Source organism: Tenrec ecaudatus, chromosome 2 (genome assembly GCF_050624435.1).
Source record: "Tenrec ecaudatus isolate mTenEca1 chromosome 2, mTenEca1.hap1, whole genome shotgun sequence".
NCBI classification, from domain to species: Eukaryota; Metazoa; Chordata; class Mammalia; order Afrosoricida; family Tenrecidae; genus Tenrec; species Tenrec ecaudatus.
Window position 1 is genome coordinate 51437866 of NC_134531.1, and position 122217 is coordinate 51560082.

Genomic DNA, 122217 nt, shown 5'->3' on the forward strand with positions numbered 1-122217 from the left:
GAGATCAGTGGATGGCTACAGACAAGTTCTCTCAGTAAAACACTCTCCTAATCTTTGTTAAAGTGCCTTTGCCACACACCCCCACCCCCCGCCACCCCTGCCTTGCAAAAAAGGCTGAATCAAAACCGTGGCTTCCAAGGGATCTGCTGGGTCAGTTGAAGGCAGAGAGGTCAGCTCTGAAGGTTAATGAATAAAAAATATTGAATAATGTCTTATAAGAATTCCGTTGAGAAACCTGAGCCATCTTCCCTACAGCTGTTATGTTGCTCCTTCAGACTTGGGGGTTTTTTTGCTTCTCAGACCCCAGACATTGGAAAAGTACACCATCTGAACCCTCAACCCCAAACCAAGACAAACACAGCCGGCAAGTCGATGCTGACTCACGGTGACCCGATAGAACAGTGCAGAGCTGCCCCTGTAGATGTCTGGGATTGTAGCTCTTTATGGGAGTAGAAAGGCTCATCTTTGTGCCTCACAAATGCCAACGTGGCCATTTGAATGAGGCGTACATTGCAGAGGGCAAAAGTCTTTGGGGGAGGGTTGGAGACATGGAAACAATGCCTTTAGAAATGTCTAGACCAGCAGTTCTGAACCTGTGAGTGGTGACCCGTTTGGGGGTCGTTACCCTTTCACAGGGGTCGCCTAAGACCATCGGAAAACACAAATATTTCACAATACACAATTACATATTGCTTTGTGATTAATCACTATGCTTTAATTATGTTCCATTTGTAACAATGAAAATACATCCTGCATATCAGATATTTACAGTATGATTCACAACAGTAGCAAAATTCTAGTTATGAAGTAGCCATGATAATTTTATGGTTGGGGGTCCCCACAACATGAGGAACTGTATTAAAGGGTTGTGGCATTAGGAAGGTTGAGAACCACTGGTCTACACCTACCTGGAGGATATGTCAAAAAACAGCAGCTTCACAGTTTGATATTTTTGTTCCATGAAGGTTTCTATGATCTTGTGGCAGTATTATTTGATTTAGAAGATTATTGGAACATCCTTTTTCTAATTTTACTATTTTTAGTTTTATTAATATATACATGTACAGCATATACTGGCCAATTCAACATCATTTTTTTCAATGATACACTTTATTTTGCTGCCAAAGTTCCCACTAACACAACTCACTGCAGGAAGAAATATTTTGATAAGATCTTGGTGGGTGAGGACACAATAAAATCCCAAATGTTCTGGCCATATTTTAAATGTGTACGTGTGGGAGGGTGGAGAGTAGTCTAGCTCCTGCTGTGCACATTAGAAGTTAAAAAAAATCTCCCTGTGCAAGATTATGTTTAAAAGTTTCTTTCAAGGTCCATAAATCAAGATTGTATCTGGAGGGGCAGGGGCAGTGAATTGTTGGCACCTCTAGCCGAAGTCTAATTGCCACGAAATGACCACTTTCTGCACGGGTCTGGGTAAGCAGGTGGGAGAAGATGCTATTAAGAGTCATCAGGGTGTAATTGCTACTCATTGGAATGCCGTCTTCCCAGGTGTAAAACAAACCCTCTGGGATGCAGGAGAGTAGATTCACTGCCAGCAAGAGCCAGGAGTGGAGCGTGTCTCTGGACTCTGAGATCCCTGCCCCGTGACCCTCCTGGACCCTAAAGACAGTGAAGGCATCAGAGGAGCAGCAGCAGAACCAGGACCCAGAGCAGGAAACAGAGTGGACGTCCCAGACCACGGAGTAAACAAAGCTGAGTGCTTTGGGACCGGAGGCTGACTTGTGGAATGGGGTGTCTCTGGACACTTCATGATGGGACAGGGTTTGCTGACCCACTGAAGTGGACCTTCACCCACTCCCTTATCCACAGGGTGAGTTCTTTTGGGTTGAGGCTACTGGATTGGGGTGCCTCTGGATACTTATTTCGGGGAGCTTGGTTCCCTGATCTGTGGGGCTTAGCTCAATGCTTTGGGGTGAGGCTTCCAGCTGAGAGACATGCTCTTTGGACATTTGTTAGGAGCCCCGAAAGAACTAGCCGCCTGCCCTGATGAACAACTGCCTCCTAAGCATGGCTCACACGCATTCCAACCCTCTAACTTCCTCAGTCAACCCTTTAATCGTGAATATTGTTTGTGAGTTCCGTGTAGCCATTGCACTGGGTTATAGAATCTAGATAAAAAGATAGCGAATATTGATTGAGACAGAACACAACAATTTATCTGGGCCCTTAGATGCTTAAAAGTCTGTAAAGTTAAATCTTCAAACAAATGTGCGAGTTATCTTAATTGTAACAATAGTTGTCTGAAAATAGCCTGTAAGGTGGCGATGGGGTCTGGGCTTGTCAACTGGGAGCCATTTCCTTTGCAGCTTCGATCGCCCAGCTTCTCACATGAATGACTGGAAACTGCTCCGGCACATTTCAGAACACCCGAAGGAAAATCAGAGTGAGTAATGAATTAAATGGAAAAACTAAAACTTATTAGACTTAAATGAAAAGGTTGCCTATATCCAGTGATGACTGAGAGGAGCGGACACATAGGAGAACTATATTTATCAAATATTTTATTTCATTCTGGGTATTTGTTTTGGAAAAATACACATTGAACAAAGATACAAATCAAGGTTATTTATTGCAGCCTTATCTAAAACAGTAAAAAAAACCAAAAAGAAGAAGAAATCATCAAATATCCTCACAGGAAAATGGCTAAATAAATTAAGATACATCCTTATGGAATGTCAGGCATCGGCTAAAAACAACAAACAAAAGAAAACCCCACAAGATAAATTTATGTGGATAGATAAGGAAACAGTTATAAGGCATGTCACAACTTATCCAAATGCAGCTTTTTATCTGGAAGATCTGGAGGTTGAAATGTTTTCTAAGATTCCTTCTGGTTTCATTATGCACATAAAAATAGAACTGTCTCTCTTTTTTATTCCTTCACGGGAAAAATTAAAACCTCGCAGAACCAACGAACTCCTGTTCACGTTTTCTCCTTAGTCAAGATTAAATGTGCGTTTTCTCTCTCAGTTCAGATAACCGCAATCCCTTGGGACTTAAGATTAAACAAGACCACACTCACGATAAGTATGTTCGATTAGCTTTACTACAAAACAAAATAGAACAAAATATGAACGTGTGGTTTTGAAGACCACACATTCCAGAGCCAGTTAACTGGATCATTCCCAGCTCTTTCTATAATCTTTGTGACATTCGTCGACAATTAGGTCTGAGTCAGAAGAGGGCTGTGTTTGTGGGGAGTGAGGACCGGCCTGAGGAAAATGGTTTCCATTCACAGGAGATTCCGGATTTACGTGTGTTTAAAAAAACCAACCTCCTAGGGACTGCTGACCTGGAAAAGTTTGCATTTTAAACCAACAGAAACGATAACCAAAGGAAGCAGAAGTTTAATTTCCATTTTGAGTAGATTTCCCTAATCGCGGAGAGCTCAGAGTTCCCCGCTGTAGGAGAAGGAAATGTGCTAACCTTTCTGGGTTCCCAGCTTCCCCATGTGGAAAAACAGGTATGGAACTTTTGACTCATCTTTCAGGGTCATGTGGATGAAAGGTGAAAAATTAGAAAAGGCTCCTGCAGACAGACGAGCACTCATCAATCACAGAGGGAAAGCCAGCACACAGAGCATGACTCTAAATTCCCCACCTCCCCACCTCCCCACCAGCCTCAGGAGGTCCTGGACCCAATATGGACAAGCCGTTTGGTTATTATTCACAGGCCGAGAGACCCCTGGAGCCTTTCAGAGTCTGGACAGACCACACAGTCGCAAAGGAAACTTCCAAATTGACTAGCTGGTTCGCTCTTCATGAGATATTAACTGAACTATTTACTTAAAAAAAGTCAGACTGAATTTAGCACCAATGGAGCCAAATTCTGCTTCCTTCTCTCTGAGCAACTCTTACTGTCGTTAATGGAGGTAGGCGTGCGTGCGTGTATGTTTAGACAGAAGAGGAGAATCTGGCCCATTGTCCCACCAGGTGCAATTTAAGGTCCCGATTCAACAACCACCAGAATCTGTCCCTGCACGAAGGGAAAATAACAGCGACCCTGAAGTCAGACGAGTGCTTTGTGGCACGCACTTTGCTCTTGCAGAACATTTTATTGTGGTTTGTGATTGGCATGCAAAAATATTTTTAGAGAATTTTAAAATGGATTAATTATGGATGCGATTTTTCTATTTTGAGACCTGTGCTTATGATAAACATTTCTATTAAAGCTTCAGTTAGAATACACTGATGGATTTTTTTAAAAGCAAAGGAAATATTTTGGAACAGAACTTTACTATTGGCCATATTGTATCATATTATACAGAATATATTAATATATAATATAATATACATACACTGTATCGTATCATATTGTATATAACTGAATATCATATAAGCCCTGATGGCGCCGTGGGCTAAGCATTGAGTTTCTAACTACAAAGGGGTTGGGTCAGAGTGACTGGTAAGCTTGAACCACCCACCTTGTAGCTATAGGTAATACAACATCTTTCATCACTCTCTGGGAAACTGATACTCCGTCAAAAAATGGTCTCAATAGCACAACAAAAAGTAGTGTAAATAATGCAACCCATTTAATAATTAAGTTTAAAAAAGCAAAGATGTCAATTTGAGGACTGAGGCGTGTCTAAACTCAACCATGGAATTTTCCATTGCGTCCTATGGTGCTTTTGGGTTAACACTGGGCTTCTAACCACAAGGTCAGCAGTTCAAACCCAATAGTCACACTGACAGAAAAAGATGAGGCTACCTTCTCCCTTGAAGTTCTACAACCTCTGAAAACCCAATAAAGGGTCACTGAGTCAGAATTAACTTGCTCACAAGGGTTTGGGCTTTCATGAGCACGTAAAAGCTGAACAAGCTGAACAGAAGGAAGACTAAGGAAGAGGATGCTTTTGAATGATGGTGTTGGGAAAGAATACGGCACAGACCACAGACTTCCTGAAGAAGAAACAAAACTGCCTGGATGAAGTCCAGCCAGATGTTCTCTTTAAGTAAGGATGGTGGAATTTCATCTCAACTACTTTAGATATGTCATCAGGAGAGACCAGTCCCTATAAAAAGTCATCATGCTTCGTTCAATGAAAGACATGCAGTGAGATGACTTGAGAGACCTGCAAGCTACAAAAAGGGACTAAACCGAGAGTGATTGCATGGACGGCACAGCACCACGTGTGTTTCATTCTGTTGTGCATACGTTTGCTATGAATCGGAACTGACTCTATGGCACCTAATACCAATAATTATATAATTCTCTGAGTCTTTGATTGATGGCGTGAGTGACTGAGATGAAATGTTAAAAGAATGCCAATGGACCACCCTTTCCCAAATTAATAAGTGTACTTTATCTCCTTGTAATAGAATAATAATAATGTGTTATTCACTATCAGTTTTCTGTTCTTTGTACTCCGACTCCTCTTCAATGTTTGAATGACAATGAGAATGTTTGTAATGGATTATGAATGTAAAATCAATACAGCTCAAACGCAGAAAGAGGAATAGACTCAATGTTGAGTTTTGCATTAAAAAAAACCTTGACTTGAAGATAAACAAGCGGCCATCTAGCTCAGAAGCAACAAAGTCCACATGGAAGAACACACCAGCCTGTGTGATCGAGTGGTCCCAAAGGGATCAGTTACCAGGCATCAAAGAACAAAAAATCATATCATTGACTGCACACCTCCATGATAGGATCGCTGAAGACAAATGGGTGCATAAGCAAATGTGGTGAAGAAAGCTGATGGTGCCTGGCTATCAAAAGAGATAGTGTCTGGGGTCTTAAAGGCTTGAAGGTGAACAAGCGGCCATCTAGCTCAGAAGCAAAAAAGCCCACATGGAAGAAGCACACCGGCCAGTGCGATCACGAGGTGCCAAGGGACCAGGTATAAGGCATCATGCAAAAAAAAAACTGATATGTGTGTGTATGTATGTGTATATATGTGTATATGTATATGTATATATATACCATATTAAATGAAGGGGGAAGTGCAGAGTGGAGACCCAAGGCCCAAGTGTCAGCCAATGGAGATCCCCTCATAGAGGCGTTTAGGAGAGGAGATGGGTTAATTAGGGTGCGAGGTAGTACTGATGAAGAACACAGCTTTCCCCCAGATCCTGGATGCTTCCTCCCCCAACTACCATGATCCGAATTCTACCTTGCAGGCCTGGATAGGACAGAGGCTGTACACTGGTACATATGAGGGCTGGAGGTACAGGGAATCCAGGGTGGATGATACCTTCAGGACCAAGGGTGTGAGGGACGATGCTGGGAGAGTGGAGGGTGAGTGGGTTGGAAAGGGGGAACTGATTACAAGGATCCACATGTGACCTCTTCCCTGGGAGAGGGACAGCAGAGAAGGGGGGGAAGGGAGACTCCGGATAGGGCAAGATATGACAAAATAATAAGGTATAAATTACCAAGGGCACATGAGGGAGGGGGGAAAGGGGAGGGAGGGGAGAAAAAAAAAAGAGGACCTGATGCAAGGGGCTTAAGTGGAGAGCAAATGCCTTGAGAATGATTGGGGCAGGGAATGTATGGATGTGCTTTATACAATTGATGTATGTATATGTAATGGATGGTGATAAGAGTTGTATGAGTCCCTAATAAAATGTAAAAAAAGAAAAGAGGAGAAAAAAATGATTGGGGCAAAGACTGTACAGATGTGCTTTATACAATTGATGTATGTATATGTATGAACTGTGATGAGAATTGTATGAGCCCCTAATAAATTGTTAAAATTTTTAAAAAATGTAAAAAAAAAAACCCCAAAAAAACAACCTTGATTTTGAAGACCTGGAGCCCAAACTTGAAGGGACGGTCTCATTGCACCTTAGTCAGCGGTGAATACCCTGATGAAGGCACTTCTTTACTTTTGGTATCATCCCCCAAACCAAACCCACTGCCCCAGGTCACAGTGACTGAACACAAGGTTTCTGGGTTTGTACATTTTCATAGAAACAGACAACCTCATCTGTCTCCTGAGGAGCTTCTTGTGGGTTTGAACAGTTGACCTTTTGGTTAGCAGCCCAACGCTTAGCCTAAAGCACCAACAGGGCCCCTTTCTGATAATGTTAATTCTTAGAAGAGGGTTTTTCTTTATTATGTTATGGCTATGAGTCATTCACACATCCTCCTCTGTGAATTGTCTGCTTTATCATCTTTCCTCATTTTTTGACTTGATTCTTCTATTTTTGCCCTTTATTTCCCTATTGATAGGTAATAGTTGCAGCAAATATTTTCCCTGTCTGCTATTTACTTTTAAGTTGATCTTATGATTTTTTTGAGTATCTGTACTTTTATATTTTCATGTAATCAAATCATCAACTTTTTTCATACAATTTCCTCCCTGGTCACAATAATGACTTCTTTTTTGTTTGTAGTTTGAGTTTTTTAACAGCAGATTTAGAATTCTCCGAGAAAATGTATTCAGTCAATCAATGAGTCCTTTCTGAGTGCTGCATCTAGCAGGGTTAGGAATATGAAGTAGCAATCAACGCTCTGCCAGGAGGAGAGATGACGGGGATAGCTGGGGAGAGTTGTGTCAGGTGGTTTGGCTCCTGGGGGAAGCCTGGAGGCAGTGAAGCTGTTCAGTGGTGAGAACCAGCAGAATCACTCCAGATCATGCCTTTGTTCTCAGAAAGTGCCCTGGGGTTTCCAAGATAAACTAAAACAATGTCTGCAGCAGGCAAAATCTGATTAGCTTCCCCTGCTCCACCTTCTAGGCAAAAAGTCACAGGCGCAAAGGAAGCAAGAGAAGTACTTACAAAGGATTTAGAAAAACAGCAGAATGTTCCTTCACTGAGATTTCAAATCAGGTTCAGAAAATGAGGGCTGTCTGAGGTGCTTTAGACGAGGCCTTTGTACAAGAAACAATGAAAGGAAATCTCAAAACGTCCAGTAAAGATTCAAAATAAGCCAATCTCACGTGTAATCATAGAAGTACAAACTGAAGCAATGAGATATGGTTGTATGCATATCAGAGCAACAGCATGTTTTAAACTTAGGGTAAAAGGAAATGGGCACTTTCACTGATGGTGGGAGTATAAAATAGTAAAATGGTCAAGAAGACAATTTGGGGAACACTATTTTGGCTAATGGTCTTCCTCATCCATATGCAATGGCTTTGAGTTTGTCCTTTGTCCTGCTTCAGACTTCATCAATGTGCTCCTTCATGGGTGAGCAGGGGGTGGAGCGTGGGGGAGGAGGTGCCCTTTTGGCCATTTTATTCAAAGACACTCCTCTGCCGTCCCATCAAATATGGCTCATAGGTACAGATGAGGGGACAAAGTAGAACTGTCTCATCGGGATTCCAAGGATGCAAATCCTTCTGGAAGGAGATCATCACATCTACCTCAAATGGAGTGGATGACTGGTGGGTTCAAAATTTCCAGCCTTTCAGTTAGCACTTGAACTACTATGTCACCAGAGCACCCATCGAGAGCTGTAGCCAGGTGTATGTCACATAAGAGGATAGAGTAAAAATATGTGTGCAAAGATTTATAAAAACCGTAATCATAATAGTCATAATTATGCTGGGAAACTATCCAACAATATTATTTGGATGAATAAATGACAAATTAGTATACAGTCATTTAATTATGTAAAAATATATACCAACTAACTTGGAAAATATTTTATTATATGTTCAAGGATTCATGTTTCAACTTGTTTTTTTCTTCTGGATGTGAAACTGTTAATGTGAGTGGAATTAGGTTTTCTTGTCTCCTTACACTTTCCCAAATTCTCTGGTGTTCTTTTTCTCCCTCCTTCCCTTAAAAAAAATTTTTTTAATTAGGGACTCATACAACTCCTATCACAATCCATACATACATCAATTGTGTAAAGCACATCTGTACATTCATTGCCCTCATCATTCTCAAAACAATCATGCTCAGCCAAGCCCCTGGCATCGGCTCATTTCCCCCCTCCCTTCCCCCACCCCTCCCTCATGAACCCTTGATAATTTATCAATTATTATTTTGTCATATCTTACACTGTCTGACATCTTCCTTCACCCAATTTTCTGTTGTCCGTCCCCCAGGGAGGAGGTCACATGTAGATCCTTGTAATCGGTTCCCCCTTTTCAAACCACCCTCCCTCTATCCTCCCAGTATCGCCACTCACACCACTGGTCCTGAAGGGATCATCCACTCTGGATTCCCTGTTTCCAGTTCCTATCTGTACCAGTGTACATCCTCTGGTCTAGCCAGATTTGTAAGGTAGAATTGGGATCATGATAGGGGGTGGGGGAGGAAGCATTTAGGAACTAGAGGAAAGTTGTATGCTTCATCGTTGGTTACATGGCACCCTGACTGGCTCGACTCCTCCCTGAGACCCTTCTGTAAGGGGATGTCCAGTGGTCTACTAATGGGCTTTGGGTCTCCACTCTATACTCCCCACCTCATTCACAATGATATGATTTTTTTGTTCTGATGATGGCTGATACCTGATCCCTTCAACACCTCATGATCACACAGGCTGGTGTGCTTCTTACATGTAGGCTTTGTTGCTTCTGAGCTAGATGGCTGCTTGTTTACCCAGACGCTATATCTTTTGATAGTTGGGCACCATCAGCTTTCTTCACCACATTTGCTTATTCACCCGCTTTGTCTTCAGCAATTGTGTCAGGAAAGTGAACATAATAGAATGCCAATTTAATAAAACAAAATATTCTTGCATTGAGGGAGTACTTGAGTGGAGGCCCAGTGTCCATCTGCTACCTTAATACTAAATCTATACATATATGCACATAGATCTATTTCCCCATCCTCATATATAAATATATTTGCATATGTATATGCTTTTTTTTAGACCTCTATAAATGCCCTTTGCCTCCCAGCCCTTTCCTCTATTTCCTTTGACTTTCCTCTTGTCCCACTATCATGCTCAGTCTTCATTTGGGTTTCAGTAATTCCTCTTGGTTACATTACCCTTGATCATGCCCTACCAGGCCTCCTACACCCTCCTCACCACCAATTTGGATCACTTGTTGTTCCCTTAACCCTGGGTTTGTTAACACCACTACCTTTCCCCCCACCTCCCCCTCTCCCATTTCCCCCCGGAACTGTCAGTCCCGCTGTTTTCTCCTCCAGATTGTTCATCCAGCCTATCTTATTTAGACAGAACTGTGGAGATAATAACGTGCACAAAAAGAAGACAGAGCAAAACCGAGCAACAATATAAAACAAAAACAAACCAATAACAAAAAGCAAAACAAAACAAGAAAGAAAAGCTTGTACTTAGTTCAAGGACTGTTTGTTGGCCTTTAGGAGTGTTTTCCAGTCCAGTCTGTTGGGGCACCAAGCCCTGGCCCCAAATCCATCTTCGGCATTCCCTGGGGACCTTGCTGTTCCGTTCCCTTGCTGTTCTGTTGCTCCCCTTTAGTGTTTTTGTCTTTGTGTGGCAGGATTAGATAGGGTGTACTTCCCACACTGTGTCTCTGTTGTTGTCCCCTGTAGGGCTATGGGTCAGTGAGGGATGTCATGTCTCATAGTGGGGCCAGACATATGGTCCTCTCAGTGGACTGGCTGCTCTGAGCGGGAACATTGTCCTCAAGGCCTGGTGGGCCATGATGTGCTCCACTCTCTCTTCCTCCCCCTTCATCTGCTCCCATGTGCTCTGATCAGACATGCCCTCTCCCAGAGTCACAGATTCAGTGCCGTCCTCTAAAATAAATTCTTCTGGGGGCCATCCCTTCCTTTCTAACAGGTATAACCAACAAAATCCCCCATTGCCATTGAGTCGATTCAGCTCCATAGACTCGCTGAGACAGGATGAACTGTCCTTTGGGGTTTCTAGGGATAACTGGTTCTTGAGAACTTCTGGCATTTTGGTGCGTTAGGACCTACTACACCACCAGGGCTCCTGACTTTTATAGAAGCTGGGTTTTGGGGTTTTCCTTGTTAGAATAAACTGAGTGAATGATTTGCCTTATTTCTTTTCTTTTAAAAAACTATTGTAATATAGTCGGTGTCCCTAAGATCCTAGATCCTTAGATTCATTCAATGCACCCTCATTGATTGGCTTCCAGCCAATGCTGACTCATAGTGACCTTGCAGAACAGGGTAGAACTGTCCAGGTGGGCTTCTGAGACGGTAACTCTGGGAAGTGGAAAGCTCGTCTTCCTCCCTAATGCACTTTAGCAAGATTTAAAATACGGATTGTAAGTCAAATGTAAGAGTGCCTCAAAAAATTTGTGGAGCTATGATATTAAAGATCACTGAGTTTTTAATAAACTTCTTAAAGCCCTCTCTGTTGTTAGATGTCATCGAGTCAGGTCTGACTCACAGCGACCCTCTGCACAACAGAACAAAACACTGCCCGGTCCTGCTGTGATATCCTTGCAATTTTCCCTATGCTTGAGCCCATTGTTACAACCACTAGGCCAGTTCATTTCCTTCAGGGTCTTCCTCTCTTTTGCTGCCCCACTACTTCACTAAACACTATGTCCTTCCACAGGGACTGATCTCTCCTGACCACAAGTCCAAACTATATGAGATGGAGCCCATGGTGCTTTCTCTGCCTGCCTTCTCATATCTCAGTGGCTCTCAACCTCCCTAATGCTGTGATCCTTTAGTCCAGTTCCTCATGTGGTGGTGACACCCCAACCATAAAATTATTTTCATTGCTATTTCATAACTGTCATTTTGCTACCGTTAAGAATCAGGCGACCCCTGTGAAAGGGTTGTTTGACCCTCAAAGGGGTCTCAACCCACAGGTTAAGAACTGCTGTCATACCTGCTCTGATCCTTTTGTAAAAATCAAGAAGTAGCTAAACAATTGTATATATGTTTTTAGAGAATCTACAGGGTGTGTGTACAGGAATAGGGTCCTCATCCTACCTCCCGAGGTTCTTTGAGCAGTGTAGGGTCACACAGACAGCGGTGGTTGTTAGTTGAGGAAGAGCGGTCAGTAGATCTTTTAATGTGGGAATTCTAAATCCATCCTGCAGGAGAAATAAGTCTTGATACATGCTACAATATGGATGGAGCTAAAAGGTCTTACATTGAGTGAAATAAGTCATTACTCACTAAAGGACAGATGTTGTATGGCCTTATGCGTAAGAAAATTTATAGAGAACAAAGTTTATTTGGAATCGGTGGGGTGTGTGTGTGTGGGGGGGGTACAGGATTACAGTGATACCTGGGTTGTGAAATGATGAGAGCACCAAGAACTACCTTGCAAGACGAGGAGCATAGGTGACTCCATTTTCAATAAACCAAAGACTAAAATGAAAGACATGGCAAAGATTAACTCACCTAATCAAAACCACCTACAAGGACAGTGTCTAGATGCCATGAAAACTAATGCCCCATTACACCTGGGGACACCGATAAGACTTTGGTCGCATGCTGCAGAATTTCTGAAATGACATCAAAAAGCTATTGAGATATCTCTAAACGGCCTGGATAAAGACACTGAAATTAGAGCTGGGAACCAAAGAGGAGACATCATCTGCTCTCCCCAACTCTACCTGGGTGAGTACACCGATGCTGGCAATGCCTAATGGACTGAGACTTAAATATAATGTTTTTATATGCCACTCCATTAACCTAATGTTAAGCTAAAGAGTGTTATGCTGTTTAGTGTGTGTTTGAAGTGAATAAACTGAGCATTCAAAAATGTCAAAGAGTGTAAATTAATTAATGATCGTGCCCCTCATTAACATAATGATGTAGTCGGCAGGATTTATCTTCTTGAGCGATCAAGCCTCACCAGGCTGACTCTCATGGGACGTGACCCACTGAAGGAAGGGGCCTCTGAGACTGAAAGATCACTGGGGGTTAAACTCCATCCACAAGATGACCGATTCAAGTGGCGCCCGACCCGGGGAGTGATACCCTAGTCGAGCAGAGGCCACCTCAGACACAGAGGACCAGCAAACTGGTCAGGGAATGTAGCCTCCCTGGAAGGGTGCTCAGAGGGGTTATACCTCCACCCTAGTACTAAGAGGAGCTGGAAGTAACTGCCTTTCCTAGAAAGGGGTGCAAGGATAAGGACAGTTTCTCATGCCTATGAGGATGGACCCAGCCAATGAGGTATGAAGCGGAAGCAAAAATCAAGTATTTTTATTATATGATAAAGCTAATATCACCTAACACTCTAAAACTCTTGCATCATTATTTTAGAAAATTACACCAGCGGTTGTGGATTCAGAACTTTCTGAACCATGTTCCACATTGTTAAGAAAAGAAACCATAAGATTTACCAATAGAAAGCCCATGGGCAGAAGTAAAAGACCTATTACAGGATAAGAAGGCTTACAAACACTGGGGCCTAGAAGCAGACTTACGAAACTCAGGAATGTAAAACCAGTAATTGAAAGGGCCCAGCCTAAAGAGGTTCCCTCCATATTATTACAAGCCTGTGGCCAAGTACACAATGATTTGACAAGGGGAAAGACACGCGTCACCACACTTGCAAAAACTGAGTTTTAGGGAAGACAGCCGCTTCAGGGAAGATACCCGAACTAAGAAGAGTAACCCGAGCATGGTTACTAAGGTGAAGAGGCACTCAGATCGATGGGAAAACAGGGCTGACAAGATTAACAGAAGTTTCAGAATATAGTAGGCAAGGTTATGTTAATATAAGGCAAGACTTGGCTCAGGAAGGAAAAAACAGATTGGCTGGTACCCCTTTGGGACAAAGGAGCTAGTGCAATACAATTAGCTGGAAGAATGATTGAATGTTACTTGTACATGTGAAAGCCACGAGGTACAGGCCACTCTAAGGAAGTACTGTGAGGATCACATCCTGGGCGAGCCTGCCCCACTGCACCGGTAGAGCCCTACGTACACCGAACAACTACGGTGGCACACTCCCAAGGAAGGGACACAAACGCCAAGCCAACCAGCGCTGTTACACATGATGTGTGATGAAGCCATGCAAACTCCCACAGTGACTCGTGCCCGCGAAGGCCTAAAGAGGAGCTTTCTTATGGGTGCGCCCGGGAAGATGAAACTAGTATATGCATCCACATTACACGGATGCCAAACAGTGGGAGGAACGGTGAGAGTACTGCAGCTGCATAAAGACCTAAGCCTCGGCCATCCTAGACGAACATTTGGGGGCCAAAGAGTGAAACCATTGGTGGGAGTACAGAGGGGTGGACCTCAGAAAACTCCACACCCAATGACAATAACGTACCAGGGAACTAAACTTTCAAAGGCCTCCACCTCCAAAACACAGAGCCCTCCCCCTCCAAAAAACCTCCAAAGGGTCAGGGGGTCGATGAATGCAAGGGTTCTGGACTGGCCAATCGGCACCCTGGAGGATCAAAAACCCCAACCAACAAGGCTACAGGCAGCACCAAAACCCCAGAAGATAAATTGGATTTACAAAGATAATAGACCTTCTATAAATTTAAATTATGTAATAGGAGGAAAGGAATATGCAGACAAATTTTTAATAGACACAGGATCCCAAATTAACACAATCAACAAAAGGATAAATGGACATTAAGGGAATTATGGGTAATAAAAGTACAATGACCGAAACAAATATTATTTGGAAGTTATATAATAAAGACATCCAGGAAAGATAGGGGGGAGGGGGGTCATAGAATTACCTAACATTATAGAGATGGATGTTATACCCCGAATATTCCCTGAATAGATAAGAAAAGAATGAAGCAATATGAAACTATAATGAGCGAAGCCAAAACAACACCAGTAATTATACCAAGACCTCACAACCAGGTTTGGGTCAAACAATATCTGTTAAAGGGGGACCACCAAGAGATCACACACACAAATCAAGGAACGCCAAGAGGGAGGGATATTAAAGCAACATACTACTTTTAAATATAATTTTGTTTGACCTGTAAAGAAACCAAATGGACAATATTGATTGACCAGAAATTATAGAAAATTAAATGAAAAAAATCACCCCAAATCATAAGCAACCTGCCAGATTCACCAAAAGTAATAAACCTATTACCAGAGGAGAGGAACAAATATTATGCGACCACAGACATGTCAGACATGTGTTTCGCCATACCTTTAGATGAAAAATGCCAAGAACATACTTCCTTTATATGGGAAGGAATATGTTTTAAGATTGCCCCAGAAATATCCAAATAATTCAGTTATAGTGCACACCACACTAGCCTCTCATAAACCAAAACCACAAGGGTCTACAACAGTGGTTCTCAGCCTTCCTAATGCCGAGACCCTTTCACACAGCTCCTCATGTGGTGGTGACCCCCAACCATACAATTATTTTTTTTCCATAAAATTATTTTCGTTGCTACTTCATAACTGTAATTTTGCTACTGTTATGAATCATAATGTAAATATCTGATATGCAGGATGTACTTTCATTGTTACAGATTGAACATAATTAAAGCACAGTGATTAATCACCAAAAATTTAATTATATATTGTGAAATATTTATCATGAAACTTTATCTTGAAGCATGGTGTAGCATGGGTATTCTTATGTAGGCATACCTACAGGCAGACCCACCTGGAGATGGATAGAGCAGTGGTGTCTGGGTTCCTAAGGCCATGGGAAATGTGTTTTCTGATGGTCTTAGGTGACCCTTGTGAAAGGGTCAGTCGACCCCCAAAGGGGTCGTGACCCACAGGTTGAGAACCGCTGCCTTAGACTTTTGCTGGCTGACAAAGGGTCTAGGAGAACCTGTTACTGGACAACCAAAGACAGAGTGAATTCCAAGTTTATTTCTGCAAGTGCTGACAGAAGGGAACAGTGGGGCTTGCTACCTCTACAATTGCTTCCAAGATTCAGTAAAAATCCAACAGTTATATACCCCAAAGTTAGTGGCAAGTTGGGGTAGGGGGAAATAACAGATTTTTCAACAAGCCCAGATGATAATTGACAAATTTTACAATGATCAGAGAACCATCAAACAAAGGGACAAAGGGAGCAAGGGTCAGAGGAAATAATCTACATGTCCCCCAGGGATTATCAGATCACCAAGTGATGTCTGCATTCTTCCAGGGGCTATCAGGCTGGTATCCCCTAAAGCTTTAGGCTCCCTGATTATCTAAATGGCCTGACTTGCCTCAGAAATAAGACCATTATTACTGATTAATTTTAAAAGGATTTTTAACTTCAAGGGATGGGGCTGTTATTTCCTGGGTCCCTTTTAACAAATGAAATCTCAACAAACCAAATCCCAAACTATGTTATGTTACAACCACCTGTCTGTTACAGACATGTGCAAATCCTATGCCTGGCATTTTGATGAACAATAGGTTAATTCTTTCATCTCCTCTATTAAGACTATTGGATTGGGATAATCATTGAGCATTAAATCCAAAATATGTACCCAAAATAAGGATGGCAGTGACTTTGAAGTCTTACTAAAATCAAACAATAGTTTAGCTAATAACACATATATACCTTGAGTATTATGTTCTTTAATGATCTATTTATTTGACTCAAGTTCACAAAAACAACTTGAAATATTAGATAAAGTCATCCCTGCCCCCTCTACCCACTCCATCTCCCTTACTAAAAAACAAAACAGAAGAACACTGACTGCCAGGAGCAGTGAATTTGTCAACGAGGCAGGAACAATTCCAAACAGGAGGAAAGTATGGTTAAACTACTTGAAAAATGTAATCAATGTCACAAAATGGCACATGCAGAAAAGGTTGGTGTATGCAATGTTGGGTATATTTGAAGCACCAACACAAATAAAATTATGTCTTAAAAAAGTCACAACCAGTCAACAATGTTTCAAAGACTAAAATAGAAGAGCCTTTTCTTCCTTCATAGAAAATAAGAATGGACAGAATTTTGTCCACGCTAATTATTCCAATAAATGTTTCTTAAATTAATGTTCATCTGCCAGGTAATGTAGACAATAAAAGGAATAAATAGAACTCTTAGGAAGCAAGCCTGAATGGGAAATCCATAGACGTATATTCTGAGCACTGAGATTAAGGATCAATAAGGCAATGCTGCCCAGCAAGAATGTTCAGGGCTTCCATGGCATCCTAACTGCTTGTGGTCGGGTAACTCTTGTGCCAGAGCTCCCATACAACCGAGCTTCAGAGGCTGATTTTTCCTGCAGTAGATCGCTAGGCCTTTCTTCCGAGGCACCTTGGGGGTGAACTCAGATCACCAGCCTTTTGATTCTAAGCTGAGTTCCTGCAACACAAAGTCTTCATCATGACTCCAGCCAGCCCCATTTTCCTAAAGGAACTCGGTGCGTCAAACGGCTAGTCCATTGCCAAGCTTTTGAAACCAGTTCTTCCATGTCTCACCTACTACTTTTTCTTCCCACACAAATAAATAACCAGATGGGCAAACTCTTTGCCAGGTGAGTGACGACACAGCACCTTTACAAGGACATGTATTATCAGCGACTCTGCACAGGGAGCGTCAGGAAAGCTTTTATTGCAGGACTAATCACAGATTAGACTTTTATGGAGCCCTGGTGGTGCTGTTGGGTAACTGTGGGACAGCTAGCTAACTATAAGGTTGGTGGTTCAAGCCCCCAAGCTGCTCTGTGGTAGCAAGATGGGGCTGGCAATCTGCTCTAGTAAAGATTTACAGCGTTGGAAACACTATTTGGGTCACTATGAGTCAAATTGACTTGCTAACGCTGGTTTTGGCTTGTTTTGGGAATCTTCTCCTAATTAGACTATCAGTCCTGTATGGGCAACATCTGGTCTATTTCAATGCCCCCCTTCAAGTGAGATTTTCACAGCCACCTCTCTGTTGCAGCATGAGCAAGTCCTGTGGATGTAAAATTAAAGTTCCCGATGCGGTTATGAAAACACACGCACGTGATTAAAACACCAGACAACAGATGCTGTGACAAAGCAGGTCTGCAATGCTGGCAAGCACAAAAGAAATAGCACCTCAACAGTCAGGGACCCAGTAAGAAGAGTGATCTTCACGAGGTATCCAGGAAGACGGCATGCTTTTCAAATGAACAAAGGGGAAAATACATCCCTGGTCAGGGGCACAGCACAGACTAAAGCAGGTGGACCAATGGGCCCGAGTCAGGGAAGAACAGGTAGTCTGCTATGAACTGGACGGTGAGGAAGAGAGAAAGGTGCTGTGATGGTCAGAAAGAGCCGTGGGCTACCGAGCTAAAGGCTGTAGGCCCAGCTTTCCTTGTTGGGATTTTGGAAACTGCAAGCCACAGAGTTGTTTTGAAAGCCGTTTAAAAAAATGGGTTTTACTGAGCTGTAATGAACACGTCGCACAATTCAATAGTTCGGTCATATCAAAAAGGGTTGAGCAGTCGCCACCACAATAAATTTTGGAACATTTTTTTGGTACCCATTGGTGTTGACTCCCCGCCCCCTCTCATGCCTCCAGACAATTATTTTAGTTAGTTTTCATAAATCCTGGCTTCCCTATACAGAAAAACATGAAACAAGGATGAAGAACAGAAAGCAAAACAATGACCTTCATACGATGGTCGCATGTACTCGCCTCCATGACATCAGTGGAGATACGGGTGCCATGGCTAAGTATGGCGAAGAAATCAGATGGCGCCAGGTTTCCAGGAAAAATAGCATCTGGGATCTTAAAGTCTTATCTCAAAACCCAGTCATCTAACTAAGGAATCAACTAAAGCCACACAGAAGCAGCATACTAGCACGTGTGATCCAAAGACTAAAAATTAACACTCAGACCCGGAGGAGGGAATGATACCAAAGCCTAAATTCTACACTCTAGGGATGGTAGTGGGAGCACAAATTCACTTTTCAGGGTCCCTATGGGGGCGAGTCCCTGGAGAATCCCCGCTGTCCCCAGATTAGGATCGCAAGCAGTGCCAACATCAGACAAGAAGCCTGTGGGCAGGTTTGTAGCAACTGTTCCTAGAGTGGGAGGTAATACCTTGCCATTAAATCTCCCTTTGGACCCACGTTCAAATACTTATAAAATGCATTTGTGAACAAAGCATTGCCAATGGACTACTGAATAAGAGAAATAAGCTGGAAACTTATTCAAATGTCTGTGGATAGTATAATCATGTATTCAAAGTGATATACAAAATAGTATAGAAGTTACAGCAGCCTTTTGTTAATTTTGTCAATCAATACATATAATTCCTATTGTATGTATATACATATAATTCCTATATGAACATACAATACATATAATTTCTATGTATATACATGTAATTTCTATTGTGTGATGGTCCAAAGTATTTTTATTACTATCAAATGGGGTCCATAATTATAGCTTTGAGGGATGAGTAGTCAGTGAATGAAAATTTCTTTTTTAAGAAAAAAATTTATTGTTTTTAATCATAAAAATGCAACACATTTTACTTCAAAAATTTAGAAAATACAGACAATAAAAAGGAATGCCCACAACCCCAGCACCCAGAGATAACTAATGTTCATATTTGTCATATAATTCCCAGACTTTTTTCTCTATCTTATTTTCTGCATATAATGCACCAATGTAAATAACACATGCATATAATTTACATATTCTATATAGGAAAGTAACACCAGAGGGGTTTTTGCAAAAACCTCATAATGCTTTGTGTAAAAATATAGTATGTACACAAATTTTTCATTCTTTATATTTAATTGCAATCACCACTTAAAGAACATGTTTGACATTTATTACATAAATACACTTACCTCATGTTAAGGAGTCTGAGTATGCAGGTGTTAAGCGCTTGGTTGCTAACCAAAAGGTCAGTGGCTAAAATTCCACCTGTCACTTTGGGGAGAAAAGTATGCTTTCTAAAGAGTGACTGCCTTAGAAACCCTATGCGGTCTTGTCACTTCGTGCTACAGGGTCAAAATGAGTTGAGATCAACTCAATGGCAGTGGGTGGATATCATTGTTTAAGTAGAAAGTCACACAAAATTCCAGTAGATGAATATTCCAGAATTTCTTTGCTACTGTTAACAGTCAGGGGCCCTGGTAGGGTGGTGGTTGTAAGTTCGGCTGCTAACCACAAGGTCGGTAGTTAACCACCAGCTGCTCCTTCAGAGAAAGGTGTGGCTTGGTACTCCGTAGGGAGTTACAGTCTTGGAAATCCACAGGGGCAGTTCTACCTTAGCCTATGGGATCACCATGAATCGGAATTGACTCGATGACAGTGAGCTCTTTTGCTTTATAAGACAGTCAGGCTATATATAATTTTTTTCCATTACAAGCAGTAAAGAGATGAACGTCTCTCTCTCTCTCTCTCTGTGCTTACACTTGTCCAGTTCTCTCTTCAGCTTTGCTGCTAGGCGTGAGTCCACATGTATGAACACCCTGAGGTCTACCAAATTAACTTCAGAAAGTTTGCACCTGGTTTGTACTTACCAATTAGCTAGCAGTATCTATTTTTCTCTACCTTTATCAGGATATGATACATTTTTTCTTTTTGCTAAGTAAAAAGCAAAAGGCATTTTACATGTCTTTTCTACTAATATGGTTAAACTTTTTTCCTGTAAGTTTTATTAAGAGATTATTTACATACCATAAAATTTAACCCATGGGAGTGTGTTAAGTCAATAATTTTAGTAAATCTATAGTTGTGTGACCATTCTCATAATCCACTTTTACAACAAATCTGACCAGAAAGTTCCCCCATTCCTTGTCACCATCCCAAGTCGTAGGCAACCACTGCTTTGTTCTCAGTCTTGATAAACTTGCCCTTTCTAGACATTTCATGAATGGAATCATACAATATATACACTTTGTGGCTGACTTCTTTGATTTAGCAGAATGGTAAAGAGGTTTATCCACATTGTGTCAGTAGTTCATTCCCTTTCCTGTTGACTTGCAGTGTTTCCCTTGAGAGCTATTACAAAGGGTTTGCCCATTTCTCTATTGAGTGCTCAATGATTTTACAGGAGGGACATAATCAGTTTCATGAAAAAGCGAGGATCCGAGTAGCACTGAGAAAACCCAAACCAACATCACTGCCATCAAGTTGATTCTGACTCATACTACATTTGCATAAGTATAGGACAACCATTGAAAATATTGCATAGAGCTCTAATGTGGCACCGAGGAATGATTATTATATTTGAATAAAAAGTTAGAGTCTTCTCCTTAAAGGAGCGTCATACATTTGTAATTTATTGTTTTTTAAAAATCATGTTACTCCTTCAAAGCTGATATTACTTTAGTGGAGTAGAAATAGACCCTTTCTGAAATAAGATCACAACAAATACTGTCTGCTCCTAACAGTGTTCTTGGTAGCTTGTTTTCTGCATCAAGATTTCTTAACCTCCAAAGGTTCCTCATCCTTACTATAGACTAAGAGTTAAAAAATAGATATTTGAAAATGAAACCCTATTCTTTGAACTTGCTATCTCTGTAAAGATGAAAAAAAAAATAGCTCGCAGGACTCACCTACAGGGAGAATTTCTCCAATCCTCAAAAGAAAATTGTTATAATTTGATCCAAATGAATCATTTCTGATTCCATACCCTATAATACTTTGCTGAATCCAATTTAACACCATCAGAAATAAAATCTCAGGTTTGGTCAAAGTTACAGTCTTTTGAAGGGAACAGAGAAAGAGAAACCTTGATGTGTCAACCAGTGCAACCCAGACTGCTAAACACGGAGTCATTTAGTGCAGAAACTTCTAATTCGCCTCCTCCAGCCTAAGAGAACCGTCCCCCTTCCTGCTCAGAAAGTGGTTTGTGGGCGATTTATTTTAAGCCTAAAGAAGCTACTACGTTAATCAAGGTCTCCCCCCTGCATGGTCTCCTTTCTCACATCACTAGGGAGAGGCTTCACATTAAGCTTTGGGCCCCACAGAACTTAAATGGATACCCGGACAGCCAAGGCTCGCTCTCACCCACTCCAAAGGTGCTTTGTCACTGTTAGGTTCCATCAAATTATTTCCGACTCATAGCTCTCCTCTGTGCCACAGAACAAATCCCTGCCCTGCCCTGAGCCATCCTCACGATTGTTGTGCTTCGGCCGTCGGGCAGCCACTGTATCAAAGCTGTGTCGTGGGCAGCTTCTACTTCATGGCCTAAGTCTAGACCTAGTTCGACAAGTCTTTTTTTCCCCTTGTTGTATTTAAAAATTTATTAGGCAAATAATAGAAAAACACAAACGATTTGTGCAGAACCCGATCATCTCACGAGGGGGTCTATTTCCAGTCTTGTGCGGTTTCTTCTAGTTTTGTCCACATCGCTATGTGACTTTCCACAATTCTAACTGTCCTAGGGTCCCACAAAGTTTTGTCTTGAGAGATGTGGTTAACTGTAGAGTGCCATTTATCACCCCGCCCTCCTATACTCAAGTCACAGGATGCTTGAGACAAGGCTACATTGCAGCATTCACCGGAGTTAGGGCAGCGGCAAAGGGAGGAGGGCTGGAATTTCAGAGGAACCCAGGGGAAATCAAATGATGTTCAACTGTAATGGCCTTGTCTGGTTTGTTCACAGACAAACCAGAATGCACTGAGTACAGAAATAAGGTGTGAATGACTAATCCTGGCTCACTTAACCCAGCTCCGCTTTGGTTTCTTGGGTTTGGAACACAATTCTAGGTAACAGCGGTTAACTTCAAAGTCGAACGCTGCCTAGTGAATGGACCAGTTAAACAGATGAATATTGAGAACCTGTTGTGACCAAACACAACTGCATCACTTGGGATTGAGAGCCAAAGCAGGACAATTCTGGAGAGATTGTGTTCTGTCCCACTCCTCTCTCATGCCTGTACTTCATGGTGTGGGATGAGCTAGGGAGAATGGAGAGGCTTTTAACCTTTATAAGGGCTATCTTATTTTCTACAGAGGAGTTGGGAAGGAGGAGGGAAAAAAAGAAGAAGAATTTTCTATAGGGAAGGAATACAACAAGAGTTCTTTATTGGTTTAAATGGAAGATTATGGTACCAAACTTGTGGCCAAACATTGGGTTACATGTAGGCTACAACGTCACCTTCATTGTAGAATGTTCTTGGAGGGAACAGTCACAAGAGTTTACTGTCATAAAGAAAAATCACGTGGTGTCTCACATTAACAGGAGGTACTCCAAGGAGGAGGGAGGGCTCTTTGGGGACTTGACGTGAGACACAGGTGCAAAGGTCACCTGAAAAGTCTGGCCCTGCGAAAGATGGAATCTGGCTTTTCCCTGCCCCCGGGGGTAGGTGCTACCAGGCAACAGCATTTCCCAGCAAAATGCAATGAAACAAGATCCAAGAGTCGTTTTTCTTCAAAATAATTTAGATTTAATTTCTTTTATATAAAAAGACAACAAATTACCTTTTAGAGAATACTGTTTACGTTATGAAGTTCCCGTCAGAGCTATTTTGCAATGTGTGTTGATATAATCCAAAGTTAGGGCGGCAGCCAACTGTAAAACTGAGGCCAGTCAGGCCAGACTGTGGGCACATGGCGGGGACTGATTTCACTTTAGATCACGGGGCAATACAACAATCTATTGGTTAGGTGTCGACTGGCTTTGGATTTGGTTCTGGACGTTCAACTCAGGAGGGACCGAAGTTGGAGGAGGAAAGTGAAAAACAAAACAAAAACAAGCCCCAAACAGTAACACTGGATTCTAAAAAGCAATAATAGGCAAGTGCTTTGTAAGGAAAACATGCAACAACACTATTTTCTGCTCTCACCAATGAGTGGAAGTATTTGACACTGTAAATACAAGTAGTTCAATAAGTCTTTGGAGAAAATGTATTTCAGAATCTTTCTTTCCGTACTGGCCGGCCGATCTGTTACAAATGATTCCCCCTATTGCTCAGTTGTGCTGTGCTGCACACAGCTCAGAGATGTGAACGTTAATTGTGGGAAAACACAAACGAAACAGTCAACGTACACAAAACCAGTTGCGGACAGCTCATAAAACGCATCGTCCTGGAAATTTGCCCAAACGAAAATACGTATTTTCCCATGCTTGATTGGCTGGCGAGGGTGGCGCATCTCTAACCTCTTATTTGGGTCAGCTAGCAGGAGCCGGAAACAGATCCCGCTGCTCTGCTTTTCAGGGTCCTTTCCCAGCCTTTCCTGAGGCTCCCCTCCAGGCTTCGGAAGAGGCTGCCGTGCCCCACAGTTCATTGTCTAGATGATCTCTTTCCCTGATGAACAGCTCCTCGGGGGTCTGAATGATGTCTTTCACACCTTTTTCTCTCTTCAAGCACCGAAGATTGTTGTTGTTGACTCAGTTATAGAAACGAACAAATCAAAATGCAATCGTCTCCAAATGAACAAGTAGAAACAGAAAAGTCTACTTTTTACATTTAATAGCTGCCATTGCATTATAGTTACAAAATAATCCATGTCAATAAAGCAAGAATACCTATGGCTCATGTTGCAATTACCTCGTTTCCTGACAATTCCCATGTACAGCGCTGTACTCTGCGCATTAGCGGTAAACGTCTGGCAGTGACAAATGCTGCGGTGGGAGGCGAGAGTTGGTGGCTGTGATGGTGATGTGTCAGCCTGACTGAGTCATGATTTTCATGTTGGGCAGTTAGGTGATAGTGTAATTTGGCATTCATGTGGTCATCTTCCAGGTTGTGATCTGGCGTGATCACCCTCCATTTTTGCATATGCTGATTTCTGAGTAACAACTTTGTCCTTGGATCCTAACTATGTCGGTAAGTGAGGAGTAGGTGTATTTCTCTTTTTATGGATAGATTTGTTTCTTATTCCAAATATATTACTGTGATGAGGAGACTCAATTTGGAAGATCACCCACAGATATTATACAGTCACTTTTCCTTCATCCCTCCTACTTCAGTATTAGTCCTCAGGGGTTCTCCACAGAAGATGGGGCTAAACTACCCATTTTAAATTTCATCATGTCCTTAGTTGTTCTTACATAGGCTCGATTTGAAGTGACTACTAGGGGTTAACCACATCAAACCTTACATATTTTTCCCTTAAAGAAAATTCAGAGCCAGCTGGCGAGGCAAGAGAGTGTAAAATGAACAGTGATGTGACCTGAATGAGTTCACATCAAAGTCCTGTGTGAGCCAGGAGATACACACTCACACAGAGCTCCCTGATGAAGCCAACTACAGCTCAGAGGAGTTGGTTTCATGGAAAGAAACTCAAGATGCTAACGTCATTCAGGAAAAGTCTAACACAGGACTCTGGGCGTAATGAATTACCCAGACAACAAAAGGAAAGACCCACATTTTTAGTCTGGTAAACAATACATCTGTCACAGTCATCATTAAATGGGCAGAAATAAGTTTCTCAGATATTAAAACATTCAAGTGCATTATTAAATGGAAATGAATACAGTGAAACATCCCCCAGAAACAGAATCTGGCTATCTGTTGCTATGACACCCTGAGAATCTTCACGGTAGCCAAAATAAACCCAAGACCACCTTGTCATTCCAAAAGCACAAGGTAGCATGACTGCCCCTAGCACATACTACAAATGAGACAAATCAGAACACAGAAGCAAGTGAATAAGACATGCACTGCTTCAGACAGAAATTGGAAACACAAGGAATCCAGGACCGACGAACCCCTCAGGACCAGTGGTGAGAGTGGCGATGCCAGGAAGGTGGAGGGAGGGTGGGGTAGAAAGGAGCAACCGATGACAAGGATCTATATATAGCCCCCTCCCTGGGGGATGGACAACAGAAAAGTGGGTGAAGGGAGATGTCGGACAGTGTAATACATGAGAAAATAACAATAATATATAAATTATCAAGGGTTCATGAGGGAGGGGTGTGGGAAAGGAGGACAAAAATGAGGAGCTGATACTAAAGCAAATGTTTTGAGAATGAAGATGGCAACAAATGTACAAATGTGCTCGACATAATGAATGGATGGATGGATTGTGATGAGCTGTGAGCCCCCACTAAAATGATTTTATTTATTTAATTTTTTTTACTGTCCATAAAATGATTTTTAATGATGATGGCAACAAGTGTACAAATGTGCTCGACACAATGGATGGTTGTATGGATTGTGATGAACTGTATGAGCCCCCAATAAAACGATTTTTTTAAAAGTAAGTGAATATGACAAAAACAGATTAAGATCACTCCTATTACCCCATGTCCCTTAATTAAATCAAAACACTGATTAAGGGCCCACTTTCGCCCTGGCTTTCCAAATGATCCTAGGAAAACATACAGAACAGTATTTACCACCACAGTGTCTACAAGTGAATTTATGTTGAACGTTGCCCAAACTGAGATACCATTTGATCTCTTGAGAAGAGAGGTGAGTGTTTCACATAAAAAACTGAACGATCAGGTTCGCCAGGCCCAACAGCATGATGAACGCGTGAAAGAGTAATTTAGGCCACGTCAGCCGCTCTTCCTGGTGAAGGGAAATTATGTAGATGAGAGATGGGTATATGAACACAAAGGCCAGGCCACATGCTGCTCCGGAATATCTGCAAAATAAAAGCTTTTTGTGTTACTGCTCATCTTGCATTTTGCTTCCTCATCTGACCTACAGTTACAGTATGTACAGTGAAATCTGAATCCTACCCGAGACTGCCATGGAGCTGGCTTTGATTCATTTCCTGTTCACATAATGCTTTTGGGGCTAAAACTTATTCTACTTGCTATCTTAATGAATATAAAATATTATTTCCTGCTCATCTTTATAGCATCTGCCCGTCTGACAGATTTTTTTTATTCTGCTCTCAAATCCCCATTATTTCCTCCGTGGCTCGGTGAATGTGGCTCCTTCCTTGGAAACATGTGGAGACAGGCTTTCTACCTTTGATCTTTTATAAACCAATTGAGCATCGTGCGGTTCTGAGGGCCGGCTAGCTCTGGTGCAGCAGGAGCACAGATGGCTGCCTCCATGGCGGTTCATCCGGAGCTCACAACACACACAGAGCTCGTGCTCTTATCCCTTTTCCAACCCTTAGGTTGTGAAGCAGAACCGTTTAAGCCCATTCAGTACCATACACACAGAACCAATAAGCTGCTCTCTTGCTTCTCTGCGCCTTTCCTAGGTAAGGGCCTCCAAAAGTGGCTCAGCCCTGCCTTCTGTGGGTGAGGAGGAGGAAGCAGGCCAGGCTAGACCTCAGTCTCCCATGCCAGTTCAAGGCCACAACGCAGTCAGAACACTGCTGCCACTCCATTCAACCTGTCAGGGTTTGCAGGGATGTGATGTAAGGAAAGTGTCACCTGACCCCACACACTTCCCCTTGGACTGCAACTGACAAGTAGGTTCGAGTAGAAATGGTTTCGGGCAGTTAGGATATAACTTTGACAAGTAAGGACTTTCCAGGTGCTCCCAAGAAGTTATAGAGCAAAACAGCATTATCTGTTGGCTGAAGAGAAATGGAAAGACAGTGGGAGCCCATGGGACAAAGAGAAGAGGGAAAGAGGCCAGGCTGACAGAAGAGGGAAAGCACAACTGAAAGCACACGAGCGTCTTACCAAACACCAGCGAGCGACATCAGGGTGGCACGAGTTTAAAGACTGGCAGGAGCTTCATATGATCGAGTTAAAACTGCGCAAGCCAAGTGCACAGAACACAATAGGAAGGGGACCAGCCCCTTCCCAGGCAATACCTTATGATCCCGCCGATGTTCGGGTAGACGCAGGCCATGACCACTCCAGCTCCCACAATGATGAGATTCAGGACCAGCACATGGAAAATGCTAGACGTTGAGGAGAGAGTTTGTAGGAAAGAAAAAAAATTAAGAACAGGTATATTGAGCCACGGATATGTGAGTAAAACTCAGTATGAACACCTTCAGCTCAGCTAGGAAACAGCAACCTGAGCAGGTGACAGTAGCACTCCAGGCTGGCAAGAGGGCACTGAGGTTGGTTCTTTTGTGTAACTATGTAAACAAGGCACATGATGTTGAAACATATGGCCAATGCGTGTATTGGAGTTTACACTCCCTGTCCCATTTGGAATAACTTTTTTTAAAAAAATGATTTTATTGGGAGGTCTTACAACTCTTATCACAATCCATCCATACATACCTTGTGGCAAGCACATTTGTACATATGCTATCATCAACATTTTCTTTTTAAGTCATTTTATTGGGGGCTCGTACAACTCATCACAATCCATACATCCATCAATTGTGTCAAGCACATTCATACATTCGTTGCCATCATCATTCTCAAAAGCATTTTCTTTCTACTTGAGTCCTTGACATCAGTTCCTTACTTTCCTCTCTCCCATTCTCCTTCATAAACACTTGATAATTTGTAATTTTATTTTTCTCCATGTCTTATACCGACTGCTGTCTCCCTTCACCCACTTTTCTGTTGTCCGTCTCCCTAGGAAGGGGTTATATGTAGATCGTTGTAATCGGTTCCCCCTTTCTTCTCCCACCATCCCCCTACCCTCCTGGTATCTTTACTCTCATTATTGGTCCTGAGGGGTTTATCTGTCCTGGAGTCCCTGTGCTGCGAGTGCTTACCTGTAGCAGTGTATATGCTCTGGTCTGGTCAGATTTTTAAGGTAGAATTGAGGTCATGATTGTGGTGGGAGGAAGCATTAAAGAACTAGAGGAAAGTTGTATGCTTCATTGGTGCTATACTGCACCCTGACTGGCTTGTCTCCTCCCTGCGACCCTTCTGTAAGGGGATGTCCTGCAGCCTACAGATGGGCTTTGGGCCTCCACTCTGAACTCCCCCTCATTCACATTGATATGATTTTTTGTTCTGGGTCTTTGATGCTTAATACCTGATCCCATCAACACCTCATGATCACACAGGCAGGTGTGCTTCTTCCATGTACTTTTTTGCTTCTCATCTAGACAGCGCTTGTTTATCTTCAAGCCTTTAAGACCCCAGATGCTCTATCTTTTGATAGCTGGGCACCATCAGCTTTCTTCACCACATTTGCTTATGCACCCATTTTGTCTTCAGCGAGCGTGTCGGGAAGGTGAGCATCACAGAGTGCCATGTTAGTAGAATGGAGTGTTCTTGCATTGAGGGAGAACTTGAGTAGAGGCCCAATGTCCATCTGCTCCCATAATACTTAACATATAAATATATGTACATAGATCGAATCCATGGGGAAAGCTACTAGCCTACACACATTTATGGAGAAAACAGAAGCATCCTAATGTTCAGCAAGACAAAAAAAAGTACTAGAAGAAACATATTAAAGCTAGGAAGGCATAATTATATTGATAGGAAAACAATCTAGGTAGAGTAGAGCAACACTAGCTATCTAAGCGCAGGGTGCCATCAGATGTTCACGGTATAAGAGACATCTGGAAAACATTAGAAAGAAATGTGGAGGGGCTTCAAAAAGTTCCTGGAAAAATTCCATTATCTTTTAATTCCATTTTTTAAGTGTACTTTTGAAGCCCCCTCCCTCATATCCTGAGAAGGCAGTAGGCTTGTGTTAGGATCTGTGGTGGCAAGTTGTCCTCTTTTTCTATATTTAACAGTTTGTAGAGTATTTGAAAATTTTAATTGAAAGATAAATTATATTAAGGGAACGGCACAATGGGTAGGTTTTAATTTTCAATTTAACCACTTAAAGTTACTCACTATTTCCCATGGACAGAGAGTATCCTACTAAATTTAACTAGATGTCAAGAATTCAAAGGTTTGGAAATCATTTTTGGGGCATCAATAAACTAGTTCCAATAAAGTTTAATACTCAAGAAATAATAGCCCCTCTTGCCTGCCCCAAACACAAAATGATCAAAAGTCTAATTTGCGCTTAAACAAAACCCTTGTAGCCTGACGTATATCAGGGCTCAATGAATCCCAGAAGATTACCGGAAGAAATAAAAATAAGAAAAAAGTATTGACACAAATAGGTGGTTAGTCATACATCCTGATGAATTACACTGACATGTAGGCTTTCAGATCTTGCTATTTATCCAGCAACTCCAACTTTAAAATCGCTTCAGAGCCTTGTGACACGGCTGAGCCTTGAACAAGGAAGCAAGTTTGTGCACTTTCCAAAGCAGCGCTTCTCAAAGGGTGACCACAAACCACAAGGGGGTTACCAAAGCCTTCCACAGAGTTCCTGAGTGAAAAGCTCTTCTCAGAACCACACAGGATCTGTCGGGCAAGCTATGGGGGCACTGCCTTCTCATGGAGCGCAGCAAGGCCAAGCATCTACCTGTCCCCGTAGCTCTGGTATTCTTTACTGCTACACGCTCGCCCCGCCCTTCAGGAAAGTGCCATTACAAATGCCCTCATCAATCAAGGAGTGGAAATGATAAACTTCAGTAAAGCTTGCATCTGGAGTAGTTATTTTAATCTTCTGTGTGGCTGAGAAGATGTTTAAACCTTACGCCGTTGAGTTGATTCCGATTTCTAGAGCCCATCTAGCCCAGAGTCCCATTGCGTTTCCTAGTCCACAGTGTTCCCAGAGGCTGACCCGGCAAGTCTTTCTCTAGCAGAGTGCTGGCTGGTTCCAACCACTGACCATTTGGTTAGTGGCGGGGCACTTTTGCCACGGTACAGGGCTCCTTGATGGGGAGCAGTAGGAAACCAAGCACGTGTGCGACACATGCTACTCCAATGGTTCTCTTGGGGTAAAGCACATGTGTGAGTGAGTGGAAGGGCAAACAAGATGATATTTTTTCAAGGAACACAATTTTGACTCGCAAGACAGACAAGCGGAGGCCGTTCAGAATTGGGTGGATGAGAGACTTCTTCTCAAAAATGAATGACGCAAGCGGGTCACTTCAAGGCAGACAACTGGCAGCATGCGTGGCCAATGATAACACTAGAGCTTCCAAGTAAAAATGAGAATTTTGGAGAATTTGTATTCACTACCCTGGGCTTGATGGTTTCCCAATATTTAAAAATGTTTATGACAAAGCTGGAAGTGGTATTAACAAATAGGGGGTTTGATATGATAAAATCCAATGTGTAAACATTTGGAGGATCTGCAGAACACAGTGAATTCAATATGTTCCACATAGCCAAACATGGCATTACAAACTCACGCATGGGAACAGGATCCAAACTGTAAGATAGATGAATGGGTTGAGTTTTAATCCAATCGAGTTTCAGATTCCACATTGCAGCTAACCTTTAAGAATCTAGCATCTGCCAAGTTTTAGCACAGCATAAAAGAATATCTGAAAAGGCTATTAAAAACACCCCTTAGAATGGAGTGGCAAGGTCCCCAGGGAATGCTGAAAGTGGACTTTGGGGCCAGGGCGTGGTGCCCCAACAGACTGGACTGGAAAACGCTCCTAAGGGCCAGCAAACGATCCCTGAACTAACTACAAGCTTTTCTCTTGTGAACTGTTTTGTTCTGTTCTTTTTCAGTGGTTTGTTTTGGTTGTTTTGTTGTCTGGTTGTATACTGTTGCTTTGTGTTCCTCTGTCTAGTTTTCGTGCATGTTAGTGACTCCACAGGTCTGTCTGAATAGGACAGGCTGGATGAACTATCTGGACGAAAAACAACGGGACCGACAGTTCTGGGGGGACTTGGGGTGGGGGGGTAGGGGGGGTAAGGAAGTGGTGTTAACAAACCCAGGGACAAGGGAAAAACATGGGACCCCAAATGGTAGAGAAGGGGGAGTAGCAGACCTGGTGGGAAATGATCAAGGGTAAGGTTGCTTAGAGAAGAGGTATACTCTAGCCCAGGTGGCGATGAAGCATGGTAGTAGGGCAGGAGGAAAGTCAAGGGAGATGGAGGAAAGAGCTAGGAGTCAAAGGGCATTCATGGAGGTCTAGACAAAGACATGTACATGCAAATATATATAGGAGGATGGGGAAATAGATCTATGTGTCTATATTTATAGGTCAAGTATTAAGGTGGCGGAAGGACCTTGGGCCTCTACTCAAACACTCCCTCAATGCATGAATACCTTCTTTTATTAAATTGGAACTCTATGATGCTCACTCTCCCGACACAACGGCTGGAGCCAAAGTGGGTGAACAAGCAAATGTGGTGAAGAAAGCTGATGGTGCCCGGCTATCAAAAGAGATAGTGACTGGGGTCTTAAAGGCTTGAAGATAAACAAGCGGCCATCTAGCTCAGAAGCAACAAAGTCCACATGGAAGAACACACCAGCCTGTGTGATCGAGTGGTCCCAAAGGGATCAGTTACCAGGCATCAAAGAACAAAAAATCATATCATTGACTGCACACCTCCATGATAGGATCGCTGAAGACAAATGGGTGCATAAGCAAATGTGGTGAAGAAAGCTAATGGTGCCCGGCTATCAAAAGAGATAGTGTCTGGGGTCTTAAAGGCTTGAAGGTGAACAAGCGGCCATCTAGCTCAGAAGCAAATAAGCCCACATGGAAGAAGCACACCGGCCAGTGCGATCACGAGGTGCCCAAGGGACCAGGTATAAGGCATCATGCAAAAAAAAAAAGATATAAGTGTGTGTATGTATGTGTATATATGTGTATCTGTATATATGTTATGTATATATATGTATATATATATATCATATTAAATGAAGGGGGAAGTGCAGAGTGGAGACCCAAGGCCCAAGTGTCGACCAATGGAGATCCCCTCATAGAGGGGTTTAGGAGAGGAGATGGGTTAATTAGGGTGTGAGGTAGTATCGATGAAGAACACAGCTTTCCCCCAGATCCTGGATGCTTCCTCCCCCCAACTACCATGATCCGAATTCTACCTTGCAGGCCTGGATAGGACAGAGGCTGTACACTGGTGCATATGAGGGTTGGAGGTACAGGGAATCCAGGGTGGATGATACCTTCAGGACCAAGGGTGTGAGGGACGATGTTGGGAGAGTGGAGGGTGAGTGGGTTGGAAAGGGGGAACTGATTACAAGGATCCACATGTGACCTCTTCCCTGGGAGAGGGACAGCAGAGAAGGGGGGAAGGGAGACTCCGGATAGGGCAAGATATGACAAAATAACGATGTATAAATTACCAAGGGCATATGAGGGAGGGGGGAATGGGGAGGGAGGGGGAAAAAAAAAGAGGACCTGATGCAAGGGGCTTAAGTGGAGAGCAAATGCCTTGAGAATGATTGGGGCAGGGAATGTATGGATGTGCTTTATACAATTGATGTATGTATATGTATGGATTGTGGTAAGAGTTGTATGAGTCCCTAATAAAATGTAAAAGAAGAAAAGAGAAAAAAATGATTAGGGCAAAGACTGTACAGATGTGCTTTATACAATTGATGTATGTATATGTATGAACTGTGAAAAGAATTGTATGAGCCCCAATAAATTGTTAAAATAAATAAAAAAAAAACCAAAAAAAAACCAACAAAAAAAACACCCCTCATCTTCCAACTATGCATAAGGTTGGGATTTCTTCATATATTTAAATGAAAGCAACATATCACAATACATTGAATGCTGAAGCTGATACGGAATCTAACTGTTATTAGTAAAATCAGACATTAATGAGAATTAAAAAATGCAAAACAAATAGTTATTCTCTTGTTTAGCAATGGTTATTTTCCATAAAAACATGTTATCTCTGGTAAGAAATGATGATTTCATTATTGACACTTTATATTAAAAACAATCTCAGTCTAATTCTTCATGTGTTGTCATATATTGGCATCGAGTTAGTTTTCGTATTATATTGCTAGAGATAATCATCATAAATTAAAGCTCCTAAGGGGGTCTTCAATAAGCTTTCAGTGTGCAAAGGGGTTCCGAGACCCAAAACTACGCTCCAAAGTATGCACCATTTGTAGAGTACTCATAATTGTGGATATTCATGTTTTTGGTGGTAGCAGAAAATATGCAATTTAATATTTTAATATGAAAAGGGACCCTTCGACCAGCCACACTCTGCAGAAGAATGGCGGAAGACATGGATCATGTCTTTATGTGACATTCTTCATCTATGCCTTCATTGCATTTATTCGAATTTGACGAATGCAAATACAGCACAACTGGAATCTTATGTTTACTAGACGCCAATCTTCTAGAAAAGAAAGATGGAACTGTTGCTGTTGTTAGAGACCTAGTAACTTTTGACGTTTGCATTTTGCTTTGTATTTTACATCAAAATACTTACAACTAAAATTATTTATTGATTGAGGAGACAGATTGCATCAGTTCACTTCAAACAAGAAGGAAGACCACCAGTTTACAGTTGGTCACTGAAAATGCAATTCCCCCCAAGTTCATTCAAAAGTTTTCTTCATTTAAGAGAATTTATGCGAGGACTAGGTCCCTGGTGGCATAGTGGGTATGTGTTGGGCTACTAACTGCAAGGTCAGTAGTCTGGAAACCACCAGCTGCTCTGTGGGAGAAAGACGAGGCTTTCTACTCCTGAAAAGGGTTCCAGTCCTGCAACCCCACAGGGGCAGTTCTAGCTTCTCCTACGAGGTCGCCACATGTCAGAATTGACTTGATCACAGTGAGGGAGGCTCTGTTCACTAGGATGAACTCATAGTAAAAGTGAATAAGGAAGCGCAGTAGTTAACCAGGGGTCCACAGGGAAGCCTCACGGAGGCCCGGACAAGAGTATAGGAGATTTTCCTTGGAGGAGCGGGGCTACATCTTCAAAGAGACTGACAACTGAAAAGATACAGTAGCAGTTACCAAAGATAAGAACTCAAGCTGAGTTATAAATGTCCCCTTCCTTTCCAAACCAATGGCCATCAGTATAAGCATGCACGGACGCTGATAAATACATAAGTAAAGGCCAATAACCAACAATTAAAATAAACGAGTTGCTTCTCAGATGTCACCCACTGCCAAAACAGGTACTCTTCACTATTAATATATATCTCGGCAACCTGCACATTTGTAGCAACTCAACCAGAGGATAAAAATAACTCGCATGGGAGCTAACGTAACTCCACCGGAAGGAATGTACCTTAAGTCTCTCTGGACAAGGGAGTGGCTATTCTATTTTTAAAGATTTTCGGGGAAAAGGCTATCTTTTGATCTACCAGTGATCTATCCTTAGTAACCATTTTCATCAGGCAAACGTTTATAGCAAAAGGATCAGTCACAGTTTCAACTGACCTGTTTGCACAGTCATGTGTTGCTTGGCACATCTCGCTGGTCAAGAGAAGAGCCCTTACCTAGGATAAATGTCACCGAAGATCTGGCCCAGGAGCTGCACTCGGGCCAAGTAGCCTAGGAGTGGGTACACGGTCATCATCTGGAACAGCAGGAATATCCTTGCAATGAAGGACAGGATGTCACTGCTAGGGAAGTTGTCTAAAAAATTCTAACCCAGGAAAGATAATGAGACAATGTTAAAAATCAAATTCCGTATCTGTGGTTTCATATAAGGGAAGGCCTTTGGCTTATTTCGGACACAGATGATACTCAAATGGTGCTTTGTGGATGGGTGCTGGTTCATAGCTTGCTTGCTAACTGTTCTGTCGTTAAGAACAGAAATGGGGAAAAATTAAATAAAGCAAAACAAACAAAAAAACAGAACAGAGATGGAAAGTGTTCAGAAAGGTTTACAGAAATTGGACCGTGCCAATTTTGTGTCTGAGTTTACAAATGCGCCTGTCTGCAATGGACTGAACATAAAAGTCAATAAATAAAGCACAGTTTCCTTCGGCAGAGATAGTTGGAGGAGAACTGCTATAACAGGCTCAAAGATAATACATCAAGTTCACTTTAATATATTTAAAGGGATCATTTAATTCCATGCTACTTCACCCTCACCAGCACTCTGGCTTTTCCTTCCCTGAAGCCTCCTGAAGCCTGCTAGTCCTTCCAAAGTCAATATCACAGAATACAGTCAGAGCGTATCTATCGACTCTGTACTATCGTTATTTACAGCCCTTTACCAAACAAAGAGATGTTTCCACTCTCTTTTATAATAGTTTTCTCCGGTTTCTGGGAAAACTAATTAATCACACATAATTTTTACTTAAATTTTTTCTTTTTGAATACAAACACCACAGTTATGCCTATTCCCAAGGGAGTGGGCTTTATGTGTGGCTGTTCATGGAAAATTTCAGCAAACATTTGGCTGCCAAGGAACTTGTAGAATTAAGGAAATCGAGAGTAGAAGAACATTTCAAGCCAGTCTAAGAGCAGTACCTCAAACCTATTTTTCTTACAAAGACGTGAACATTAGTAAGTCTATCCTGAAGGAAGAACGCCCATAACTCATCTGTAACCAATTGTACTGGATATTCTACTACTCTGTAATGCAGCTTTTCTTACAACTAGAAGGAAAGCCACTGTGAAATGCTACTTGTCATGTGAAACTGTTCAGTCACATGAACCAGAGGCTTTTCAAAAAAGCCCGTGGAAGAACTGGAATGAAAAGATAATGTAATCTTTCTATGACATTTCTTAAGTCTACTAATACTCCTAATACTATTCCTAAATTTATGATAGGCACAGATAAAAGAAAGATATTTTACTTGTCTCTTTTTCCCCGTTTAACAGTCAAACAGTCTTTCTGTGCTTTGCTGCCTGCCATGCAATACAAAACGAGAGCCAGACCCATCATTTGGTCCTGATGAGCTAAGATGTCAGCTGATCCAGGGCATGTGCAAGTCCAGGCTTTGGAAAACAAGGGAGCTGAGTGAATGTATTCTTTGTGCAGACTTTACAAATCCATGAGAACAAGTTACAGTTCTTTACACAGAGAAAAATAATATGCAAATGATATCATTTATTGGAGCACTGTAAGTTAACAGTGGGGGGGGTGTGTACATCATCTCAGACATCCCATCCTAAATCTAGAGAGCCCGTATTACTTCTATTAAACTGCTTTATGGGAGCTGAGGAAGCAGACTCAGAGAGGATGGCAAAGGGGGCAACATTCCCACAGAGACAGTACTGATTGGACATGTGTTCACACACATACGCCTGACACTGTGCTCTTGCTACTCTGTCTTCTGCCTGTTCAGCACACACAGGGAGGTATAGACAACCAGAGAGGCTACAGAGTGCCTTACCTGTTCAATGCAATCTTTGGATAGTGGTGGCGATGGGAATGAAGCAAAAACGAGGACTCCAATATAGAGATAGGTTACTGTCACCAGCAAATAAGCAATAGATAGGTCCCTCACCTGTAAACAGAGAAGAACATGACAATAATCCTGAATAAATGGATGAAACCAAAATCAGACCCACTGTCACCAAGCTGATGCTGACTCCCAGCGACCCTACACGACAGGCTAGAACGGCCCCTGTGAGCTTCTGAGACTGTAACTCTTTAAGGAGTAGAGAGCTGGTGGTTTTGAACTGCCGACCTTATAGTCAGCAGCTCACACCAGGGCTCTTTCATAAATTGGTAATCAATACAAGTAATTATATTTATTTTTTATAATGTGTGTGTGACTCTTTTAGCTTTCTGATCTATTCAGAGAAAGTGGTTAAAACAAAATTCAAATTGTTCAGTTACTTATTTCAAAAAATTTTTTGTGCTAGTCTGGACTATGTAGACTAAGTTACCCGTGTGCCGAGTTAGAAAAGTTAACATAGATGGTGGTTAAACACAAGGGAAGTTCTGGTTTAACTTCAAGGATAACTTATTTGCCAAATTATCAAGTATCTAGCTAAAATAATAAGGCTACAGGACAATAACAAAGTAAGCATAAGGCATCCTCCATTTGACCTGCACAATTTCAAAATTGCTTGTCTTAGAAAATGGTTAAATCATCAAATCAGACCTAAACCAAGAGACGGAACAAATGAAAACACATTTCATAAAGACGGAATGACAGTTAAAGAGCAGACAATGAGCAGGTATTAAAGACAACCTTAATAAATCTAAACCAGTAAACAAAAGGAAATCAAGTGGCAGCTGTCCAAACAGCTGCACAATGTTAGTCCTGGAATCAGTAAACATACACAGAACATTAAATAAAATGATGGCTTTCTTCCACCACGGCTCCCACCCTCCCACCCTCTCATCTCCATGCAAAGCAAACCTCTCAAGATAGTTAATGCAGCCAGCTGTCAGATCCAAACAGAACAGACCCCACAGCTGACAGATCTGGTCTCCATCACCACTAAAGTTACAGCCAAATGACCCGGCACAACTAGATTATGGCAATGAGCCTGCTCATATATACTTTTAAAAACACAAATTACTTGGAAAGTGAAGAAAACAGATTAGAGAAACAAAAACTATGTACTTTTTTTTTTTTACTTCAGTGTTCCATTGGATAACACAGCAAGAACTCTGAGCAGTTGGTATTATGAAATATTCCTGAGTTTGGGGGCAGCCTTCCAGCTTAAGTGGGCTAAAGCAACAGCAGATAGTTATAAGCTTCAATGCTGATCTGAGTAGGTGACAAGCAAAGAGAAATCAAACGGTCACATCTAAGTTGATCATCAGTCTGAAAACAAACCAGGGATTCCATACCCCCAGTGAGGTGAAGAATAGGCCGATGGTGTGAAAGGAACTTGTTATTAGGCAGGTTACTTCCAGTCTCCTCAAAGAGCTTCTGATTCTTTAGGTGTAGAGGCAGGAGAGTGACTGGCCAAACCTCCAGAAAACCAACACCACACTCCCTGCCCTCAAGTCCAGGCTGGACTGCAACTCTGTATGGGAGTAGAAAGCCCTGCCTTTCTTCCAAGGAGCAGGTGGTGGTTTCCCACTGCTGAACTTGCAGTCAGCAGCCCAATGCATACCCATTAGACCACCAGGACTCCAGAGGGTCTCAGATCTTCCCTGTTAAATTCATGTTGTCCAGGGTCCATATTGGCCTAGACTTCAGTCACCCCGTGTGCTGCCTCATGAGCTTGTGGGATTAACTGCAATGAATCAGGCCACTCCCATTTTCATATCATCTGAAAATCATTCTACTCACAATCTACTCAATGTCATGCAAGAGCAGGGGTAGAGCTACAAAAAAACCAAATCTTGGAAGGCTGAAATAGCTGTTATAATGTGCCAGAGAGACTTACGGGGCACGAAAAATGAAGGACAGCCACCACCCTATGGATAGTCTTTAGCCTACAGACCATCTGATTACATTAATTCGATCCAACTTCCTACAGGATGGATGTGCACATTATAGCATTTGGGGGAAAGCTGATCGAGATGCCAGGGCCCAAATGATCCATTTTCTAATAATATGGGGTCCTCGGCCAAGATGGGGATGCAACACACCAGCATGAAGCAGGGAACAAGTGTCGGCCAAGACGGGAATGCAACACACTGCGTGAAGCAGGCAACCAGTGGAGAGCTCTGAGGGGCCGGCTCCAATCCCAACTACGTGGACAGCCCCCTCTCCCCACAGAAGAATTCACTTCTGAGGACAGCACTGAAGCTGGAGCTCAGGGAGAGGGATGTGTCTGATCAGAGCACACAGGAGCAAATAAGGGAGAGGAACAGAGAGTAGAACACATCCTGGTCCACCAAGTCCTGAGGATGATATTCCCACAGAGCAGCCAATGTACAGAGAGGACCATAGGGCTGGCCCCACTATGAGACACAACATCCCTCACTGACCCATCGAGCTATGGGGACAATACTGGAGACACAGTATGGGAATTGTGCCCGATCTGACCCCACCACACAGAGGCAAAACACTAATGGTGTGCAACAGAACAGCAAGGAGAACAGAGCAACAAAGTCCCCAGGGAATACCAAAAATAGACTTTGAGCCCAGGGCACGGTACCCCATCACACTTGACTGGAAAACACTCCTAAAGGTCAACAAATAGACCTTGGACTATTTACAGGTTTCTCTTTTTTTAAATTTCTGGTTATTGGTTTGTTGTTATTGTTTTCTTTTGTTGCTTTGTTTTGCTATGTCTTGTTTTTTGTGCATATTGTTATCTCTGCAAGTCTAACTAGATAAGATAGGCCGGATAAACAATCTGGAGAAGAAAACAATGGGAGTGCCGGTTCTAGAGGGACATGGGAGAGGGGGAGGTGGGGAAAAGGAAGTGGGTGTAGAAGGCCTGGTAGGGTGCCATCAAGGGCAATGTAACCGAGAGGAATTACTGAACCCAAAATGAAGGCTGAACATGATAGTGGGACAAGAGGAAAGTAAAAGGAAGTAAAGGAAAGCACTAAGAGGCAAAGGGCTTTTATAGAAGTCTAAATACAGCATGTACATATGCAAATATATTTATATATGATGATGGGTGTGTTGGACCAGGTTCTCTAGAGAGAGAAACCAGATTGCTAGTAATTATATATAAATATATTTATAAAGATAGATATATAATACAAGAAATGAACCATTAAATTATATACAGATAGATAATACAAGAAATTAACAGTTAAATTATAAAACAGTGAGACACTAGCAGTCCTTTAAGACTTGAGAGCCACCAGTTGCCAGTCCCCTTCTGTAGAGAGCTGGGCTATATATCTCTAGGCAGCAAACAGCAAGGCAGGTCCCCAACTGTCATCAACTGTCGGTCCCCAGCTCCAGAGATGAACATTCCAATCGTGTGGGCTTAAAGGGACCTCAACTTACAGCAACACAGTCCACAGGCTAGGCATCCCACAGGTAGTGTACCCCTTTAAATTGAGGCACAGAACAAGCAAGCCATTTATCCCTCTGCCCTTCAGTTAATCCTACTTGTGTTTATTGGCCAGGCTGGCACAATAAACTATCGCAATGGGGAAATAGATCTATGTGCATAGGTTTAGTATTAAGGTAGCAGATGGACATTGGGCCTCTGCTCAAATACTTCCTCAATGAAAGAACACTTTGTTCTATTAAACTGGCACTCCATGATGCTCACCTTCCAGACATGATCACTGAAGACAAAGCGGGCACATAAACAAATGTGGTGAAGAAAGCTGATGGGGCCTGGCTATCAAAAGATATAGTGTCTGGGGTCTTAAAGGCTTGAAAATAAACAAGTGGCCATCTAGCTCAGAAGCAACAAAGCCCACATGGAAGAAACACACCAGCCTGTGTGATCACGAGATGTCAATAGGATCAGGTATCAGACATCAAAGAACAAAAAAAAATCATATCATTGTGAATAAGGGGGAGTGCGAAGTGGAGACCCAAAGCCCATCTGTAGACAACTAGACATCCCCTTACAGAAGGGTCATGGGGAGGAGATGAGCCAGTCAGGGTGCAGTATAGCATCAATGAAACATACAACTTTCCTCTAGTTCTTAAATGCTCCCCCCCCCCAACTATCATGATCCCAATTCTACCTTACAAATTCGGGTGGACCAGAGGATGTACAGGTACAGATCAGAGCTGGAAATACGGGGGGCCAGGGCAGATAAACCCCTCAGGACCAAAAATGAGAGTAGATATACCAAGAAGGTAAGGGGAAAGTGGGGGACAAAGAGAGGAACTGATCACAATGATCTACATATAACCCCCTCCCTGGGGGACTGACAACAAAAAGTGAGTGAATGGAGACATTGGACAGTGTAAGACATGAAAAAATAATAATAATTTACAAATTATCAAGGGCTTGTGAGGGAGGGAGGGAGGGAGGGGGAAAATGAGGAACTGATACTAAGGACTCAAGAAAATGTTTTGAGAATGATGATGACAACAAATGTACAAATATGCTTGACACAATGGATGTAGCTGTGGATTGTGATAAAAGTTGTACGAATCCCCAATAAAAGGATTAAAAAAAAAAGATGGAGCCCTTGGTGTAAATGGTTAACAGGTTTGGTTACTATCTAAAGGGTTGGAGGTTGAGACCTCCTAGAGACACCTGGGTGTACAGGGTCTCAAGGGGAAAGAAAACGGCTCCCATCTCCAAAAAGTGTGAAGGTTCATGGTTCTTGTATCATGTGGGCCTTTTCATTTGTCTGCTTCTAAGAATTGATGCATGCGGGCAGGGGCTATGTCTTTTTTATCTTTCTATCTCCAGTCCCTCAGACTACACCTGGCACGCAGTAGGAACTTAGGAAATGTAGACTAAAAAAGTACTCCCATTAGCTTAATGAAGGGCTAGGCTCTACGCTAAGTGCACTGCATGCATTTAATCCTCCAACTCACCATTTCCTCCATCTCGATGAATAAACTAACTGCAGTGAGATTCCTACACTCATTTTTGTTTAGACACTGAGCAGTTGGTGAAGCCCATATTCAAGTGAAGGCCGTGTCTACCACTCATGGCTACAGTGAAGTGCTGACCAGGCTCTAAGACATTGGGGTCAGTCTAGTGCTGCTGTGGTTGGTTACCAGCTAGTCACCCCCGCTCTAGGAGAGCCATGTTTACAGGAGAGCCCCGCTCGGATTTCAAGGCTGCGACCTCGCAGGAGTAGAGCTTTAGGTCCGTCTGCCCAGGTCCCTCTGGGTGAGTTTGAACCGTCAGCCTTTGGGCTAATACTCAAGTGCTTAAGCATTTGTGTCACCCAGGTATTTCATGCCATAGTTAATAAACGACGATGAGAGAGAAGTTTCAAGCTAAGAGCAACAAAGGATACACATACAGAAGAGAAATCTAAATTCCTAAAAGTCCTCTTCTACGTCACAGTATTTCATTGTACCTGAACTGGGTCCAGAGTTACACCCCTTCTTTCACCCCTGGAAATACACCCTAGAGTTACACCCCTGGAGATACTATAATAAAGAGAAATGATGCTTTCATCCTAGAAGCAGCTGAGGCTCAGTACTGTCCTGGGCAACATGCCACTGATGAGGAGCATGCACACATATGGGTTATGTTATTCTCTGGCTCAAATGTAAGTTTGCACCAGGCCTCTTGCAAGCACACTTAGGGGAAAAAGGTGGGGAAAGCTGTGATTTCGAAAGTGACGCTCAAAGCAAACACATATTTTGAATCAGGCACAAGTGACCATATGAACCGGCACGATGGCAAGAAACATATATTCATAAGGAAGTCTCCTCTGCCTCATGTATACGTAATGCTGGCAGGGGTGGAGAAGGAATGAGAAGTAGAGTGCCAACTTGGAACGAGCGCTAGGTTTACGACGAGGGGGGCCGACAGTGGGTCTGAGAGCACATTATTTGCCCAAACACCATTTTTATTTGTTTTACTCATCTTTCATGTTGAAAATTCTGCTCAGTGGAGCATTTACTAATAACAATAACAGAAATGGACCACACAGACCTACCCAAACATTTACATAAAAATTTCTGCTGAAGTAGCCAAGTAACTACACAGATTACTTGTGTCGAAGCAAAAAGTAAATAATAAATTAATATAAGAAGAAATCTCTAAAATCTGGGAAAAGACACCATGTTTGGTAATGTTGGAAGGAAAGTGAAAAACAAAAGGCCATCAGGGAGCTGGACGGACCCAGTGGCTGCAACAATGGGATCAAGCCTAGCAATGGCGGTGAGGACGGCACAGGCCAGGGCGGCCAGGAGGCAGAACCCACTCGATGGTACCGAACACCAACAAACCTTTCAAAGAACTAAGAAGGATAACGACACTGAGGCCAAACCAGACAAAGCAAACAAAAAAGCAATGACTGTACAGTGCTAAACATGATGAGGAAACACAAAGAGTGAACATCATTATGTAGGAGGGTTCTAGGACACCCTCTGATCAAAAGAAATAGAGTGGAGGCTCTTCAACCCGATTTTTCTTCTGTCCTGTTAAGTTCACATTGGGTTTAGGTATACATATTAAAATGCATTACATCACATTTGGTTATACACATAAAAATGGATGAAATTAAACTCAATTTGAAAAACTAACTGTATTACTACACAAGTTTATTATTGTCCTTAGGTGCTGCTAATTTCAACCCATAATGACCCATGTGAAATTGTCCCGTCTGGATTTTCTAAGCTGTGCTCTTGGAGGGAGTGGACTGGAAGGTCTTTTTCCCCATGGATCCCCCTGGCTGGGTTCAAACTGCCGACCTTTGGGTAAGAAGTGGTGTGTTTAACTGGTGTACCACCAGAGTTCCTGTTTACACGTCTCTTTCATTTCTCCTTCACAAATGTCTCCAGTTTTAAGTCCAATTATAGGTGATAAGTACAGGAAAAAAGGACCCCTTTGCTATTTTGAATCTTTATTTACTGAGCTTGGAATAATTAATCCAACATCAGCATTATAGATTCGGTGTTCCTGGAGAATTTCACACTTTCTGACTTTACTCTCAATAAAGTATTACCTAATGAAACAAACAAGTCAAAATATTTTCTATGACCCTCCGAAAGGTAGAATCATCAAGTCAAAAGACAACATTATCCATGCAGCTTAATGTATGCTAAGATATGAACCAATGTAAGCATCATAAGGACCATCCGGAGTTTGTTGCTCTTAGATATCGTTCAGGTGGTCCTGGCTCACAGGGACCCTACACACGACACAATGAAACACTGCTGGGTCCTGCACTAACCTCAACATTGTTATTTTTTAGCCCATGGCTGCAGCCACTGTGCCAATCCATCTCATGGAGGGTTTTCCTCTTTTTCGCTGTTCTTTGTCAAGTATGATGTCCTACTCCAGGGGCTGCTCTCTCCTGATGACAAACCCAAAGTGTGTGAGATGAGTCATGCAGCCTTTGCTTCTAAGACACCCTCTGGCTGTACTTCTTTCAAGACATATCTGCTTGCTCTGTGGGCAGTCCATGGTACTTTCAATATTCTTCACCAGCACCATTCAAATGCACTGCTGCTTCTCCGGTCTGTCTTATTCCAGGTCCAACTTTTTACACGCACATGGGGCGATTGAAAGTACCATGGCTTGAGTCAGGTGCACCTTATTCCTCAAAGTGACATTCTTGTTTTCAACACTCCAAATAGATCGTGTGGAGCAGATTTAGCTAATGCGATGCTTCATTTGATCTCCCGCTTCCATGAGCATTGATTGTGGATCCAAACAAGACAAAATCCTTGACAACTTCAGCCTTTCTCCATTTATCAGAAAGTTACCTACTGGCCCAGTTGGGAGGATTTTTGTTTTCTTTACATTTGGCCCCATTGCACAACAGAATGAAACACTTCTTAGTCCTGTGCCATCCTCCCAATCATTATGTTCGAGTCCATTGTTGCAGCCGCTGTGCCCATTCATCTCCCTAATCTTCCTCTCTTTTGCCAAGCACGATGTCCTTTTGCTAGATTTAGAGATTTCTTAAAACTTAATTTATTATTTACTTTTGTTTCTACACAAGTAATCTGTGTAATTACTTGGCTACTTCAGTGAAAGTTTTTATATAAATGTTTGGGTAGGTCTTTGTGGTCAGTTTCTATTATTCATAAATGCTCCACTGAAGAGCATTTTCACCATGAAAGATGAGTCTCAAACTCAAATTCATTATCATTGAGTCAATGCTGAGTCATAGTGACTCTATAGGACAGGGTCGAACCACCCCTATGGGTTTCTGACTCTGTAACTCCCTGTGGAGAAGAAAGGCCTGTCTTTTACCCAAGTGGTTTAGAACTGTTGACCTTGCCGGTTACAGCCAAATGTGTAACAGCCATGCCACCAGGGGTCACCATGAAAGATGAGTGGAACAAATAAAAAATGGTGTTTTGGTAAACAATCTCCATGCAGACCCACTTTTGACCCATCATAAACCTAGTTCTCATTCTGACTTGGCATTCAACTTGTCTTTCCTTTACTGCCCTGCCAGCTTTATGGATACATGAGGCAGAGCAGGTTATCTTATGCATGTAAAGGTGCCTTGACACAGTACTAGTTCATATTGTCATTTGTCCCTCTTTTGAAATATATGTTTGACTTTGAACTTCAATTCCTAAACAATAATGTTTCCTGTCCTTTTCCACTAAGTGAGCTTTCAAGGAGCCCGCCAGCATTGATTTAGTGACACAGCTGCCAGCTCCACAGCAACACAAGATACCACAGTTCAACATACTGACAGGCAAGTAATAATTACATATATAATGAAATATCACACTTAATATATTCAGTAAATATGTAGTTTGTACATATTCAAATAACATGTTTAGGACACAGCTGGCACATAGTATTGGACAGGGTTCTCTAGAGAGACAAACTAGATTGCTAGTAATTATATATAAACATATAAAGATAGATATATAATTCAAGAAACAAACCATTAAATAAGATACAGATAGATAATACAAGAAATTAACAGTTAAATTATAAAGCAGTGAGACACTAGCAGTCCTTCAAGTTTTTGAGAGCTGCCAGTTACTAGTCCCCTTCTGTAAAGAGAGCTGGGCTATATATACCCAGGCAGCAAACTGCAAGGCAGGTCCCCAACTGTCATCAACTGTCAGTACCCAGCTCCAGAGATGAACATTCCAATCGTGTGGGCTTAAAGGGACCTCAACTTACAGCGACACAGTCCACAGGCTAGGCATCCCACAGGTAGTGTACCCCTTTAAACTGAGGCACAGAACAAGCAAGGCGAGGCTCACCGAGCCATTTATCCCTCTGCCCTTCAGTTAATCCTACTTGTGTTTATTGGCCAGGCTGGCACAATAAACTATAGCAATGCTTTATAAATGTTACCTTTATCTTTCTATTTCATATTTTAAGAATATAAAATAAAATTGATTTTTTTTGAGAACTAAATCATCACTTCACAGGCTAGCTTCAATTAAGGCAGTACGAAAACATCATCCACTGCTGTTTTAACATCTTTGGGGTGTTTTTTGGGGGGTGCTACTTCCTAAATTTTAATTATTTTGTTGTTATTGAGAAGATACCAAGCAAAACATACACAGTTTCTACATGTACAATTTAGCAATACTGATGACATTCTTCAAGTGCAACATTTTGGTCCTCCTATCCTGAACTGTTTGTTCTTCCTTAATGTGAATCACTGCGGCACCCCCAGCGTTCCTTGATGCTCAGTTTACTGTTGTCAAGAGTTCCTAAAGGAACTATCTGTATAAAATAATGCATACAGCTTAAGGAGCCTTTTTCCCACAAGGTAAGCTAAGCTATTGTTTGATTTTAAGATGACTTTATCGGTTATTTGTGGTTTGAGTTCTGAAGAGTATCTCGAGGGAATAGCTTAAGGGGTTCATCTAATACTCATGGTACAGGCATCCTGCAGCCCAGGAGGTTGTGCCCTGCTGCTCTGCATTCCCTGCCTCTGCTGTGGAGCCTTTGATCCAAATATTCAGTAACAGTAGCCAAGGATAATTCAGTTCTCATCTCATAAAAGAGGCAGTTATTCAGAGGCAATAAGGTACCCATTCCCTATCTTCCTCCTGACTGTCCTTCTTCCTCTGTTGCTCCAGGTGAAGAGATCAATTATTGTGCCTGAATGGCCACTTACAAGCTTTTCCGAACCTAGGTACTAGGTAATGAACTAAGTAGAACAGAAGTACTACCAATTAGCTCAATTAACTATCATGTCCCATTAAACCATGAGCCTCAAACTCCAAACCAAAGAACCAAATACCATGACATAGTATGACACATGTATGTAGTCTCCTTAATGATCTTAGGTTTGTTTCACATTTCCTCCCACTCTGTCCAGGACCTGTTAATGTGTTCCTATTCAGAGCAGTTGGTAGTGGTAGCTGGCACCATCTAGGTCTTCTGATCTCAGGGACATTAGAGGTGGATGTTTGTGTGGTTCCTTAATCCGTTGTACTAAATGTTTCCATATATATTTGGATTTCCATCATTCCCTTTTCCTCTGCATGAGGAGAGACCAATAATTTCAGCTGAGATGGCTGTTCATGTGGCTAGGACTTAGAATATAATAATGAATAGAAATTTTGAGAGTGGGTATACTTGTCTTGTTTCTGATTTCAAGGGGAAAGCTCTCAGTCTTTCTCTATTAAGTACATATTAGTCATTGGCTATTCATATATGCCTGACTCATGTTGAGGAATTCCCTTCTATTCCCATCTTCTTCAGGGCATCATACATTTCTTTAAAAAAACCTGTTGATTTTATCAAATATGTTTTCCTAATTCACTGAAGGGATCGTGTGCTTCATTTTGCTCTCTTGATGCATATACAGTTGATTTTGGTCATGGTATATGTACGTCTCTTAATATACTGTTGGATTCTATTCACTAAGATTTTATTGTGAATTTTAGCATCTTTTAAGGGATTCTGGTCTAAGGTTTTCTTTCATTTATCTGGTATACCTTAGTTTTAAAAATGTCTTCTGCAAGTACCAAAAGTTGATATAGTTTTTAGCTGAATCTAACATGTTAGTTCTACAAATCCCCAGTTCCAAAATTCAGGGGGATAAAGGACTCATTGTATAGCATTGATATATCAAAGATAGATCTTAAGGCCTATAGTGCTTGGTCCTTGGGGGCCCATGAATTTAAAATTCCTCTCTCTATTCACAGTCCTGTGCTGTTCACATTAGGGAATGTTCATCTCCACATAAGCATGGGATGATTTTCCAGCGAAGCCATTTTGAGATTTATGGAGAGAAAAATTAATACAAAACAGTTATTGCTTTTCAGTAGTGAGGGACTATAAAAACAATTATATAACTTGAAACTGAACAATTGGAATAATTATGACTGTCCTTTTATTCCTATTTGTTGTCAACACATAAAGAACTATTGGTTACAAATGTATACGGAAATAAAATAAAACCAACACATTTGATATGCTATAATTTAAAACATCAGAAACATTGAGTACTAAAGTATTTCTTTGCAAAAATTTACTGAGTAGAAAGGGCTCATAACTAAAATCTATAACACCCTCATGATCTGCAAAAAGGGAAACAGTTAACCTAAGGAAGTGGGTAAAAGAACTGAAAAACTTTCACAAGGGAGGAGACCCATATGGCCAACAACCATATGAGAAAGTGTTCCCGGGGCCCATTAGCCATAAGAGAAATGCAAATCAAAACAACCATGAGATACCACCTAACACCCCTGAGGCTTGCCCAGATCAGCTACTCAGAGAGAAACAAGTGTTGGAAGGGCTGCGGTAAAGTAGGAACCCTCCTCCACTGCTGGTGCTTGTGTAGATTTGTACAGCCACTGTGGATAGCAAGCTGGCGATACTTAAAGAAAATGGAAACTGATCTACCTTATGACCCAGCCATCCCTCTCCTGGGCATATACCCAGTGGAAGCAACAAATAAAATGCGACCAGTCATCTGCGCTCCAATGTTTATTGCGGCACAATTCACAATCGCAAGGACTTGGAAACAGCCCAAGTTTCCATCAACAGACGAGTGGATTAGTAAACTCTGGCACATACACACAATGGAGTATTATGCCGCAACGAAAATCACGGACGATCACATGAAACACATTGTTTTGTGGGAAGAGCTGGAAGGAATCATGTTGAGAGGTAAGCCAATCTCAAAAGGACAGGTATAACATGAGTCCCCTGAGGTAAGTTCAATCAGCACAGCAGGAATAGAAGAATAGACACTTATCTCGCATAGACAGCAGTGGGGAGGGCAAACCACACCCACGGAGATACATGAGAGTCCAAGATAAAGAAGGGAAAGGGGGGCAGGAGGAGGGAGAATCGGGGTGGGGAGACACTGAGTTGATGACACGGGGGGAACAGGGCACTAATCCACCCATGGGGAGAGTATTGGTTGTGTTCCAACAGAATTGGAATGTGCATTCAGACACCACCATGATGCGCCAAACCAGGAGGGCAATGTAACGCACGGAGGAATCCACAAAAAGACTCGATCATACGCCCGCCCCCAACCAGAATCAGCCCGACCCCCACTATGGAAGGGAGTGCCACAGAAAATGAAAATAGATCATCTGGTGAGGGAAAGGAACCATACCATAAGGTATGGTAGCTAAAACAAGAAGGGGGAGTAAGGGAGTGGAAGGAAGCTAAACAGAAGGAAGCTAAAACAAATGAAGGGGGAGGAAGGGAGTGGAGCACACCAGGGCCCACCAAGCTCAGAGGACAATAGCCTGGCTCAGAGTGGCCAATGCAGAGAGGACCATATGGCCGGCCTCACTGCGAGATGCGACATCCTGCACTGACCCATGGCCCTACACGGGACAGCACTGGAGACACAGTGTGGGATGTGTGACCAAGCTGACCCCACCACACTGAGGCAAAACACTGGGGGCGTGCAATAGAGCGGCAAGAGAAACAGAACAAGGTGGTCCCGAGGAAGTATCAAGGATGGACTTTGGGGCCAGGGTGTGGCACCCCATCAGACTCATTTGGAAACCACTTCTAAAGGTCAACAAACAGACCTTGAACTATTAATAGGTATTTCTTTCTTTCTTTTTAATTAAAAAAATTTCTCTCTTCTTTTAGATTTTGTATGTCAGTAGCTTTTTTGTTTGTTAGCTTGTCGGTGTTGCTGACATCATTGCTGTGTTCTCATGTGCCACTTTGGTGCTGTTGAGGCCATCTGCAATTTTATGTGCATATTATTATCTCTGCAGGTCTACCTAGATAAGCTAGGCTGGATAAACAATACGGAGAAGAAAATAACTGGACCAACGGTCTGGGGGTGGGTGAATGGAAGAGTTGGAAGTAGGGGAAGGTAGGAGGTGTTGGCCAACCCAGGGACAAGGGAACAATGAGTGGTTCAAAACCAGTGGCAGGGAGGGGAGGGGAGGACTGGTAGGGAGTGACCAAGGGCAATGTAACCACGGGGAATTACTGAAACCAGAATGAAGGATGAACATGGTAGTGGGACAGGAGGAAAGGATAAGGAAATAGAGGAAAGCATAAGGAAATAGTGGAAAGCAGTAGGAGGCAAAGGGCATACATAGAGGCCTAAATATGGACAATTACATATGTAAATATATTTATGATTATGGGGGAAATAGACCTATGTGCATATATTTATAGGTTTAGGAGTAGGGTAGCAGGTGGACATTGTGCGCCTTCCCTTAATACAAGAGCACTTTGCTCAGCTAAACTGTCATTCCGTGATGCCCACCTTCCTGACAGGATCACGGAAGACAAACGTGTGCATAAGCAAACGTGAAGAAAGCTGATGGTGCCCCGCTATCAAAAGATATAGCATCTGGGGTCTTAAAGGCAAACAAGCGGCCATTTAGCACAGAAGCAACAAAGCCCACAGGGAAGAAGCACACAAGCCTGTGTGATTACGAGGTGTTGAAGGGGTCAGGCAGCAGACACCAAAGAAAAAAACCCATCATTGTGTGATCACCTTCCCCATATAAATGCTGAAGAAGAATGTGTGCATAAGTAAGTGTGGTGAAGAAGGCTGATGGTGCCTGGCTATTGAGAGATATAGTGTCTGGGGTCTAAAAGGCTTGGAAGTAAACAAGCAGCCATCTAGCCCAGAAGCAACAAAGCCCACATGGAAGAAGCACACCAGCGTGTGTGATCACAAAGGGTCTAGGGGACCAGGTATCAAGCACCAAGGCAGGGGGGAATCAGATCATCACGAATGAGGGGAGCACGTGATGGGGACCCAATGCCATCTGCAGACAACTGGACATCCCTTGCAGAGGAGTAGCGGGGAGGAGATGAGTCACTCAGAGTGCAGTATAGTATTGATGATGCTCACAACCTTCTTAAACGCTCCCCTGCCCCACTATCATGATCCCAATTCTACCTTGCAAACCTGGTTAGACCATAGGATGCATAGTGGTGAAGATAGGAACTAGAAACACAGGGAATCCAGGACATATGAACCCCCCAGGACCAACGGTGAGAGTGGCGATACTGGGAGGGAAGCGGGAAGGGGGGCTAGAAAGGGGTAACCGATCACAAGGATCTGCATATAACCTCCTCCATGGGGATGGGCAACATAAAAGTGGGTGAAGGGAGATGCTGGGCAGTGTAAGATATGATAAAATAATAATTTATACATTATCAAGGGTTCATGAGGGAGAGGGGCGTGGGGAGGGAAAGAAAAATGAGGAGCTGATTCCAGGAGCCCAAGCAGAAAGCAAGTTTTGTGAATGATGAGGGCAACGAATGTATAAGTGTGCTTTACACAATTGATTTATGTATGGGCTGGGTTAAGAGTTGTTTGAGCCCCCAATAAAATGATTTTTAAAAAATTACTGAGTAGTTTGCAGTGCTTGCCTTCTTCTCATCATGTAACTTATGATAGGAGTTAGCATCGTTTTTATTCTTGTTCCGTTATCCCACTTCTAAGTTTACATTTGTTCCTGTCCTAAAGTTTAACCCTAGGCTTTCAATGCCAAGAAATATTTCCACAAATCCTTCTAATGTGAAGAGTGTTGCCAGTGTCATGTCCACAGGGACATCATTCCTTTCACAATCACTTCCCACATTTTTGTTGCTAAGTTTGCCTTTCCTTCAGTTCTACTGTCTGCATATTTAGAGGGTCTTGAGTGAAAGCAGTATAAATTTCCATACTGATCTATTTCTTTTAGATCGCCATTTAGTCTCAATCTGAATTTCATTTCCAGCAAGATCATTTTTGTTTCTTTGTAGTACTTTCCCCTTTGGTTGCTAATTTCTTCAAATTGTTTTGTGGTAAAATATCACATTGATTAATTGCTGGGAGACAACACAATTTGCTTTGCGTCTGTGTATGAAATGGCTATCAAAGTGTGGGTACCCATCACTGACAGGCTTGGAGAGACATGATGGGATTGGTCACTAATCGAGATACACAGGAATCAGTGGGTTGAAGGACTAGTTTGTATTTATGTAAGTGCTCCCAGTTCATATACTTTGGTAACTGAAATTAGTATATATTGGAAGTGTGCAAAGTGAGAAGTGCCTGTAATTTAACTGGATAATTATTTGAAGACTGTTTTCTACTAAGGCAAAGTAATTATGAACATACTAAATATATACAGGAATTATTAAGATAAAATATAAAACACACCATGCCATGGAACATGTACTCTTCATTCAAAGTTGTTCCCCTTTGTCATCAGTGAGACTTTGGTGGTCACCTCTGACCAGCACCGCATTATGGGCAGAGTGAGCTAAAGAATCCTTCTCAAAACATCGTTTCCGAAGGACTTGTTCTCAGTTAGTATGTTGATTAGGATAGACAGAAAAGGTAGTAGTAGATACCAAGGTATAAAACACACATTCACGTTATACATTCTTTTTCCTATAAGGATAATATAGGTATTTTCTATATATCATTCCAGATTTCCTAAAATTTAGGGTAGGCAGCTAAAGTTCAGGTGCTAATGAACTAATTTGAAAAGGCAGCAAGAGAAACTTAAAAGTCAAGGGCATTAACTATATCGTCAATTTGTCTCCCACATTCCAACGTTCTGAAAGTTGACTTAGGCCAGTAAGCATTTCTTGAGGCTTCCTCCAAGGATGGGAAATTTCTTATGACAAAAATCTAAGTACAGTAAGGCCCCAAATGCCCACGACCCCAGCTATGTCTAAGGTGGGAGGGAGAGAAACACTACACAGCCACCACAACATTTTTCCTAAGAAGAGCCACACTACATAGGAAATAAAAAAAGAAAACTTCATCCTTAAGTTTTCCAAAACTCATGGCAAAAAGTGGGAAAAGAGCTATTTGGCCCTTAATATCTATGACTCATAACTCATGATGAGAAACTTTCCCAGACTTCAGCTCAGAAAAGTTGATCTCTATGATCTTTGTATAAAGGATGTTGAGCAATATGAAGGATATCCTAGTTACAGTTGTCATAAAACAATGAAGAATGTCTCATAGAGGCCCTTAGTGAAAAGTTAGTTATAACATTAATGTCCAGGGCAATGATGAGACCAGGGCAATGTTGGCGTGATTCCGTCATGTGCTTTCCTAGGGAAACACTGTCTGCTCTTGCAAAGAGGCCCATCCTCAGGAATGTTGGGGTTGCTAAGCAGGCATCAATTCAACAGAAGTCAGTTGGGTTTTTCAAAGGTCTACTGAAAATGTCCTAGTGGCACAGTGGTTAAATGCTCAGTTACTAACCAAAGGTTGGCAGTTCAAACCCATCAGCCACCCTGCAGGTGAAAGAGGTGGCAGTCTGTGTCCTTAGCGATTATAACCTGGAAATCCCCGTGGGGCAGTTCTGCTCTGCCATACAAGGCAAGCATCATTTGGAAGTGACTTGATGGCAAGAGGTTGAATGGCTAATGCTGAACATCTTTTCATGCCCTTGTAGACCATCTGAATAGACGCTTTGGGGAACTCTCCAAGGTCTTTGCCGATTTTTAAGATTCGATTGCTTGTCCTCTTGTTGTTCATGTTTCTTCTTGTTGTTTTTAAAATAGTATATTCTTATTATAAGTCTATTTCCTCAATTTTTCTCCCAAGCTTTAGGTTGTCTTTCACTTTTAAAAAGTCCTTTGATGAATACTGTATCTTCTTGATGAATTTATTGTTAACTATCATTATATAATGTTTGTCTTTACTCTCTTAATACTCCTTGTTTTGAAATCAACTTTGTCTGATGATAATACAGCGGTTACACTTTATGTTTAGTGCTTACCTGTGTTTTAAATTCTTGACTTTTGTATTTGTAAATGTGCTCTTATATGAAAATCAGGTGTTTCTTCTGTTACATTAATGAGGCCATACCAGTATAGAGTAGAGCTCTCTTTCTTTTTTGAACAGTAGCTCTTAAACACAATCACTTTGGAGTTACAAAAAGATCAGAGTAAACACAGAGACACACATATGGGGGGAATACACATTTGTGAAAAGTATCTACAAGTCAAGAAACACCAAAGAACAAAGGAAATCCAAGAAGCCAAAAATGGCCAGAACTACCACCAAGGAAGAAATCAAAACGGCCAAGGCCCACATTTAAATGTTTACCCTCAAAAAAGAAAATCACCTCTATTCTTCCAATGCACACGCTTGTGGCATTTACGTTACAGCAGCACTAGGTAACTAAGGCAATGGTGCGGCTATCAGTAAAAGTGCATTTCTTGTAGGTGGCAGTTAGTTCTTGCTTTTTAGTCAGTAGAAGAATCTCTATCTTTTGATTAGTGTTCAGATCATTTATATTTGATATATTTAACAATATGATTAACTTTTCATCCAATGTCTTCTTAGTTGCTTTATACTGGTTCTATCCATTGGGTGTTTTTTTTTCCTTTTTCTTAGCCTGATTTTGGAATCACTTGGGCATTTATTTATTTTATTAAAAGATCATTTTAATGGGGAGCTCTTACAACTCATTACAATCCATTCATAGCTTCCATCAGGTAAATTTGTACATGTTTCCTTCATTCTTTTCTAGACATTTACTTTCTATCGAGCCCTTGGTATCAGCTCCTCCCTCCTCCCATAACCCCTCGATAGATTATAAATTATTTTCATATCTCACATCGATCATTGTCTCCCTCCCCCCATGTTTTCTGTTGTTCTTCCCCCTGGGGAGGGGTCTATGGTTACATGTTGATCATTATGACCAGTTCCCCCTTTCTTCTTTCCTCTCCCCCTCATCTCCATATCCTTCTGGTATCGCTATTCCCACTCCTGTTCTTGGATTGTGTGTGTCGTGAGCTCCCGTGCCTTATCTATACCTGTGAACATGTTCCGGTCTGGTCTGAATTGAGAAGCAGCACTGGGGTCATGGTAGTTGAGGGGTGATTTTACTATTCTGTTGACTTTTAGCTAAAACATTTTAATTTTGGAGGTTGATCAATGGCAGGGGTTAGCAAACTCAGGCACCATCTATGTGCTTACATAGTGTCCGGCTGCTTTCAAGCTACGAGGGGAGAGTTGAGTAGATGTAACAAAAATTATATGGTTCACAAAGCCTAAAATATTTACCATTTGACCATTAAAAGAAAAAATTTGTTAACCTGTGTTCTATGGTTTAAATTTTTAAATTAAAATTCAATAACAAGACTGATTAACCGTACCCCAAATATAAAACATTTAAAATAATGATTTAAAAGATCTGTCATCAAGTGATATAAAAGTCAGTCCCTCAGATAGTTACTTACATTGTTTTCTTGGTTCTTGTTGTTCTTTAAGAGTGTGATGATACAATTATGAATAAAGAAAGCAAGAGTCAGCACTCCAGTCAGCTGTGGAAACTCAAATCTTATCTCTAGGAGAAAAAGAGAAACAAAAAAAAATTAAAAATCAGAACTGCCAGCCAGAAGATGAATATCAATAGTCAAAATTGATTACTAAAAATTGGTTCGCTCTGTTTTGTCCAAGGCATGAGAAGATGAAAATAGTTTTACAAAGTTTCCTCAAAGCCAGCACTACACTTGGACAAAGTACATGAGAAGCGAAAGAGAGGAGATCATGAAAGAATTGCTTTGTGTAGGTGCTTCGTATCAGCTATTCCTGTCTGATGACACACAACTAGTATGTGGTAGAGACTCAAATTCAGGGTCCGTCTGCCTCAAAAGGCCTACCCCTTTCCAGAACTTGAATTTGACAGGAAAAAAAACTCTGAAAAGGAATCAGTGAGGGGAGAACTGGTCATTTAACATTCTTCAATGATTAAACTAAAAAACATTGTTTCCAACAAGAAGACAGGTCAAATTCTGATATAGTTGTATGGAGGGATATAGCATTGTAAAATTATGTTGTAAAGAAATATCTCATGTCATGGCAAAATGTTCATGATTCAAATAGCATGTAGTTTTCTTTCTTCTTTTTAAAGTGTGTGTATATATAGTCTCATGCAAAGAAAAACGACCGCATAAATATCTGGAAGAATGTAACCTGTAGTTGATGGGATTTATTTTAAATTAGCTACTTACTTAAAACTATATTTTCTACAATGAACATAAAGCTACCTTGAAATAAAGGGAAAGATACTTTTTGAAGAACTGATTTTTCTTTGAGGTCTGCTAACACAAACGTGACAAAATTGATTTCAGGTAGAAGAGCATGATTTTTTTAGGCAAAGTAGGTGGCAAAATGGAAAACACAACCCCCTTCTGGGGATTCTTTGGCATAAAAAGCAGACTTGTAGAAAGGAAAGGTCTCATGACATTTTACCAAATGGCTTAGGAAAGGAAGTGAGAGCTACTGCAAGTCAAGCACGAGCTCTGAAATAATCGGGAGTTCAAATGTAAAAACATACACACTTTCCCTTCCACTATGTTCTTTATTAACTTTCACCAGAATTTTTGTCTTTGGAAGTAATTCAAAGTGTACTTTTCTTAGGCAAAATTTCCCTTTTCCTGTCTAGAATCTTTCAAACTTTTTACTCCTCTACAGTGACAATACATTTGAGGGCAACGCTCACCTCTTTTTTATAAAAAAAAATCCCTTTGTAAATTAGAGGAGGGACATTTTCTTAACAAGAAAATGATTGGTAATGTTAGAATGATAGCATTATACTTACAGGATTGTAACAGAGGCATCTGTTTTCCACTTTGGGAAAGAAGGCAAAATTAACATCTGCAAATGACCTTACTGCAAATATCTTTTGCAGAGAAGCATCTGAAAAACTCTTTAACTGGTAAGAATTCAAAATAAGGAATAAGATCCTCTCTCAAATAAAAGCAAAGAACAAAATAAGGGAGCAAGAAATCTTTTTATACTTTACAAGTCATTTTATCTTTTGTACCTGTGAAAACTGGTATGAAATTATAGGATAAATGAAAAGATTCCATCCACAAAAGCAAAATAGATATAAATATGATGTCAGAATAACTTTAATACGATCGTGTCAAACTTTCCCTAAGAGAATTATACACCTAAGCCCAGCAGCTGTGGAGGTGTGCTCATCCTGTGTGTACCTGCCAAGGGGTGAGAAGTGAGCTGATGTACTGCTGTCTTGCTCCAGTGAAATCTGTATTCTCCCTAGATGTCACACTCTCAGTCCTAGCCAATGACTGAGCACAGCAGGGCACCAGACCTAGCCAAGCCACTTCTATCCAACCAGGCCTCCGCTATGAACAATCTTTGTACCAGAGCTCGGTATCTGGTTGCCTGAGACTTTCGGAGTCTATTACTAACCAATCTTCCATCTTGGCCCGTCTCCTTTCACAGGGATCTGAGCTACGTGGTCTCTTGTAGCTGCCTTCGTGTGTTCCTTCTCTCCTCTTTCTCTCTCTCTCATAAGCACTCTCCCCAAACTTCTAACTCTGTTTTGGTGTCTATCGACTAGAGGACCCCATCTGGTATAACTGGTGCCAGAAGTAGTCTGAGAAAGCAAGCAGTGAGGTAGAATTTGTGTACTAGATCACTCATCACCCAGTTCTGAATGATTATCTAAGCAGTTAGTTAGCTAGATCCCAAAGTTCTGATAGTGTTTTAATCATTCTTGCTTTTCTAGATGCTCTGTTGATTCAGAGAGAGTGAATAAATGAGGTTATAGTATATCTGTCCTCAAGTTATCTTAAAATTTTAATTTGATGGTAACAGTTTCACTATGAATTATGTTTTTTAGCAGGGTCTGAAAGGGTCGTTCAACCCACAGGTTGAGAACCGCTGCTCTACAAGAATCAGCTTGATGGCAGTGGCTTTAGTTTGGGCTGGAGTGGCCTGAAAAATGGGAACGTAGTAGGTGATGATATCAGAGAGGTAGCCCTAAGTCAGAGCCTGTAAGGCTCTGTGGAATACAATGCATCCTTACCACGAGTCTGAATGGGTAGGAGAACACAGGATGCTTTTAAAGGTTGTGTTGTAAAAGCATCACTCTAGCTTCTAGGAAGTTCAAGACTACAGCAGGAGAGACAGAATGGAATCTGTGAGATAGATCAGGAGGTTATTGTGGTAAACTAAGTGAGAGAGTAGAGGCTTGATATGACATTGTTTATTGGTGGAAATAATAAGTAATAGATTCTCAATGCATTTTTAAAGTAGAGCTGACACAATTTGTTGGTGGGTTATAGCTGAGGACTGGAGAATGAATAGTCAAGGATAACTATGAAGTTTTTGGACTAAACAATTGGGAAATTAAGAGCTACCATTTTTTGTTAGAAAAGTTTGGAAGAATAGGCTGAGCAGGTTTGTTGGGTAGGGACAGGGCAAGGAAACAATTATTTTTTGGGCCAGTTAAGTCTGAGAAAACCAAGTGATAATATAGAAGAAGTATGTGATTACAGATTTTGGTAGAGATCTGTACTAGATATAGAAAATTAAAACTAATTACCATGTAGATAATACATAATGTTAGGTGTCTCAATGACATTACTTAGGGAACCAGGGTAGACAAGAGGTTTGAGTACTACACCCAGTTGCTGACTGTCTTATTGAGGGAAGTTCCCATTTAGTGACTGAACAAATGCCTGAAAAAGTGAGTTCAAGGGAAAATGGAAGAGGTGGAAGAGCAAGCATATACAACTTTTTCAAAGAGTTTTTCTTTGAAGGAAAACAAAATTTAAAAAAGGCAACAGTGAGAGCAGAATGTGGGGTCACATGAGTTTTTGTTTTTAGGTTGGGAGGTCGGTTTGTGCTACTGGTAGGAATCCTTCAGAAGAGGAAATATTTGGTGATACACAAGGAGAAATAAAAGAAACTTGAATAGCCAAGAAATGAATGACTGAAATGGATAAATATGTTCAGTCTCATTTTTCCTGGGAAAAAAAGGTAGTGGAATTGACTGTATTATCAAGCAATGTCTAGAAACAAGAATATCCAGATGAAGATTCAATCAGAACTGGAGGGCTGTGTGATTTCTTCATCGTTATAATAAAGACTCGTATACTCGAGAGTTCGGATTCTTCGTCTTGAGAGGAAGAGTTATGATAAATTTTCATTTACTGATATTCTTCAGTCATAGGATAGAACTTCAGCAGTATAAAGTCTCTTTTAGTCCTCATGAATCCCCTTTGTATCATTTATAAATGAGGTACAGTCAAATACATGGCTTAACATGTTTAAATGGATTTTTTCCTGATGACTAAATAACTATGTGTCCTCTCCCTCTCCCTTAGGTCTATTCGCTAATGTCTTACCATTAGCCAAAACTTTTAGCACTCTTTCTACAAATCACAATGGTCTTATTTTAGTAACTAACATCATATGCTATTTCTATCCATGAAAGGAAGGACCGGCACAGAGCTGGCATTTTCATCAGTTTAAATACCATCTGAGAGGGAAGGGTGCCAGTCAAGGCCCAGCACTTCCTTTATCTTGGATTTATGAGAACTGTTGTGTCTTTGTGGGCTTTTAATAGAAATGAAACATCAAAGCTAATATGGGTAAAAAGCTGTGAAAACAAAGAGCAAGCAGACATATAAATCACCAACTCGCAATGCCCATCGATCCGGTAGAGCTGGAAAGTCCAAGACTATTACAACAAAGGAAACAAAATGGGTAATAAACAATCACAAATACAGGTATCGCTCGCTTTTCAAATGTTTGCTTTCTGCCACACTTCATGTTGCTGAAAGACTTCTTCCACTAGCCACAAGCAATCCAGAGGCTTTGACTTTTAAGAAAAAAGGCTCCGATGAAAGGAGGTGGTTCACAACGAGCCATTTGCGGAGCCGAGTGCTAAGAGTGATACCACCCGGGTCCTTCCTGCCCGGTGAGCGACCCCGAGCAGTCAGCCTCACCGCTCTGAACAGAACCCGTGGATGCTGTCGGTTAGGGGTCTATGTTCGTGCGTGCTTTGGTCTGCTTTGCTAAGGGAAATTTTGAGACTGGCAATGTTCAGCGTTTCTCCCAGGTCGATGAATGGTCGCCGTGGCCTTGCTTTTGCCATTTGGTCTCAGGACGGGTTTCCGGCGGTTGCTGTTCTGTGCAGGCGAGGTGGTTCCAGCTCGAGTTCCCGCACAGCAGAGCGGAACCGGCCCCGTCCAGGGCGCCCCTCCCCGTTGTCGCTACGCTTCAGCCCACAGCTGCAGCTACTGTGTCACTTCATCTCGTTGTGGGCTTTTCTCTCTTTTTTTTTTATAAGAAAACCCAACTTCAGATCGTGGGGAAAACCTGTACAGATTTTAGGGAGTAACCGAACCAAATCCACTCCATTTTACCGAGTGGATTCCAACCCCCATTGAGCCTCTAGGGCAGAGTAGAACGGCACAGAGTGTTTCTAAGGCTGCAATCTTCATGCGATCAGGCGGATGTTCAGGAGAAGTTATTATTTGCATAGGTTAGTCACTGACCATGTTCTAAGTTTCTGGAACCTAGGGGTATATTTTCTCAGAAAAATCCAGAGAATGAAATGAGGAGCTGATGCCAAGGGCTTAAGTGGAGAGCTATGTTTTGAGAATGATGAGGGCAACGAATGTTCAAATGTGCTTGACATAATTGATGAATGTATGTATGGTGATAAAATGATTTTTTTAAAAAGAGGACGGAATTATTACATTGTACAACATGTGAAATGCATGCCAATAAAACCAAACACATACGTTAAAAAAAAATCCAGAGAATGAGTCCTTGATTTTCTAATTGCAATATAACTTCAGTGAATTTCAATTCCCAAGTAGAAATGACCAAAGGTCCTGTTTACCTCTAACTTCAAGAATATCAAAATAATCTTACCTGCTATCTTGTTTTTAGCTTCACAGAATTATAACAGAAATAATCAGCATACAAACGTCATTTTAGCATAGCATCAAAGAGAGGCTACCTTAAAGATCACATTGTGATTTACTTTTGTAGGCTACACCAGCTCACCTGGTACAAAAAACTCTGTTGGCGTAAGCCAATGAAATTCCAGATGGAATCCCAAGCGCACAGCCTTGAAGGTGACCAGGAAAATCAAATAGAGAACAGAGACAGTGCCTGGAGAGAGAGGGGGGAATCAGAAACTGCTTATCAACTTTGTGTGTTTCCACCATATCAGAAAGCATGGAAAATAATTATCTTTGGAGTCCATTGGTTATTCCACTAAAATCCAGCTGAGCTCTAAAGATTACCGTGGTACCCAGGATAACAAGCTAAATGAGTTATAAGGAAACAAAAGTCTCAAAATGTAGTCCACCTAGGATGAACAAGAACAGTGGTTCTCAACCTGCCTCATGCCGCGACCCTTTCATATAGTTCCTCATGTGTGGTGACCCCCAACCATAACATTACTTTCATTGCTACTTCATCACTGTCATTTTGCTACTGTTATGAATCTTAATGTAAATATCTGATAGGCAGGATGTATTTTCATTGCTACAAATTATTACAAACAATTAAAGCATAGTGATTAATCACAAAACAATATGTAATTATATATTGTGAAATATTTATTGCTAGTTACAAATAAATTTTTAAAAATCATTTCATTGAGGGCTCCTACAACTTGTCACAATCCATACATCCATCCATTGTGTCAAACACATTTGTACTTTGTTGCCATCATCATTCTCAAAACATTTGCTTTCTACTTGAGCCCTAGGCATCAGCTCAGTTTTTCCTCTCCCTCCCCAAATAAATGAAATTTTGTCTTGAAGCATTGTATTAGTCTGGGTACTTTGTCGAAACAAATCCACATACCTTATGCACAAGAGAGAGTTTTATATAAAGGTTAAGTGCGCATCAAGAAAACATGCCAGATCAGCTATACAAGGACATAAAATAAAACAAGGACTCTACTCGCATGGAAAAGAAAAAGAAGAAAACATCCCAACCCAGTGCTGCCCAAGCCCACAAGTCCTACATCAACTCATTAACCCATATGTCAGACACCAAACCACGAAGTCCTCCTTCATCTCACAAAACAGACACAATGATGCCGACTGCAGGAGTAAGTGAATGTGTAAGCATCTCAGCGGTGGCAGGGGTTTCCACACTGCACCTCCAGCACCCAGAGCTGCATCGGGGTAGGTCCATGTGGCTTTTCCTCAGGTATGTCTTGCAAGGAGCTTTGCCAGCTAAAGCAGGGAATTGGCTAAGGCAGCTGCACCCTGGTGTGACCATCACAAAGCAAGAGACCCGAGAACTAGAAAGGCAAGGCTCGCCAAGCCATTTATTCCTCCGCCCTTCAATTAATTCCACATGTGTTTATTGGCCAGGTTGGCACAATAAACTAACTCAATCCACCCCTTGCCAACCTGGCACCTGTACATAATTCTTTAGCGTCATAATTTCAATTAAGTAACAGCTGCACCATTTCTTTGATCATCGGACGAGTGTGTGGCTGCCTTGCTTGTTCTGTGCCTCAATTTGCAAGCTACACTACCTGTGGGACATCTAACCCATAGACTGTGTCGCTGTAATTTAAGGTTCCTTCAAGACCTGCTTCGCCACACAATTGGAATTTACATCTCTTGAGCTGGGGACTGTCGGACCCTGTCATCTGGCTGACTGTTGGTGACCTGCCTTGGTGTTTGCTGCCTGTGCCGGAAAAGCCTGAATTGCCTTACAGACAACTACCTGGCGGCCATCAAGACTTGAAGGTCTGCCAGTGTCTCACAACTCTCATGGGAGTGAGTTGCACTGAGCCACTTGTACTGCTTTATAATTTAACTGTTTATTTCTTGTGTTATATATCTATCTGTATAAATAAATAAATATAATAATTAGCAATCTGGTTTTGTCTCTCTAGAGAACCCAGACTAACACAAGTATGGTGTAGCATGGGTAAGTCTTCACACCGGGTACTCGTATGTGGGCGTATCTGCTTGTGGGTGGACCCGCCGGGAGACAGAAAGAGGAGTGGCGTCTGGTTTCCTAAGACTACGTAAATATGTGTTTTTTCCGATGGTCTTAGGCGACCCCTGTGAAAGGGTCGTTCAATCCCCAAAGGGGCTGCGACCCACAGGTTGAGAACTGCTGAATTAGATGAAGGTAACATTTTGTTGAGTGCAAAACTGCTTACTGTGTTTATGAGCTGAGGTTAATGGAAAATAGCAGCTGAGAGACCATCATAAAATGGAAAGGTTACATGAAAAATCAGGAAATGGACTTAAAAAATGCCTTATGTTTGAAGTGCTAAAGATAGAAAACAGGCTGGAAAAGACTGTTACAGCATTAGTGTAGGCTGATAAATACAGAAAGAAAAGTAATGAATGTGGATTATAAATACATTTGAGGGAACCAATAAACGAAATGATCAATGAAGAGCCTGGTCTAGAGTCTAGAGGAGTCTTGGATTATGTAGTACCCGATCCAATCCCAGGTGTTACAGAGAGGAGAAAGTAGTCATTCAGAAATTTTTAGCAATATAGAAGCCTGTAAGGCATTGAGCCCAGTCATTACAGAGTCAGAACACCCTGCAACCTGTCAAACACTAGTTCCTTTAAAGCCATACACCTACATGAAATGGAAAGTATCAGAGGCACAAGCAGAATATCTTTTAGGTGTTGGGCAATTAGCAACCCCGTTAAAAGTCTGGTGATTGTTTTGATCAACTGAGCAAATCTTTCTATAAGCTCACATGCTCACTTTTTGAAAAATTTGTTCCATAGGAAAGGCAGCAAGCAAGCCAGGAAACCACACATGTGCTACACAAGCTCGACTGTGGGTTTAAAGATTAGGTGATTCAGAAAGGATGAAAACAAGAGGCCACAGTTTATACACCCACACGCTTTCTTTTCGCTGTGTCTATGGCAGTTCTCAAGGTACTCTGGTGGTGGGCAGTCCCATGGTTCAAACCCATCAACCGCTCCATGGGAGAAAAAGGAGGCCACCTGATCCTGTACAATGTATCGCACTGGGAGTTCTACATAGAGTCCCTATGAGTCACAGAGACACAGGGGCAGTGGGTTGGGTTTGGGTTTGGGTATTGCAGTCTTATAGTCAATCCTGTTTTGAGGAACAAATACAGAGTCAAATCCTTACCTCCTCCTCCTCTGTTTTTCTGGTAACCCCAAAGCCACCACCTGGTGATGTGATGGATAATCTTAATGTTCACTCTAAGCTGTCTACCAAGAAATCAAATCTATAGGAAGGAGTGGAAATCCTTGAACTATTTAGTTTTATCAACTACTTTTGAATGACCCTAATTTTAAGTTAATGAGATCTGAGCTCTCATTAGGACTCTGGGTAACTTCTTCTGCCATCTTAAGGGTCAGTTTTTTAAGAAAAGGTAGCGTCAAAATAGACCTCCAGTGACCTCTGACAAACAGGGCTCACAAAGAGAGAAATCATTATTCCAAGAAGGAAAAATCACCAAAGAAAAGAATTGAAGCAGAAGAACCCTAGGGAGTTTGAACTAGAGAATGCTCTCATAGGCTGAAAAGCTAGGGATGATTCAGCAATGATACTCTTCAATAAGAACTGTAGGAAAATAACCTTCCTTAAATGCTGTAATGCTTCTAACCCGAGAATTGAGAATTTACTACGTTATCCAAGTTGAACTGCTTCCAAAACTTTAGTCTATATCTTTTGGTTTTGCCCTCATCAGAAATGAGGATCACTTGCTGGGCAGGATACGATGGAAAGACTACTAACTCATGTTTAAAAAAAAAGTGTGTTGGAGGGAGGGAGGAGGGGAGAGGTGATGTAAAGTCATCAACTATGTTCTAAATTCTATTAAAAAACAAACAAACACCCCCACCAGGGGGACGAACAACAGAAACATGGGCGAAGGGAGACAGCAGTCAGTGGAAGATATAATAATAATTTATAATTTTTCAAGGGGATATAAGGGTGGGAGGAGGGTCGAGGGAGGGGAAAAAAGGAGCTGACACCAAGGATACCAAGGGCTCAAACAGAAAGTAAATGTTTAGAAAAAGATGATGGCAATATATGTAAAAATATGCTTGATATAATTGATGTATGGAATGTTCTAAGAGCCCCCAGTACAATGATTTAAAAAACAAACACCAAAAAGCAGGCTAATACGTTAGTGAATAAATTAAGCAGACATGAACAAGTATGGAAAGTCTCTTTCTCGCCAGCTAGACCATTTCCCCCCGGGCCCCAGCATGTATTCTACTACTTGGAGGCTCCACAACTCAGTGCCTTGGCTTACCTAGAATATTAAACTTGGCGAAAAATGAAGGTGATTTGAAATTGAGCAGTGGCATGAGGAGCCCGATGAGGTAAAATGGCACGGTCTTGGACTTACTCCACCACTTCCCAAACTGTTGGACTCCCGTGTCGTTGGCGAAGAAAATCATAGAGCCATTGTCAGGATGGCCGCCATGCGCAGCACTTGGACAAATCACTGCAGCAAAGAAAGCCCCCGATTAAACCAAGCCACGGAACACAGGACACAGAGGTCCCAGGATGCTTGTCGACCTGCCTCCACTTTTACCACAAGCACTGCTCCTTCTTTCTGTGAAAAAGATGATTATACTTGAACAGATTAGGATTCTTTCACCTACAAATAAATACATAATTACGAGGAGAATCTTTTTAAAAATTTCAAGCTTATTCTTTGCTTCTACTGGAAACACCTTTCCTACCAAATATCCATCAGTTCCAATCTGGAGAGACAGTCCTGGGCTGGAAGTCATTTGGTCTTATTTATGGGACACATGCACATTATTTCTCTGATAACCTGTTTGTTATGCTAAGGACTCACCCCAAGGTCAAAGAAAAGTTTTCGTTGGTGTCAGGGATTTCTGAACAAAAACTATGGGTTTGGTACAAAAAGTAGACAGCATTGAAAAAACTATGCCAGTATTCTCAAAACTACCCCAGTATTCTAAGTACTGATTCAACCTCAATAACCTTGGATGCTAGTAATCTATAACAATTCTCCTTATACGTTACGATCCTTGGCAGCAACCTAAAAGCCCAGGAGATACTAGAAAACCAGAAAGTCAGCAAAATATATTTTTCTTCACACTGAGCTGCGGTGACAATTTCTGCGATCAGATAGAATACAAACCATTCCAAATTTCATGCATGAACTTGGCTAATAACCAGTTTTTTGTAAAAATCTTAATAAAAACTTACAGCTGGTAAAACACACTAAGCACCAACGTTACTCATACTGATCATCTGTTCACGGGAAAGGGATAGATTCCTTTTAGGTCCTATTTAAACTTCCTCCTCTATCTGTTCCGTGGCAGGCCACACGCTAGCATTTAATGTTCTGTCTCATTCTCCCTTAGTCAGCATTTGAATGTGTTTTTTTCCTTCTGGGCTCTGGAAAAAAGTAAATTACAGTAACCTGAATTTTTCTTGTGCTGATAAATATGTGGTTACGTGCACAGGCAATGGAAGTAACAGCGAGTAATGGATCCCAACACTTCCATTTAGTGACGTGGGGCAAGTCAGATTTCTCTGTGTTTTTGTTTCGTATCTAGAAAGTCGGGACCTAGGCACTTACTAAAAGGGTTGCTCTAAAACAATGCCTGGTTGGAGCCTGGGCAGGCCTGCTGCGAACAGGACCTCTAAACGACAAAGATGTCTGGACAGCTCTGGTCCAAGGTCATTTTTGCTGGCTATCAACAGGGTTTCTGGAACCAGAGAGAGCACGAAGCTTTCTTGAAATTGAAGGTGTTTATGCCAGAGATGAAATGGAATTTCATTTAGGGAAGGGATGTGTTTATGTGTACAAAGCAAAGAACACCCTGGTGGTAAACCTAATGAAACCATTAGGTGGCTGGCATAGTCCCTGAGGTGTCCATTATGCATGCTCAGTGGTTTGAGCATCCAGGAAGGGGCGGCACACCTAGGTGGGTGTGACATCTGGATTGGCCCATCTGGCCCAGGTGAATTCAATTCAACCAATGGGGTTGACCAGGATCATCGGCCACTCCTCCCCGCAGAGGACATGAAAAGTCAGAATCCAGAGCCTTGCAGCCCCTTTCCCACTTCTCAAGCTGCTCCTCAGAGGCCCTGCAGTGGTCTCCTCTGGCCTCAGGACCCCACGTGCGGGTGTGAGGGGCCCTGAGGTGTCTGCGTAAACCTGCAACTTCTTTTTCTTTCATAAATCTCACTTGGATCACGATCCAGGTTTTTGAGTGACTTGTTTCTTGATCGAAGCCAAGGACTGAGGTATATTTCTCCCACGAGAGAGCTCTAGCAAAACCAAGTCCATGGAGACAGTGCCATGGTTTGAGTCAAATTCCAGAGCATCCTGCCTGCTAAGGCTTTTGGACATAGAATCTGTGTGATGGGGTGCCCCTCAAGGATTTAAACTTACTGAAAAGCAAGTAACTACAATCGTGTCTTTGCTAAAAATTAATAAAACAAATGCCTCTACAGTAAGTGGTCAATAAATAAATTGTGATTTTCTACTTTACCCAAGTTCATGTCTCTATTTACTACCCTGCTCAAAATAAATATTAGAGGAAGAATCAAGTACTACAATCAATGATAAGAAGTGCTTTAAAATATCACAACACAAAGACTTCATTGGTTGTGTTCTTCAAAAGCAACTGTGTGACTGTCTACTGGTAATAATTAGTGATAAGCTGACTAACAGAGAAGAAATGACATCGTTAGGCATTAGTAAACTACCTTTACCAATTTGTGTCAGAGAACTTTCTCTTTTAACTCAAGGATGTTATTAATTCTTTGAAGATTCTGAGGGAAGGACACAGATTTTAGTATATTTTTAAAAAATATAAGGGTGGGTGTGTTCATCAGGTGTGATTAAGGGGTCAAGGGTACACTGAGTAGCTAACAATGGAATTGCATGTTTTATGGGAGAACTTTTATCTACTTATTATTATATCCCCCAGAACTTAGAACCATTCTGGATCCATAAGTTCAATAAGCATTTGTTGAGTGAATTGTCCTCTTAGTGATCAATCACTGTGTACAACAAACAAAATAAGCATCAATTTTCTATCCCTGAAACCCAAAAGCACCAATGTCTTTAAAGGTTAGCAGTTTAGCAGTTAACAAGCTAATAGTTTTTGTGTGACTATTTGTGGGAAAATACATAATAACATATTTCATCTATCTTCACATATATAACTCAATAATTTAAATTATATCCATCATGTTGTTCAATCATACTCCTTATCTGCCCTCAAATAATACCATCGCCCTTAATACCATGTACCCTAAGCAATGGATCCTCCTCCTACTCCCTCCTACCCTACATTATTTATTATATCTACTTTCCCACTCACTGTGACTAGATTAAACCCAAAGACTTGAAGTTTACATTAATAAAAAACTTAATAATTGGAACTTTTCAATGTGAAATTAAATTTTTTAGGTGGTATGGATCAAAATTTCAATTATTTTTTTCTTCTTTTTTTTCAATTAATTTTTCCATAGTTAATAACCTTTGTTTATTCTCAGGAAATTATTCTAGAGGTTACAAATTATATATGCATTTTCTGTATATCATTGATTAAACAATAAATATCTAAAATTCAGTTAACAAACAAAACTATGCATCTAGAGAGAAAATAATCATAAACTGGTATGATTAGCAATACAATAGGTTCTTAGAAATATGTATAGTTTATTCTTAGGCAAATATACACACTACCACTGGGGACTAAAGTTGTGCACTGAATAATGTGAAATACCTCAAGTATGTGGCTAGAGGTTATATTCATTTTTAAAAACACATTGCCAACAATTCAATAGTAGCTCAGTTAGCACAATTAGAGCTTCTGCTAATCATTTATCTAAAATAAAGTTAAAAGAAGCTCTAAAGTTGATTGTGACGATTGCACAACTAATAAGAATATGATTAAATTAAATGTTAATAAAAGGGTTAAAAAAATCAAGTCTTAAGTTCTATCTCAAATTGTTTTTGACAAATAAAGAGACAAATTAATTAAGTTACAAAATACTTACCAGGGTTGCTATCATTGGTACTCAGTACAGAGTCTGTGTCATTAATGTGATTTATAAAATCTAAAAAGGAAAAAGATACCATTTAAAGTCTCTTTAGCTATAAAAATAAAGCTTTATTGAATGGTAATATTGTAAAATACATTGTAAAAGTACAATTAAGATCAGTCCATTATTGACCTAGTTTTGTCTTCTTCAAATTTCCCTATTTTAAGGAATTCATGTCATAGTTTCACAGCTCCATTATAGAACATTTTTCTTGATTGACAAGTTTTAAAAAATCTACCCACAAAGGCTGACAATGTTGATAAAACATCCTGTTCTCCGGTGGCATGGCGGTTAAGCACTAGGTTGCCAACCATAAGGTCGGTTTAGGGTTTTAGGTTTTCATAGGGTTATTAATGACTTAAGAGAATTACATGAGCTTAATAACACCTTATAACAATTGAAACTTCATTTCCACTCAAACCCTCAGAATTCAACACCTTTAGAAATAGGATCTTTGCAGATGAAATCAAGTTAAAATGAAGTCACCCAAAACAGAGTATTGTTCTATAAAAAGTGGGAAATTTGGACATCGACACTAAGGAAGCCATGGAAAGCTAGAGGGAAAAACTAGATACAATTGTGAGCCAAGAAACATCAATGATTGCTGGCAACTACCAGTAACTAGGAAGAGGAAAGGGAGGTGTGGTATTTACACAATTTCCTGCCATCTCGATAAATAAGAATGAAGGGGTGGAATTTAGCCTGTCAATCAGGTCATAGCCTGGTGATTCCTTCCTTGTGGTGTAGCCTTCTCATGAGGATGCTGGAACTTCATCTCTTCCTCCCTGAAGGTGGGACACACTCTCTCTCTGCTAGACCTCCCTGTTGAAGAGTCACATGGAACCATGCTGAATACAGTCAGAGTGTCGGAGATGCATCCCCTACCATTGGATCCACAGGACCTTCCTCCCACCAGCCAGTGATCTTCCTGCACTCAGCATCATTGCATGTGCTGCGTGAGTCTCAAGAGGAATTCATGGGATAATACTGTGTGGGTGATTAGACCAACTATCCCACACTATTGAATTTATGTACTTGATCTGGACTGGGATGGGATGTCTTATTGATGCATAATTACTTCTTGATATAAAGTTCTCTCTTACACATATATGAGTATCTCCACATTTGTTTCTCTAGTCAATCCGGACTAATGCATAAGGATTCTTCCCTAGAGCGTTAACAGGGAGCATGGTCAGGCCAATACTTAACATCAGTCTTCTGTTGCTATAAGCCACCCAGTAAGGGTCATTTATCAAGGCAGTCTCAGGAGAGCAATATGCCAAGACTCCACAGGACAGCATGAAAAATAACAATATCTCTTACTAACAGGCATGAAAATTCTAGATTCTAAGTCTATTACCACTAAAAGCAAACTGAATCTAGGAAGAATAAACAAATATAAAACACATGACTAATTTAAATTTATCCCAGAACTTAAGAATGGCTCAAAAGTTTAGAAAATGTGCACATTTAATTTTTCCTGCTAACAATTTAAAACAGAAAAAAACTTTTGGTCATCTCAAGAGATGTATCTAATAAAATTCAGCACACATTAATAAAAGTGCTTAAGAAAACAATAGTAGGTGGAAACTTCTTTGCAAATATCTTTATATCTTATAGCCAATAAACCATAACAAACATAATATTTAATGGTGAAATACCACAAGTGTAAAGATGCCCACTAGCACTGTTTCTGTGTAATGTCACACACCCATACACACATATATACATATATGCACATATGTGTCTGTAATTACACACATATAAACTATATGCATGTATATCAATATAAATGTACACACACTTCCATCTATCCCATAAACTTGACAGGAAGACTTTTTATTATAGACAGACACGTGTACACACGTAATTGAAACATTTTCACTGGATGAAGGAGCCCTGGTGGCGTAGTGGATTATGGGGTGGGTTACTAACCCCAAGGTCAGCATTAAGAAACCATAAGCTGCTACTCGGGGGATAGATGAGGCTTTCTTCTTCCCTTCAGGTTTACGGGCTCAGAAACCCAACAGGGCAGTTCTACTCTGGTCTAGAGGGTCACTGAGAGGTGGAAGCAACTCAATGGCAGTGGTCCTTTTGTCCTTTTAGTCTAGGAAGAAGCCTTCCATATTCGCACATGATGTAACTAAACAGACAAACATAAATCCAACATGCAGCTACAAAGTTATCAGAATGGCTAAGAGTTTAGTCAGCACGTTTGCTAGATTTAAGAGAAACATTTAAAATTTACTTAGGTTCCTTTATAAAGCAACAAGTAAATTTAATAAAAATATATCAGTATTTTCCGAGGACATGGGAAAATTGCCTTTCACGAAGGGTTCTAGGTTACAGGAATGTATTCATTTTCAAAATTTTATGGTTAAGCACTATAGACTTAACACAATCTCTATCAAAATTTCAACAACCTTCTTTACATGAATGGAAAACCAATCCTCAAATTTACATGGAATTGCAAAGGGCCCACATTGCCAAGGCAGTCTTGAAGAACTAAAACACTGGAAGACTCCTAGTCCCAGCTTCAAACCTTACGGCACTTGTTACAACGAGCCAAGGTGCCATGACAGGAACATATTCCAATGGGATAGAATTGAGAGTCTACAAATAAATCTAAATAATTTATAGCCAAATGATTTTCAATGACAAAGCTTAGAGAGAAATTAGCTGTTGTATGTTAAAACTTATTCTCAAATGTGGTTTTTATGTAAATAATAGATTTTACATATATAGAGTTTATTTAAGACATCTAAACATACAAAATTTAGTTCTAGAGAATGGGGGAACATTAGAATCTTATATCATGAACTTTCTATATTCAACTAAAAAATAATATAAAATGGACTTGGTCTCAGCCCACTTGAAGACTGCTAACCTGTGTTATGTACATAATTTATTTACTATATAACTTCCATTATTTCACTGCTTCCCGATTTTAGATTCTAGTATTTTGAAAAAAAAAATTCACTGCCATTAAGCTGAATCCAAATCATAATGACCCTATAGGATAGAGTAGAATTATCCCCTACAATGACTGAGATGATAAATCTTTAGGGGAGGAGACAGCCTCAATTTTCTCCACCCACGCAACTGGTAGACTGAGCTGCTGACCTTGAGGCTGTTCCAAAAATAAGAACTGGAATTTGCTCCTCCTAAAGTACATACACCAAATTCTTTAACAAGCACCAAAGAGTTTTCTAAATTTTTTTGTTAGACTAAAATTTTGTGGTAAAGACTGCAAATATCATTTGGGAACTAGAAATACTTTATGTCAACTAGAGATTTTATCTAATATATATCTTATGTCATCTAGAAATGAAAAGTATGTTATTTATGCTAAAATAAATTTTTGTAAATGAACATACACATTATATATGAGATCAGAATCACAGGATATAAGTTGCATCAAATATATTTTTCAGAATTACAAAGATTACTTTTACTTGGAATTTAAAACTGGAACTAAAATATTACAGTAGGGATAATATTTGAAAGTAACTGGGTTAACAAGTGATATGATTACTTACTAAAAATAAACTCTCCAGTATTAAAAAGGAAATTAGACATAAGCACCCAATAAACTATCATAGCTCCAATGAGAGACACCAAGGAGAAAAGAAGGCTTGACCACTGCCCAAAAGAGCCAAAATAGTGTCTGCAGACATCTGGATATTCCCAGACAGTGGTATCCAATGAAGCTGGAGAAAAACAGGCAAAGAAGAAATAAAATTAGATCTTGATCATCTGCTTCACAGTCATGATTTTTACTCTTCAAATAAAATAAAAATATTAGCGATCATAGCCAGCCAACCATTAGATATTATTATCTAAAGAAGGTATTATCAAATAATAGTAATGAACACATTATAGAATGAACACATAAGAAGAAATCAAAGAAATTGGCCAGATAGTCTGAAAAAATATATCGAAGTATGATAAAGTTTATTCATTAATACAAGTAATGGCCAAACCAAGGCCAGACAAACGGATTAGAAAGGGCAGAAAATATTAATTAATAATATTGGACAGAATCAGATAGCACCATGGAGAAAAGTTTTCTCACAATCCAGCTTCATACCACATGGCAATTTAAATTGTGGATATTTGAGTTAACAATTAGAAAATTCAGTCATAGGGAAAACAAAAAACACAATGTTGAAATAGATTCTAAAAGGTTATTCTTTTCAATCAACTGAATAAATGTCAAGTTGAAAAATAGGTAGATATAAATAAGCCTTTTAAATAGTGAGTGGGAAAGAAATGGACAAGAAATCAAAGACTTATGCTGACACCATATAAAAAGCCTACCAGATCTACCAGAACACAAGGGGGGCTTGTGAACAAATGGGAATGAAATCTGAATAAATAATACAATTAAGAGAAAGTATACATACCAAAAAGATAACTATGAAAAAGGTTGAACAGTAACATGGGTATCTTAAAAGGTGCTTCTTTTTAGGCGTTAAATGAAACAAGACAAAAAAAGAAAAAGGGAACCACACAAAATAATGGCAGGATTTGGTGAAACCCTGTGTCACTGTTGCATAACTGTCAATTAGCACAATTCTTTTAAAAAGAAATTGAACAATTTTTCTTACTCCTTATTTGAAGAAATCTAGTTAAAGAAAGCAATTCAAATGAAGAGAAGTATATATAAAGTATTTTTTAGAGGAGAGTTATTTACAAATGTAAAAAAGGGTAATGTTTAAACAAGTACAATTGAGCCAAAATGTGCATGTGTAAAAAATCATTGGGATTAACAATACTGACTGTAAGAATATTGAATTTACTATAACTGATAAAGTAAAAGTCAGAACTGGAACACAATAAGGTAATTCTATAATTCAATATGGAATTTATATCAAACCACAAACAAAAATATCGCTACAGAGGATATACATAGCATACATATTTTAATGTTCAATAACGGGTAAGAAAATACATACTTTTAACTATAAAGGATTATTTTACTTGTCATCAAAGGATCATCTCACAGCTTTTGTTCTTCCATGGGAGTTCCTGGGTAACAGCTAAGAGCTTGGTTGCAAAGCAAAGACTGGATATCCAAGTCCATCTAAGGCACCTTGGAAGAAAGGCCTGGCACTCTACTCTTGGAAGTTCAGCCATTGAAAACCCTGTGGAGCACAGTTCTAGTCTGACACACATGGGCCTGTCATGAATTGGGAGTAAAGTTGATGGCAAATGGGTAGGTTTTAGTTGTTGTTTTATAACTTTATTCTCTGAATTCTTTGGAGCGCATTGCTATGCTTGATGAAACTATGAAACCTCATGTTCTGTCACTTTTGGGGCAAATAAGGTTATTATTACATGAGAGAAAGTGGTGAAGCCTGAAAAACTGAAAACAATAGAACAAGATAAGGAAGCTAAGAGTGTTACCAATATCAAGAATAATTACTCAAAAAATTCTCCTAGCTTCATACTTGGGGAACAGTGGAAAGTAATAAATAAATAAATAACAACAATTAAACATCTGCATATTGCCTAAATATTGGCCCAGGTAAGTAATATTGCAGCACGCTCATATTTAATTCTTCTACTAATTTTAACAAATACTGGGGCTCTGGTGGTGTGGTTGCTGTGGGTTGGGCTGCAATCCAACTTCAGTAGTTCGAACCCACCAGCTGTTCCATGGGAGACAGGGCTTTCTACTCCCATAGAGTTACAGTCTCAGAAATCTGCCGGGCCAGTTCTACCCTGCTCAACAGGGTCCCTATGATCAGGCATTGATTGGATGGCAGTGAGTTTGGTTTGGGTTATCAAGGATCAAAAGAAGCAATCGAAAAGAAATGGGAGACTACTTTATCTTGATGAATTTGTTGTTACCTATTAAAACCTAACAAAAGCGGGGCACTGGTGAACAGGGAGAATGAATCCACAGAGCACAAACAGGTGCTCCTTGAATGTTGGAGTATAATGATCTTTAGAAATTACATATGCAAACCCACTAATATTTTGATCAAAGGGTTTAATATGTTTAAGAAAGGTCTTTCATGGGTTGGCTTCACAACAAATTAGCTTGAATACTGACCGTATGTTGGGAGCGCACAGTTTTGTTTTTCCCAATGTCCTCCAGGTTAACTCATTATCTGTCAGGATGATTTCTGATGATGATACAAATCTGATATCTTTTTTTCTGCAAAGTTTCCAGATTTTAGGTGTTGGTTAAAAAACATCTACTCTGAGTTGTATGAGCCACCAATAAAATGATTTTTTTTAAAAACAGAAAAAAATCTTTGAAATTTTCTTCTAAGATTTTTACTGTTTTTATTTCTTGGAAAAACCCCATTTGTCTTTAATTCATCACAACAATGTGTTTAGAATGCCAGATGCCATTGTGTTTAGGGGCTGTTGAGTTAATTCTGACTTATGACAACGTCAAGTGTGCAGCTTAGAACTGTACTCCACAAGGTTACTAAGGCTGTATCCTTTTAGAAACAGATTGCCAGGCTTTCCTTCCAAGGCATGTCTGAAGGCCTTGAAGCACCAAACTTGTGGCTAATAATCCAGTGCTTAGTCATATGTGCCATCTAGGGACTCAAAGGGTAAAAACAGAAGTCCCCCTCTCCAGTTTGAAACTAAAACAAATCTCCTCTAGAACCCTTCCCCAGTGACTGAGACAAGATTAGGTTAACATAGAGACTGCTTAGGAAAGGCAGGAAAAACAAACAAATAATTACAGAGAAAATTTGGTATGTTGACTTATACTTGCTAAAATTCAAGGAAATATGTCTATCTAGCACCTGGGGGTCAGTAGCTATGCCTTGGGCTGTGATCCACCTGGTCGGCAGTTCACCAGCAGCTTCACTGGAGAAAGACCGGGCTTTCTACTCTCTTAAACAGCTTTCGTCTCAGAAACCCACAGAGGGTCGCTATGAGTCAACCTTGACCTGACGGCAGTGAGAGTTTATCTGGCACCTAAACTGCTTAAAAAGCAACCTGAAAAATATCTCTTTCTGATCTAAAAGTTAAGAGATGAATGAAGGTATATGTTGGTCCAATAGGTCTTTTGGACTTATAGGTCAAAATGTGTCATACCTACATACTAAGAACCACAGAACTCTCCATTTAGTTTTGATACCGGTCTTATTTGAAAATATGAAACATGTTCTTTTAGTATTTTTATGAGGATAACACTAGTGCCAAAGTGAATTTATTCTGAAAAGAATTCCCACCCTTGTTGAATTTCCCACCCTTCCCTTATTAAAGGTAGCAACAGAAGGAACTCTCTCGGCACAAATTACACATTTTCACACGTGTGGAACACCCATTCATGGTCTACTTTTATGGGAAATACTATTAATACCCACATCAATCACCTATTTTTATTGTATAAAATTCTTACATATTGAAAGGGAGGAAAAAAAGAGGAACTGATACCAAGGGCTCAATAGAAAGTAAATGTCTGGAAAAGAATGATGGCAACCCATGTACAAATATGATTAATACAATTGATGTATGGATTGCTGTAAGAGTTGTAAGAACCCCCAATAAAATAATCTTTTATGATAATAAGTTCTTACGTATCATAGAGCGTGATCTCACTACTCTGTAGCAGCAATAAAGTGTTAAGATGCCCATCAGCACGATGACACACATTCCGGTAGTAAATCCAGCCTGGATAGATACAAAAATACAGAGCAATATGTAGACTCGTGTTGGAATAAACTCATTTATTGTTTAATCCTAAAGAACCATAATAAAACCTGGGAACTAATGAAAGATAATAATCTTTTTTTTAAGGATTGATGCATTTGAATTAAGGCATTGACCAAGAATATTAAATATACAAAGGAATGGCAGCCGAAGAAACAGATCTGGGTTGGAAGTCCAAAATAAACAAGTCCATTGAAAAGGATTTGAATAGACATTTCTTCAGAAGATCTATACCAAATTTATTTGGTTTGGTTCCCAAACTTATTTGGCCTATCTTCTCTTTTCAGGAAAGAAATTACTCTGTGGCCCCTTGGCAATTGAAAACTTGTGTACAACAGCTCAGAATTGAGGCTAAAGGATTGGTGTCTGCCTTTGCAGCTTTCCAAATCGTTTCAATGCCCCCAGCGGGCAGTAGCACCCACTTTGGGAAACACTTATGTATATAAATGGTCAATAAACACATAAAGAACAGCCAGAATGCTCCTTAGAAGTGAAGCTAGCCAGATTTTAAAAGAATTGGGTCATGTTATCAGGAGGGAATAAGTCCCTTGGGGAGAGTATTATGTTTGGTTAAGATAGAGGGAAGCTGTTATATCAATTTTGTTAATCGCATGTTCAAAACTTATCTTCCACTGATATTTATAATAAACAAATTTTAATTTTATAAGTATTAGATTTACAGAATACATTGGGAAGATAATACAATCATCTACTTTCTTTGAAAACTTTAAAAAATAGACTTATTGAAACCTCTATTCAACTTATAAAGAGAAATAAACTTTCAGGTACAAATCGTGCTAAAAAATTATATTACCTGTTTTATGCCCCAAGGAATACTTAGTATAGATGTTCCCATCATGGTATTCCAAATCATAAAACTGAAAGCACAAAGTAGCAGCAGTAAAAGGTGGGGGGTTGGATTCTTTAGACATTATAATTTAAACAAAAATAATCAGTAATTTTCATTCACATATAGTTTAAGTTATGTAACAAAAAAGTAGTTTTACTCACATGGTCACTAAACTGGTGTTTTTACCATATCCTTCAGAGTACCTTTCTAGTTTATAAGCAGAACCCAGCGGACTGTACACGTAGCACTCCTCTGGAGCTGGAACGACATGATCTGGGGCAATCTGCGGAGAAGAAAAATCAAGAAATGCACTGCAACGGGAGAACTAGCAACGTGCAAAAGCTACTCTTCCCTCTACGACTGAGCACCTGGCACGCCACATTTCAAATATCATGGCAAAAATAAAAGCAGGCAGAACTGATTACCATAAAAAAATGTCTAGGGAGCTAGAAGATCTGAAAGGGTAAGAACTTAAAGACTTGAATATTCAAGAGTCCAAATATTTTTCCTAGAAGAGCCAACACAGCTGAGAGTAAGAAGGCACAAGGAAGTCTTGGGCTGCGTAAGTGAGGGAAATGTCAAGAACCAGGTCATTGTACCTTTACAAGATAGTGAGCTTAGCAAAGTGGTAGGTTGAAACTCTCAGAATATATAGAATTAAGGAGTTAATAGAGAAGAAACAACATCATATACAAACTATTCTTTTCAATATTTTGGTTGCAGAGGAAAAATGAGCTAAAGCAATGCTTAAGGAAACAGAAAAGTATATACCTGTTTCCTGGAGGTCTCCTCACTCCCCACCCCCCCACCCTACTATCATGATCTCCATGCTGCCTCCCAATCTAGACTCGACGGGAGCATGTACATCGGTACAGGCAAGAGATGAAACTCACAACACATTGAACCAGGAATAGGAATGGCAATAGAGATACCAAAAGGGTAGGGGAGAAGTGGGGAGGGAGAGGGGCACCGACTGCAATGAATAGAACATAACCACACATACCCAGTCAGGGGGAAGAACAACACAAACCAGAGGGGAAGGGAGACTCCAGTCCGAGTGCAATTTGAAAATAATAAACAATCTACAATCTATCAAGGGGACCATGTGGGTTGGGGGGGAGGTTAGGGAAAAAAGGAGGAGCTGATCCCAAGGGCTCAATGGAAAGTAAATGTCTAGAAAAGAATGATGAAGTATATGTACAAATATGTTGGATACAATTGATGTATGGTTTGTTACAAGAGTTGGAAGAGCCCCCAATAACATGGAGAGAAAAAAAGAAAACAAAAAGGCAAAAGCAAGGATTTTTAAAGGAAGAGATTTAAGCATGCATACTAAAAACAAAACAATAAACACAAAAGTAGTTAAGTGAGAGAGAGTAAAAACTATAAGGGAGCTGAATGGAAACAGTTCTTATGTAGTTCACTCTGTTTTGTTCTAGTCCTCGCCACCCCATTTTGAAGAGAGAAATATAGTTTCCTGATATAAGTTTGCTCACCTCCCTGAGCATATCCCTTGAGAATACATAGTTCTGACATGCGAGTTGATAAAGGCATAGAAATGGACTTAAACACTTTTACTGCGCACCTTGAGCCAGCTGTAGGGCAGAGAGCAAGCAAAAAGCTCGGGCTTGCCAGAATGCCATATATTTGACACAGGCCACACCCCCAAGGACACGCCCCTTTAACTCACTAACAGAACTCATCATAAAAGCAATTCCATTAAATCAGACCTCATCATGGGGGTGACTATGAGAATCATGATTCAGCCAGCCTGAGGTACAATGTGAACTGTCATGCACCTGCTATGTAAATTGACACCTATGTAAATCAAGGGAGAAAGACTGGGCTTTCTACTTCCGTAAAACGTTAAGTCTCGGGAACCAACAGGGGTTCGCTTGGAGTCAACACTGACTCAATGGCTGTGAGTTTGGTAGGTCAAGTGTTGAAGAGAAAAAGTACAATACACAACCTCTTTCTTCCAGAAGTGCAAGTCCTCCAGGAATAGACATGAGGTCATACCAAAGGAGAGCCCCTGGGCAACACAGACGGTTACTGTGCTTTGCTGCGAACTGCAAGGTTGGAGGTTATAGGCTCCATCCCCAGGTTTCTTAGAGGAAAACCTTGGTGAGCTGCTTCAGAAAGAGCAACCACTGAACGCTTATGGGGCCCAGTTTTACTCTAATACTATGGGATAACCATGAGTCAGAAAGGACTTGACTGGCAAGTGGCTACTAGTTACCAAACAGAAGAATAAGTAGGTATTAAACTCTGTGGTGGACTGCATCATAATGAGTTTTTTAATTCATGGAAGGCGAGAATAGATGGGAGAAATTTCAAGAAAAAGTTGGAACTTTAGGCTTCAGCAGGGAGCCAGGATATGGATTGGGACCCAAATGTGTCATCAAGTCTTTCACTCAGATATGTATGCCTGACTATGGTGTTTTCTGGACAAATGTCTTGAATGCCAGGCAGTGGGTAGTTCTGGAAACAATTACTTGCTAGAGATACAAAAGCATTGATGGAAATTGAGGCTGTTGACTTCTCTTTACACACATTCCTTTTGGGTCTGAGTTCTGCTGACATGGAGGTGCAAGTTTGTCGTGAGCAGGCGCGAAATCACCATAGCTAGCTAAGCAAGTTCTGGAAGAAAATGATGGGGAGGGGAGGAAAGCTTTGAGGGGCACGGTTAGAAGCTAAAAGATAAGGGGCAAACTCATAGGTAACACAGAAAAATTAGAAGGTAGTCAGAGTGAGAATAACTCTACAAAGACCTATACTTGTTTCTTCATACTGTTCTTCCCTCATGAGTCTTTCAGGAAAAATAATCTTAGGAGTCTCAGAAAAGGGGTGCAAATATATAAACATTCATTAAAAATGGTTGTATCACATTATTAATTTCAGATCACTTAGTTTCAGTCAATAAAAGAGATTCAGCTTGGTATACAATGCCGATTTAACTTCTAGAGTAACAATGTACATTCGGGCCTAGACTAGTCTCGCCTGTATCTGAGATTTGTTTTCAAGAGCAGCCACAAGGTCTGACGATACTAGATGACGGCAAGGGCCAGATTAGTTTATTATGGAGCTAAGTCTTTTGATATAATGAATGGAAAACGCAAAAACTCAAGGGGAATTACCCCACTCAGAGCATTTTAGAAGTCCTTGTGTTGGCTAAGGCAAAGAGAATACTTGCTTTATACGACTGCTGCAAGAATGCGGTGAGATGTATCTGTTCTGGTCCATTTGTGCTCCATCGTAAACAGTTAACCATTTTTAGTTTGCTTCTCTCTGCTTCTTATTGATAGCTATTTTTTAAAATTAGAATTTTGTCTCCTAGAATCACTCTTTTTTCCCCTAGAATAATTCTTTAAGTTGCCAAGTTTCTGAATATCATAAAACTGTTCATTTTTATAATTAAATTTTATATGTATTTTGACCCTAAAGTAATAATAATAATACCAATTTTAGAAGATTGAATGTCAACAGACTATGGTCCATGAACCACATCTGATCTTTAATGTGTTTTGTTTTTTCATTTTAAATTCCCTGAGCTAAGAATGGTTTTATGAATTTGGTTTTGTGTCAACTTGGCTGGGTCAGGAATCTCACTAATTTGGCAGTTAAGGCTTTATAATCCCTCATGATGTTACATAACATAATGTTAGCACCTCCTTAGTGGGATTGGCTGTGAGCAACTGATAAATTGTAAGATTAGGGTGGAGAGCAACCCCCTAATAAAGGTCACAGCCTGGAAGCAATTGAAAGGAAATTTCCTTTAAAGAGTAAAGAGGGTGGTCTAATTCCTATATAAGTAGACTCTGTGATGAGCTTGCTTGCTTCTTTCTGCATCTGGATCCTGAATCTGGCTCATCAACACCTGGTTATCTGGATTGGAGCCCAGGGTCCATCACATTGCCTGCCCAAACCTGGGAGCCAACAGCAGCCTGACACCTGACCTGCCAACTTCAGATTCACTGGACTCAGCAGCCACAAGTCTGACCTGCTGACCTTGCATTTATCCACCTCTGCAGCCATCACCTCTTGCCTTCCTGCTTCTGCTGTCTCTTCTTGCTTTCTGGTTTATTGGCCCTCACAGCTACTTGAGTCAGGAGAAGCCTCCAACTTAATGTCTACTCCATGAACTTTAACTAGAATGGACTAATCGACTTCTACATGTGCGAGTCATTTCCTTAATATGGATTTCTCTCTTTTTATGTCTATGTGTATCTATCACTGGTTTTACTTCTCTAGAGAACTTAGACTAACACAAATTTCTATATTTTTAAATGGTTGTAAACTAAAACAAATAAAAATTTTGTGGAAGAAGCACACCAGCCTGTATGATCATGAGGTGTTGACGGGCTCAAGTCTCAGGTATCAGAAGACCCCAAACAAACCAATATATCGATGCAAATGATGGAGTTTTGAGTGGAGACCCAAAGCCCATCTGTAGACAATTGGACATCCCCCCACAGAAGGGTCACAAGGAAGGACAATGTTAGCCAGGGTGCAGCACAGCACCAATGAAACAAACAACATTCCTCTAGTTCTTTAATGCTTCTTCCCCCACACTATTATGACCCCATTTATACCTTACAAATCGGTTTAACTGGAGCATGTACACTAGTACAGATAAGAGCTCTTATCTGGGGAAGGTGGAAGGAGAAGGGGAAGAAAAGGGAACAGTGATCAACATATACCCCCCCCCCCACCCACACACCAAGGGGACAAACAACAGAAACGTGGGTGAAGGGAGACAGCAGATGGTGTAAGATATGAAAATAATCATAATTTATCAGGGGTCCATGAGGGTGGGAGGGTGAGGGCAAGAAAAATGAGGAGCTGATACCAAGGGCTCAAGCAGAAAAAAATTGTTTTGAAAATGAGGTTGGCAACATATGTACAAATGTGTTTGATACAATTGATGTATGGATTGTTATAAGAGCTGTAAGGGCCCCCAATAAAACGATTTATTACTAATAATTGTAAAATATCTGTGACAATATATGGCCCAAAGGGCCTAAAATGTTTAGTTTCTGGCCCTTTTGACCCTTGTGTGTGATATACAAAAGAATACTGTTGGTAGGAAAATAGTACATGAATATATGCATATATTTGTTTCCCACTCCTGTAAAAATTTATAAAACATTTCCCCCTTTAAAATCAAACTGAAAATGGAATAGACTAATCAGATCTGTTATTGCTTATGTTAGTAACTTATGACCCAAACTGCCACTTCGGAAGTGGTATATCCTCCTCTGTGTTCTTGGGGTTGGCGAGGAACAGAATTTAATCTAAGTATCTTTAGGCAGTTGCCAACTGTGGCAGTTACATAATCTGTCAATTTGTGAAGGGGTAGAGTCTAGCCTGTTAATAAGGTCGCAGCTTGATGACCTCATTTGGAGGCACTACGCAGGTAAATAGCTCACTGGAGGCCAGACCGCAACACTCTCTGCTTCAGCTTCCTGAAGACAAGCCACATAGAGCTACACTGATAGAGCCAGAGCCAGGGAGCTGGAGGAGCCACGCCAGTGCTGAGATGCTTCTATCACCACTTTCCACCCACTGATCTTCCCGCATTCGGTGTCACTGCATGGCTGCATGAGTCTAAAGAGGAATTTATGGACTAGTATCGACATATGGGGTAATATCGGGTTTATGGACTTGATTTGAATTTATGGACTAGTATCGACAGATGGCATATCAGACTTATGGGCTCGATCTGAACTGGGCTGGGATGTTTTTTGAATGTACAATTGCTCTTTGATATAAAGTTCTCTCTTATACACATAGGAGTGTCTATGAATTTGTTTCTCCAGTCCACTAGGACTAACACACCAACATAGATTGAAACACGGCTATGCCAGGTCCAATAAAAAAAGCATGCATTAAAATCCATCTTCTACTTTCCATGATGCTATCTTTGGAATGTGGCCATTAAAATGTGGATCCACTGGGAGTTGCCCTGGCTAATGTGTTTATTATTCATGTCGATTTGCTATTAGACAATTAATAATGCTTGTGCCTTACCAGTGCCTTGTCTGCAGGAGCGGCGAGTCGGCTGTAGTACTGAATCCTTTTGTTCATGGCAGAGGCCTGGTCACTAACCCTCTGAATGGCATTATTCACATTGACGATGTTTGCGGGTTCTATACAGAAAGGCCTAGAGAAGGGAATATACACTTGACAAAGAACGTTCAGCCAGAAATTCTGGAAGTCAGCCGTGGGAGAAAATAGCTTCTTGTCCTCCATTAGAAATAGGATGTACCCAGGCAAGGAGTTCACGGCTCACTTTTGGTGGGAAAGAAAATGCCACAAAGAAAGTATTATCCAGTCCACAGAATAAAGCTTTTGTCTCACAGTAATTTTACTTTAAATTATGCTTTCTTGATACGAAGGAACTTATTAATAGAGGAGATGTCATAGAAAGAACGCTAACCAGCTATTAAAATGAAATACAGTAGCTGTCGGTTTTAAACAATGAAACTTAAGACAGTTATGAATATTCTTCCAAAACTCTTTTGGCACAAAATCAAAGAAATTAAAAATAAAAATATTCCTTTCCTTAAGAGTCCCTACTCCTTTTCTCTAGGATGAAGTTTCTTCCCCTGATAAAAAGAATTCCTATTTCTTGGTTCGGGTACTAAGGATTAGTGATCTCAATCATGTCCCCGTGACACTGCTTCAAAGCCGTATCGAATAAGACATCAGGATACTAGAAATAGTCCACCTTATTCTACTTTTCTTAGATTTTAGTTACATACCCAAATAGGTTATTTTTTTAAATGTGTCCTGGCCAACATCAGATTCTAGTTTTCAATCATTTTCAGTAAGCAAACCCCACCCCTTCAGTTCCTTACAAATATCTCTCCATTTGATTTCTAATCTTCTAGTAATATCTCTTCCAAAATGGAAAGACCAGTCGGAGCTATGGAAAAACCCTGCATGCCTCTGGCAATTCCCAAATTATATATAATTTGCCATTTAATATCACACATATATCTATATTCAAATGTTGAAAGAAAAAACAATACAAGAGACTTATCATTATATCCACAGAGGACCTCATCTACATTTATCATTCTAAAAGAAACTAAAATAATTATTAATTAGATAATTTACACAGTATGATAATCATTTCTGGAGTCAGTGTTAATCCAATTTTGTAAAAAGTACAAGAAAAAAACTCAGAAAACGATATTTTAAGTTTTTCTATTTTTCTCCACTAACTCTGTGATAGTAGAGAAATTACATTGATATTAAGTTCATTCTTTTCACTCTAGATTGTATATAGGCTCTTTACTCTTTACTTACTATTTACTTTCCATCATACTACCCAAGTATGATGACTTCCATCTAGTTTAATTCAACAAGTACAAAAATAGAGCACTCACTGGTACAAGGATGACATACTAGTTACACTAAACATGCAATTATTACATTAATTAGATGGTGTCAATCAATCTCAAGGAGAGAGACAGCAAATGAATGTCAGAGGAAAGGAGGATGTTAAGAAATTTCTAATTGTAAAAAATTTGGTAGCCTGAGATTTCTGTCAGCTGTCCAAGTATCCAAGTATCCCACGGTGCGGGATAAGCATGGGTTGCTGCCAGCAAGACTGGCGGCTCAAACCCAAGAGCCGTTTAGTAGAAAGCAGCAGCTGCGCCCATAAAGATGGACTCTCCTCCAGGAAAACCAAAGGGGAAGTTGTACTCAGTCCTATAGGGTTAGGCTTATTAAATTGTGGGTTGCAACCCCATGTGGGTAAGTAAATGTGGAGGTTGAGAAAAATTTGGCAAAGTGAAAGGCTTCTAAGCATGCAACTACCAAAAATTGATTCAAAATAAAATGTGCAATGAATCTGAGGTGTTTTGAGCAGCGGTTCCCTGTGTTGCCAAGTTTCTCAAGCAAAAAGGGATGGCGATTGGGAAAAGTTTAAGAAGCTTGGAATTGATTCAATGGCTGTGGGTATAAGAGTATAATTTGTATCTCCGCTAAGGTACTCAGTGATACTAAAAAGCCAGTGTAAAAATATTGATACCTGGGAGATAGTTTAATCATGTTTAAGATTACATACTTCAGGGTCCTCACTTCTTGCTTTATGAGAATGATGACCCACAAAATTCAAGAAGAATTGCAACTTTAATGCCCCCCCAAAAAGTGGAGTCCTGAGTTATTAAATGAGATTATCAACAAATACAATGCTGATTTAGATATAGATATTCTACTTATAGCTTCTTATTCTAAAATTCACTGCCATTACTCTAAACCCCTCAGTTGGGTTGAAGGCCTGTAGAAAAGCAGTCCAGGAAGTGTGCAAACTGTCTCGCTTCCCGCCTCTCTCCGAGGCGTTAACTGTACCAGTTGAGTTGGCTTGGGGACTTTGAAAGCAGAATGTCTCTGTAAGCTTTTCTTTCCAACTGTTTTCATCGAGATGCTGAGCGCCTGTTCAAACAAATATTGTGGAATCTTTTCAAAACAGATCCTCTTTAAAAAAACACAACTCAGCATATTTTAGTGGAATTATTAGAAACATGTGTTTTAAAAGCTTCATTGCAAGAAAACAGAAACATAACTCACACTTCTAAACTAAGTTTTAGTAGGATTGAACTTTTTAAAAAAATTAAACAATACTTCACCAAAAACAATATTCTGACTAAAACACTTTAGAAACTTGGGCATTTTTCTTTCGAACACAGTTTCACATGACTCCTTCCTATCACTGTTTACCTCTCATTTGAAAAGCAGTTCAACTCTGCCATATCACAAATAAATGATGGCACTTCATGCAGGAGAGGTTTTATTTATCTTGCCTTATAAATGTTTATGATCATGCCATGGGAAAAAAATACCTTTAACATTCAGCAAAAAAAAAAAAAAAAGAAAACTTTTTAAAGGGTAAATCAAAATTGATTCTCTTAATACATTTATAATCAGAGAAAATTTACTTGTATCTAATACCTTTTCCCGGTTCCACTCCTTAAATTCCTCAAACCATTTTTGGCTTGCTAAGCTGTCTCCTCCCTTCTTCTACTGACCAGTTATACTTTTGTGAAGTTTAATAACAAATCCGCGACTACGAGGAAAGCTTCATGCTCAACATGGTGACCCTGGAGTGAAAACTTCATTTATTCACGTCCCTAGGAAAGCAGAGGGACTCAACCACCTGCCACACTGGGGACAGTTTGTTAAAAAACAAAAATGGAATCCGATATTCACAGAATGTAATGCAAATGAACATTCAAAATAGGGAAGAGCCCTACTCTATTTCTACCTGCTCGGTGAAACACTCTATGCCTGCCAGAAAGCTTTTCAAAAACATAGGATTGAAAAGCAGTTAGTAGGGCCACATGTCTCAGAATTCCATGCTGCTACCAGTGAACTACTGGCAACCCACAGCTTCCTCTGATGCCTGGACAACATCCTCCTTCACAAACACCCTGCTCAACACTCCAAACTTTACTTACGTGCCCCGAGACTGAGCTTATCTTTCTCTACTTTAGTTAATTAAGGTGTATTGGTTATCAATTAAATAAATAAATATTATTTAAAGCCAACCAAGTACTACCCAAATCAAGCTCACTTGCTGCCATTCAGGCAAATTCTTACGTATAGCAGTCCTATCGGAAAGAGCAGAATTGCCCCCCTTGTGTGTGCAAGGCTGTAAAAGTCTTTACGTGGGGAAGAAAGCCTCATCCTTCTCCCACGGAGTGGTTGGTTAAGTTCAAACTGCTGAAGCACCTTGTGGTTCAGTGACCCATTGCACTACAAGGGCTTCTTTAATCAAGAACTAAGATTTATTAAACATTAAACAATAAATAAGATCTAGACCCTTCAGCATCTTCAATTTCCCGAAGGAGAAAGGTGGATAAGTAATTCCAGTCCAGAGTCACAGAGAGAAGGGAGAACACACAGTTTTGAGAGCTACGAGGGTGGTGCAGGTCTGGACGGTGTTTCATTCTGCTTCACACGGGCGGGGCAGCCGCCTGCATGGCGCCTAACAACACGCGGCAACATCGACCCAATGGCAATGAGTTTTTAGCTTGTTTCACCGAATTTAAAATTCTAGCCCTATCCTCTACCCATATCACTTCTTATTCCCTCTCTCTATACTTTTTATACATTTTCTCCTTAGCATTTATGCTATCTGCATAATATAAACTTTTTATCTATTTTACCTATTGTCATTCACCTCTATTTAGAATATAAACTATATGAGGGCAGGGATTACTATCCATTTCTTCACTACTGTATTCCCTGATATAGAATAGTTCTATTATATTGTAGTGCTCAACTAAATATGGTGAATGAATAAAGATGTAAACTTCTATTAACAGACTGAAAGAAGATAATTTATCTTGAAATAATTTTGGACTAAGGAGCTAGAAAATAAGTAAAGAAATGTCCCATATGTACTTTACTTAGCTTCCCTCAACTATCTCATCTTTTAAATCCCTACTACACTGATCAAAGCCTGCATTTTACACTTTTATAAACAATAAAAAGGTAAGAAATTATGGAAGGAATTCATTAAGCTTTTCTTTAGGTTTAACTTTTCATAATAAACTTACATGATGAAGAAAATAATCAAACTATGAAATGTGCAAAAGGAGAAGATACTACCAGGAAGAAAAGCAATTTAGGGTGGCATCCTCAAGCCAACTGAAGGCTGTTTTTAGGAAGAGAGAATGACCAGCAGGGTCACATACAACTGCTAGGTCAGATCAGATGACCACTGACCAGTGAAATGACCACTGAATTTAGTACAACGGAGGTCGCTGGTCCGTTTAATGTGGGTGATTTCAGTAACGTGGTTAAGGGCAAAAACCTGTACAAACTGGGTTCAAGAGAAAAAATGGGGATAGAAAACAGTAAATAGATAACCTTTGCAAGGTATTTTCTGTAAAAGAGAATGAGATAAATGTGTAATAGTCGAAGGGGGTAAACAAAAATATACTAAAAATATTTCAAAAGTATAAAGATATATTTTAAGAATTATCTGTAGTCCCACAATCAGTAATCACTGAGAATATTTTGCCAATCCTTCTCGCAAGAAACAAGGAGATACCATCATGTAAACATCCACCAGATGTTCCTTAGAGTCAAGGATGGCGAGACTTCATCTCACATAGTTTGGACATGTTGTCAGGAGAGACCAGTGCCTGGAGAAGGACATTGCGTTCGGTAAAGAGGAGAGGCCGTGGAAAACGGAAGGCCCTCAACAGGCGGGATGGACACAGTGGCTGCAACAATGGACTCAAACATAAGAACCACTGTGAGGGTGGCAGGACTGGGCAGTGCTTTGTTCTGTTGTGCAGCGCCTCGCTCTGAGTCGGAACTGACTTGACAGCACCGAACAATAACAACAAACAAGAGAGGCCCTTATACATTCTAATAGGAAAATAAATTGGCATAACCCTGGTGGAATTATCTTTTTAACACATAGCTGCTTTAAACTTGTTTAAACAATTCATAAAGTTTTGTTTTAATTCTACTGTCTTGAAGGCAAGTGGTCTCTTTTTTCATGGCTACAAATTGATCAGTTGCAGAAATATAGTTCTGTTATTAAACAGTTTTTTTAAGCATCATCAGCACTGAAATAATTTTAAAGAATTGTCCCCAGGGCACGTAAAAAAAATTCTAAGATGCTAAAAGCACCTCTTCGGAGGGGCTGGCCTCAATCCCAACTACGTGGACAGCTGCCCCTCTCCCCAGAAGAACTTATTTCAGAGGACAGCACTGAAGCTACAGCTCAGGGAGAGGGACATGTCTGATCAGAGCACACAGGAGCAAATGAAGAGAGAGGAAGAGAGTGGAGCACATCCTGGCCCACCAAGCCTTGAGGACGATGTTCCTGATTAGAGCAGCCAATGCACAGAGAGGACCATATGGCCAGCCCCACCATGAGACACGATATCCCTCATTGATCCATATCCCTACAGGGGACAATAATGAAGACACAATGTAGGAATTGTGCCCGAACTGATCCCACCACACCGAGGCAAAACACTAAGGGTGTGCAACAGAACAGCAAGGGTAACACAGTAAAGAAGTCCCCAGAGAATACCAAAAACAGACTTTGGGGCCAGGGTTTGGCTCCCCATCAGACTCGACCAAAAAACACTCCTAAACACCAACAGATAGTCCTTGAACTAACTAAAAGCTTTTCTTTTTTGTTGATGTTGTGTTGGGTTTTTTTTGGGGGGGGGTTTGTCATTGGCTTTTTGTTGTTGTTTTGTTACTTGGTTTTGCTCTGTCTTGTTTTTGTGCATGTTATTATCTCTGCAGGTCTGTCTAAATAAGATAGGCTGGATGAACACTCGAGGAGAAAACAACAGGACCGACAGTTTGTGGGGGGGGGGGTGCATAGGAGAGGAGGAGGTAGGGGGGAAGGAAGTGGTATTAACAAACCCAGGGACAAGGGAACAACAAGTTATCCAAATCTGTGGTAAGGAGGGTGTAGGAGGCCTGGTAAGGCATGATGAAGAGTAATGTAACCAAGAGGAATTACTAAAACCCAAATGAAGGCTGAGCATGATAGCGGGACAAGAGGAAAGTAAAAGGAAATAGAGGAAAAAACTAGGAGGCAAAGGGTATTTATATATGAGGATGGGGAAATAGATCTATGTGTGTATACTTATGGGTTTTGGGCCTCCACTCAAGTACTCCCTCAATGCAAGAATCCTTTGTTTTATTAACTGACATTCCATGATGCTCCCTTCCTGACATGATCACTGAAAACAAAGCAGGTCCATAGGCAAGTGTGGTGAAGAAAGCTGATGGTGCCCGGCTATCAAAAGATATAGCACCTGGGGTCTTAAAGGCTTGAAGGTAAACAAGCGGCCATCTAGCTCAGAAGCAACAAAGCCCACATGGAAGAAACACGCCAGCCAGTATGATTACGAAGTGCCGAACGGATTAGTTGTCAGGTATCAAAGAACAAAAAAATCATATCATTGTGTGCTCATCTCCACGATACAATCACTGAAAACTAATGGGTGCAAAAGCAAATGTGGTGAAGAAAGCTGATGGTGCCCGGCTATCAAAAGAGATAGCGTCTGGGGTCTTAAAGGCTTGAAGGTAAACAAGCGGCCATCTACCTCAGAAGCAACAAATCCCGCATGGAAGAAGCACACCAGTCTGTGTGATCACGAGGTGTCGAAGGGATGAGTTATCGGGCATCAAAGAACAAAAGATCATATCATTGTGAATGAGGGGAGTGCACAGTGGGGACCCAAAGCCCCTCTGTAGGTAACTGGACATCCCTTTATGGAAGAGTCGCGGAGAGGAGAGGAGCCAGTCAGGGTGCAGTGTACCAACAATGAAACATACAACTTTCCTCTAGTTCCTAAATGCTTCCTCCCCACCCAGTATCATGATGCCAATTCCACCTTACAAATCTGGCTGGACTGGAGGATGCACACTGGTACAGATAGGAACTGGAAACACAGGGAATCCCGGACTGATGACTCCTTCAGGGCCAGCGGTGAGAGCGGTGATATCGGGAGAGTATAGAGTAGAGAGGGGGAACCGAGTATAAGGATCTACATATAACCTCCTCCCTGGGGAATGGACAACAGAAAAGCAGGTGAAGGGAGACGTTGGACAGAGTAAAACATGACAAAATAATAATTTATAAATTACCAAGGGTTTATGAGGAAGGGGGGAGCAGGGAGGGAGGGAGAAAATGAGGAGCTGATGCCAGGGGCTTAAGTGGAGAGCAAATGTTTTGAGAATAATGAGCGCAGCGAATGTACAAATGTGCTTTACACAATTGATGTATGTATGGATTGTGATAAAAGTTGTATGAGCCCCTAATAAAATGATTTTTTTTAAAAAGCACCTCTAAGTAAACCAATATAACAGTTCTTCAGATTGTCTGCAAGTTGATACAAAACAGTAACTTCGCCATTCAAACCACATCCTAACTAGAACAAGCCATTGGCATGGGGACAGGGTGAGTGGCAGTCCACAAAGACTAGGGATGTGAGAAAACTGTCCAAGACACAGTTCTCCAAGCAGCTCCTCCTCTTAATCCACTTCATGAGAATGTTAAAACAAATCACAATTTATCTCAATTTACTTATGTGGAAAACATATTAAAACACTATTCTGAAATAATGAGCTTGTCTTAGTTACAAATAAAGGGGCGCTTTCAATCTGTAAGTTCATGCCAATTGTTACCCTGCTTCTTACATAAGTCTATCAAGAGAATTGCAGGAAAAGAAATAAAATTCCCAGTTTCATAACTCAACTATAAAAAAAAGCATGAAGAAAAAGAATGCCAAGCCAACATTTTAGCAGGATTAGTGTCCTTCCTTAAAAACTGTAAAGACAAAGAACAGAACGGGTTCAGAAAATAAATAAATACAAGGTGATATGTAATCTGACTAAATAAATATAATCTTACTTTTAATATACACATGTGATTCTTCAAATACATAGCAAAATTGCTTTCTTCATATCTGAATCCAGTTATCTAGAGAAGGAAAACACAAAGAACAAAACCTATCTAATTTTTCAAAAGATCACCAAAAGAAATGAGCCTCTTTCATATTCCTCTCCCACGGGTTTAGAAGGGGAATGCTAGACATTAATCCTTAGAAATTGTTGCAATGGCTTTTGAGAAATGTATATGAGCAACTAACTTTTTCATGTAGGAAAGATTTATAAAGAAACCCTGAAGAGAGCTATTTATTTCAGGGAGAAACACCACCACTGCTAGGAAGACTCAGCGGAACCAGGAACCCTTATACACCTTGGCTCCCACTACAAACTAGGATGTAATTTGGCTGTATGTTTAGGGGCTTTCTTTGTGCTTATAATCTGTATTCCAATAACTAGACTGTTAGAGGAACATCAAAAGAGGTACAAAAATTTAAAAGATTTCTGTTAATTATATTATTTAAAGTAAAATTATAAAAGCTTAATACTAAAATGGTTAAATTATGTTATACCAAAATTATGCATAATTATTAGAAATGGTATTTAGAAAGAATTCTTAAGATGGGAAAATACTATACACACATATCTATATGCATTCCTGTTTATCAAAGACAATTTTTATTGTGAAACTTTTTTATTGACTTAAAAAAATCATTTTATGGAGGGCTCTTACAGCTCTTTTTTTGCGTGTGAAACTTTTCACTATTCCTTAAAATCTAGTATTTTCCCCATATCTGTCATTCTCAGACTCAGTGTCTATGTTGTTGTTAGGTACCATCAAGTCAGTTCCAATTTATAGCACCTGATTTCCATCTTTGACTTCACTCACAGAAAGGAGAACCATCAGGATCAGCTGCCCAAAGCCAATTTCTATGAGACTGAGGTCACACGAGCCCCCATCCTTCAGCTCCCTTTACACCATGCTGACACCAGCCATCCCTCATTCAGTACTCTACTTCTCAGCTGGGCGTGATAAGTCATTGCAATGTTCACACAGACTTGGCAGACCATCCTCAAATTTATGGGGTTGATTAGGGAAGTTACAGGCTACAATTGAGGATCAGAAATGTTCAGGATACAGTTCTTCTGGTCAGAACAGCCTCTTCTCAGACATGGTTGGCTTCTCAGCCACATAGCCCTTTGGCCTCTGTCCTGCTTGGTAAATGTTACAAAGGCCCTTTATCTCTGATGATGAATGCCCAAAGGTCTCTCTCCTCTAGCCTCAGTCTGAAGGTCATCTAAAACTAGCTTCTTCAATCAAGCACCTGGAGGCATCTGTCTCTAGATATAAGTATCCTGTCTCAAGGCCCTCAGCTTTCTTCATGCACCCAGTGGGTGAAAAAGCCCACGTTTTGTCTTGTGCTCTGCCTCCGCTGCTGCCACTCCTCTACCACTCACTCCTCTGGCATCACAGCTTTATGTTTCCTGAATGTGTAGGAGACTCACTGCACAGGAATCTCTAGGGTACAGAGGCTCATACCACTCCTGGCTCTTTTTTCTTCATAGTAGTAAGATTCCCCCCACCTCTTGCCAAACCCAAACCAGCTCACAGCCGAGTCATATCGACCTTCTAGGACAGCGTAGAACTGCCCTCTTGAGTTTCCAATGTAATAAATCTTTGTGGGAGCAGAAAGCCTCATCTTTCCCTCATGGAGAAGCAGGTAGAAGGGAAATGCTGATCTTGTGGTTAGCAGACCAATGAGTAATCTACTCTGCCACCAGGACCCCATTAAGACCCAACAGCATGACAAAATCAACCAATTCCCACACTAACAGCTCCAAGTTTTTGTAATCACAATTCACCTGGGTAACAATCACTCACAAGTGAGTCTTATAATCCTATCAGCATCTTCTGTCACCTTCTCTTGCTCAGACCCACTAGGAAAAAGCCATTTGGTGGGAGTTACAAAGTCTATGGTTAGGAGAGCCACATCAAGTAATGTTTTCTTCAATTATTTATTGTCTATGGCTGCTTTCAGTCACCTCATTTGTACCTGAAAGTTGGACACTGCATAAGGAAGATGAAGAAAAACTGATACATTTGAATTATGGTGTTGGCAAAGAACACTGTACCATGGACTGGCAAAAGAACAACTAATCCATACTGGAAGAAGTCCAAACAAAATGCTCCTGAGAAGTGAGGCTAGCAAGACATGGACTTTGGATATGTTGTCAGGAGAGACTAGTCCCTGGAAAAGGACATCAGGCTTGGTAAAGTAAAGGAGCATTAAAAACAGGTAAGACTTTTGACAAGATGGATTGACAAGCGTGGCTGCATTGATAGGCTCAAATATAACAACAATTGTGAGGAAGGCACAGGACCGGGCAGTGTTTCATTCTGTTGTACAACGGGTTGCTGAGAGTTGGAGTTGATAGCACCTAACAACAACAACATGGCTGCTTGCAGGGAGCCCTGGTGGTAGAATAAGGTTACCATGAAGAGTCAGTCTCAGAAACGCAAAGGGGCAGCTTTACTTTGTCTTACAGGGTTACTATGAGTCAGATGTGCCTGGATGGCAGGATTTTTGTTTGTTTGTTTTTGGTATGGCTTCTTTCTCCACAGTGGCAGAATCAAGTTCATATGGCCTGCAAAGCCGAAAACATTCACTGTCTAGCTCGCTCTCTAGTTACCTTAGGTCCGTAGAGACCAAGGATTGGAGAAAGGGCTTCCATTCACCCTTTCCAGCAGACAAAGGGAGAAGCCCACATGCCCCACCAGATCTTGAGAGCATCTGAATGGGTTTTTCTTTCAGAAGGTGTTTGTAAATGATGTCTCTCAGCCTCATACAATTTAATCCCTTGCAAAATCTACCTCCTACATATTAAAAACAAAACAAAACCAAAGCTAAACTACAACTTCAGCCAAAACAATCATCACAACAAACATTCTTCAAGGAGCATCTGCACAGAAAACCCCAAAGCATCAGTCCTGCAAATGTCTCTTTATCTACTCCTGGCTACGTGATACATGTTCACTCGCTTACTGTGCAGCAAAGTTGATGTCGACTCATAGCGACCCTAAAGGACAGGGTAGAACTGGCCCTGTGGGTTTCCGAGGCTGTAAGTCTTTAAGGAAGTAGAAAGTCTGTCTTTCTCCTGTAGAGAGGTTGCTGGTTTCAAACTGTTGAAAGCAGCTGAATACATAAACACAACACCAGCAAGACTCCTCACTGATACATGTTAAAATTCCTAGTACAAAAATATAGGTAACAAAACTAACCAACCCAGTTTAAACTCTGGAGTAATTTGGGGGAACAAATAAAAGATATTTAAAATATCAAAGAAAGAGAAATTCATTTTAAAAATTTTGATGTGCCACCAGGGAACCTGATAGACTACCTTCTTAATGTCTTGTTCTAGCAGTGGTTCTAACCTTCCTAATGCTGTGACCCTTTAATACAGTTCCTAAGGTTGTGGCGACACCCCAACCATAAAATTTTCATTGCTACTTAATAATTGTAATTTTGCTGTTATGAATTGGACGACCCCCATGAAAGGATCATTCAACCCCCAAAGGGGTCATGACCCACAGGTTGAGAACCGCCGGTCTACAATGATTCTTACTCACTGCTGTTGAGTTAATGCAAACTCTCAGCAACTCTATGTAGAACAGAGTAGAATTGCCACTGTGAGTTCCCAAGACTGGAACTCTTTACAGGAGTAGAAAGCTCCCATGCTTCTCCCCAAAAGTGATTTAGGTACCCTATATTGAGGGTAAATACTACTCCCAAATAAAGACTGGTTGATAAGATAAGGCTATTTTCAATGGAAGGGAGTTAAAAGAAAAGGATTTTCGAAGACATACACCTTAATTGTCAAATGAAGCTACCCTAGAAAACTAAGCATTTTAAAAGGCCCAATAATTTCTATTGTGGGCAGAGGGGAGACTTATGGTCACCGAGTCGATTCTGACTCACAGTAACCCTATAGGACAGAGAAGAACTGCTTCTGTGGGTTTTTGAGGACGTAATTCTTTTTTTTTAATCATTTTATTGGGGGCTCGTATAATTCTTATCACAATCCATACATACATCCATTGTCTCAAGCACATATGTACATTTGTTGCCATCATCATTTTCAAAACATTTGCCTTCTAATTCAGCCCTTAATACCTGCTGCTCATTTCCCCCCCTCTCCACTTCCCCTCCCTCATGAACTCTTCATAATTCATAAACTATTATTGTTTTGTCATATGTTATACTATCTGACGCCTCCCCCTGCCCTCTTCTGTGTTGTCCATCCCCCAGGGAGGAGGCTATATGTAGATTCTTGTAATCAGTTCCCCCTTTCTACCCCACATTCCCTCCGCCCTCCAGGCATCACCGCTCTCACCACTGGTCCTGAAGGGGTCATCTGTCCTGGATTCCCTGTGTTTCCAGTTGCTATCTGTACCAATATACATCCTCTGGTCTAGTCATATTTGTAAGGTAGAATTAGGATCATGATAGGTGGGGGGCGCATTTAAGAAGTAGAGGAAAGTTCTATGTTTCATCATTGCTACCCAGCACCCCGACTGAATCACCTCCTCCCCTCAACCCTTCAGTAAGGGGGTGTCCAGTTGGCTACCGATGGGCTTTGAGTCTCCACTCTGCACTCACCCACATTTACAATGATTTGGTTTTTTTGTTCCTTGATGCTTGGTACCTGATCCCTTCAACAGCTCATGGTCACACAGGCTGGTGCGTTTCTTCCATGTGGGCTTTGTTGCTTCTGAACTAGATGGCCTCTTGTTTATCTTTGAGCCTTTAAGACCCCAGGCGCTATATCTTTTGATAGCCAGGCACCATCAACTTTCTTCATCACATTTGCTTTTACACACGTTTGTCTTCAGTGATCGTATCAGGAAGGTGTGTACCCACTGATATGATTTTTTTGTTCTTTGATGTCTGATAACTGGTCCCTTCTACACTTCGTGGTCAGACAGGCTGGTGTGCTTCTTCCATGTGGGATTTGATGCTTCTGAGCTAGATGGCCGCTTGTTTATCTTCAAGCATTTAAGACCACAGACGCTATATCTTTTGATAACCAGGCACCATCAGCTTTCTTCACCACATTTGCTTATGCACACATTTTTCTTCAGCAATCGTGTTGGGAAGGTGTGCATCCTGGAATGCCAATTTAATAGAACAATGTGGAGAATATAATTCTTTGCAGCACTAGAAAGCCTCATCTTTCTCCCATGGAGTGGCTGTTGGTTTCAAATTGTTGACCTTGGAGATACTTTCTATTACTGACATTAAAATGAAATTTTATTAGGAGAAAGAAAATTAAGAAACAAATTTATAATATTACAAAATAGCAAATTACATAAGAATAGCTATGATCATGAAACAGATTTCAGAGAGATCTCTAAATATTACACTTATCTTTATAAAGAAAAGAACTCAGAGATAAATCTAACTGTGTAGAGGACATCATCATCATCAACAACAACAAAAAGATGGCTATAATTGTAACCACAAGTCTAAATATTTAAATACTTGGATGTTCTTGAGATAAACTGTCTTCTTTTTTAAATTGTCAGCTTTGGGCCCAGTAAACATTTATGTGTGTGTCTCAATCTTTAATGGATTGGGTGATCCAGAAGTTTTTCTTTCATTGTGATAAATGGATCTATGATAGAATTCCTTTTAATATAGTTGCACAAGGGTTAGAAAGAGAACTTGAGGTCTTTCCAATATATGTATTTTCTTGGTGCAATTTTAGACAGACACAGGGTGACTAATTTCTGTTTACTAAAGAATTCTCTAACCTGTGAAAGATATTCTGTAGCAAGTATAGTGCTATTAGTTACTGAAATGAGTTTTTAATGTTAAAAGAGGGAAAGAAAAAATAATTTCTTATATTTAGAAAACAGAACATTGAACACTATCAATATTTTATTCAAGGCTAATAACTATCCTTTGTTAGTTCAGTCCTATGTAGTTGATTTTATTTTCATGTAATTCTGGGTGTGTAGAAGCTTGAAGGCTTCATTAGTTTTTGTTTTTTTTAAAATACTTTTACTGGGGGCTCTTACATCTCTTATCGCAATCCGTACATTCCTCCAATGTGTCAAGCACATTTGCACATATGCCACCATCATCATATCTGCTCCCCATTTCTTATCCCTCCCGGACCCTTCTCCCTCATAAACCCTTGATACATTGTAGATTATTTTTTCCATCTTACATTGTCCTCCATCACACCTCACCCACTTTTCTGTTATTCATCCCCCTGGATGGGGGTTCTAAGTTGATCCTTGTGATCAATTTCCGCTTTCTCCCCCGACGCTCCCATAATGCACCTGGTATCTCTACCCTCCTTCTTGGTCCTGAGGGGTTATCTATCCTGGATTCCCTGTGTTATGGGCTCTTATCTATAGCAGTGTGCGTGCTTTGGTCTAATCCAATTTGGAAGGTGGTCATGATAGTGGGGTGAAGGAATGAAGGAAGCACCAAAGAACTAGAGGAAAGTTGTGTGTTTCATCAGTGCTACATTGCACCATGACTGGCTCATCTCCTCCCTGTGACCCCTCTGTAGGGGATGTCCAATTGTCTACAGATGGGTTTTGGGTCTCCACTCCATGTCCTTCTTCTTCCCATCCACCTTGGGTATGGTTTTATTCTGGGTCTTAGATGCCTAATACCTGATCCCATCGACACCTCGTGATAACACAGGCTGGCGTGCTTCTTCCGTGTGGGCTTTGTTGCCTCTCAGTTAGATGGCCGCTTGTTTACCTTCAAGCCTTTAAAGACCCCCAGATGCTATATCTTTTGATAGCTGGGCACCATCAGCTTTCTTCACCACATTTGCTTATGTACCCATTTTGTCTTCAGTGATTGTGTTGGGAAGGTGTGCATCACAGAATGACAGATTGTTAGAACAAAGTGTTCTTGTATTAAGGGAGTACTTGAGTTGAGGCCCAATGTTCATCTGCAACCTTAATTCATATAGATAGGAGTACATAGTTCTATGCCCTATATATACATACACACACACACACACACATGCCTGTATTTAAGCCTCTATAAATGTCCTTTGCCTCCAGGTTTTCCTCTATTTCCTTTTTAATTCCCTCTTGTCCCATCATGTTTGTCTTTCATTCAGGTTTAGTAATGCTTGTTGCTACATTGCCCTTTATTGAGCCCCATTAGGTGATTTTAGCTCACTTGTTGTTCCCTTGTCCCTGGGTTGGTCTCCCCCCACCTCACAACCTATTTCCTTTCTCCCACCTCCCCTTCTCCTGTATCCCCCTGGAACCATTGGTCCCATTCTTTGCAACTCTGAATTATTTATCCTGCCTATCTTGTCTAGATAGACATACAGATACATTACTAAGTGCAAAAACCAGGCAAAGCCAAATAAAACAACAAAGGAAGTCAAAACCAACAGAACAATAACAACATCAGAAAGCAAGAACAAAACAGCAATAACTAAAAGAAAGCCACTAACAAAAATGGAAAAGTCTATAAATAGTTCAAGTTCTGTTTGTTGGCCTTTACAAGTGTTTTCCAATCGAATCTGATGGGGTGCCACACTCTGTCTCCCAAGTCTATTTTTGGTATTCCCTGGGGGGGTTTCATCACTCTGCTCCCCCTGCTGCTCTGCTGCATGGCCTCAGTGCCTCGCCCCAGTGTGATGGGGTCAAACCGTGCACTATTCCTGCACTGTGTCTCCAGTGCTATCCCCTGTAGCGTCATGGTTTACTGAGGGATGCCGTGTCCCATCGTCCTCCCCATGCACTGTCTGCTCTGAGCAGGAACATCATCCTTGGGGCTTGGTGGGCCAGGATGTCCTCTCCTCCCTCTCCATCCCTTTGAGTTTCTCCCGTGTGCTCTAATGCGACATGCCCCTCTCCCCAAGCTGTAGCCCCAGGGCTGTCCTCTGAAGTGCATCCTTCTGAGGGTGCGGGGTGGTGACCACATAGTTGGGATTGGGACTTCATTAGTTTTTCACGAAAATTTTAGAAATCTTTGTTTAGTCCACTGGTACCCACGTTTGAAATGTTAATAGTTCTTTTTATCAGTCTAACATAGTCCATTTTTGTTGAAATATTTTCATCAAGTGTTTTCAGTGACTGAGACTGTCCCTACAGGAAATGCCAATCAGAAAGAAAGGCACAGATCAAGAGATCACACTGCATATTTGTACAGGAGTAGGAGGTGCAGAAGGAGGCTCCAGCCTGTCCTCAGAACCAGCATTACTCATGTTATAGGGAAAACACTGCTCCCACTGCTACTCCTGGCTTTTCAGAGTCAGAGAAAGTTCGGAAGATTATGGGAAACCTTAGGTAACTCTTACAGTGCTGACTACAGCAGCCAAATATGGTCCGACGTCGTGCTGGAAGATGAGCCCCTCAAGTTGGAAGACCTTTAAAATATAACTGCGGAAAAGCTATGTTTCCAAAGTGGAGATGACTCTCATGACGTGGACAGGGTACACCTTCAGAACTTTCACTTGCTGATGGAACCCTACTCCAAATGAGAACAGAGAAACTGGAAACATATATTAATAATTGGAACTTGGAATGTACAAATTTTGAATCTAGGAAAATTGGAAATCATATAAAATGAAATGGAACACAGAAACATCAATATCCTGGGAATCAGTGAGTTAAATGCATTGTTATTCGCCTTTTGACTCAATAATATGATGTAATAGGCTGGCATTGACAAATTCAAAAGGAGTGACATAGCATGCATCATAAAAAAGGACATTCGAAAATCTATCTTAAATACAAGGCTGTCTGTGACAGCATACATGCATACAAGCAAATCCAGTTAAATAAACTATTTTCAAATTTGCCCACCAACCACTAAAACTAATGATAGAGAAATTAAAGAATTCTATTAACTTCTTCAGTTTGAAATTGATCAATTATGCAATCAAGACATATTCATAATTATTGGTGTTCAGAATGCAAAAATGGAAATAAAGATGAAGGAACAGGAATTGAAAAATATGGCCATGGTTATATAAATGATGACATGACAGAAATTCGCAAGACCAACTTATTCATCACAAATATCTTTTTTCAACACCATAAGCAATGACCATATAAATGGACTTCACCAGATAGAATACATAGGAGTCTAAAGTAAACACATCTATGGGAAGAGACCATGAAGAAGCTCAATATCTTCAGCCAAAACAAGACCAAGGCTGATGATCATGGGGCAGACCATCAATTGCTCACATGTAAGCTTAGGCGAATGCTAAAGAAAATGAAAACAAGTCCACCAGAGCCACAATACAACCTCGAGTCTATCTCCCTTGAATTTCAAGAGCATCTCAAGTACAGATTTGCTGCATTGAACACTAATGACAGAAGGCCTGAGGAACTGTGGGAGGCCATCCAGAACATCCTACATGAAGAAAGCAAAAGGCCATTAAAAACACAGGGAAGAAGTAAAAGCTCTAAGTCAATGTCAGAAGAGACTCTGAAACTTGCTTTTGATGGTAGAACAGTTAAAACAAATGGAAGAAACATGAAGTAAAATGAAGACAAAGTTTTATAATGAGATGTGCAAAGACTAAGACAGAAATAAAAAAGGAATAAGATGTTCAGCATATATCAAATTGAAGAAAAACTCAAACCTCACTTTGAAATGTTGGAAGGATTCTAGAGGCAAAATATTGAATGATACAGAAAGCAATAAAGGAAGATGGAAGGAATACATAAAGTCACTGGACCAAAAACTGGTCGGGATTCAACACAGGCAGCAGTATATGATCATGAACCAATGATCCTGAAAGAAGTTTAAGCTGAACTAAAGGCAGCAGGGAAAAACATGGCTCCAGGAAGTAACAGAATATCAGGCGAAATGATTCAACAAGTTGTTGAAGTACTGGAAACAATCACCTGTCTACACCAAGAAATCTGGAAGACAGTGACCTGGCCAACTGATTGGAAGATTCATATTTGTGTCCATTCCAAAGAAAGGGGTCCTAACAGAATGTGGTAAATTATAGAACAGTATCATTAATAATTGTGAGGATGGCACAGGCTGGGCAGTGTTTTTGTTCTGTTATGCATAAGGTTGCTATGGGTTGGAACTGACTCGGTAGCCCCTAACAACAACATCATTAATAGCACGTGCAAGTTTTTCTGAAGAGCATTCAACAATTGTTGCAGCAGTGTGACAGAGATCCTGACACAAGTTGAAGCTGGATTCAACAGAAAGCGTGGAACAAGGGATATCATTGCTGATACCAGATGGATCAAAACAATGAATATCAGAAAGATGTGTTTTGTTGATTATGTGGATCATAATAAACTTCGGACAATTTGGGAAGGCTGGGGACTCCAGAACATCTCATTGTGCTCATGCATAAGCTGTAGATGAACTAAGAGGCAGTCTTTAGACCAGAACGAGGAAATATGAGTTGGTTTAAAATCAGGAGAGTTGAGAGTTGGGCTTGTATCCTTTCACCATGCTTATTCAATCTGTATGCTGGGCAAATAATCAGAGAAGCTGGATTATATGAAGAACTCAGCATCAGGATTGGAGGAAGCCTTGTGAACAATCTTCAATGCCTAGATGGCACAACCTTGCTTGCTGAATGTGAACAGAACTTGAAACATTTGTTGATTATATCAATAAATGTAACTTTCCATGGACTGCAATTCAATGTAAAGCAAATCAAGAGTCTTACAATGGAACCAATAGACAACATCTAAGTAAATGGAAAAAAGACTGAAGCAAAGATTGACGTGGTCTAAGATTTCATCTTGCTTGGATCCACAATCAATGCTCATGGAAACAGCCATCAAAAAAAACTAAAGACCTAGTTCACTGGGTAAAACTGCTGCACGAGACCGCTTTAATGTGTTGAAAAGCAAGAATTTCACTTTGTGGATTAAGCTGACCCAAGCTATGGTATTTTTCATTGTTTCTTATGCATATGAATGTTGGACACTGAATAAGGGAGACCTAAGAGGAATCAATCCATAGAATCATGATTCAATCTATAGAATCATCCATAGAATACAAGTACCTTAAACTGCCAGAAGAACAAACAGATCTGTCTTTGAAGAAGAATAGTCAGAGTGCTGAAGTACAGCCAGACTGGCAAGACTATGTCACCTAACTTTGGCTGTTATCAGGAGAGATCAATACCTAGAGAAGAACATCATCTTGGTAAATTGGAGGAGTTGTGAAAAGGAGGAACCCTGTCAAGGACATGGCTACAACATTGGGCAACAATAACAATTGTGAGGATGGCAAAGGACCGGGCAGAGTTTAGTTCTGTTTTGCAAAGGGTCGCTATGAGTCAGAACCCACTTAACAGCCCCTAACAACAACAACGCTGATGCTGAGATTCTCTATAGCTACCTCTACAACAGCTGTTTTTTACTTAACACCTAAGTCAAACAAGAGAAAGAAAAACATATTTCAGCCTGGAGAAGGCCATCATTCTCAGTAAATTGCGCAGTCAGTGAAGAAGAGGATTACCGATGAAATGGATTGGTACAGTGGTTGCAATAAGTGGCTCACATGATGACACAGGATCGGGCAGTCTTATACTATTGTAAATAAGTTTGCTATGAGTTGGAGCAGACTCAACATTACTTAACAATCAGAACAAGAAATCTTTTAACTCAATAAAGCTATTATGAAAAAACAAAACAAAGCATGTTTAAGGATAGTTAGATTAAGCAATCTGGACCAACCATATTGCTAAAACTAACTGCTGGCATTTTTTTAAGCCTCTGCCACTAAGTAGTTCTTGAGTATTTAGTGAATTGCTTTAACATTATTTCCTTGATTTAAAATGTACTTTGATTTCCACAATAAACTTCAACTTTTTACTTTTAACACAGTGTTGGTGGCAGTATATTTTGGTGCCAGAAGTGGAATTCAAAGGAGCATCGCTTGTTGGGTGGCACACCCCAACCCAATCACAATTTTGGGGAACTCAGGTTTGGCTGGTGGAACTGTTGAGGTTCTAGGATTTCACAGAATTTAGGGAGATGCCTTAGCAAATGACCGCTTGGATCCAGCAGAGTGGGGAGAAGAATAAAGAAAACTGAAGACATAGGGGAAAAAGTACTTCAGCCGACTAATGGGTCATGCAAATGTCAGTCACCATGACCCTGAGACCAGAAGAATTAGATTGTACCCAACTACCACTAGCTGCTCTGCATGGAATCACATTAGAAGGGCCAGACGGAGTGGGAGAAAAATGGAGAACAACACTCAAAACCAGTAAAAAGACTAGGTTTGCTGGGTGGGCAGAAGGGGTGGAGCCTCTGAGACTGTGGAGCGTGGTCACCCATGAGAGTCAGAAATGAACTCAGCCTCATGGCTCAATTTCAAGCCACACAAAAGGCAGATCCACAAGGGGAGCAATAACGCTAGTGACGCATGCACTCTTTGGAATAATCAACCATTTGAGATCAAGAGGCCAGCGTTTACTCAAGGTCAATGTTCAGAAGGGTTAGGGTAGGAGGAGGAATGGAAACAGGGAAGAAGTGGCATAAGTGATGTCACATCACGGAGACTGCAGTCATCAACCTGGAAACATGTGTATGAATTGCTGCGTGAAAAGCCATCGGCTCTGCAAACCTTCGTCCAATTCACAACAAAACGTTTTACTGTTTTTGAAAACCATAATCCTGTGAAAGGACATGCTGAAATTTTTGCTTAACAAAGGTATACATGATTTTGTAGCAAAACAAAAACATCAAATTAGCCACTTCATACTTTGGTTTTAGGCTGACTGGGAGGGCCACCCCCTGAAAAACATACTCGCAGGGCAGCAGCAATGTATGTGGCCATCCTGAATACCAGCTCTGCCTGGTTACCAGGAAGCCTGGGAGGAGCAGGAAAACCTCTGAGAACAGTGACTGGCCAGAGAATATGGGAAAGGCAGCACAAGATCCTTCTCAGCCTTTCTGTCCGTCTATTCGCTTCCCGCACTCCACATCAAGCCAGGGGGTAAATTATGGGACAGGGGATATGCAGAGGGAACAGAGATCCATGTAATTTGAAAAAGTTTCCCAAACGACACTAAAATGACAAGTCCTTCCACTATCTAGGTTTGGTTAAACCCCAGTTCCACAAAAATGATAAACAGATTCAGCAAGCTTTCAATCCAAAAGAGTTGTTATAGTTGAACAAATACATAATTTGATTGCCATCTAGTGGAGAAGACAGAAAACAGCAAACCAAACCATGCCCTCCAGCCTCCAAAAAAACCTCTCTAACCAACTGACCTTATAGAACACAGTACAACTGCCCTATAGAACTTCCAAAGTTATACATCTTTATAAAAGCAAATAGCTGCATATTTATACCGTGCAGTAGTTGGTGTATTGAAATAGCCAGCGGTTGTTCTTGCAACCCACTGCTTTAGCCACTGCACCACCAGGGCTCCTAATCAGCTGAGATCATGTTTTTTGACATTCGGCCATTTTGAGAGTTACACTGACTTTTACCATATCCCAGTACAATCTATGTAGTAGTAAAATTTAGTTTAGTTTCCCCCCAGAATAATACTCTAAAATTTGATTTAATTAAGCATGCTCTTAAATAGTAATTATTTGTGAAATGGTAGGTTCAAAATGTTGTTTATATATTTCCTAATATCCATTGATATGGACACAAAGTAATTAAAATAATGGTCACCCTTGTACTACCTAAAATAATTCTGCATATTCTTTAAGAAGCTGCTTGAGGGCCTAAAGCGTAAATATATCAATGGTCATTGCTACGGGTCAGAATCAACTTGGTGGTAGTTGAGTTTGGGGAGTTGGATATTAGGAAAATATGTAAATAACCTCAAATCCACAATTTCACAAATAATTATAATTTAAGAGTAGGCTTAATTAACCCTAATTTCAAAGAGTTAGTGGATTTTTTAAAAAATACTAATGTAACCACAGGGAGCACTGGGATATGGCAAAAAACTGATCCTTGTAGTGGAAGACACTCTTCCTCCAGTGTGTGAGTTCTATTTATGTACACAATGTGGAATAATCCATAATTTAATGGACGCAGCAATGCTTAAAACTTTCCTTTCATCAAATAAGTTAGGTGTTCCTAAACACAGAAATTATCTCACAAGCAAATTAGCATTTAACACTAAGTTCCTGTAAACATTTGCCTTCCTTAAGAAATGCTTACCTAGGTAGTTATGCCATGATTGTAAACAGCTGATTCCCTCTCAGTTTGACAAGTTTCATTATAGAAAATACATTTAATCTACACAGTGATATTATCAGAGAGCTATTTGAACTCCTGTCACCTTATTGTAATAGAATGCTCATTAGTGACCTACATTCTATTGTCACAGTGGTCGATTATTTATCATGGAATTTAGAGGTTTCAAGAAAACTCTGCACACTCAATCAGCATTGAGTTCTTATAGTCACTAAAGGTGGAATACACAAATGGAAATTATGCGATTTATTATCTTCTCTGGTGGTCACTATAAATAGCACTGATAAAATTTCACACCTGCAGCTACAAAAAAAGACTAAACATTATACATGTAGAAAATGGAAATAGTATTATGAGTGGGTGAAACCAATATTTCTTCATTACCTGGATTAGAACCCACTGCAATCCTAAACAAAATTAGGATTCTGTTGGCAAGGAGCAAACAGTCACTGAATAGTTGTTGGGTATTTGGCTAACAGATTCGGTCCAACTGTCCCCCTTCACGGGTTCAGTGTGGCAAAATGTAATGAAAAGACAATGGAGTTTTCCCATAAACAATTTGAAGGTCCCTATTATTTATTGTATTATGCATAATCCATGGCTTTATTTTTCCATTAACAGCAGCATATTATTCTTAATGCTTGGCACGTCACTTTTTTTTAAAATTTCACAAAATAAATTGAAGAAGTGTTTCTTTTTAATGTGTAATGTTAAATGGGTGGAAAACAGGCTATGCTATGGATGGGTCATAATTTATTTATCTAGCCTAATGAAAATATTGGGCTGTTTTTCATCCTTTGCTTTTATAAAATTTACTACATTGAACAACTTTGTCCAGGTATTATTTAATACTGCAAAGTAATGCTTAAAAGTGAAATTTCTTGGTCCCATGCATTTTGGAATTGGCTCCTGGAATTTCGGAGTATGGATCACATTACATTTAGATTAAAATTAAAGGAAAACGACATGTTTAGGGTCTTGCCACCGAGAGCAGAGTGTCTGTTCATCACACGGGATATTTCCAAAACATCTGTCAAGTACTGTCAGTCACGTAACAACCATATTAACAACATCACTGCCTGCGCATGTGCAACTTCGGGTGTTTTTTCTGATGGCATGGCAGGTAACTGCTATCCTCGGTCATTTTAGTCACTCAACCATTTTAGAAGAACCAGCTGAAGAAATATACCTCAAGTTGTTTTTGGAAAACCTTCTGCAACACCTTCTGGTGAAAGAGGGAAGTGCCAGCGATTTGGAAGAACATCTTCCCAAAAAAGGCTACAACATCAGTGGTGATGATGGGGTGTGGGCGAGAACACTGGTTTTGCTGACTCCGAGTCAGAAAGCAATCGAGAAAAATCTCACTCCAAATAGGAAGTGTTAGTAATCTCTTAATTGATATACTTTGTATTTACATTTTAAGTTTTATAATCTTACAATGTGTCAGATAAGCCCAAGGGTTCTTCTTTTAATTATAAAATTAAAATGCTACATCCTAAGAACTCACTGCATCAAAGCCATTGGCCAATGGCCTTCTTTCTTGGTGGATTTAAAACAAACAGCGCGACTTTTGACCAGCAGCACTGCAGATGAAATAACTTTATTCCGCGTCTCTCAGGAGCACCTGAAAGTCGCACCCTCACCCACACGGACTTGGCACATTTTGGTTAAAGTTACCTCCATGTAACTTTCTAAGATCTTTTTTTTCCCCCAGTTACATTTTCTCACTAAAAGGCATTTTACTTTCGCCTATTTTAAATAAGCAGCCACTTTACTGAATTAATTCACTGTTTATAATAAGTTTTCAATGGATTATCTTAGATTCCATGCATACAAATTAATTTGACACTTAAGTCTAACGAAAGCAGTAATTTTACTGTTCTATTCTGGGGTCTACCATATTACCTTGCACAAAACAGGTAATCAATATGTACTTGTTAAATGAACTTTATGAACGTATCTTATTTTCTAAAATTGATCCTATCTCCTCTAAATAAAACACAAATGAAATAGTATCTTTTTGTCTTTATTCCTTCTCCCCACCTCTACCCTACCTCCCCCCACATATATACAAATCCTAGTAAAAACTGGATATTCAAATCTATGCATGTTTAGCTAAAATCAGTCCCATTTTAATCATTAAAATCCTAATTATGAAGTGACCATTTTGTTTCAAGCACGTACCTTTTGGACCTGAGGTCTGATGAATCAAACTGGATATTCATAGGCCCGGAATTTACCTCAGGTTGCCCCTCAGAGAGGAGAGGTTGCATGGACTCTTTATCCACGGTTGCCATTTGGAGCTAGGTCCTAAATAAATCACAAGACAAATGGCTTGTAAATTTATTTTAAAGGATATTTTAATATTCTTAATATGTGCATTTTGATTATGTGGGATTTGTTTTAAAATACCTTAATGGGGTGATGCCTCAAATATTTATTTCAATCAGAAACTTGGGAGTGTACATTGCTGAGAAAATATGTTACTGTGAAGTTCACTGATGCATGGGACAACGAAACAACCAAACCAAACCCAAACCCTCAAACTCGCTGCCACCTCACAGCGACCCTGTAGGACCCAGTAGAGCTGCCCCTGAGGGTCTTTGAGACTTTACACCTTTAGGGAGCAGACAGCCTTGACTTTCCTCCAGAGAGGTAGGTGCAAAACATTCACCTTTTAGTTAGCAGCTGAGCACGTGATCAGGGTGCCCTTAAGTTGAAATGCAGTCCTTCTTTTTTAGCTTAATAACAAAGTACATTCAGCAATCCATTCCTGTAATAAAATGGATGAAGCTATTGGAACCCATTTCCCTATAGAAAACAATGGAACATTCCAGATAAAATATAAAGCACGTCTTTTGAAAGCACCAAGCGCAGCAGGCCAATTCAGAGTGAAGTGACGGATCACAGACTTAAGGAACGTAGCTGCTCACGGAACCTACTTTTGCCCACAGCACATTTGCTATTCCAGGAAAAAGGGGGATTTCCAAGGCCTTGTGAAATAAGAAAAAAACGAGTGTGATAACAAATCGTCTTCCCTCCCCACGTCCTCGTCCACAATACAGCTGTCACTACAAAGAATATTCCAGCAGAACAGGGCTAACAAGAAGTCTCCTGCCTGCACCATGGAAGTAGCAAGCAAGTTTGTGCAGGAAAACACCCTACACGTTTGGTACTGGTAAGTTAGTAACTTGGAAGGTAACCAAAGAAAATTTTAAACTGTGGATTTGATTTCAGATGAACTTGTTTGGTCCTGCTGCGAGAGGCAAAGAGAAATCCTTCATCCCAGGTCTCCAAAAAGAGCAGCGAACAATCGTTCAAGGGCAATGAACAAAACACAAAGACAACCTAGCATGCACGGAAATAGAGTAGCACGTGTGTGAGTACCAGACAGCTCCACAGGATTTCAAGCACGACGATGACCAGGTTATGAAAAAACCATGCCTCCTATGTTTAAAGACATGAAAGGTGAGATTTTTCCAAAAGTGGCAGCATGTTTGAAGAACAAACAGGATGGGGTCTTATAGAATAGAAACATAATAACCACATTTGAAACTCAATCGGTGGTTTTAAAACTTGGAGGGCAAGTTCCCGGGAAGACAAGCAGAAGAAATCCCTCAGAATGTTGCAGAGGTAGAAACAGATGATGGGAAGAGACCTGGGGTTAGAATGAGAAAGCATAAAGTACATATAATTTGAGAACCAGAAAAAGAAAAACAGGGTTATAGGAGCGAGTATTTAAAACAATAATGGTTGAGAATTTTCCAGACTTCATGAAAGATACTAATTTTCAGGTTCAAAAAGTCCATTCCAAGCAGAATCGTTAAGTAATACCTTATAAGGTTGGGGGTGGGGAGGGAAAGAATTAACATTTTAAAGGTCTAGGCCACTGCCTCAGTCACCTTACCAAGGAATTTGAGGGGTCCTGTAACCTCAGAAGCCCCATGCAGGGTCACTGAGGCAGAGCTGACTCAGGGGTAGAGGGGTTTGGGTAAGGCTATCCTTATGTTTCCAGGAGGAATGTAAAAATATTGACCAATGTTACAGCTTTAGGTGATGCATGCTGTCATTTTTAAGGCACCTTAATATTGTCTATCACAGATGCAGGTTAAGACTCGAATGATGAAGGGAGACCGGAGAACTGATGGATGCTTCTGAATGACAGTGTTGGTGACGAATATGGGAAGTAGCCTGAGCTTCCAGGAGAATAAATAGATCTATCTTGGGAGAAGTGCGGCCAGAATGCTCCTTATGAGTGAGGATGGTGAGACTTCATCCTGAGCTTTGGACATGTCATCGGCAGAGACCAGTCCCTGGGAAAAAACACCAGGTTCGGTAAACTGGCGACCCTCAAGGAGATGGTATGGATACAGTGGCTACAAGGGGCTAACGTACTCATGCATAACAACTATTATATATATTTTTTGCCATGTATCCATTCACCTACAATTCTGTTGTTTGTTATCTTCAAGCGGGGTTATACATTTATCACTGCTATCAGTCCCCTGCCCCCCTTACTGTCCCTCAGGGCATCATTACTCCCATTACTGTTTCTGAGGGGGTTATCTATCTTGGATTTCGTGCATTAAAAGATCTTGATTGTACAAGTGTACCTATGCAGGTCTAGCAGGATTAGTGAGGCAAAACTAAGCCCACAATAGTGGGGAGAGGAAATATTAAAGAACTAGAGGATAGTTAGGCGTTTTGTCATTGCTGTACTGCACCCTGGATTTATCATCCCTTCTGTATGCCCTTCTGTGAGGGACTGTCCAATTATCTTACAGGTGGGTTTGGAGTCTCCACTTTGAGGGTGGAAAAAGCAATCCACAGAGTTGCTAACAAATGCTTTTAAAACATTTAATATTAATAAATAGGCAGAGCCTTGTGGTTGATAAACCTCTTACACTGGTAAAACCACCATCAAAGGATATTTTCAATGCATTAATTATTTGAGTTATACACAATGGTTAATTTGGGGTAGAGCCTACTCTGATCTATTAAGTAAGAGTGTAGTAGCTCATTGCTCAATTATAAGACTGCATGAATTTGGATTGTCTCTGTTATTTATTGTGCGATCTTGGGGAATTTACTTCAACTTCTTAAGATTCACCAGCAACATGGAATAAATGTACTAATCTCACAGAATTTGAGATTTAAATAAGAAAATGCATATAATGTGCCTGGCACATATTGAGTGCTCAGTAAACACAGCTATCACTTTTATTCATAACTTGGCTCTTTACAAGCAACTTGAAAAATTGTCTATTTATTTTATGATCTAACTCAGTGGCCTGGATAAAACTGGCTGACATACTTACATGCCTTTAAATTACGTATAATGAGTAATCTCCACGAGCTCAGAAAACAAAAGGGTTGAGCTTCACTGCGTCAATGAACGGTCACAAACCAAGGTTAAGGGAAAGAATTAATTTCAGGGTCTCGCTTTGGACAAAATATGGCTCAAGGTTCAAATGAAGAAGCCAATGGAAAGGTAGTGAGTGGGAGATGGATGGCACAGTTATGTGTACCACAGGCCTACGTAATTCTTTCCATGCTATTAATTTCAAATCCTCAGATTTGGGGGAAATAGGTATTGCCTTTGTAACACAGAAAAAAATCAAAGCTTAGAGAAGTCAAGCAACTTGTTACTTGCCTCAGTTGAGTAACGTAAAGTACTTATGCAGTTGAGGTTGAAACCAGGCCACTTTGCTTCTAAATGCTCCTTCCCTGACACTGTGATGTCTGTCCAGTGGGCGATGCCCTGGGCTGCTGGGAGAAAGCATGCTGGCTCCAGCCATGCAGCTGGGGAGGAAACGAGGGGGCACTTTGCATCCATAAACATCTACCTCCCCAGAAATTTATAGGGTGGGTCCCTATGAGTCAGAATGGACTCCGTGGCAGTGGTGGTGACATCTGTAGAAGCGGGCTATTTTGAAGACAAAGAAGCATCCTAAAATCTGGACTTTCCAGTCTGCTGCTGTTGTTCTTAGTTACTATGCAGTCGATTCTGACTCAAGGTGACCCCTAGATAAGCAGAGAATTCGCACCATAGCGTTTTGTTGTTTTTTAACAGTTTTATTCTTATTTCATCCACATGCCATGGAATTCAGTAATTCAACCATATCAAGAAGAGTTGCACAATTATCACCACATTCACTTCTAGAACATTTTCTTCTTCCCTGTACTCATTGTTTGTCATGTACTTTTTGTTTTACTAATTGTGGCCAAAATATACCCAATAAAACATTCTCCAATTCTACGACATCTACATGTATATTTTAGGACCATTGATTATACTCTTCTTGTACAACCATTCTCAATATTCTTTTCCAAATTATTCCACCACTATTAACAAAAACTCAATGCCCCCTAAGCAACAACTCTTTCTCCTTCACCCATGGTAATCATTGGTCAAGTTTGGTTTCTTTTTCTTCTTTGTTTTATTTCAGTAGTTTTTCCTGAAACAATAGTCACATATCATATTTCTATGGTTAAATCGCTTTTAAAGAGTTGTATATACAACATCACAATCAGTTCTAGTGCTCCTTCCCCCTCTGCACTCACTGTTTACTCCCCAATTCCCTTCACTCTCCCCACCCGCCCTCCACAGCCTCATAAACCATTGCATCGGTTGTTGTCTCTATGCACCCACTCCTTCTGTGATTTACAAGCTGGGAAACCCAACAGAAACAAAAGTAAGACAAAATGTCAAGATACTACTAATAATACAAAGATTAAAAATACAAATAAAGCATAATAAAGAAAAGACCATATCAGTACTTAAAAGGCCAGAGAAGAAATTTATTTCCTGGAACAGGTGAGACATACTTCAGCCTAGAACAAATTCAGGTTGGGTCAAGAAAGGGGTCAACTGAACAAGTATCATATTATGCCATGGTTTGATACACCATAATCAAGTTTACTATAATCTCTAACTGTAAAGCTGTTTGCCTGTGATTAAAAGGGATGTGCCAGAGGCTTAATCTGACCAGACACTCTGCAGATGGATTTTGAGCTTTCATGGTCCTCCATATCCTTCTATAAATTGGATGTTCACAATTTAAGCTTTTGATATTTTTCCCTCCATCATATTTGGATTTTGTTATTGTCCTCTTTGGATCACACAAGCTGGTGTGCTTAGTTGGTGGACTTAGTTGACCCCTCACTTAGATGGCTGCTTGTTTGAATAAGAGCCTTTAAGAACCAAGGCCCTATTCCAATTGATAGCCAGGCACCATCTGCTGTCTTCACCACACTTTGCTGTAGCACCCTTATCTTCAGTGATCTCTTCATGAAGGTGAGTACCGAGCAGAACCGTGTTATGAGAACTAACTGTTCTTGGATTGGGACTAGAGTTAAGTGGGAGCCCAGACAAACCATGATTGTCCACGGGTTATGAACAACTCTGGTTTTCTGTGGTGGTTGGATTATGACAAAAATAAGATCCCACAACAACAACACAGAAACAAACAAACAAGGGCAGAAAAAGAAAAAATCAAAGAAGCAAAAAAGAAAAGCATTGTTAATTATCCCGCTGGGGTATAAGAAAAATACATTAAGATACTATTGATAAAAGAAGTTTATTCAAGTATAGAACAACTGAGAGAAGCAATCCATAAGTTGTTGCTTTGTGCAGCTTGATTTCTTAATTGATTGAGATCTGTTTACATGGGGATTGGTGCTAGGGGAAGATATCCTGTATCAATTCTTACAGTGCACCACAGGATTTTCAAGTCTGTGATCTTTCAAAAGGAAACCCCAGCCTGATTTTCAGAGGCCCCTCTGGTGCATTCCAAGTGCCAACCTTTTGACCTACAGTTGAGTGTTTAACCATTTGTACTGCCCGGGGATGAGGGAAAGGCGCACCGATGGCACCGAGGTTAATGTGATAGGCTGTCAAGGGAAAGGTTGGCAGTTTGAACCCACCAGCTGATGCATACGGAAAGGATGTGGCAGTCCTTGGAGGCCACGTGAGGCAGTTCTACTCTGTCCCAGGCTGTGTCTGTGAGTCAGAATCAACTTGATGGCAATGGCTTCCTTTCATTATGGGTGTATTTAATTTTTATTTTTTGGAATGAGTAAAAACGCATGTCCAGGTGTAAACCAAAACCTCAAAGCAAACCCACTGAGTGTCAAGGAGCCACTTGGACTCACATAGAGGACTATACAGAGTAGAGGCCTCCTCCTGGAGGTCTTCCTAGGAGTGAACAGATTCACCTTTCTCCCTCGGAGAGGGGCTGGTGGAACCGCCAACCTTGCGGCTAGTAGTCCAACATTTACTTAACAGCGCCAAGTATATGTATTACAATTTGAACTTGATAAATTTGTGACAGTTCATGTCTAAGATGAGTTAGTCAAATGTCTGTCTTAGAATAGAGTGAATCGTTCTATGTATAAAGCACATTAAAGAAATAAGTCCAGATACACTGGCATCATTAACATAACACAGTAGTAACATATCTTAAAGCACGTTGCAAAGTAGTGCCCATTTATTATTAAGAACGATTGTGTAAACCTTGAATGTTTAATACAAAAGGGCTGCCAAAAGTTTGAGGAAAATTTCCATCATCTTTTCATTCTATTTTCTCATGAGTTTTTGAAGCCCCTCATAGAATAGGTTTTATGGGGGGCCAAGAAGGAAGGATTGGTTTATAAGTACAGGGTGGATGTTGACAACACGGGGCCTGCCTGTAACAAATCACAAATGAGCAGTGTCAAATACCTGCTGCCATTCAGTTGCTTTCAACCAAAGATTTAATCATTTTCAGGAATCTTGTAAAAATGTATGTCAGAAAACAAAAGGCAGACTGGTAGAGCAATGGGTGAAGCACTTGACAGCCAAGCAAGAGGTGGAAATTCAAACCAATCCTGAGGCTACATGGGAAATAAACACCAGCTTCTGTAAAGGGCAGTCAGAAAACCCCTTGGATGTGTTCTAATCTGTCCTATGGGGTGGCTATGATTCAAAAGGGGCCCTGTGGCACCTAATGACCAGCACCAACACTGTAAATATGACGGCATGTAAGGGAATTTGTAATTTTCAGTTGCTCCAAAAAGCCTACATTTCAAATTCATCCCCCTAGAGTACTGCATGAATGGAAATGACACAGTGGCTACAACAATGAGCTCAGAGTTAAGAACAACTGTGAGGGTGGTGCAGGACCAGGCCTGTCCTGTTTTGTTGTGCACAGGGTGGCTCTGAGTAGGAGCTGATTTGATGGCACCTGACAACCAATGCCTCTTTGAATGTCCCGATGAGCATTAGTCTACAGTAAGCTTGGCGAATTGGCTTGACCGAGAGACTTCCCAACAGTGCACAGCAGCCAAAGTGCATCAATGACTAAGTCAAATGTCGAAGACTCCTGTAGCATCAACCTGCCGTGGATACAACAATGATGTGATTTAATGAGAACTATATCTGCAAGTTAACATCTAAATGCTTACTGTGCTTTATACTTCATCTTCTATTTTATTTTAGGATCTCTTTTTTATTCCTCCTCTGTGTTGGTTTCTCTTTATTTCTTATGTTCTCTTATAAGGAGTCATTTCAGATGGCACTAGACTAGGACCTAGTCCACCCTTCTGGGATCATGTGTGGCTTTAACCCCTTTGTCATGTTGACTCCAACGCATAGTGAGCCCAGGTGTGTCAGAGAGGAACTGCGTTCCATAGGGTTTCAGTGGCTGAATTAAAAAAAAAAAATCATTTCATTGGGTGCTCGTACAACAATGATCACAATCCAAACATACATTATGATATATTTTTTAAATGGTTTGATTGATATATAATTCATAATATCATACCATTCAATAGTTCAAGCATATTAAGAAGAGTTGTACAATCATCACCACAATCAAATTTAGACTTACTTTTGATAACTCACTCAAACCCGCCGAGCACTAAGACAACGTTCCCGGGCACAAGACTATTAATGTCAATGCAAATAATGAGGCACCAACCTGCAGAATTGTGATGGTGATGGAAAATGTTGTTTCTATCATAGACTGCCAAGAGACCAAACACATCAGTCTTGGAAGAAATATCCTTAGCTAGCTTACTTCGGATACACAATCAGTAAAGAGCAAAGGACATTATGTTTGCTAAAGTGGATGGTAGCAGAAAAGAGGGAAAGACTCTGTGAGACGACCTAACAGCATAGCTGCAGCAGTCACGCCCTCCAGCCTTCATGAACATGGCCCAGGATGGGGCACGGTATCATTCTGTTACACACAAGGGGCTGGACTGGATGGTAACTCACCACAACCAAAATCATTTTATTTTAAGATTGGATTAGCATCAGGTCGCAACAGAAACCGCTTAACTGACTTGCTGGTACTTTTAAGTGTCATTTAGGAGCATGGGGTCTGTGTTGAAGCACAGACTTAGCTACATGAAAAGGACAAAAAACACAGCCAAAGAAAGCTGATGTGCCTGTCTGAAAGAGACCCCGTTTTCAACAGCCGGTCTTCATCAGTACACCTCAGAGAGCACCAGCCCTCCCCACCCCAGCCTCAGAAACTGCCTTTCTACCGGCCTCATCATTCTTTACAAAAGCCAATCTATAGTGTCTGTGTCAGGATCCCCATATCGATCTGCAGCGGGTCACACAATCTTGTGCTGAAAGGTGTCTTAAAAGCCACACCGTACAAGTATTTGTTTCTTCTTGGAAGTTAAAACTCAGCATTACCTAACACTCTTCCATACTTTGTAAGAGTTTCCGATACCCTATGTACAGTCAGGCTAGTAGGTCAAGGGTTGACAGGCCCTACTAGGGAAGGACCACATAGAAAGGATTTTAGACTCTACAGCCCAGATGGTCTCTGCCATGACTCAACTTGGCCTCTGTAACATGAAAGACATTATATAAATGAGGGAGCCTGGCTCTACTCCAAAATGACTTGATTTACGAGAAAATAAATAAATCGAGTAGCAGGAGGGATTTGGCCACAGAGACCCACCTCTGCAGTGTACTAACAGAAAGGCACATAGAACCAAACCATGAAAACAACGGCCTGATGAAAGCTTTATGGTAGGAACAGATTATTTTCTTCTTACCAGTCTATAACTACTGTAAAATCCAGAAACAAGCCTATTGAAATCCTTTTCTTTGGAATCATTTATTTGCCAGCCAACAGGAACCCTACTGCTCCAATTGGGATAGGAAAGAACAGGCTTCCTAGTTGACCAATCCAGCTGCAGGTCTTCCACGTGGCCGTGCTGGAAGACCACGTGGTCTAATAAAGAAAGCACTTATCCAAACAACTCTATGGCCCAAAAGAAGCTCCTCTACCACGTCTGGAAGACGAAACACTCTTTACACTATGTCCATGTCGTAAGAAACAAGGAAGAATACTAGCAAAGAATTGGAATTTAAGATATAAAATGCAGGCCTGGTAAAGCAATTTTTAACCTTAAGTTTTTACTTTGATGCCCATAAAGCCATTTAAAAATACTACAACTTATTACTTTAATTTATAATTCATCTTGGTGTTCCTATCCTATGCTGAGTGTACCTTTTACTGCAAATACATAAAGCACAGGTTCCCCAACTGATTTGGCCTACAGACACCTCTTCAGAAACAAACAAACAAACAAACAAACTAACTAACTAACTCAATACCGCCTGGCAACTAAAAACTTTTGGAGTATAGCCCATAATCCAAGATAAAGTGTAGCTATCTGCTTTTGCAGCCCCCCCAGGTCATTCCACTGTCCCCCCCACCTCCACCATCAGGGTTGTATCACGCATTTTCGGAAACACTGAATTGAAGCATTATAAAACCACAACTAACAGTATATATTGAGATATGAAATACTTTAAAAGACAACTTGAAGACATCTAAAGTTAACTGTTCTCAGAACTCTAAACCAAACCAAACCACTGCTTGGTGAGTAAATTCTGGCTGATGGCAAACCTATAGGCCAGAGTAGAAATGGCCTATAAGGTTTACAAGCTGTAAATCTTTACAGAAGCAGATTGCTGCTCCATCTTCCTCCAGTAAGGGCCTGATGGTTTCAAATCAACTCCCGATCAAACTCTTAACCAGTGCGGCATCAGGTACCCTACTCTCAGAGTTGCACTGGATATAGGTTGAGTAAGGAAAGGTGAGCTTCATTTTCTATGGGGTAGAGAAACTTTAGATGGTATTTCAGTTTGCTACTATCTTTGATCTAATAGAAACCCTGGTGTCACTCACTGTCAGGCAAGTATTCGACTGTTAAACACAAGGTCAGTAGTTTAAACCCAATAGCCTTTCCTTGGGAGAAAGCTGAGGCTATCTGCCCCAGGCGAAATTTAGCCTTGGAAATGCATGGTTAGTCTGAGTCAGAATCAACTCAATGGCAGCTGAGCGCTATTAACAGGGTCGCTATGAGTCAGAAGCAGGAGAAAGATAAGGCTTTCTACTCCCATGGAGCCTTTCAGTCCCGGAAACCCACAGGCGGTCCTTCCCGGTCCTCTATGCTGCCTAGTGCATTTACGTGATAAATCTGAATACAGAGCCCTGGTGGCATAGCGTATTATGCATCGGGCTGCTAATCGAAAGGTCCGCAGGTTAAAACCGGCCGCCCGCTCGGCAGGAGAAAGATGTAATCATTTACAGCCACAATGCTGCCTAGAATCGAAGACGACCATACTGTGTCTTTTCCAGTCCCTGGAAAACATGTCATGCTTGATAAAGCACAGGGCTCAGTGGAAGAGAAGACTCTGAAGGAAATGAAATCACACAATGGCTGCAACCAAGGGCTCAAACCGTGTATTTTAAAAGACAGTGCGGGACCTAGCAGTGTTTCTGTTGTACGTCGGGTTGCTATGAGCTGGTGCAGACGCAGTGGGACCCATCGACACCAGCAACAAAGATTTATAGCTGCGGAAATCCGATGGGCAGTTCTACTCTGTCCTATAAGGCTGTTCCTAATTGGAATGGACTCCATGGCCGTGAGTTGGGGTTCGCTTGCTTTTTGTATTTTCAACGGAGCAAGGAGGCTCCTACTGAAATTAGACAACTTTTCTTCAATTTTTGCAGTTTTCCTGGGTGGGTCAGCCCTTCGCCATGTCTTGCAGACATGGCAAAGAAAAAGGAAGGGGCGAGAAGTGACGGAGTGTGCGGATTTGCTGATCTCAGTCATGGATAAAGCACCTCCTGCGAGTTAGAAATGAACCTGCGGCACAGCCCGGCTCGCCTTAGGCTGCTAACCCCCTAGGTCAACAGTTGGAAGACGCGCCTTGCAGCCTCGGAAAGCCGAAGGGCTGTTCTACTGGGTGCATAGGGTCGCTGTGCACGGAATCCACTCGGGGCAGTGGGCTGGGGTGGAAGGCAGCCAGGTGAACCGTTCCAACCTAGTAGCCTCTTAAGAAAATGAGGTTTTCTGCTCTGACAGACATTTACAGCCGCGGAAACCCAAAGGGGCATTTCTATTCTGCCCTATAGGATCGCAATGAGTCGGAATGAACTCGTGGCAGTGGGCTGATGTGAGGGTTGGGGGTAGGGGGGAAGGAGTCATGAAAACTGGACTTCGGTCCAATCAGTCTCTAGCTAGTTGTCTGGTGGTGAGCTAGGTAGCCAGCCTCAAAGGCCCTTCCACCTCGACTATTCCACAGCTCAGATGTCAAGCCGCCCATTCTCTAGCAGACCCTCATTCCCACTACTGAGCTACCCAGATCAAGGCAAAAGGCGGTTTCCTCCCTCCTCTCCCCTTTCTTCCTTCCCGACTCAGGACGGAGGAGTTCTCATCCCCGCCATTCCCCCAGTCATCCTCCCCCAGGTGTTCGCGCAGCAGCCTCAGCTCCGGCCCTGGGCTCAGTCTGCGGCAGACCCCGTCCCACCGTTCCAGGCACCGCTCGAAGCCCCTCACCCCCGCGAGTCCCACACTTCCTCACACTCGCTCCGGGGAGGGCCTCGCCGCCTCCCCTTCCCCCCCAGAACCGTCTCTGCGGCCCCCAGCTTTGGCCTCACCACTCCACCACCAAGCGAAGGTCCCAGCGCGCTTCAAAGAACTTCCCCGGGTGACAGCCGACTCCTCCAGGAGCGCAGCCCCTCCGGCCGCTTCCCCTCGCTTTCTTCCCCGAGTGTTTAAGCTAAGGAAATGTGCTCTTCCTCAGTAGGCCCAGCGCCCGGTCTTGGAGAAAGGTGCAGGGAGGCTAAGACCCTTGCCTAAATGAACCTCAATTTACAGCCGCGAGGACCGCAACCCCCAAACAGGAAGAGGCACTGGCCCGAGCCGCGGGGACAGGCGGGGAATGAGTTCTGAACCGGCCAAACCTGCCGCTGCTGTCAGACCACCGGCCGCCGCGGACTACAACTCCCAGAGGCCTCTGCGAGCGCCGGGCTGTTGCTCGCCGCGGAGTCCAGCCTTCAGGCTGGGGAGGAGGCGTGGCCACTGGCTTGCCCGGTCGCTTGTGGGGCAGCCGGACGCAGTGCAAGGCTAGCCACGGGAACCACCAGCTGACGTTTGCACCAGCCTGGGGCCCCAGCAGGAGACTAAGGGATCTAGAGAGGAAGGACGTGATTTCATGCCTGGACAGCCACGTGAGAACGAGCTGATGTGGCATCTCCAGGGCTGACCGCCCATCTCCAGCTTGCACTACTGGCCATGCTGCCCTCCGGTCACCTGTTTGGACCCTGTGGACACTTAGGAAAGCTGGTTTGAAAACAGACCGGCACCTCGCTCCTCCATCAAGACCACTGAGTTTGTTTTTAATTTTTTTATGTTGGCAAATACCTTTATGCTAACAATAATGTCCAGAGGGCTTCTGAGTGATTTTTTACGACCACTCTTCCAACCGCCAGTAATTTCCCCAAAATGCAAATAAGCATTTTAAGGAAAATTAAAGTATTTGCTATGAAATCAGCTCACAGATACTTCGTTTGACCATCCCTCAAAACTTCATTTTGTATAGGAAGGCAGTGGCCTTTTATTTAAAAAAAACAAACAAACAAAACGACATACTAAACAAAACCAATACAATTGTTAACTTTTTAAAAGAATTTCAACATAAAAAAATCCAGATTTAACGAATAGCCTTGGAGTTACATAGCTATATTTATATAGCGAAACCAAGAATTTTGAGGTGCAATGTTCTGCTTTTGCTTGGGGAAGTAAGGTGAGTAGGACTGGTTACCCAGACGCTGCGCTTTTTCTATGAGTGTTTTGCAAAGTCTTTGTGGGTTACAGGGATTGGGGGCAATGCATCTAGCAAGGGGGTCACAACGCGGGTATGAAGGGCTTACTTTTGTTCTCTTTTAGGACAAATGGTAGACTACACAATGGGTTTTGCTTGGAGAACAAATGGTGGAGCTTGTCCTGCTTACAGGAAAGTTCCTTGGGAACTGAGTTTGTTAACTTGGTGGATTTTGCTAGTGGCCGCCCCTCCCCCGACTCTATAAGAGATGCTGGGTCATTCATTTGCTAGAGAAAAGCGTTTGCTTAACGACATGATGAAGTGTACACAAACAGTTGTTAAGGAACAAAAATTGAGATGAGGAAGAGGATCTTAAAAGACACAAGATGGAGCTGGGTTTAAACCTGAGCTACCCACTTTCAGCAGTACAAGGCACACTCAGTTTAACATTCCTTACACAAAACAGGTTTATCGCAGAGCTTGTACTTTCAAGCACACCACCATGCCTACGTCTGTTATTAAAGAGTTAGCACAGCAGTTCTCAACCTGTGGGTTGTGACCCCTTTCGGGGGGTGTGTGTGTGTGTGTGTGTGTGTGTGTGTGTGTGTGTGTGTGTAAAATGACCCTTTCATAGGGGTCGCCTTAGACTATCGGAAGGTCTTAGGAACCGAGACACTGCTTCTCTGTCTCCAGGTGGTCTACACTCATATGAGTACCAGGCGTGAAGACAGTTAACCATGCTACGCCATGCTTCAAGACAAATTTTCATTTATTTGTCATTAGAAATAAATATTTCAAAATATATAATTATATATTGTTTTTGTAATTAATCACTATGCTTTCATTATGTTCAATTTGTAACAATGAAAATACATCCTGCCTATCAGATACTTACATGATGATTTATAACAGTAGCAAAAGTATAGTTATGAAGCAGCAATGAAAATAATTTTATGGTTGGGGGGCG

General features: G+C 40.9%; 1 protein-coding gene across 4 annotated transcripts; it reads right to left on the reverse strand.

The window, feature by feature from the left end:
- Positions 1 to 22743: 22743 nt before the first annotated feature.
- SLC38A9 (solute carrier family 38 member 9) lies at positions 22744 to 120531 on the reverse strand. Of its 4 annotated transcripts, none has more exons than XM_075541046.1 (15): positions 120085 to 120384; positions 108314 to 108439; positions 83568 to 83700; positions 77699 to 77820; positions 77502 to 77565; positions 76555 to 76648; positions 72541 to 72711; positions 68957 to 69016; positions 65211 to 65405; positions 60980 to 61087; positions 55384 to 55490; positions 36663 to 36776; positions 34812 to 34891; positions 27403 to 27492; positions 22744 to 26265 (listed from the first exon to the last, which is right to left on the reverse strand). In XM_075541046.1, the coding sequence occupies exons 2-15, from the start codon at positions 108424 to 108426 to the stop codon at positions 26100 to 26102; spliced, it is 1617 nt and encodes a 538-aa protein (XP_075397161.1). In that variant the 5' UTR covers positions 108427 to 108439; positions 120085 to 120384; the 3' UTR covers positions 22744 to 26099. The 4 variants fall into 4 exon arrangements, 3 of the variants coding, with proteins under 3 accessions (XP_075397161.1, XP_075397160.1, XP_075397159.1); XM_075541045.1 differs by lacking the exon at positions 120085 to 120384 and adding an exon at positions 120391 to 120531 and having other exon boundaries at positions 22745 to 26265; positions 34812 to 34960; XM_075541044.1 differs by having other exon boundaries at positions 22745 to 26265; positions 34812 to 34960.
- Between the last annotated feature and the right edge of the window lie 1686 nt (positions 120532 to 122217).

What these genes read in the sequence shown, in the direction of transcription:
- SLC38A9 (XM_075541045.1), bottom strand. Translation starts at nt 108,426, where the DNA reads ATGGCAACCGTGGATAAAGAGTCCATGCAACCTCTCCTCTCTGAGGGG. An exon ending in TCAGACCTCAGGTCCAAAAG is followed by an intron (nt 83,701 to 108,313) that starts GTACGTGCTTGA and finishes TCCCTTCTCTAG; the next exon opens with GCCTTTCTGTATAGAACCCG. An exon ending in GAGATCACGCTCTATGATAC is followed by an intron (nt 72,712 to 76,554) that starts GTAAGAACTTAT and finishes GTTTTTCTCCAG; the next exon opens with CTTCATTGGATACCACTGTC.